The sequence below is a fragment of the Xenopus tropicalis genome, chromosome 4, assembly GCF_000004195.4.
Source record: "Xenopus tropicalis strain Nigerian chromosome 4, UCB_Xtro_10.0, whole genome shotgun sequence".
Lineage (NCBI taxonomy): Eukaryota > Metazoa > Chordata > Amphibia > Anura > Pipidae > Xenopus > Xenopus tropicalis.
In genome coordinates, this window is record NC_030680.2 from 102,155,232 (window position 1) to 102,277,127 (window position 121,896).

The 121,896-nt window shown below is 37.3% G+C and overlaps 1 long non-coding RNA gene across 2 annotated transcripts; it reads left to right on the top strand.

Moving 5' to 3' along the window:
- The first annotated feature begins 27,967 nt into the window (after window positions 1-27,967).
- On the top strand, window positions 27,968-118,760 carry LOC105947287. Of its 2 annotated transcripts, XR_004222401.1 has the most exons (4): window positions 27,968-28,074; window positions 58,772-58,922; window positions 86,926-87,045; window positions 118,665-118,760. It is a non-coding gene; the product is annotated as an uncharacterized LOC105947287 (long non-coding RNA). The 2 variants fall into 2 exon arrangements; XR_004222400.1 differs by lacking the exon at window positions 58,772-58,922.
- Window positions 118,761-121,896: the final 3,136 nt, after the last annotated feature.

Genomic DNA, 121,896 nt, shown 5'->3' on the forward strand with positions numbered 1-121,896 from the left:
GTATTCCACTGAACTCATTACACTTTTTTCCTGATGGGGAAAAGTAGTGGTTTGTTTGGGCAAATCTACACATTTTTTAATTATAGTAAAACAGAAATACAGTATGTGGAGTGCAATTGACTTGTCATGTTCTTTTAAATAAGCACAGCAGGTTTTGTTTGCACCTTCTTTCATAAGGTGAATGTTACAGACTGAGACCAGTTAAACTTAGACAAAATAAGCAACACACAACTCATTCTTGCTAGACAGAACAAAAATTAACCTTCGATTTGGCAGGAAAATACCATATACAGGGTCCATCCTTATCAAATCCTTATAATTGCATATTTTAAATTACATATGCAAAGTCTTTTCAAGTTATGGCATTGCTTTCTGTGGTTATGTGTTCTTTACACAGCACATAGCTGAAGATACATTTATGCCATATTGTTGTAGCATTTTATTGCTATGTACAGAAATCTTACGGTAAATGAATGCCTCCTGTGGTCATAAATATACAAATGCAGTATCATTCATTAAAAGAGAATTTACTTACCGGTAATTCCTTTTCTCCTGGGCCTGTACTGTAAGTGAAGACTTCTGGGGTTAAACTGGACAGCTCTGGAGGCAGGACAATCAAACAAGAACTCACCTTGAGTATGAGGTGCAGTTTTGGGCTCCAGTCCTTAAGAAGGATATTAATGAGCTGGAGAGAGTGCAAAGACGTGCAAGTAAACTGGTAAAGGGGATGGAAGATTTAAGCTATGAGGTTAGACTGTCGAGGTTGGGGTTGTTTTCTCTGGAAAAGAGGCTCTTGCGAGGGGACATGATTACTCTGTACAAGTACATTAGAGGGGATTATAGGCAGTTGGGGGATGTTCTTTTTTCCCATAAAAACAATCAGCGCACCAGAGGTCACCCCTATAGATTAGAGGAACAGAGCTTCCATTTGAAGCAGCGTAGGTGGTTTTTCACGGTGAGGGCAGTGAGGCTGTGGAATGCCCTTCCTAGTGATGTGGTAATGGCAGACTCTGTTAATGCCTTTAAGAGGGGCCTGGATGAGTTTTTGAACAAGCAGAATATCCAAGGCTATTGTGATACTAATATCTACAGTTAGTATTACTGGTTGTATATATATAGTTTATGTATGTGAGTGTATAGATTGGTTAGTATAGGTTGTGTGCTGGGTTTACTCGGATGGGTTGAACTTGATGGACAATGGTCTTTTTTCAACCCTATGTAACTATGTATGTAAGAACTGTAGCTCCACTTTCCCCTAGTGTCTAAAGAGCCTTCTCCTCCCACTGGCAATTTCACATGACAAAGGAAGGATTGGGTTGACAGTGGAGCATAGACATCATTGCATTGATATCAACCATCATAACAGTGAACTAAACTAACCACCCAGTGGTGAAAGGGCCCTTGGAAAGACGCTAAAACCCCCATAACAAAAAAGCATGGGATTTATTGCACTGACAGTACAGGGCCAGGAGAAAAGGATTTACCAGTAAGAAAATCCTCTGTTCCCGGGGTGGCCTGTACTGTCAGTGCAGACATCTGGGGACATTCAAAAGCAATCTTGTACCCAGACGGGGATATTAAGAAGGAGCAGCAAGCACCACTTGGAGTACCTTCCTTCCAAAATCAGCTTCAGCTGAACATAAGTGTGGAGTCTATAAAAATTGTCTGCATTGAGGGCCAAGTGGCCGCCTTGCAAACTTGTTCTAGGGAAGCAAGGTTCCTGAGGGCCCATTAGGGGCTGATTGCTCTGGTGGAATGGGCTGGGAGTTGGAAAAGTGGCATCTTTACAGCTGCCTTGTAAGCGAATGCAATAGTTTTAAGTAGCCAATGGAAAATAGTGGGTCTATGAGTGACTAGCATTGCATCTGTATGCCAAAAGGTGGAGAGTATAACATAGATCCTAATAGCCAATACAGTGTGTGAACTATGGTGTAAAGGTGCCTTTCTGCTTCATTTTTTGAATTGGGGCACAAATATGGAACCACAGTGTCTTGGTTTAAATGGAATGCTGGGACCACCTTGGGTGTAAAGGTGGGAGAAGTCCTGAATACCACTTCAACCCTGTGGAACACCAAACATGGTTTTGTGACAGACAAGGCCTTTAGCTTAGAGACAGGCAGAACACACTGCCTGTAGGAATGTTACCTTCCAAGAGAAGTACCAAGTTAAGATCTGAAAGTGGGGTTGGATTTTTGAATGGAGACTTTATATGGAGAACGCCTGGAAAAACGTCTTCACCTTTGAAAGGACGGCCGCTGGAAGTGAAAGGGGCAAGGTCTAGTAGCACAGCCAAACTGAGACCTTTATCCAGTACTTTTTGGAGGAAAGTGAGAAATTGAGGAGTTGAGCTAAGCTGCCATGGAAGACCATGGTTTTACTCCAGGAGAGAAACCCTCTTCAGATCCTGTGGTATGCTCTGGTAGGAGTTTGTTTTTAAGCCTTAAGGAAGGTGTTTCATGTGTCATGCCATTTGGGAAACCTCTGTCTCTCCAGAGTTGAGCCTCAAACTCCCAAGCTCACAGTCACAGCATCTGTAGATTGTGGTGAACTACTGGCCTCTGCAAACGAAGGACCTGCTGAAGAGGAAGTTGACATAGAGGGGGCCACTGACATGTTGACAAGGTCCACATACAAAGCTTGTCTAGGCCAGTCCGGTATTCGGATGGCCTGTACTTGGCCTGTCTTGATTTTCCTTTTCACATGGAAAAACCAAGGAAATGATGGAAATACATAGACTAGGCGAAACTTTCATGGAATGACTTTTGTATCTATGGCTTTCACTCTTGGACCTCTAAAGTGGACCATGAGGTATATTTGGGCATCCTACTTTGGTCAATACTTCTCCCAATTGGCGGCCCGCAGAATGTAAATTGCTGAGATCACCGTAACATTGGATTTTGTCCATCTAAAAACCTTTGCAACCTCCTCTATTGCCACTCTGCTCTGGGTTAGCCCAGGTGGTTGAATTAGGCCACTGTGGTGGCATTGTCTCATTGTATATGTACTGGTGTGCCCTGAAGGAGAGGCGTCCAGTGTCACAGGGTATTATGTACTGCTCTTAGCTCCAGCAGATTGATGTGCAACCTTAATTCCTTCTGGGACCCTTGGCATGGTAGTGCCCCACTGGTGTCCGTGCTGATCACCTTCCATGGGGTAGTTGCCCTATTGGGCCCCTGGGACAGATTGGCCATCAGCTGATCTGCGACTTGGTTGCTCTATTGATGTGAATTATTTAAGAGAGATCGATGGGGTTTTTGTTCCACTGGCGAAGGAATGTCATTTGTAACAACCGCATAAAGTGAGAGTATGGGATCGTATCACTCAGGCCCAAGAGTTTCTCTAGTTCTGATTTCTGTAGGTGCAAAAGGAGCATGAAGGCTGCCCCAAGATATGTTCTGTCTTAGTTAGGACGTGATTTTCTACTGTGGAGGAGAAACACACATTTCCCCCCAGTGACTTCAGTTATGAACTGCTTCTCACCAAGTTTTAGCTGCTTGTATTAACAAGACTCCCACTCTATAAGAAGGGAGAATATAACTATGGCATAGCATCCTGTCTCATGAGGGGGAATTTGCTCTGGTCTTCTTGCCTCCTGGACCTAACTGCCTGGGCATACCTGTATAATTAAGGCCCCCAACAGGTGTATAGAAACTCCCCACTTGGCAGGCAGAACAGACTATCCTATACTATCCCATACTATCCTATACTTTTTCCCCATAGACATGGGGAAAATCCCCAGAGCCCTACCTCCTATGTCCTCCTTAGCTGACACAGACATGGAGATGGCAAAACTGTCCACCAGAGTTTCAACAGCATCCATCATGTCTCGCAGAACTCTCTGGTTACATCAGTGGTCCGCTGACAGGGTGTCCAAGCACAAACTTATGTTGCTGCAATTCAGTGGGTCACAACTCTTTGTCCCTGAACTGAAGCAAATAATCTCCAATGTCACAAGTGGCAACAGTGCCTTTTTTACCACAGGGTAAACAACATAGAAGAGACTTCCATAGATGCTATTACCACCAGCATGCAGGGTCCTCTAATTACAGAGAAGTTCCTATTTGCTGTCCACTAGGGAATTCAAGTGGCCTTGGTAGAATCAACCTAAATCTACCTACAAGCATACAGCCAAAGGGCAGGACTCCCTACCCATGCAGCCACACTCCAGTTTTGTCTCTGGTAGGAGGAAGATTAAGCAACTTTGTTTAAACCTGACAGACACTTGGGCGAACCCACCTGACAGACACATTCTGGATCACAGCTCCAGGATTCCGTTTCCAATTCAAACAGCCATCACCCAAGATCTACTAAAAAACAATGTAATATACTTTCTCCTGTTTTCACAGTTTTTACTTAAACCTTTTCCTAGTACAGGTATGGGATCCGTTATCTGGAAACCCATTATCCAGATAGCTCCGAATTAGGGGAAGGCCATCGCCCATAGACTAGACCCGATATAAGCAAATAATTTTAATTTTTAAAAATTTTCTTTTTCTCTGTAATAATAAAATAGTACCTTGTATTTGATTAAAACGTAGATACAGTATAATTAATCCTTTATTGGAGGCAAAACAATTCTATTGGGTTTATTTAATGTTTAAATTATTCTTTTAGTAGACTCAATGCACGGTGGTGAAAGATCCCAAAAACCCAGGTCCTGAGCATTCTTGATTACAGGTCCTATACCTGTATCAAAAAAGGCAGTTTCTGGTGCTCAGCTTGCATCCTCTGAACAAATTTGTAAGAAATGGATGTTTAAAAATGGAATTTCTTACATCAATCATAAAAAATATAAAACCAGGAACATTCATGTGTAAGCTGGCTTTTTGCCTGTCAGTCACAACAACTGGGGATGTTCGTCCAAAAACAGGGTGAAAACTAAGCAGTTATAAAAAACTGTATGTTACAGAACTAAAAAGGCAGAAGCTAGCTATGTGCCACTGCTGCTTGTAGCACATTCCTGCCAAAGGCCACTTCTGAAGAGGCCAGGATACCTAGCTTATAGAATTTGGAAAAAGTGTGCAAGGAACTACAAGTAGCCGTTTTTGCAAAGCCTCTATGGTTGTGAAGTTGTGAAGAGCCCATGAAGAGGCACTAACTAATATGATTTAAGCCACAAAACTGGTGTAAAAAGCAGTGCAAAATGACTGGCCGATTTAGAAAGCTGAATATTTTCTTTAACACTGCTTAATTGCTGAATTTAATCATCATTTTATTTATGATGTAACCTATTCCAAGTCAGTTGGAAAAATTTCAGCAGAAAAAATTGGATAATCAGTGGTTTTTACGCAGCCTTTTCAAGAATCTGCTGATTCTTATTCCTGAATTCCACACTGAAAACATATACACCACTTGATAAATATACCATTTTTTTATGTGGAGATGCCTAGCGATCAGGTGCTGATGTGTAGTGTATTTGGTCACCATGCTTTTTAAACAGCATGAAAAATAGGCCCCTTAATTTCTATGTATGATATATGTAAAACTACAGATCCATCTTGTTGTTTAAAGTACAATTACTTGTATTTTAAACACGGTTCTACCATTTGGGGCTATTTAAAGGATGAGGATAGGATGGTATAGTCTACTTAAAAGCATATTGTAAAAAGAATTTCATATAATCTGCTCACTTCTTTATTGAATTAAAGCCCGTTCAGTTTCTAAAGAGACCTGCAGTAAAGAGGATTCTGTAAAAGCAAGATTAGATTCTATACAGCTTATCAGAAGCGAGTCTATTTTAATAACTATCTGATTAATGTGAATATTGCGTGGGTGTAAGAAGAAAGGAGTATAATCTTTTGCTGTGCTAGAAATGTCTGCAAAACTAATTGAAATTGCAAAGGTATTGGTCAACAGTACTCAAAGACTTTAAATGAAATAACAATTATATATTCTGCAGGTTAATATAACATTCTCGGAACCCGGTATGTTGTGCTTTCAAGCAAAACATGATGGTATTTGTTATGAATCCAGATGCACTGATATATTCCTGAATTCCCAACGGCCATGATTTCGCTATCAGGCTACCTTTAAGGGAAAATACATAAAATAAACATATTATCTTTTCCCAGAGCATTCCACTGTCCCTCTTATCTGCTGATACCATGGTGACCATAGTGAAAAAGGAGCCCTCTTTTTATTAGATCGCTCTGACCTTGCTCCCTACCTCTTTGAGGTGCATAGTTACAATGAAATACATTTAAGTGTAGCAGAGGTTTCAAGGGTCAGCTAACACCCTGACAAAAAGTGCTTACATGTTAAAGTGTTTTTGTGTAGCCCTGATCTACACTTTCAGATCTCAGATAAGCTCAAAGCAAATTTAATACACAACCTCTAAACGTACTAATTCACATCTGGCTTTGGCTTATGTTTCAGCCTCTAGGTAAGCCTTGGGCAAAGCACATGAGCTTTGAAACACTGGCCTTGGGAGCATCTTTCTAGCTCTGGCCTTGTATATGTGTTCACACGGGAGCTGCAAGTCATGTGTCCCAGCATTCTTCTACTTGGGTAAAAAAAAGCAAGATGATAATAAAACAGGTGACTTTAACGGTAATATTGATGTTAATAGTGCTTGGCTTGGAAGTTTAAAAATAGAAATTACTTTGTGTGGTTAATATTTCTTGTCATGTGTGTGCTATTTGTAGTATGATATTTATATTTTGAGCACTGCAAAGTTGCACACAAGTTTGTGCATGCCAAAACATCATACATACAAAACTTGCAGCTGCATTCTCTCATGCCTAGAACTAATGCTTTAATTTTATTAATGTTACTGACATATAAGGACTGGGGAGGGGTGAAAGGGCTGAAGGAATGAACACTAAGGGGTATGGTTCTTGTACTCCTTGGTGCTCTTGCACTTGCTCCCCCAAGAATGACCCCTATAGTGAACAGTAGGGAAAAAAATCCTTTACCTCTCTCCCACCTCCTTGTGTACAGAAGTGAGTTATAGTTCATGCAGCTTGTCAAACAGTGGTTGGGTTTTGCCACATCCAAAGTTTAACAATATGGATTAGAATCCACCAAAGACCCTTCTTGCTGTAACACATAGCTCTCCGGATAATTATCTTTATTGTACAGCAGGCAAAATTTAAGGAAAGTGCTGTGTTATACCCTTGCCAATGACCATGCAATATTTACAGGGCTCCCTTTGTGCAGAGCACCTGCATGTTCTCCCTTTGAGGAACTTAAATGTCTATGGCCATAAACAACCTACCTGAGGGCCACAATGATGCACATATAACCTGGATTATGTTAAATAGGATTATGTTAAATGTGGATTATGTTAAATAGTGTGTTTTTTTTAATTTAGCATTGTGCCCCTATTTATAATTGTGGCTTTTATTAGAATATAACTATAAAAAGGACTCCTTCCCTTTCCTAGTAATATGACTCACTTTGTATCATGATAATTCTGTACAGTCTTGATGAGGGTCGCCAGTGCTTCCAAATGGTTTAATTTGTGATTAGGCATTATCTAATACAGGGATCCCCAGTATTTTATACCTGTGAGCCACATTGAAATGGAAAAAGTGTTGAAGAGCAACACAAGAATGAAAATGGTTCCTGGTGCCAATGAGAGCAATAATTGGCTATTTAATAGCCCCTATGTGGACAGACAGCTTACAGAAGGCTCTGTTTGGCATTATATTGGATTTTTATGCAACCAAAACTTGCCTTCAAGCCAGGAATTAAACAATGAGCACCTGATTTAAGACCACTGGGAGCAACATCCAAGGGGTTGGTGAGCAACATGTTGCTCACGAGCCACTGGTTGGGGATCACTGACTTCATCTGACTTTTCTCCTGACGTCAGCACCACATAACAAAATATGGTGGTTAAATATATCCTGTGATGCACAATATTCACTATACTGTATATATTATCTTATATATTATCATACTTTAATTTTTTTCCTGCCAAGGTTAGATCTTCCAACCAGGGATAGATAAGTATGATCCTGTTTTTCACCAATACATTATTATACTTGTCCCTGGGGAATAATTATTGCGGTGGCCATATACAGACAGATTACACAGGTTTTGTACTCTCTCTGAACAAATGATTTCAGGACGAGCCAATAACATTGTAAAGTTATTGCATAGTTGGTTGTGTATGAATGATTGACTATTTACCGATCAGTCAGTGAATGACAGATACAGTGGCTTGCAAAAGTATTCGGCCCCCTTGAACTTTTCCACATTTTGTCACATTACAGCCACAAACATGAATCAATTATATTGGAATTCCACGTGAAAGACCAATACAAAGTGGTGTACACGTGAGAAGTGGAACGAAAATCATACATGATTCCAAACATTTTTTACAAATAAATAACTGCAAAGTGGGGTGTGCGTAATTAATCAGCACCCTTTGGTCTGAGTGCAGTCAGTTGCCCATAGACATTGCCTGATGAGTGCTAATGACTAAATAGAGTGCACCTGTGTGTAATCTAATGTCAGTACAAATACAGCTGCTCTGTGACGGCCTCAGAGGTTGTCTAAGAGAATATTGGGAGCAACAACACCATGAAGTCCAAAGAACACACCAGACAGGTCAGGGATAAAGTTATTGAGAAATTTAAAGCAGGCTTAGGCTACAAAAAGATTTACAAAGCCTTGAACATCCCACGGAGCACTGTCCAAGCGATCATTCAGAAATGGAAGGAGTATGGCACAACTGTAAACCTACCAAGACAAGGCCGTCCACCTAAACTCACAGGCCGAACAAGGAGAGCACTGATCAAAAATGCAGCCAAGAGGACATTGGTGACTCTGGACGAGCTGCAGAGATCTACAGCTCAGGTGGGGGAATCTGTCCATAGGACAACTATTAGTCGTGCACTGCACAAAGTTGGCCTTTATAGAAGAGTGGCAAGAAGAAAGCCATTGTTAACAGAAAACCATAAGAAGTCCCGTTTGCAGTTTGCCACAAGCCATGTGGGGACACAGCAAACATGTGGAAGAAGGTGCTCTGGTCAGATGAGACCAAAAAGGAACTTTTTGGCCAAAATGCAAAACGCTATGTGTGGCGGAAAACTAACACTGCACATCACTCTGAACACACCATCCCCACTGTCAAATATGGTGGTGGCAGCATAATGCTCTGGGGGTGCTTCTCTTCAGCAGGGACAGGGAAGCTGGTCAGAGTTGATGGGAAGATGGATGGAGCCAAATACAGGGCAATCTTGGAAGAAAACCTCTTGGAGTCTGCAAAAGACTTGAGACTGGGGCGGAGGTTCAGCAGGACAACGACCCTAAACATAAAGCCAGGCCAACAATGGAATGGTTTAAAACAAAACATATCCATGTGTTAGAATGGCCCAGTCAAAGTCCAGATCTAAATCCAATCGAGAATCTGTGGCAAGATCTGAAAACTGCTGTTCACAAACGCTGTCCATCTAATCTGACTGAGCTGGAGCTGTTTTGCAAAGAAGAATGGGTAAGGATTTCAGTCTCTAGATGTGCAAAGCTGGTAGAGACATACCCTAAAAGCCTGGCAGCTGGAATTGCAGCAAAAGGTGGTTCTACAAAGTATTGACTCAGGGGGCTGAATAATTACGCACACCCCACTTTGCAGTTATTTATTTGTAAAAAATGTTTGAAATCATGTATGATTTTCGTTCCACTTCTCACGTGTACACCACTTTGTATTGGTCTTTCACATGGAATTCCAATAAAAATGATTAATGTTTGTGGCTGTAATGTGACAAAATGTGGAAAAGTTCAAGGGGGCCGAATACTTTTGCAAGCCACTGTATTTGTCTCTATTTGAACAATTGTTTTCTGTGCATGTCAATATTGTACCTGTAGAATGCTGGGAGATGGCAGATTCCTTTCAGTAGTCAAATTTTATTTTGGTGTTTTTTTTACTTTTAGAAAGTAAAAATAGTGCTAGAATGGTTTTATAATATAGTAACATTCCTATAAATCTATACTGGAATGAAAAGTCAAATAGCTAATATTAATTTTATATAGTTCAGGAGGCTTTGGAAACCTTTGGGGTATTATTTGAAAAGATCACCCTGTGTTGCCTTTTCATTTAAATCTCCATGGAAAAATGTTGGGAAAGGCTTTTCTATGGCAGCTCATAACACATCATTTTTATTAAAGTTTGTAAAAATGGAAGATTGTGTAAGAGTATTGATAATGCCAACTCATTTATAAGTCTTTCATTGCCTAAAAATGTCATTTCTTAAATCTTCTCTATACACACATATAAATTTAAGTTTGAAGTGATAAAATAAGAAATTGTTAATCTAAATGCAGGGCCAAGAAAGGTTTGGAGGAAAAAGGTTCAGAAAAATAAAATAAGAATTTGCCAGACGCTTCTTGACATTTGGCTTGGAATACTTGAAAACTGGAAATGTACTAGCATACCTACTATAATAGCCAATTAAGTTAACATTTGAAGAAGAACTGTAGACAATCAGCTTAAAACATCTGAAGTAAGAACATTATATAATTCAAATTAATTTTATTTTAACGCATGCTTCTTTAATTTATCTGTTGTGTGTGTCAGCTAATTTAAAATAAATTGAGGGAAAGTTAAAAATATGGAAGAGGTTTTTTTTTTTGTAAAAAACTAAAGGTGGTCATACAGAGGCAGATTTTGGTTCTTAAGTAAAGTGTCAGTGACACACCAATTAAAGCAATATTAAAGACCTCTGCCCAGCCAACTGTGTGTGTACAGGCACACAGACTTCTGTATGTTGGATTCACAGACACTTCTCTGTCTCTCAGTCAGAGCTCTCCTGTAGAAAGCCAGATTTTCAGGCTTCTTTATTAGCCAAGTCTAATCAGGCCCACCTGGTCAGTCTGTAGCATTTAATCTGCAATAGGGATTTGTGGCCAGTCCATGTGCAATGGGGAGAGGTTGAATTGTGCGTCTGACTGCTGCAAGGGGGTGGGTTAGGCTTCCGTGCGCAACAGGCCCCAGTGGTGTATAGTTACACCACTATTTATATTTCTAATAGATTTTTGTTTTCCTTTGGCCTGGTTAATCTGCCTTCAAAATTATGTCTCTTTTGGATTTGTGGTTCCCTGTTTGTAATCAAAGTAGAAAAAAAGTATAATCATTTCTAGTGAATGATAACGTATTATAACCCTGCCTGAAGCCAGTCCATGTATTCTTAAGAAATGGCCATATATTCTGTTATAAATTAGCTTGCACACATATAAAGAGTTACTACATTGTTATTGCACAGTAGTGCAAGTTACTGTTCCTACAACATTTAAATTATGAGTTATACAAAAGGCAAATTGTAGTTTTATAGGAATGTGCAAGTGGGTGCCATAAAGTTATTGTTTAACTACAACTCCCAGAATCCCCTGCCAGCTCACTTGGCAAGTAGGTTTGGCCTTTATGACAAATAACTTTATTGCTGCTGCTGCTCAGTATGTGGCTTTGTTCGTGTTTTTCTTATAAATAACCAAGAAATAAAGTTCTAGGTATTTGTTAGCGACAATTGTCAGACAGTGTAAGGGTGAATTGGGTTGAATTTTTAGACCTTCTTCAAAATGTTTTCCAGGATTCTGTCAGATTGGGGGTTGACCTTTAGAAGTCAGTCAAGAATGGTTGGACTACTCCCACTCCTCTCTGCTCAGAACACAAGCTGCCTGTCGCTACTGAGCCAAGTTAAGCAGATTCCCATTCATGATAGTTCCCCCTTAATATAGAGTCCCTGTTGCTAATAAATAATACATTCATATATTTACATTTGTATATTTACCTAAGTCTTCATGTAGTTAGGTGAAAGAGATTAGAGGCAGAAGTAGCTAATAAGTTACTATAGATACATAAAACCATATATAGTAAGGGAACAAAATGTCTGTATAAGTGAATATTATATAGGTAATTATGCTCCCCCAACTATTAACTGTAAGAATTAGAAACCACCAGGGAGTTCAATAACCATAAAAGGGACATATAATTGTAATAGTTCTTAGTTGAACTTTCTTAAACTACGTTATGCATGGAAAAAAACATAACTGAAATGAGTGTTCATCCTCAGTTATTAAGGAAAACTAAATGAAATGTTGGCAGAGGTCTGCCTTCTATGTGGAAAGAGAAGCACACATTGTATTGATGCCTGGCCAAGGGCTACCTAAGGGATTGTGGCATCTACACCTTATCGTCTCTGTAATTCAGCAGTTTTGCTAATTGATGCAGCAGCATAGTGGGTTTTCTGCTTTGGTTTTATCCATAATGTGACAAACTGAAGCATAACAGGCATGAAGCTTTTTTATGATGTTTCATTAAGTTTCAGTCAACTTGCACTACTAAAATACATTGCTAAATAAGTTGAAAACAAAGTGTTTAAATTCAGGTCCTTTATTATGCAGCTGATACCTTTACTGGTATATGCTTAACAAGCCAATGTTTTAGTTGTTTGTTATATGCTCTACACAGTTTATAATCCACATAGACTGGTAATTACCAATAATGTACTGGTAGTGTGCTGTAATTCTTTTAAATTAAGCACATAAGCATATACATGAAGGATGGTGTTCATCATTGCTGTTAAATATCCAAAATATAAAGTACAGCCGAAACACACACCCAACAGTGAAATGTGGACAGTAAGAAGAGCAACAAGTTACCTCTTAAAGGGATTTTGTCATGATTTTTATTGTGTGCTTTTTATTTCTAATTACACTATTCATATTACAAATAATTTACTCTACCATTTACCGTTTTTTTTGTTTTCTGGTTCAGTGCCTCCTTTGTTCAAAATGCTCCGCTCTCGAGGTTCCAGCTACTCTACTCAGAAGAGTTTTGTTCATCATTTGACTGCGATATTCATCTATAGCAGTGCTGTCCAACTGGCGGCCCGCAACTCCCCTCTGTGTGGCCCCCCACCTGTTTTGCTGCTTTGATGGCTTACCTTTGTGTGAGTTTTAAATTGTATCAGTGCTGAGATTAACTGGCCCCCTGCATTGTTCACACCTCAGATTCAGACTGTGAACCCTGTATTGTTTAAACATGTGGTCCCCTGTGTTGTTCCCACCTTTTAGTTTCTGCATTGTTCACCCCCTGCATTGTTCACACCTCAGGCTCAGACTGTAAGCACCCACATTGTTCACCTGTTCATACCTCAGACTTTAGGAGCAGTGCCACCATTGTATCACTGTATGTACTACCTGCCCTATGCTTTCCATGTGTATGGCACACACAGGCAGCATAGGGCAGACAGAGCATGGCACACACAGGCAGTTAAGGGCAGGCAGAGTATGGCAAACACAGGCAGCATAGGGCAGGCAGAGTATGGCATACAGAGGCAGTTAAGGGCAGACATAGTATGGCACATACAGGCAGCATAGGGCAGGCAGAGTATGGCATGCACAGGCAGGGTAGGGCAGGCTGAGTATGGCACACAGCAGCATAGGGCAGGCAGAGTATGGCACACACAGGCAGGGTAGGTAGATTATGGCACACACAAGCAGCATAGGGAAGATAGAGTATGGCACATGCAGGCACCATAGTCCAGGCAGAGTACTGCCTATGCTGCCTATGGGAGGTGAACCTGGTGGGTTAGGTTTAAAAAAGGGTAGTGGCCTAAACTGGCTTTCATTAGCGGCCCTCCACTATGTATGCTAGAGAAATTACAGCACCACAGAAGTTGGACAGCACTGATCTATAGTGATGAGCGAAATCTTTCGCCAGGCAAGCATGGATTAGTGACAAATTTCCGCGTTTCGCCATAAGCAGATTTTTTGTGTGCACATCAAAAAAATTGTCATCAAAATGTGCATCATTCATTTTCACCGTTTCACAAATCTTTTTGCAGATTCAAGAATTTTTCGGCGAAACAGGACAGATTCGCTCATCACTGTTCATCTAACAATGAGTTCTATAGTGGAATCAGTATATTTTTCTCTTATTACCCTCTCTATTGAAAGTCCAAGGTTACTATATTTCCTTTGGAAGGGCCATGTTAGGATTTTATTGCAATACCTATTTAAATGTGTGCCACTTACCATGATGTCCCAACTAAAACTTATTTCTTTTAATGTACAGGGCTGTAACTCCCCCAACAAGAGGACTAAACCATTTAGATATTATCCCTTTGCACAAACAGATGTCCTCTTTCTACAGGAAACCCATTTTCTGTTACATCTAACACCCAAAATTCCACTCTCATTATTTCCTCACACAAGTACCAACTAGACTTCAGGGGTTTTCTGAGGTATTGCAGAAATGGTATCAAAGTTTAAAGCCCATTGTCGTCAATGTTCCTTGTCAGTTTGTTAGTCCTGTTACCTTCTGTTCACTCTGCCTTTAGTAGGTGCTACTGCTTACTGTTAAGTGTTGACTTGTATTTTATTAACCCATGCTGTTTTAACATTGGCCTTTTTCCATGCCCTGCCTAGCTTTTCTTGTGCATGGCTTCAGTTAACCCTATCTGTGCCCATCTTTGTTTGTTGTACTTAAAAGAAGCTTCTTTCTGAGGATATTCCATTGAAATAAAAAATTAGGATTACTGGACACCACTGCGATCACCTAGCAGAGTTTGGAAATAATTACTGTAGTGCTGAGGGGGCATTTTTTAGTATCTTCTAGCACTTAACATCTTTCTGAACCTTATTACATTGCTATAGGACAGTGCAAAGGATCTATATTTTCTGTTAGAGATATATGGTCATATCAGCATAGGGTCATGTCATCACTGCACCCCAATTTTAATATTTTAAAATATTTGGTGGTGAATATTACTCCCCAGTTTAAGTCTTGTACAGTGTACTTGTACTCTTTGGTACCATTTTAATTGCGCTGCTCAAGAAAATGGATGTATATCATCTGTCTTTCAAAAACTCTACAGATAAAGATGTTACAAATAATGCAGGGTATATGTAAAGGAAATGTTTGCATTTGTGTGACTACTTATGTATTTTCAGAAATATTTCAAAATAAATATCCAATACATAGAGGTACAGACTGAAATAATTTACTGCATTTAGTCCATATTCATGTTCCATTATAGTTACAGTATACAGTAGTATACGAAAGTGCAATGTAAAATAGTAAATTAAAATATATTCTGAACTGTTGAATATCATGTTTTTTGGATTTGTAATGGGTAAGCACAAATAGGTGCTTTAAATGATAAGGACACAGTGAGCCGGAAGGCCATGGAGTCCATTTTAATTAATGAATTCATATTTTTTAAATGATTTCCCTTTTCTCTGTAATAATAAGCCAGTGCCTTGGACCTGATCCTAGCTAAGCTGCACGAATCCATATTGGTGGCTAACAATCCTATTGGGTTTATTTAACATTTAAATACATTTAAATATGATCCAAATTATAGAAAGATCTCTTACCTGGAAAACCCCAGGTCCCAAGCATTGTGGATAATGGGTCCCATACCTAACCTATTAGAACTAACCTCTTCCCAAGAGTGACTGAGGGACAAGGATTTCTGGTAATCAGGATCAGGTAAGGTATTATCTTGAATCGACTTGACTTATTTTTTAATGATGCTGACACAATTATTATCTTTGATAGGAATGTGACAGTATTACATTAACTGTTTAGACGTTTATGTTATTAGTATCAGTTTATCAAACAGGATATAATAAAATCATATATTTCAGCACAAAATATATTTACTACAAGTAAAAGAAAAACCACAGTCCACTCAATGATGTTTCCATGTAAAAGGAATGTGAGAATTGTCAATTTATGGGAAGTCTGCCTTGTTAAAATTTCTAGGTCATTTATAGATAGCAGCTAGAATAATTCAATCCAATTCATGAAGGCCTCAAACTCTTATGTGTAAACAGCTCATTTTCTGAACAAGATTTTTTTAGCAGCTCATGGGTACCACTGCCGGCTGGATAACAGTGTAGAAAAAAAAATAGATGTTTAAATATTTTGTTTATTAAAACAATTCCTATTTTGAATTTATACACAAATACTAAAGCGACAAATAATCTTAAAAAGACTTTATACTGTAGATCATGTGCTAGGTAAAACTGAGAATAAGAAACTGAAAGTGTAACCTTGGCACCATTTTGCAGTGTTATTATAAACTGGCAGACTGAATATTTGTAAAAATACACTTTGTAGTGGTCATTTACATCAGCAGTAAACAAAGTGCAATTGCTATGTTTTTTCCAACAATGCAGCATTTTTCCCCAGAATTCCAGTTCAAACGCTTTCCTGTGCGTTACTTAGCCTGTGCATTTCCCTGCTGAGCTACCAGAGTCTTTTGGAACTGGGCAGCATACTGGAAAATGAGGTTCAATGTTGATAAGTGCAAAGTTATGCACTTTGGTAGAAATAATATAAACGCAAACTATCTACTAAATGGTAGTTTGTTGGGGGTTTCCTTAATGGAGAAGGATCTAGGAGTTTTTGTAGATAACAAGTTGTCTAATTCCAGGCAGTGTCATTCTGTGGCTACTAAAGCAAATAAAGTGCTGTCTTGTATAAAAAGGGGCATTGACTCAAGGGATGAGAACATAATTTTGCCCCTTTATAGTTCCTTGGTAAGGCCTCACCTTGAGTATGCAGTGCAGTTTTGGGCTCCAGTCGTTAAGGATATTAATGAGCTGGAGAGAGTGCAGAGACGTGCAACTAAACTGGTTAAGGGGATGGAAGATTTAAACTATGAGGTTAGACTGACGAGGTTGGGGTTGTTTTCTCTGGAAAAGAGGCGCTTGCGAGGGGACATGATTACTCTGTACAAGTACATTAGAGGGGATTATAGGCAGATAGGGGGGGTTCTTTTTTCCCATAAAAACAATCAACACCCCAGAGGCCACCTCTTTAGATTAGAGGAACGGAGCTTCCATTTGAAGCAGCATAGGTGGGTTTTCACGGTGAGGGCAGTGAGGTTGGGGAATGCTCTTCCTAGAGATGTGGATGTGCCTGGATGAGTTCTTGAACAATCAGAATATCCAAGGCTATTGTGATACTAATATCTACAGTTAGTATTGTTTGGTTGTGTGTGCTGGGTTTACTTGGATGGGTTGAACTTGATGGACTCTGGTCTTTTTTCAACCCTATGTAACTATGGAACTGATTTTTGCAGGTAATTGATAAAACTAGCAATGAACGATGTTTGTTTTCCAGTCATGGATTCGTAGTGAAATTATGCATTTCGCCATCGTCAAATTTTTCTGCAAAACAGCCACAACATTTCACAGCAGAAAATTTGTGGTTGCGGTATCATCAAGAGAAGTCATGCGCGTCAAAAAACTTTTTTTTCACAAAGTAAACTTTGTTCCTTCTTGACCCTTGTTCCTTAGTTCCTGAGTTCCTGCTACTTTTCTGTTAAACCTTGTTCCTGAGAGACTTGCTTGACCTTCATTCCTTAGATCCTGAGTTCCTGCTTCCTATCCTTAATATTTGACCTTCAGGTTTTGACTCCTGACCTGTTTGCTTGCCGCTTGCTCAAGCTCAGGCCTGATTAAACAAACTTGTTTCAATTTGCTGTCTGGCCTGACCACTAGCTTGTTATATGGCCTTGTTTCACAGGTTGTATCCTCTAATTCTGTTACTCAGACTTGATTTTAATGTGATTTTAAGCCTGCCTTATACTTTATCTCAGTCATTATTCTTCTGTTCAACTTACTTATTAAATCAATTATCATGCACACGTAAGTATTCTTGGTTCCTCTGTAAAGCACCTTACATGGAACAGGAGGCAGGAAGGACTGAGTGGTGCCAAGTGCAACTATATGGAAGTGCAAAGAGCACGTTTTGATGCAATTCCCTTTAAAAATGCAATTTTTTGGAGCAACCGCCATGATTTTTTACACCCCACAATGCATTGTTTTCCACAGAATTCCAGCATTGCTGCGGTCAGCAGAGGGCAATGGGCTTTGCGCATTTACACTGCACTTACTACAATTGTGTTTGTTTGGATGGAAGATTGGTTGGGTAATTTCTGGTGTTTGGAGTGCCAATGATGTCTGTCCATTCTTTAGGTGCTTGTGTACTTCACCTATCAACTCTGGCCACAAAGGGAACCCTGTAGCTACTGGCTGGTCAGGAGGTGGCAGTAGCTTCAGGTTTCTTCTGCATCAAGAGGCACAACAGCACTCAATTCACAATAAAAGGCAGAAGGACTGAGTTGCGCTTAGCACAGCTATACAGTAGTGCAAGGAGCACCATTTAATTTGAATACCTTAAATGAAAATGGTTTTACATGCAACTGACTGCAGGAAATTGCAGGGACCACAACTACACTTGTAGACATAAATGAGCCCTCCTCGTGCTATCACTTCTGATTTATTGTAATGTACAACAATGCTAAAAAGAAGTGAACTGCGATTACATTCTTCCCTTTCGACTTGGAAATATCAATTTCCATAGCAAAACATTTTGCTTTATCTCAGAGAATGACAGTTAACATATTAAGATACACGTGAAGATGATTCCCATAACGCATCACTCCTGCACAGACCCTACGACCAGGACACTGTAGACGGCGCATGCACATGTCTCTCTTCAGTGACACAAGCAGGCGTGCTCCCCTACCCTCTGAGCTGGCCCCTATGAGCGTGCACCATTAGGTTAGGACACAGAAGGAGCAGGCGGGGGGGGGGGTTGGTCGCCGAAGGGACAATGCTGGGGGGGAGCTGGAGGATGCGCATTTAGGTGCACAATAGATCCAAGATGGCGGCCGCGACAGAGTGCAAATAAAGCAAAGTTAAAAGGCACATTTTGGGAGAAGGGGGCATTATTTTAAAAAATAACGTTGGCGATCTGCTACAGGCAAGGGGGCTCTACAATATATTAAGGGCTATAGTAAAAGCCTTTCCTTGCTCTTTAAGCAACGTGATTGTGCCAGTCTGAATATTTGATTCAAGGTGAGACAAAACTCATTTGTAGCAGGGTACATAATTACCTTAGTTTCTGTTTTATTTTGCCAGCTTTATTCTGCTCTAAGCAAATATGGGGGGGGGGTGCAAAAATAACCATATGCAGTATAAAAGTGATAAGCATCACAAAGAAACAAGTGTATCACTGTCAGTAGAGAGCACACAGAGGTTTCCTTTGTCATAATAAAACCGATCATACTATATCATTGCCTCACTGAGGATACTATTTAATTATTTTTGTTCAAGGTATCCTGTTTTTGATTCTTCAACAGTAATCTTTAATGAATTACTGCCAGGTTGATTGTATGTTCTGATTAATGCTTAGCTTAGGGGCAAAGTAATTTGCTTTCTTCGCTTTGGTTTCCAGAGACCATTGTGCAAGTTCTATTTATCTGTGAGTTGTCTTGAATTTTAACAGGACTTTTCTGCAAATTAAATCTTGTTTGTAAAGCATTCGGTTTTGCAGTCATCTTAAAGTAAAACAAACTGTGCCTGTATTGAGCAACCATTATTTTTGGAAACCCACAGACACTGGTAAAGTTAGCATTTTACAATTATTGCCAGTGGTTTTAGATTGCATATAGATTGAGTAGACTCCATCTAGACATTTGACTTAGATGATTCAACCCCATTTAAATAGAGCATTTTCATTCAAGTTTTAATTAAATGCTGTGATGTATTTTCCCTAGTGCACCATGTGACTGGTGTAAGCACACACAGTGTACGAAAGTATGCTCCGTCTATAAATAATAATTCTATATAATTTTACATTGTGGTGATCATTTTAAAGCTACAATCTTATATACATTTAATATAATATTCTGTTTAAGCAGTTAGCGGCAGATTTATCAAAAATTGAGTTTGAGAGGAAAAAACGCAATTGCTTATTTAAGAAAAAACTCAATAGTTGAGTTCACTTTTTTCATTTTGGTGAAAATTACATTTTTCCATTCATTTTCAATGAGGCTGAAAAATATATCTTGCTGTGTTGCTTGTCCATCCATTGGCCATGTCTGTAAAGAGCAGTTTGAGTTATAATAAGAATTTTTTTTCCCAGTAAACTGGGAAAAAATAAAGTTGTTAGAGAATATTCCCCTAGACTTCTATACAACCTCACTAGCTTTTACTTGTAGATTTTTTTTTCTGTGAATTTTCATGTTTTTTTGCTTACATAAATCCAACCTATTTGAATTTTCAGGAAGTACTGTACTGTTTTTATTTTAAGAAAAATGCCAAGTCGATTTTTTATAAATATGCCCCTCAGTCTCATAAAATATTTTGTTGCATGTTGAGCTACACAATTAGTGGGTTCCTCTATAAAGGTAATAAAAGCAAAATATCAATATGCATTAATGTAGATAATAAACTCTATAATATTTAGCTTTTATTCCCTACAGAAATCATTGGATATTTTTTAGGTATTAACAGGCTAACAATGCTTGAATATACAATGACAGGCTTGAAAGTCATAAGATCTTCGACTAGGCACCAATTGTTTTGATTAAGGTCTACCTGGCCCTGTAGACTTAGGAATATAATATGCTAGTATAGTGATGTCTCACTGTACACACAACACAATTATAAATCTCACACTACAGGCCAACTGCATTTCAACTTGAAAAAAAGACAATAGCAGTTTAGCTAAAGAGTCACTAGATAAGTATAACCCTGGACCATTGTGTTGACCCAAGTGCAGGCACACACAGCAGATTGCAGCACTGAAATGCATGTGTATGCATTTCCACTAAAATCGATGTGCATGCACCTGGCCCAACGCAATGGTTCTTGGTGCTGACAAGTTAGAAGGGAAATGCTATTATAGGGGCGGATTCTCGACCTACGTTTATACACAGGCCAAGAACGTGTGGCACTAGCCTTAAAAACCATCTTAGACTCAACTGTTTACAGACACAAAGCCTGCCAGGAAAGTGAAAGATTAATGAGTGGGAGATGAGTAGCTAATTGAACTAATATACTGTATTTACAATGCTTTCATTCAGCACACTGGGTTTGACGATGTCAGGGTAAAGATCCGCATGGAGGATAAACAGTTCCCAATTCCTTCCTCTTATTAGCACTTTTCCTTCATATCCCAACATGTGGTTTCTGAATAACTAAGATATATTCTAAGATAACTATCACTTCTATTTTGTTCCAAAAAAGCTAATATGGATGTTTATAGCTTAAATGTTATTAATGATATTCTAATTTAGCCATGTTCCTTCCTTGTCGGAAGTCTGTTGGTCTTAGTGGTATAATAGGTACATCTAAATTGGACTGCTTGAAGCAATGTGTACAGAAAGTAGTTGTCAATGATATATTTTTTAGTTGAACTACAGTTCCAAGTGGTGTGTCTCAGGGTTCCATATTAGATCCACTTTTATTTAAATCTTAATAATTTTAAAAAAGGCTTTATAGCATTCTGTAAAAAAATGAAATTCATCCAGAATGTGTCATCGTTGCAGCTGGGTCTTCACAAATAGGCTAAGAAGGTTGTTTGCTGATAAATGCAAGTTTGTACTTCTGGGATTTATGCAGGATATTTATACCTTATTATTGGACTGGTGAAGTTCCTTTAAGTATTTCTAATATAGAAAATGACAGATGCAGGAAGCACAGCCAATAACCCATTTAGAATATACCCTTTTGGAATACGGAAGAAATTGGAGACAGCCTCCAATTTGTTTTTGTTTTTGCCTTCCTCTGGATCAAATTAGAATATTAGTAATTAGGCAGGATTAACTTGGACAAAAGGTTGAACTTGATGTGTATTTATTTAATTCACTCTCAACACATATTTTCTGTTTTTATTATTTACAATAGAAGACGTTTTCCTTCTTTTAAACCTATGAACATCTACCCCATTACTGAGCAAGTATGCATTTTATACAGATTAAGAGGCATTAAATGACTGTGTATGTGTCCTTCCTCCATACAATGTCACTCTGCACAAAGAAAAAAAGATTTGTTAAATTGTGACTGGCATTGTACCAAGGTCTTCTCCATCTGTGCATTATTCAAATGTACCTTGTCAGACAATAAACCTTTGCCATGCTCACAGTGCACTGCTGCTATTCATCTAATCAGTGCCAGTACTTTATGAATTTAGTATAAAATTAAGTATAAAATGAAGCCTTTAGCTTTTCAAACAAACAGTAAAAGTTCTTGAATTTTGGGGCTTTTTTAACTTTTTTTTTTGCGCTATTTTTTTTTTGTTTGGCATACAAAGGATTAGACGAAAAAGAAATCATCATCTCTGCAGGACTAGCTGACAATTTTGATGAGCAGGGAAACCAATTGTACACTTTGTTGGCAACCTGCAAAAGGAAGGTGAAACCCAGAGACCTCTAAACCCCCCTCGAACAAAACCTGCTGAATCTAAATAACAAGGGGAGAATAAGCTTCCTGAGACTCAGTGTTCCCACTCAATTAATTCTTCCTTTTTCAATTCAAAGTTCAGCAGGTGTCACAGATACTTTGCTCATGTTAGACTTCATGAAACCAAATTAAGATGGAATAAAGAAAATTGCAACCATGCAGGGAAGCCTATTGTGCTTGGCTAACAGGGTGACATGTCATCCTATTGAATTGACAGACCTGGAATTACAAGTACATAAAATGCTGCAGTTCGCCTGGAAAGAGCTGTATATTTAAGGATGTTTTTCTCAGTGCATTTTAAATGTCTTCTAATGTATTTTAATGTTGAGTACCAATATAAAATAAGTGCTTCAAATTATTATTCTTATTGTCAGCTGCCTAGTTCTATAAGCTGTAGTACAAGACAATTAAGAAAATAGTGTTATACACAAATAAGAAACAGAATAACTGGCATATAATCACGTGTTAGCATAAAAAAATACGCTATTTATGACAAATATAATATTTCATCATTGTTTCTCAGTTACAGTATACTGGAAGAGTGTATATATATATATAATGTATTTATATATTTTTAAAGGCACTTGAGATTAGTAAAAAAAAGATAACAGGGTGACAAATTAAAGCACAGAATAGGGACAAATCATACTTATACACTTATTTTCTATGGGGCTGATAACGTAACATACATTTAGTGCCCCACTGTATTTTCCCTCATTTAAACTTCTTGTAATTTGGCAAGTCACTTGCTTGCACAACATGGCTATGTTTATTCATTTTAAAGATAAATGTGAGGGAAACCTTAACCCATGTTTATAAATCATATATAAGACTAAATAGGTGCAGAAACAACTGCCACGAATCCCCATATTTATTGCCCATAAACACCTATCTGGGTGGGGGGGGGTTTACCCCAGACGGACCCAAATTTAGTTGTGCTCACAGCTGCTTTCTTTCTCCCACCTCCTGTTCCAAATCAAGAGTTGTGGTGTCAATTGATGCAGGGGAACCTTGGAGTTTGGTGCTACCGCCACTTCCTAACCAGGTGGTAGCTCCTTGGTTCCCTCAGTGTCCTGCATCAATAAGCATACATTTGCATTGCAGGCACACTCGTCACTCTTAAAGGAGAAGGAAAGTCTTTTTGGCATTTTACTGCTAATAGATTCGCCACATTAGTGCCACCTAGAACACTATATTTATTTTGCAGAAAGCATTACCATACCTGAGTATAGAGCCCTAGAAGCTCCCACTGTTTGTTTAAGACAGCAGCTACCGATATTTTAAGTATCTTCCTGCTTGCAGCTCTAGCTGTTGGTAGCTCAGATCACACATTCCTAAGGGAGTGGGAAGAGAGAGGGGAAAGAGGAGAGAGCTGCACAGACTCTGACCCCAGGAATGAATGTTTTTTCTGACAGAGGAAGTCAGATACCCAAGAACATGCTTACAAAAAAGGAGACAAGAAATCTTGTGTTTCTTTTGAGGACTCAGTGCATCTTTTCTGTGATTGCTTATGGCTGTATTTACATAGACCTTGCTGATAAAGCTTTCTTAGTTTTTACCTTTTCTTCTCCTTTAAGCCAAATGCCAGACATGACTCCAACTGCACCAGGAAAACTTTCAGTGCAATTGTGTCTGATTTACAGTATACTGCAAGTGCAATTGCATTCATTTTGATGCATGGGGTACAGTTGTGTTAGGTGCAACAATGCTTGAATTCTTGGAAAACACTTTATGCAAAAAAAGTTGATTGTGTTAGAAAGTGCACTTTACTCACTACACTTGCAATGTTTTTTCACACAATGCAGAATTGTTTCCCAGAATTCCAGCATCCTTACTATTGCAAAGGGGCAATGTTTTTGATCCAATTGTACTGTGCCTACTGCAATTGTTTTGTAATTGTTTCCTGTGTTTACAATGCAAGTAACATCTGCACCTGATTCTTTAGACGCAAATGTGCTGCTCCTTTTGATGCTGGGCGCAAAAAGAAACCTGGAGCTACTTCCTGGTCTAAAGTGAAATCCGGGGACAGGGGTAAAAAATGGCAATGCATTTTACGTGCTGCAGCAAATTTTTAGACCATGCCCACTTTGGCAAACATACCCTCAATAAACCACTCTCCATTATGCAAATATTCCCCTTAGTAAATATATAAATAAATAAAGTTGCAATTCTATGTATAATACCCCCAGAACTCATAGCAGGATGCCAAAGAGGCAATTTTATATATAATACCCCAGAACTCATAGCAGGATGACAAAGAGGCAATTTTATATATAATAACCCCAGAACTCATAGCAGGATGACAAAGAGGCAATTTTATGTATAATACCCCAAAACTCATAGCAGGATGACAAAGAGGCAATTTTATATATAATAACCCCAGAACTCATAGCAGGATGACAAAGAGGCAATTTTATGTATAATACCCCAAAACTCATAGCAGGATGACAAAGAGGCAATTTTATATATAATACCCCCAGAACTCATAACAGGATGTCAAAGAGGCAATTTTCTGTGCCTTACCAGACCCAAAATGAACAGCCTGTCTAGAAAATCAGGACCAGGTTAAAAAAAATTAAACTATAAATGTTTTTTGTTTGTAGCATTAGATTCAACTGTTTATTGGAAAAGATCAATGCATACTAGAGTGTGTATAAATATGTTTGTATTTTAGACCTGGAAACAGCAGGCTACCACATGGCCTTTATCTCTGATGTTGTTGTTGGAAAAAGAAAAAGGTGTTTAATTTCTGAGAGTTCTTTGGTATAGCCAAGATAAAAGTGAAAGAAACAGAAAAAAATATTTTTATGATGTTGTGTAAAAGAATAAATGACTTACATTTCAGGGTTCAACAATGCAGACCACAACAATTTGCACTTTGGGTACTTTAATAAATACAAGCTGCTCTATACTGTACTTGTGCCTTTTGTCAAAATGCTACTTAGTTAACCCTGAAAACAGTGTAAAGTTCATAGTACATGGAGCACAAGAGCCCTGGAATTCACACCTGCCCTGCTGAGGTTTACTTCCATTGCTCCCTTTACGTGGGACCATGTACCATGATGCCATAAAAAGGAAAAAAAACTATTTTTTTGTGTTATCATTTTTATTCGTTTCTCACAATTTACCAACCTGGACAGTAATTTGTGGCAACATTGGTAAATATTCTGCAACTGAATTCTGGGGAATACACAGCATTGTCGGTCAAAAACCATGGCAATTTGTGTGCGTTTTGTACATTTAACTGTTGTAACAGCCCTATTTGGTGTCCTTGTTTGTACAAACTTATGCAAAACAGTAGGTTTTCTTGATATTGATAGAATAATCCTTAATATTAAAGCTTCAGTATTTAGATTGTAGCCTATATTACGTTATAACATGTTTAACTGCAAAAATGCTTTTTGGTGAGTATGTATTAGGGCCCTTACACATGGGCTTTCACCTGTTCCAGATTTCTCCTACGTTTCACCATAGGGGAATGCAGGGTGAAACGCAGCCCATTCTTCCATATTGGACTGTACTCATTCAGGTGCATGCAAGTGCCAAACGCAGGTGGAACACAACACATGTGCCTGAATGAGTAGAGCCCTGTGTGGTGAAACACATAAAGGATCAACCACAGGGGGACACAGGAAGAAACACCCATGTGTAAGGGACCTTAGTCTTTCATTTCCCTTATAAAAACATGTTAAACAGATAGCTCAGAATTATAATCATTTACATTATAGTGAATGCATCTCCACCTTCTTTTAATTTCTCATTTTCCAAGTTTGCATCTTTAATCAAGGTGGTGTTTACAATCATCAACTCCGGAAATAATGTTAAGTTTCTATACAAACGCTGTCATTTATGGGAATTCATTTTTTTTCTGTTTTCATCAGCACTTTTCAGTTTATATCAAAACCCCTGTTTGTGTATGATGGTATGAGCTGGAAATTTTAGGTATTAATATTTCTGCTAAACTAAGTATTTCTTATAAGCTACAAGAAGAGGGTTACAACTCTGTATTGACAAACAGGCTGGCAACAAAACCGGACTGATGTAAATATGCTGCTTAAAATATGCTATTTATTTAAAAATATAATACATCATAGTACATTTAATCCCTACGCGTTTCGTGCCAGTGCTGGGCACTTAATCTGGGTTGTCTAGATTCTCAGTTATTGTAGTTGAACTACACCCTCAGTGGTCACAATATCTTGGGGAATTTGCTAAATACGATAGGGAAGGGTCAGTTCCCCTTTCATTATTGCACATAACCGTAAGAAGTCACGGCTACCTGTAAATTTAAAGTCAATTCACTTTCCTTTCACATCTTGCCGAAAATCTGCTTAAGCCACATAATAGAAACAAATGAGAGGTATTACAAATGACAACTGACTGTGAAATTGCCTGTGCACAACAAATATCTCATGTGCAAGCAGTGATATATGGCATACACCGATACTCTTCTACTGGTAATGCTTTCTATCCTCAGTCTATAAATGTGTGCAGGTTAGAATGAAATATTCAAAGTTACTTGTAGTTAGACATGTTACAAAATACATTATGTGATATTCACTTTGAAAACAAAAGTTTCAATACGTTTGGAGCATGTGTCATTAGAGTCTGTTGCTGTGACTCTGTAAAGTATTAAATCATCTTTATAAGGCAGATACTGGAGATATACAATATTTGCAGTTGAAAAGAAACACACTCAACCTAAATCCAACATTTTGTGCAGATCATTTTCAGAATTTCTAACTGCCGATAGATAAAGTTGTGCGTAATGTGAATGTATGAATTTATGTATAGGACTAATTTGTTCTAACTAATCTGAAGGGAATTCCTAACCTAGCCAGCTTAATGCCTCAGAAGAGGAGCTACATTTTTACTCTAAGGATCTCACAAAGGTTCTCCTATAAGTGAGAATAGTCATATTGGTAGTCGCTGGTTAAAGGGGAACTATCATGAATGGGAATCTGCTTAATTTGGCTCAGTACTGACAAGCAGCTTGTGTTCTGAGCAGAGAGGAGTGGGAAGGGTCCAACCAGTCTTGACGGACATCTAAAGTTTAACCCCCACCTGCTCATCTTTCCTATCTGATAGAAAAATCTGAGGAAGGTCTAAAAATTCAACCCAATTCACCCTTATATTATCTGACACTTTCTGTTTCACTCACCTGAGTCACTACCAAACACATAGAACTTTATTTCTTGGTCATTTATGAGAAAAACATGAAAGAATCATATCACTTTTTTCTTTTTCTTTGCTGAGCAGCAGCAATCAGGTTATTTAGCACAAAGGCTCAGCAAATTGAAACATACATGCCAAGTGAGCTGGCAGGTGATGCTGGGAGTTGTGTTTACACAATAACTTTAGAGCATCCACTTGCACTTCGTTATGCAACTGAATATAAAGTTAGGGTTAGTGATGAGCGAATCTGTCCCATTTCGCTTCGCCAAAAAATTCCCGAATGTTTCAAAGGATTTGCAAAACAGCGCAAAGGTCGCTCAACAGTAAGCGCGTCAGTCCCTTTGACATGAGAGACAATTCTTTTTCGCCACGAATCCATGCCTGACGAATTTTTCCACCCATCACTAGTAAGGTTACAGTATATACAGCTCATACCGTAGAAACACATTCTTTTTATACTGCAGATTGCTAAGCAATAGCAGAGTAAATGCTACAGACTGACCAGGTGTGCCTGAGTAGACTCAGCTGGCTAATAAAGAAGCCTGAAAGCCTGGCTGGTCAGTCTACAGGAGAGCTCTGACTGAGAGACATAGAGAGGTGTCTGTGAATCCAACATACACAAGTCTGTGTGCCTGTACACACACAGTTGCCTGTGCAGATGTCTGGAATATCACTGATGTGTCACTGGTATGAAGGAAGTTTCTTTTATACACTCTTTTCTTACACCTGTATCAGGCTGTTGAATTAAGATTTGTATCTTGCGGGAGGGTGACTGGCCGCTGATGTAAGCCTGCTGGTGAGCGGCACAAAACCCAAATGCAAAAAAGCCTGAAGTGCTATGTATATGTGAATGTAAAGGATAAGCTGCTTTACTGTTATATGTACAAATGCAGCACCCAGACCAGCTGGCTCTGTTCCTTTACTTCCCCTTTGCACATGTTTCCTGTTGAGGGGTGTGGCCTCATGACATGCCACAGCAAATCAGCTTTCACTCTGCTCTGTCATTGACGCAGACCAGGGAGCCAGAGATTCTGGAGGGTGGAGGATGAGCAACTGCTTCAATAATTAGCTATTACTTTGTAATGCTGCAAATTTTTTAAAAGCTATAAATTGTCAAAATGTTTGTCTAGACTTTGGGCTTTCAGAACTACTAATTGCTCCCATATAAGGTTTAGTAAGCAAAGCTGAAGACAATTGCCATTGTAACTGGAGAATATTTTACATCCATCTATTTTTCACAATATATGTAACATTACTTATTACTTATTTATGTTTACATTAGTTGGCTGCTGTGGCCTAGCATGTATGTGTGCCTTGGCTTGTTTGTGTGCACTGTGAATCCTATAATCCCAGGAGGCGGCCATTAATTTGTTGATTGTCTATTCATTTGTCTATTTGTGAAGAGCTGTAATGGTTGAGAAGGTTTCCTTGACGTATTAAGGTAAAAAAGTCACTAAACCTTGATGAATTCGAATTTGCAACCCACAAAACAACTGTGAATTTTTTCACTGACAAAAAAAGTATTTTTCTTTTTAGCAATAGAATACATGATATTCTCACGCTCCTTTCACGCTTAGATTTCTGCACTGTGTTAAACCTTACCTGTCTTGTGCTGATCTTAGTATTTAAAGCCATTGTAGTCCCTGCTGGACTCCATTAATCAATGCCCAGTTGAAAGGAAAGAGTGAGTTTTTGGCTGCTATTATATTATCATTTTTACAAAAGGGCATGGATGCCTGACTGTCAAAGGAAAAAGTCTCCTTATCCCAAGTAATAACATCATACTGGAAAGGAAAATAATCATGGTTGCTTTTCTGCTCTTGGCAGATAGTCCTATTAATATGGCTGATTTAAAAATATAAGGAAAGTGATACAAAGAAAAATAATAATTCTGTTACTTAATGAAAAAAATGACAAAGTTTATTGATAATTACGTGCTGCTTTTCCCTGTAATTCAATATGTATGTGAATTGGGGAATATGCCTTGAGGCTCACTGAGCACAAGGGAGTGTGTGCACTGATAAGTAAGGAGACTATGCTGTAGCTGGGAGTATGCAAGCTTGGCAGTGGACAATGGGCAGAGCATTAGCCAATGCAAGTTGAACTGGAATTTTTGGTTAAAAAAAGAAATAGAAAGAAAAAACAAATACAGTGCAGAGCTGACAAGACGGACATAAACTGTACTGAAGGGGTGAGTATGAAAACATTGGTAAAACGGACCAGATACAGTTCTTATGGTGTAGCATGTAAAAATTCCATTGTAGTTTATGTTGGGACCTGAATTAGGAGTTTCTAAATATAGGTCCAGCCCGAAATTAACAAGACAGTTACTCAACTTGATGAAAGTAGATATATACTCTTTAATTTAATGCTAATTCTCCTTTAATTTATTTTTTCCTAACATATGCCCACCCCATTAAATGTAAAACAATGTAAATATTGTACTCGCAAAATGATACTGCCGTTAAGGCTGCCTTTATCATGGTGATCTCATGGTGAGGAATTTTCATTTCCTCTTGATGACAGTTTAAACTTAATATCTCTTGATCCAGCCTTCTCATTTAACTCTGTTAAGGTGCATGCCCTTCAGATCTTCCATTTTCTGTCTGGTCGGGTAGCCTCCTCTGCTACCTTTCTGATTTTGAAACCTGGTTACAGGTATGTTTCTTCCTCAGTACTTACAGCCTTGGTGATTTTAACTTCCATATTGATTATCCGTCACAACTTTGGCCTTCTCATTTTCTTCACCTAACCTCTTTTGAACTCCAGCAGTGGGCAAACACCACAGCTAATAAGGATTGGCACTTTTTGGATTTAGTCCTTTGTAAAAATCTGGCTTGTTCTGATTTTAACAGTGACCCCTTCCCATTTCTGATTATTATCTGGGTATTTTTTCTTTCCCACACTCCCCTTCCCTACATACTCTTTTACCCACTAATTTGGAACACATGCTATAGACCTCCCAGCCCTTGCTTACTCTCTCAGGACAATCTCTCTTCCTTTAGGATGTCTGATCCTGATACCCCAGTTAGTGAGTATAGCCACATTCTCTCTTCCACCACTAGCTCACTTGCCCACTTACAATCTAAGCATATTCATGCTCAAAACCCCCATGGTTGAACTCACAGATTGTTAGGCTCCTGTACATGATCTGCAAAATGTATGAAGAAAAAATCTTGTGCACAAACAAACTTCATCCATTATATTGTTTATTCTTACTGCCATGCCTCAATTCTGCCCCATCAAAGCCAAGCTAGAGTCCTTCGTAAACAATAACAAATCCAATGCAGAGCACCCGTTTCTATATTTAATACTCATCTACACCCCTTACCAACTGAATCACTTAACCCCATACACTTTCCTCAGGACTTTGTGGATGGACTCTTCTTTATTTATGAAGAGATTTGCAATCAGATCCCCCACCTCTACTAACACAAACCATCTCCTCCTTCCTAAGCCCCCTCTGCCTGCCTTAATACTTTTGATTCTGTAACTGTCTCCGAAGTGTCTCAGCTGCTCTTGTAAACCCTACCCACAACTTGTTTTCTTGACCCTATGCCTTATTCTTTACTTAAATACTGTGCTGCTGAGCTTACTCCAGCTTCTAAATCCTCAGCTCTTCACTGGCCTCTGGAACTTTTCCTTCTCAATTTAAACAGGCCTGTGAGAAGCCTATTCAAAAAGGTAATGCTTGACCCATCCTGTCTCTCTAATTACCATCCTGTCTCCCTTTTACTACTTGCCTTGTGCAACATAATGTGTTCCCCCATATCACTTATGTTCTGCATACCCATAATCTGTTAGACCCATTGCAATCGACCCGTGCACTCTACTGAGATTGCTTTGTGCAGAGTTATAAATGATCTTCGGGTTACAAAGTCCTGCATTTTAATTCTTCTTGACCTATAATCTTTGTTATTTGTTATGGTTGACCACTCCCTCCTTATGCAAATTCTGCATTCACTTTACCAACTCTGTATATTGAAGGTTGCCTTAAGATTCTTTACTTGGTCCATTGTTATTCTTCCTGTACACTTTTCCACTCATTTGGTAATATAATAAATATCATCTGTATGCTGATGAAAGCCACATATATTTATCAACTCTTTCATAAACAATTAAAACTGCCTCCAAGCAATCACCAACTGGGATAAATCAAAACTGTCTCAAACTCAATATAACAAAAACCAAGCTGATCATCTTCTACCTAAACCTGTCCAAATCTCCACTTTGCTACCGTATCTTTACTAATTGCATGCTTATTAGCCCAGTAACTCGGCATGTTGTCTGTGTTCTCACACAGTATTGACAAAATCCATCCTTTCTTTCACAAACAATGCATGCTTTCCATGTATCCTGCCTAGACTACTGCATCCTACTATACATTTACCTTCCTAACTCCCATCTCTGCCAATTACAGTCTGTTAAATTCTGCTATTACAATTATCCTACTGTCATACAAGAGAGTACAGGTCCCTACATTGCTGAAGTTCCTATCATTGCTTCCCTTAAGGCAAAGGAACCCCAGTTTTATGTCCCCAGATTTTTAATTTTCCCAGAATTGATCAGTTTTGTCACAGTCCCATTCAGGCAACCTGCATTTTTCTTTCCCAGATTTAATGTTTTCTGGAATATACACCATTTTGACTTGGTCACCTGGAAAATGTAAAATCGGGGTTCTACTGTATTTACTCCTCCCCCATAACATTCAAAGTCCTTAATTTTTCTGCACCTCACTCTATCCCTTCTCTTGGAGCTCTGTACATTCCCAACTGTCTCCTGCTCTTCTCTCAGATCAATCACTTGGTTGCACCCCCTACTACTACTGATGTTTCTCATCATACACCCATCTGTCTCAATGCTCCTTTGGAATCTCTTTAAAGATGATCTTGTCTTAGTCTTTTCCAAACTAAACTCAAAACTACCTCTTGGAGCACTTGCATGATATTTAACCCAGTTCTAGCACTTATTAAGGGGCTGATTTACTTACCCACGAACGGGTCGAATGGAGTCCGATTGCGTTTTTTTCGTAAAGATCGGTACTTTGCGATTTTTTCGTATGTTTTGCGATTTTTTCGGATTCTTTACGAATTTTTCGGATCCAATACGATTTTTGCGTAAAAACGCGAGTTTTCCTATCCATTACGAAAGTTGCGTAAAAAGTTGCGCATTTTGCGTAGCGTTAAAACTTACGCGAAAAATGCGCAACTTTTCGCGTAAGTTTTAACGCTACGCAAAATGCGCAACTTTTTACGCAACTTTCGTAATGGATACGAAAAACTCGCGTTTTTACGCAAAAATCGTATTGGATCCGAAAAATTCGTACAGAATCCGAAAAAATCGCAAAACATACGAAAAAGTCGCAAAATATTCGTTTTCAAGTCGGAACTTTTCCAATTCGGGTCGGATTCGTGGGTTAGTAAATCAGCCCCTAAGTGTTGTAGTTTAGAGTGGTTATCACTGCAATATATCTGTTTGTTTGTATCTGTAAGTTTTCCACCCACTTTGATTGTAAGCTCTATGGGGCAGGGAATTCTTTGTTCTTGTCTCTTTAACACTTAACGCTCTTAATCTTTAATGTAACTGTATTTATTTTTATTTATCATTGTATTTTATTATAGTATCATTCCCCGTTCTGGGGATAATATTATTGTATCCCCACATTGATCAAGAATAGTGATGCATACAGTGGAGTCTATGGGTGTTTTTTCTCTACAAAGTACATATGTCTGTTGGCATTATGTCACCACATTTTTTGCAGCAATTTCATTGAGATATTCGCCAATGGCAAAATGTGGAATTTCACCACAAATCCATAGCTGCCAATAAATGGCTAACCATCACTAATTAAGAGAAACGCACAAATGTGTAGACTAGGGACAAATGTGTTGAGTAGATAGACTTCATATTATTCAAGTTGTTCACATCCCATCCTACTGCCCTAGCATATTATTGCCCATTATATAGGTTTTTTTTATTATCACTAAAGTGGCATTTTTGTTGTCTTGGCGTGTTGTTCTCTATACCTGCTGCCCAGACTCGGCTGCCTTTGCCAGTAACTAGTTTTGACAAGAATGGATGGTCGGTGTGTTTGTTTGTTTCCCTTTTTGCTTTACCTTGGAAACCACATAAATATATATGAATAGACTGCTGATTGCATTGGCTATGTTAATTAAGCTTTAATAAACTAGGATGAATATGTGATGCAAAACCTTTATTTTAAATATTTTTAAATGCAAGAATTGTTTATAACCATGACTGGGTGTTTGCTCCTGATGGTCTTTAAGAACATACACGCTTTAATTTGATGGAAATATCTCTCCTGAATCTGTGTAATTAACTTGGTTGTAGAAATCATTCATAAGCCGCAGTAATGATGAACCTTAAGTACAAAAATTACTGTTTTCTATCAGTGGAAATTGAGTAGTTTTAGTTCTTTCTTTAGCAGATTGGTTTTGAAAGTCTCTGGTATATTAATGCTTTACAAAGAAAGCATATTGTATGTGTGGTTTCAAAGCAGAAGGCTAGAGTAAGTTTTCTAAAAACATAGTAATATTAAAACAGAAATTCAGTTTATCGTTTACACTGCGTTCATGTTTTTAATTCATGTTACATAGTTAAGTTGGGTTGAAAAAAGACAAAAGTTCAACCCCTCCAAATGAACCCCAGTTCACATATATTCATGCACTTATACCAAACCTATCTATACTTTCACATGTAAATCTATATATACCAATATCTACACTAGGGGGCACATTTACTAATCCACGAACGTCCGAAAAGCGTCCAAATGCGTTTTTTCGTAATGATCGGTATTTTGCGACAATTCGCAAAAGTCGTAATGGCTATGCAAAAGTCGCGACAATTCACGCAAGTCGTAATGGCTAAGAAAAAGTTGCGACGGTGACGAAAAAAATCACAAAAAATACGAAAAAGTTGCGAAATGTTCGTTTCCAATCCGATTTTTTCCCATTCGGGATTCAGATTCGTGGATTAGTAAATCAGCCCCCAATAGTAGATTTTAGTATCACAATAGCCTTTGATATTATGCTTGTTCAAGAAATCATCTAGGCCACTCTTAAAGGAACAGTTCAGTGTAAAAATAAATCTGGGTAAGTAGATAGGCAAAATAAAAAATGTTTCTAATATAGTTAGCCAAAAATCTAAGGCTGGAGTGAGTGGATGTCTAACATAATAGCCTGAACACTACTTCCTCCTTTTTGCTGTCTAACCTCTAAGTTAGTCAGCGGCTTGAGGGGGGGGCGGCAGTACATGGAACATAACTGTTCAGTTAGTTTGCTTTTGATCCTTAGCACTCAGGTGAGATTAAAAAGCAAACCGTTATGTCCCATATGGCCCCCTCCTCAAGTCACTGACTGGTTACTGACTGATAACCGGTTAGGGAGCTGTAAAGGAGCAAGTTGAGTTCTGCCCATTATGTTAGACATCCATTCACTCCAGCCTTTATAGATTACATTTTTGGCTAACTAACTACATTTTTTATTTTGCATAGCCTATTTACACACTTTTACATTTCTTTTTTAGCATTTCTCCAGAGAAAACAACCACAAGCTGTAACAGTTCACCCTTTGTTTTTGTATAATAACTTTAGTTGTGTCTGTGATTCTACAGTAGATTTAGATGCTGTTGTTGAACTTCAGTTTCCATTACTTAAATCAAAGGATTTAATTAATGGAAACTGAAGTTCAACAACAGCATCTAAATCATAGTGCCAGTTTATTCTGAACCAATGACAAGTAGTATAAAAAAAAAACCAGCACCCACTTTACGTAGATATGTAACATATAGGAACACCGGTGCAAAGTGAGCCCCTAGGAGTTGTATCTAACAGCACTGCAAACAGAAGGGGTAGGATGTTTGTATCCTACAACATACACTAGAAAGGTGTGCTGGGAGAAGCCTGGCATTAATTGCAAATGTCCCCTTGAGGCTGCTATTCGTATTCTTGGTTAGGAAATCACATTTTGTTTAATTCTTTGACATTTTAAAGAAACCTTTTAAACCCTAAAATGGTTTTAAAGAGCATCATTTTAAAGTTAGGGCACTAGATGTGTCTTTCTAAAATTCTAATAAATGTACAAGTGATTTGGGTCTCAACATGGGCTTGCAAATTATATATATATATATATATATATATATATATATATATATATATATATATATATATATATATATATATATATATATATATATATATATATATATATATATATAGCAAGAGAAGCACACACCAGGACTTGGCAAAAATATAATAAGTTTATTTAAGAAAAGAGATCCAACGTTTCGAGCACTAACTGTGCTCTTCCTCAGGGTTTTTTCCCTGAGGAAGAGCACAGTTAGTGCTCGAAACGTTGGATCTCTTTTCTTAAATAAACTTATTATATTTTTGCCAAGTCCTGGTGTGTGCAGCTCATTCTCTTGCTTTATATTTTTTTGCTAGCACCCTGGGCATTTGAATTTCAATAGGGTGTGCTCCGTTTGTTCTTGTTATATATATATATATATATATATCAGATTTTTAAATTAACAAAATATTTATTTGCAATTCATAAAGCATACACTTGTTTATTTCATTTACCCGAAGCAGCAATGCTACTAGATGGATGTTTTGATATGTGCATACTACTATTTTTGTTTTTATGTATTTTCTAAATAGTGTGACTTAGGCAGTTTCATAAAGAAATGCCCCTTAAGTGGAAACGGCACTAAGCAGATACTGGCAAATTGGGTGAGAACCAAGAAAGCTCCCTTGTGCTAATACATAGACATGGCTTCTTGTAATTCTTCTTCATAGAAGTCCATTGTTTTGTATTTCGAAGATAAAAAAACACATTTAAATAGCCCCGGCTACAACATTTTCTTTCAGTAAATAACTAAATTGTACGTTTGGTAAACGTATGAAAAATTGAAACACCTTAGAGCAAAAGATTGAGAAACTAAATTATGTTTTATTTATAATTTTGCACCCCCCCACCATGAAAAGTTATTTTACTTGAGTTTTCACAGAATGAGTTAGAGACTTGTTTCCCCAAGTTTTATTAGTCCTATTCCTAAATGTCTAATTTGAAGATTGTACCACATGGTTGAATGAAATGAACACTTTGTATTTTGGCTGTCATCCACAATTCTTTATGTAAACCAGAAATGGAAACATTTAGTACTGATACAAGATGAAAAATATAAAATGAACAGTGGCGAAATACAATATTTCTAATCTGCTCTCCTATTCTTCATAATTTATTAAAAAAATCTATTTTTGTTTGACAGACCTTTTGTAGTAATAAGGCAGCTTTAGCAGTGATGTTTTGGTCTACGTGACTTCGGTTTCGGTAGTAATTTACATGAGGCATGCTAAGTAACATAACATAACCGCTCTGCTTGATGTCTACTAATATTATTCATTAAAAGACACCATATAAAGGGGTTTAAAGTAATTTCCGGATTTTTTTCATAGTTACTTTGTATGTTACCCAGGTATTGTTTCTTGTAGCTAATTGGGGGATTGTGAATTTGTGTGGTTATCCAATGTTAGATTTGTTAGAAAATTAACAGCATTAAAGGAGAAGGAAAGGCTAAGTCACTTGGGGGTGCCAAAATGTTAGGCACCCCCAAGTGACTTAAATCGCCTACCTTTTAGCGCCCCTGTTCGGAGAGAACAGCACCAGCCCGGGGTAGCTGTGATCGCTTCCTCCTTCCTGCTTCACATGCGCGCGCATGCACAGTAGAGTGAAAAAGCCAAACTTAAACTATAAAGTTGGCTTTTCACTTTACTGCGCATGTGATTATCCCGGGAATTTGCCAGCAGCGCGAATACGGAAGGAGGAAGCGCATCGCTACAGGTACCCCGGGCTGGTGAAATTTTCTCCTAACAGGGGCACCAGCCCAGGGTACAAGGTAAGCGATTAAAGTCACTTGGGGGTGCCTAACATTTTGGCACCCCCAAGTGACTTTGCCTTTCCTTGTCCTTTAAAGGAGAAGGAAAGGTAAAAACTAAGTAAGTTTTATCAGAAAGGTCTATGTAAATACAGCCATAAATACTTACAGAACTGTTACTCTGATTCCTCAGTGAAAAGAAATACCACATTTCTTTCCTTCTATTCTGTGAACATGATCTTCTGTCTTTAGGGCATGGCATAAGCCTGCTCAGTTTGCTCCTCTCTTCCCCTTCCTTCTCCTTCTCTTCCTCCTGTCTTCCCTCTCTGCTGTAATTTGAGCCCAGAGCACAGAGATGCAGGCATGGAAGTAAAGTTAGACCAAGCTAAAAAGCTTCTATGGGTGTTTATTCAGGTATGGTAAAGCATTCTGCAGAATAAATATAGTGTTTTAGCTTGCACTATTGTGACCAATATGTGGTAAATATAATGTTTCAGTAGTAGCTTTCCTTCTCCGTGAAATTATTAGTTAAATGTACACTTTTAAATAGCTTTGTGAGTATGTTTGTTTCAAATGGATGCTTATCATCGATGGCTAATGTCAGATGTATATCTGAAAAGTCATGCTCGGCAGGGTGGGAGGAGAAAGTTCCAGCTCATAATAACTTACGATCTGGCTCTCCAGTACCTGCACAGATGGTTGGAGAGTTAGATAAACTAGATTGGGGGTTGTGTATTTCTCCAAGTAATTTTCTTAGCAAATTGGCCTCATTCCAGATTTTGGGCAACACTTCATTTCATAGCTTTGCTACAGTTGACTTTTTACCCCATGAGTTTAGCATAAACCTGCAAGTATGCTGTGTGAAATAATGCATATAGCATAATCTAAGGGGACCACAATAAGAGCAAAGTCTGTAGGGGGTACTTAATAATGTTTGATTTTGTTGAGGATTTTTTTGCGATTTATAATGTGACAAAATTGCAACAAATCCAAAAGCAAAAATACACCATCTAAAACCTGTTGAGATCATGTTGAAGTCAATGGGAAATGTCCCTTTTACAACCGGAAGATCTTTCTTTCCTTTGTGGTTTTACAGTTTTCCTGAGGTTTTTACACTTGCATTTGTGCAACAATACGAAAACGTTGCGGGGGTTTCATCTGCGTCTCTTTCTGATTGTGCTTTTTTAATTCGGATCTTTTAATAAATGACTGAAATTCATGGTTTTAGTGAAAATGAGTTTAGCTGTGGTTTCAAAAACCTCTAAAACCACAAAATGATGATGTTGATAAATGGGCCTCTAAAAGTTAAAGTCTAAGTCATTAAATAGAATACTGCATGATAAAACATTACAAAATACTATATAAAATTATATAGATTATCAAATAACTTTTACTTTGAGCTCCACATTCCAAGGTGTGGTTTCTTGCCAAAGTATGTAATCTATTACCTTTAATCTTGTCGAAGCTGTAACTGTAACATCCACCCCCCCCCCACACACACACATATCTATCTTTCCGCCGGCAGTTGGGTTAAAAAGGGTCACTTTGTTTCCCTTGTACAAATGCTGGACACACACTGTGCCGATACTACTTTTCTGGTTCAGTACCTGGTCAATATTTAGGTTATGTTTCCATGTGTGTACACACGAAAAGTGAGCCTTTGTTAAACGGTCTGTCTTTGAGTAGCTGGAGGGCAGATGCAGTGCAGTTTAATGATGCATGAACAACCCAGAACTGCTTGTGTACACAGATGTGCAAGGTTAGCACCTCTAGTTCTGCAGCACTCGCAATCCAAATCTAGCAATTTACATGAAATTGGACATATACATTATGTATTTATGTATTCTGCAATGTTACCTTTAACATCCGAGAGGCTTGTTTTAGGATTTGCATCTTTATAGAGAAATAACAGTCTAGAAATTGGCAGATTAAATTGCTACACATGTTTGGTTTTTCTTCAGAAATGTATTCAGCAACCTATCCTATGCAAATAGGAATGGTGCAGATGATAAGGGAGTCTGACTATGGCTTACATTAAAGAATTGCCATTCTTTTGAGTAGGCATGAGGGACTGAATGTGATTCAGCTACAGATGCTGATATACAATAGCTACTGACACTGATATTGATGACTTCTTTGTAAGGTGTCCAGCGCAGTAACAAGGAATTCACAGAACATGAATACTATGTTACCATAGAAACACATAAAAATGTCCCATTTTAAAGACAATTTAATTACTTGGTTTTTTTTTTTCCTTCTTGCTATATGGACTGCTTTGTATTAGTCACTGATGATGGAAAACCTGTAGGGGGAAAAAAGTATACTTTCATGTAAATATTCCATTTTATTGTCGGAGGCAAGATTGATGCTTACTCCCATATGCTTAACGTATTGTAGCCAGATTTATTTAAGTGGTCTATCCCAGTTCAGTTCCAAGAAAATATACATATTTGTTGCAATTGGTAATAATTGTGTTTTCTTGAAGTGTTTTATACTGAATATATAAATATATATTAATATAAAAAATACAATTGGTAATAGTTAGAACCTGGTATTTTAGTTTAGGCAGACTCAAGTACCTGATTTGACTCCAGGGTATAAGCACAACACTGATCTAGTTACTATAAACATGTAAGAACACATAGCCTTGTTATACTTTGGCATTCTGTTTCTGTTGTTCTTAATAGAAAGTTTGAGCTGAAATCTTCTCCTGTCTGAATGCTGACAGTCTGATGACATGCCTATGCGTTCACACACAAGAAGGGGTAGAAGAAAGCAGGCTGGCTAGTGTATCTACACTGTTGGAGAAAATGTTAAAGGCAGTTGTTTATCAACACTGGGCAAAGTTGCCTGTAGGCAGTAACCCATAGCAACCAATCACCTTGTTTCTTTGTTTGTTCTACCTGCAGCTGGCTTAAAAAAGCCAATCACGGATTGGTTGCCCTGACCAAATTTGCCCAGTGGTGATAAATGCCCCCCACTGTGTGTGCCACTGGCCTTGTTTTTGTTACTTATTTGGCCCCTTGCCTTGTGATTCAGTTAAGTGCCTCAAGGTGGAGGCTGCATCTTCTTCCTTACATGGGCTCTTTACAGTCAATTTAATTCTCATTTGTAGTTGTCCTGTAGAAATGCTAAGTGGTGAATGTATAGTTATTTCCTTTTGATATTTACTCATAGCTTCTATGACGTGTTTGGGCTTTGCTTACAGTTAACAGTAATTTTGCCCTTCCCTCGAAATCCCATGTGTTACAAAAATGTAATTAAAGCAAAAAAAAAGATAACATTACATTTTTTATTATAGCTGCATTACACAACCAACCCAAAATGTATGTACTTACGCATTAGTATTAAAGGAAAAGTAACACAAAAAATTTTAACTAAAAAATCTATTCTACCCTCCCCCAATAATTGCCCTATCCTACAAACCATTTATTATTTTGAATGCTTTTGTACAAGTACTAGGAAGTATTAGGGGAAGCGTCCACAATGCGGCGATCAATTGATCGAGCCTAGCCTGACTCCTTCCTATACAGAAGGACGGCTAGGCTGGATCAATCGAGCGCCGCATAGTGGACGCTTCCCTTGATATTTTTAGTGTTACTTTTCCTTTAAGGTGATGTAAAGTCAAAATTTGAAGTGTTTGTAAATAGCCCTAAGATAGGAAAGCACTATAACGGATGATGTTCTAAATTAATTAGCAGTTAAAACACAGGTAACTGGAACGCTGTATTCCTCAGTGTCAGCAGCAGAATGAAGAGTGGGCTTGTTTCACTCTCTGTTCATATCTCACTTTCTTATCTGTTTCTGACTTGCTCTTATAAGCAACTGACCAATGACAATCCAGTAAACAAAATCCTGTGCTTTTTTTTTTTTTTTTTAAGTCTGGTATAGGACAGTCCCTGCTTTTGTTTTCTTTTTTTCAAGTCCGGTACAGAGCAGTCCCCTATTTAATACTGTTAAATAAAACTGAGAATACACAAGGCTTCTAGTTAAAAAATGGTAGAGAATTTTTAATGGGTTTATATTGCAAATTTGGTCTAAATAACACACACAAGGATAATGATTTTTGACTATACATCCCCTTTAACAATGACTGCAAAACAACAAGAGGTTTAATAATGGAAGTTCAGGTCTACAGAGATGCCGCTGAAATCACTGGGAAGTGGGTCTTTGATTATTACATCCTCAAATAGCTTAAATGAATAAAAACTGAGATTCACAAAACATTACCAAGATTATTTTGTGGAAATTATGCTATTGTATCCCACTAATGACTTTTTCTAAGTAAGTGCAAAACTGGAAAATTTTAAAAGCAATTGCAATGGAAATTAATTGCAAATATTTTGATATAATATAATGAAAATGTATATAATGAAGGGCACTAAGTTTGCCTAGCAATAACCCATAGCAGCCAATCATCAGGTGGAATTTACTGGTCACCTGTTTAAAAGCAAACATCTTATCTTATTGGTTTCTATGAGTTACATAGTGCTTTTTATTACATATGGGGGTAAATTCTTTCTTGTGTAGTGCTTGAGTGACCTTTGCTCGGCATCCCTAGGCAGACTTAGACCCACGCCTGCAAATTAGAGTAAGGTTTCTAGATTATTCACTACTACTGTATGTCTGGGAAAAATTAATTGTGCCATGGTGCTGTGCTCCTTCTTCACCCAGGTTGGTGTATTCCTTTCTTAAAAGGAGCACCTTCAGTCTTTATATTCAGCTTTTTCTTGTTTTTTGACATGTATATTAAGATAAGTATAAGGCATTCTTTTTGTTAAGTAGATACATACATACATACATACATACATTTTAGGGCCCTTAATTGTTTATTTGCCAGGTAGGTAACATCTGAGGGATAATACATTTTTTCTAACATTTACAATTATTATATTTATAAATACCAGTCTCAAGACTTGCTAAAATTAAAAGCTACTATTTGAGAAAAAAATCTTTGGATCTCTGGAAGATGAAAGTCAAGCAAATCATTTGAAGTCATATGTTATTTTCATTATAGAAAGACATTTTTTATATTACATTCTTTGCATAATTTTATGTAAAAAATGACCTTTTTAAAAGCTTGATAAATGATTTTCATTTTTGTTAGAGAGGAAACAATAACAACTAACTATTCTGTACAGAACAAGGGAGTTTAACGCACAAACATTGAAACCTAATGTCACTAGGTGGCAGAGAAGGGTTAATATGCAGGTTATGGGAGACAGGTTTTCTATTTCTCGTTACTGAGTTGCTGCTTGTGTGTTTTATTGTGTATGATATTTGGCCTCCCTTTTCAAAGCAGAGTTCAAGGTAACTTCACTTTTGTAAACTTTGCATCCTTTTTATCTGCAACACAGCATATTTCTAGTGGTTCTCACTGTATATGTACTGGCTTTTCACACAGTTCATCTCCATAATGGAAAATGTATTGATCGGTTATAAATTGTTATCTTGGATGGGGAAAATTTTCCATTGTATTTTTTCTCTTATACATTTCATTATCAGTACTGTGTCATACTGAATGGCTATTTCAATTTTTATTCCTAGAGTTCAAATAAAGGCCTTGTGCATGTTAACATGTTAACAGAGCAGAATTAGCTAACTTTACTGTAGTAGCACAAAGTTATAATGTGTTAAAGACAAGAGCCTTGGGGCAAACTTTGTGCTAGGGTACTCCTTTTTACACCCCTCCTGCAACTGCACCATGGGTCTCCCAAAGCCCCACCGGGGGAGTGCTTAGTACAGTTTCCCCCTTATAGTTCTAACCGTATAGGGGATCAGTTATCCAGATACCTTTTATCGAGAAAGCTGTGCATTATGGTAAGGCAAATATAGTTTTGTAAAAATGATTTCCTTTTTCTCTGTAATAATAAAACAGTACCTTGTTCTTGTTTCTAACTCAGATATAATTACTCTTTATTGGAGGCAATTATTTTTTATAATGTATGAAGACCAAAGTTATGGAAAGACCCTGGAAGATCTTGAAAACCATCAGTCCAGAGCATTCTGAATAAAAGGTCCCATACCTGTACTATTGTTAAAAGGTTAACAGTGATCAGAATAAAAGGTGTTTATTTTTACTTAAAAATAAAGTGTAAGGTGTAAAGTACAGTAGATCCCTGCTTTTACGTTTTCTTGGGGACCACTAAAATCAACATAAATTCCAGGAAAACATAAAATGCAGGGAGAAAAGAACAGCGCTTACCTGCGTCGTACCGTGAATAAATAGTATCTTTTCTGGGAAAACATAATTTCTAAGCAGAGTTCTACTGTACTTGGTTTTGAAACACCATAGCCATGGTCTACTCCAAGGATACTGTAAAGATCACAGCAGCTTTATGGCAAATGGTCTTGATATACTTTAACCCATTGATAAATACGCCTTCAAAAGATGCCATAAAAATTAATGAAAAGTGGGTGAATTTTTCTGTAATGAGCTCTAATTTCACTCTGATAAATCTTGTCCTTAGGATGACAGCCAATATGCCACAAGGCAAAGCGGGGTCAGTTTTAGTTAATATGAAAGGAAAATTTAAGTTGCCCATACAGGAAAAGGCAGTGGTAGTTAGTCTAAATTTAGTGCTATGCATCTCTGAACTAATAAACAACACAGAATGCATTTGGCTCTCCAGTGGATTTTTTTATTTCTACTTAGTCTAAATTTAACTGATCCATGGCCCAATTCTGCCATTCGATGCACCCTGTGGAATGTCTTAAATATCTGATGGCCTTATATATGATGTTAGGGGTTAGGTAGCTGAGACCACCTTTTTGGGGGTAAAGCAGCCCGTGGCAAATCACAACTCATGAGAGTGTAGCATCTTTTAGGCAGTTTATTTTTACTTGGCACAAAAATAACAAAATTCCACACAGAGAAAAAAACAAAACAAAGTTCCAACTTTGTAGTGATTTCCAAGGCTCTCAGTGAGGTCACACAGGCAGCTTCCCATCTTTCCCCCAGCCTGGAGCCTCTTTACTTTGGCCCAAGCTGCCTTTTAATTAGCCACCTGAGATGCCTCAGGTAGACACAAAACACCCGGACTGGACTAGCAGTCCTTGAACCAGTCTGTTAGGAACCTGAGAGAGATATAACCTCTGTCCTAGACTTTCCCAGGTATCCTGATAGTGACCTTACCAAAATGAACATGGCAATGAAAAACTCCATTGTACAGATTCATCTCTCCAGCAGAAGTGTTGGGCACAGGGGCTGTCAATGTAGCATTGACCTGGTTCAATGTACATGAAAGATTTAAAGAATTTAATGACCACACCAATAACCTATTACATGTATGAAAAAACATAGCATATGTTAAACACTGAAGCATATCTAGGAAAATGTAAAAAGTACATGTAAAGATAATCAATAGCAACAACAATATTATACAAAGAAAACGCTGTTCTGTAATTACAAAAAGTGTAACTGGTTCACTGATCAACCTTAGGAATATTTATTGGAAAGTCAATAAGTAACCCCAAGGTTAATCAGTGAGCCAGTTATACTATTGTTGCTTTTATGGGTCAGGGTTTTGTTATTTTTGTTGATCTCGTTCCAGGAGGATATTTATAGTTTTGTGCAGCTGTGTAATGTCTATTCAACACACACTCTGAGTAAAAATACAAAAAAAAGTCACCCTTAGTCTATATTCATTTAAGGGCCAATAGGAAAATGTACTGTAAATAAACCAAGGGAAAAAAGCAGTGCAATGAACTGGCTTCTCTACTCTTATATTCAGCATCTCTACCTTTGTCATTTTGACACTTTCTTTCAATTGAAGTTGAAGTTTACACTTCAACAGTCTCATCTGAGAAGGACACCGATCTTGTTTTCATCCAAGGTTTTTATGACTGAACATCACCCTAGGGTATTAAGGAAACCAATACTTAAAAATAAATAAAAAAGAAGTTTATATTTCATGCTATTTCAGTAAGCACACGAAGATTATCTTTGATGGAGGAAAGTACAAATCTAATATGACAACTGCTTTTCTGATTAATGTGTAGACAACCGTGTTGATGTGCTGTTTGCTTGGTTTTGTTTACTCAAGCGTATGATGAGAACAAGCTCCAAAGTAAATAAGTGGTTCATATTTGAACATTTGATTTTGGTTTTAGGTTAAGATTTACACTCGGTAAATTCATTTAATAGATTAATAATAATTAAACACTCTTCCAAACAGGTCCCTGTAAACTTAAACAATATTGATGTTCTAATGAGTTATTAATGATTTTTTTTGCATCATTAAACATCTACAGCACTACTCCACATGCTTAAGTTTGCAGGGTGGCTGCCATAAGCGGCAAAATTATCATTCTAGAATCCATATTTTTTCTCATACTGACATTATAAAGAGACTCCATTATACTTAAGCCATACAGAACTGCTGAGAAGCAAAGCATTTCTGGAAAAACATGGCAGCTCAAAAACAGTAACACATTTGTTTTTTGTGTGTGTGGATCTTATAGGTGCAGAAACATGAACTAAACACACACATATATATAAATATCATTGTAAATGTGCACATTATAAAATAAGCTACGCTATAATTAGCAGTGGGGAAAACGATGGTCTGATTTGCAGTTTGCAGAATTTTAGCTTTTTTAAAAAGCTGTCACATTTTAATGAAATTTCTTCTTGGATTACAAATAACCAAAGCAGAGCCTTTAGATTTCATTAGTATAGTGATTACCCCCAATGATTATGCATGGAACATGAGTATTAAAATTGTTATACAGATAGAAAAATAGATCCTCTACACTCACACATATCAATATATTAAGACATCAAGCCAAAGGCCTCCTAAGGAAAGTCCTACCCTTTCAGCATTTCATTAAGCATTTTTTATAGAATAATTTTTACCTGCAACTTGAGGTTAAAAGTGGGAAGAAGTTTAAATCTACCAAAGGGTTGTGCTATGTACAGTATGCTAATACCACAAATTGTGAAAATTGTACCCGCTATTGCGCCCCTGTTTTATCCTTAGCAAAACAAGTAAAATGTATTCCCTACATAGAATAGTGGAGTATTTTATTTCTTACTGAATCAGGTAAAAGTAACTACAGGACTGGACAGGCCAGCAATAAGACTGAAGCAGTTACCCATCTTAAATATATTGCAATCTATAGACAAACCATCTTTGAGTGAAATAATTATTCCTTTCCTATTAGTAGCTGTTAAATTGACTTACCTGAGGCCACTTAACACTATTTAATTATTTTTGAGTGTTTTCAAATTTTTCTGGGGGGTCAGGGTTTATAGGAAAATGAAGAGCAGGAAGGGGACGTTTACATGCACATTCATTTTCATGCAGTTATGGAAAGAAATTGTCTTGAGACATTTAATTTAAGTTAAACTGTATAAAATCATGATCGCAATTCACATCTTTCCATTAATATCCAAGCAAGCTAAAAATTGCTACTGGTAAAGAAGAACTTTAAGTTAACTAAGTTGTGGTATTTGAAATTATATTAAAGAGGTTATTTTGCAATTTGTGTGAGAGAAACGGATTGAAACCAGTGCCATTCAATACAATTATATACAGGTATTGAAATTCAGAATGCTTGGAACCTGGGGGTTTTCTAGATAAGGATTGATTCTGTAGTTTAGATCTCTGTACAGGTATGGGATCCCTTATCCGGAAACCCATTATCCAGAAAGCTCCGAATTACAGAAAGCCTGTCTCCCATAGACTCCATTTTAATCAAATAATTCAGAATTTTAAAACTGATTTCCTTTTTCTCTGGAGTAATAGAACAGTACCTTGTAATTGATCCCAACTAAGATATAAATAATCCTTATTGGATGCAAACCAATCCTATTGAGTTTAATTAATGTTTTATTAATTTTTTAGTAGACTTAAGGTATGGAGATCCAAATTACGAAAAGACCCCTTATCCGGAATACCCTTGGTCCCGAGCATTAATACAAATAATTTAACCATTAAATGAACCCAATTAGATTGTTTTGACTCTAGTATGGATTCATTATAACTTAGTTAGGATCAAGTACAAGGTACTGTTTTATTATTACGGAGAAAAAGGAAATCATTTTAAAAAAATTTAAGTGTTTGATTAAAATGGACTCTATGGAAGATGGCTTTCCAGTAATTTGGAGTTTCAGGATAATGAGACTATGATGTATTATCATTAGTAGTAGTATTGTTGTTGTTATTATTTGTAGTAGTAGTACTAATTATTATAATTTTTTTTACCTGTATTTCAAGCAAGCAACCAAAATAAAAACTGTACAAATGTAGGACAGCTAAAATGGACTGTGAAACATTTAAAACTATTAAACCTACAATGCAGAGTTTGCTCCTCCCATTGGTACAGGAGCTGCACGTACAGTATGTGCCCTCATTTTAGATGCTATCTTACATCTTAAAGTTATCTTACCCAATAGAAAGGACAAACAGGACAGGAAACGGCTTAGACCTAGATGATTGACATCATGGTAGCTTTACTAACAAAGAACCCACTGTTTTTAGTCTTTAGTTTTTATCAACTCAATAGTATAAGTTACATGTAAAAATTAATAATGGAAATTTCTTTCTCATAGAATATTATTAGCACTCCACCATATAGCACTTAACTGCATCACCTCGATCTAAAACTAAGAGGGCTTTGATTTAGTAACTAGCTAACCTACATTTGTAAACATTTCTTTTTAAGGGTTCAGCTAGGTTTTTAATGTAACATGTAGGGCTTTTTTATTTGCTTTATAACATGAACCTATAGCATCTTCTATAATCTCCTTCCATTTATTCCCGTAAATTGAACTTTCATCAGTAAGCCACCTCTTCAGTATCATTTATTCATACCTACAGATTTATTTGCTCACATTACAGCACATCCCTTAGTACTGCCATATACCGCCAAATATTGTTATACAAATCACAGCTGTTAATTAGATTTTTTTAACGTCTAGTCTTTCCTATTTCTTTTTTTTTTCTTTCCATATATGATTAAAACACCTTCTCAGGATGAAATGATTTTAGTATGTTATTTTAGTGACAATTTGTAGAACAATAATACCTTAAAGTTACCTTTCAGTTGCAAGATTTCTAGCACTCGTGGTCACACAGCACAGTTTGCTAGTATTGCACCTTCTTAAATTCTGCTCTGCTGTCTAATGAAAGCAATTACCACTGCTGCTACGTGGCAGCACTCTGATGTGTTTCACAGATCTATTCAGCAGGTTATGATTTAAAGCACAGACGTAATAGCTGGATTCAGGGATAAATCAAATGTACATGACAGCTGAAAAATTGCAGAAAAAAAGATTATCTGTCAGAGGATTATTTGAGATCAGAAGTGAAAACCTTTTGTAAGGAAACCTTTTTTAGTGAGACAGGGATAAGGTGACATTGATAGAGATTACAGCAATCTGTAAGAGGTAGGGAAACCTGAATGCAGCTATCACTAATGGAGGCTGCAGAACATACAGTATGTTTCCATCAATACATTGCAGCCAAGACATTTGCAACTAAAAATAAATAAGCCATTTTAAACCTTTAACCTGTGATGCAGTATGATGTAGGGGACCAAAGTTAATAAATGCAGAATTCCTATTTATATAAATGCACAATACATTTACGTCATTGGTTTAAATAAGAAAAACAGCTACATTCTTCAGGTTAACAGTATCCATGTTCCTATGTTTAGGTTGACTGTGGGAATAAACAGGATCTAGATAAACATGTGGTGTTCACATATGGGCATGACAGTGATAATCACACCTGAAACATTAGACCTATGACATGCACAGTACTGGTGTTTTCTCTGGAAAAAATGCAGTGTTAAAACCTTGCATCATGTATTCTGAGGTGAGAATGTAAAAAAAATTCCCCCATGCTGATGTGACATGGTTTGACATAGTTAAAATTTAGCTCGAAAAAAGGCACGTCCATCAAGTTCAACCTTTTCATGGAAACCTGCCTAACTGCTAGTTAATCCAGAGGAAGGTGAAAAGCCTCATCTGAACTCTCTACAATTTGCTTCAGAGGGGGGGGGAACATTCCTTTCTGACTCCAAAAGGGCAAGCAGACCAGTCCCTGGATCAACTTTGTACTAAGAGATAATTTTAAGTAACAGAATTATCATATATAACAATTATTTTCCCTTTTTTTTCGAAGTATGGTATTGCTAGCAATTATTAACATTAGTATTAGCGCCAACATATTCCGCAGCGCTGTACAATAAGTGGGTTACATACATTGCACATACAGAGTGACATATAAAGCAATCAATAACCGATATAAGAACTGAAGAGGGCCCTGCCCAAAAGAGCTTACAATCTATAAGGAGAAAGGGTTGAGACATATGGTGTGGGAATGGGCAAGATCAGAATTAAGCAATGTGAGAGGTGTGGCACAGGGTATTGCTTTTAGCAGCACACTGAGGTTATGTTAAACTAAATAAGAGTAAGATTCTCTAAATAAATGCGTTTTTAGAGATCTCTTGAAGGCAGAGAGATTGGGAGAAAGTCTGATAGTTTGTGGGAGCGAATTCCAGAGAAGGGGGGCAGACCTTGCAAAGTCTTGAATACGAGCGTGTGAGGAGGGAATGAGAGAGGAGTAGAGGAGCAGGTCAGTGGAGGAGCGTAACAAGCGGGTTGGATGGTACCTAGAGATGAGTTCAGAGATGTAGGGCGGGGCAGAGTTATGAACTGCTTTAAATGTGAGCAATAGACATCACATGTGTTTTACAAAATGAGTCTATACACTAAATAATTAACTCACTAATTGAAAGATATAACAGTATGTATATTTTTATACATCTTGGATGTATAATATCAATTGACAAAGTAAGGACATTAATACAGAATTGACATAATGTAATTAAAATATTAGATTTGATAAAGAAACTTTTAATCACATATAAATGTTGTTTACTATTAGGATTAATGTTTAAGCACAACAGCAGTGATCGCAATAAAAATTCTAAGTTCAAAATAAAAGTCCACACAAACAAAAAAAAAATAATTTCTTATTAATTTTGTTTATCTTTATCCATGTATTATCTACCCCTTGTGGGATAAGTGGAACAGATCCAACTACTGGTTTTAGGGGGTTAGGGCTAGCAAGCTGGTTCCTTGCCCTCCCAAAATTCTTGGAGAGTAAAGAACCCATATCTTATACAGACCTTCTATACATAGACAGATGAACTTTGGTGTCCAAGTGGATCCCAGGTTTTTTTTTTCCTTTAAATAATATAAGAAAAACCTTTCCTATAGTATAAGCGTTAAAACTCACTGTTGTTCTTTGTGCCTTTATAAAAGTGAGAATAAAACAAAACACCCATCTCTGTCCCTTTTATCCCAATAGCAATTGCCTGGACCCATATGGAACACTTGTGGGTAAGGTGATTCTTTCTCAAAAAAATCTTAAAGGACATGTAAACCCCACACACAAAAATGTAATCATTAAACAGCCTCTTTGAAATGCTTTAATACCTGCCACACTGGTTGTCCAGAAGTTTATAGTAAGGCTGCAACATCTCCTTACTTTTTCCTTCTCCTCCTGTAACCCACTCGGCCCTCTCCCTCAGGAATTTGCTTTGGCTGTTTGCTTGTGGGCATGCTCAGTTGTTCTAAGCTCAGATTACTAAACACGCCCCCCAGTCTTGCAGCCAGTGAAGAGATGGCATTGCTGGTTCCCATAGAAACTCGGCTCTTGCTGTCTGCTTCAATTTTTTTCTCCTAACCTCCTCTCCTGAGCTTAACTTTTATCAGAGACAGTTCTGCCTGTGTGAGCCTGTATTCTTGATTAAATTTATGCTGAATAATGGTCTGTGTATGTGTATGCTGTTTGCAGATTTAAATGTATCCGATTATGTATCGGAGGAAAAATGGATGCCATTTGGGTGAGGGAGACATGCCCAACTGATACACATTGTAGGCAAATGTAGGCTTTACATGTCCTTTAAATAATAACTTTTAGTGCATATTCCAGGTAGTTGTTGTTTAGATAAATAGGAAGCAAACTGGGGTGCTAGATGAGCTACAAAATACAGTATTTGGGTGACAAAACTCCCAGATTCAATGCAGGTGCCATTGACCAAAAGATCCATTTGTATGTAATCATGTACAGGTATGGGACCCATTATCCGAAATGTTCGGGACCAGGGGTTTTCCCGATAAGGGGTATTTCTGTAATTCGGATCTCCTACCATAAGTCTACTAAAAAGAAATATCTAAACAGTAATTAAACCCAATAGGATCGTTTTGCCTCCAATAAAGATTCATTATATCTTAGCTGGGATCAAGTACAAGGTACTGTTTTATTATTACAGAGAAAAAGGAAATCATTTTTAAAAATGTGAATTATTTGAGTACAATGGAGTCTATGGCAGATGGCTTTTCTGTAATTCGGAATTTCTGGATAAGGGGTCCGATAGCTGTATAATAATGTTTTCTATATTTTGTCACGCATCAATGCTTATATGCTTAGCTGTACCTATCTTGACACTTATTTTTTATTAATTTGGTACTATTTATTTATTTTCTCCTACATGTTTGGATAACAAACAAAACCACAAGTTATAGTTTTATTTTATGACTTTTTTCAGTTGAATGAATCAAGTGCTGTTTTTATTTCATATTTTATACAGCATTAAAAAAATGGATTTGTTTTATATGTTTATTTGTAGTACAACAATGTATTTGATTCAAAGTCCATTTACTGGGTAACAACATTTTGCAGAGCATTGTTTTACCAATTATGTGGTACAGTATGTTTATCATTTATCACAAGTGCACCAGGTACTGTCAGTCATCAGTCAGTGCACAAGCCATTAGTCACAACTGCACAGTACATGGTTTCTTCTCAGTCATTTGATCTTTACTTACTGCAGCTATGTTGTAAACAAATTACTATTTTAAAGTGACTTCTACAGTGTGCATAGAAACAGGTGCAGCCAATGGGGGAAAATAATCAGTCTATTCTCTTTGTAAGTTTCAGAGGCTCTTTGGCAGAACTAACTGCAAGAGGAAACAATATTCCAGCTTTCTTAAATTAATGACATATCTACTGGACCACAACTTAATAAGCCAGAGTGAGCTGAGCAAAATATCTTTTGTCTGTATAAAATGAAGTAATTTCAATCAGGAAATCCAATACAAAATTGCAACAGACTGCAAAAATACAGCAGCAAAAGTGAAATTTTAATATTGTTATAATGCTAAATTGTATGTAGCCCACCATAAGGTGTTAAGACTACTACAGAAGTAAGGGTAACTCCAGCATACTCTGTGACACCCCATGCCTTTCCCAGCCTGACCACAATAATAATAAAAGGGATCTTGTTTAAAGAATTTTACTAAGTTATTAAACAAACAGCAGGGATCAGACTATAAATGACAATATTAAGGCAACAGTATACAGTATTATAGAACAGTAAAACAGTTTAAAATAACACAGTTTAAATCATCATCATGTATTTATATAGAGAAAGCAAATTACGCAGCACTTCACAATAAAAACAGTCAGCTTAAAATGTCTAACAAAAGAGTAACAATAGGATCAGAGGGCCCTGCTCACAAGAGCTTACACTCTAGAGGAAAATCACTATTATATGCAGTAGAGTATGCAGCAAAAATATATAAACCCACAATATACTATTATACAATTGAAGATAAGCAACAGTGAAACGCTCCTGCCTAGGTCTGAGTGGGCAGTCTCCCCTAGGTTAAGGATTTGTACTCCCAGATAAATTTACCTTCCAGAATCTTCATACCAGCATTCCTGTTGTTTGCATCTAAGTCATTTTCTTGACGAGCACTCATGGATTCTGGCACAGCTGGTAATTTAATTGACTTTGCCTTTGCTGAATAATGTGGCTTCGCTTCTATTCCTCTGTCTTTCCAAGCAGTTGATGGCAGACCTGTCAGCCTAGGACTTTTGACTAATACCACTGTTCCTTTTTGACTACAAGTTGTTTGTCTTTACTCTGAGAAAATTACCTTCCTTGTCATCAAACATCCTGCCAATCTGATTATCCTAGGGCTTTTGATTGAGGTAGATCCAGCTATTGATTGGGCCACTGAACAACTCACCACTTTGGGTTCATCCTGTCACTCCAATTGTCTCTCCTGTTCTTGCGCTAGCGGTTTCCTTTGGCTGTTAGAGAGACTCCAGTTATAAAAGAGTACAGAAAAGAGAAAATCTTGCCAAAGGGGTTTATAAGAAACTCTCTTTTCCCTTCTGGATCTGTTTTTTATCTTGTTCAAAAGAGGGATGGCAGCCTTTGACTTTGCATTGATTATTGTGGTCTTAAGAAAATTACCAAAAACAGTTATGCTCTTCTCCTCTTAATTGTTCTTCCCTGAATTGTTTGACAGACTGAAAGAAGCCAGAACTTTTTTCAAACTAGACCTACAAGGGGCCAAGGTGATGAGTGAAAACTGCATTTAATACCAGAGATGGTCATTATGATTACCTTGTCATGCCATTTGACTTATGAAACACCTCAGCGGTTTTTCAGGATTTCATCAAAGACACCTTCCATGGCATGGATGACATTCTGGTGTTTTTCTCCTCTCTGCATGAGCATGCATCTCAAGTGTAATTTATTCTACAGCATCTAAAGAAGAATAACCTTTATGCCAAGCTGTAAAAGTGTGAATTTCACAAACACAAGATTCCTTTTTTAGGTTATATAAATTCCTCTTAATTAATTCATTAATTAATCTGCAGTGAAAAGCATTTAGTACTTTTTGGGCTTTGCCAAATTTTATCAAATATTTTTTTTAAGGGGTTTTCTCAGATAGACCAATACATTTAAGGCCCAGCTTTAAAAAAGGAACTGATGTTGCTAGTAGATATGTATAGTATAGTGGGGAGTATTACCATTTCCTGTAAACAAGTCTTTTGAGTCAAGGATGATGGGTTTGTTGAAGGTAGAAGCGACAAAGGCAATATACAAGGTAGGAGAGTTAGATGTTGGCTGAGAGACACACTGAGGAAGGAGAAGTCTATTATTGTAGAAGGGTGGAATAATAGTTTACTTGTACTTTACTGGATTATTCTTATGGGCAAAACGTTCATGACAGGTTGTTTGCCTTTTTATTCTGGCATTATTGCTGAAAATGCAGAAGAAGGTATTTTTCAGCACTGGATCTAAAGTGTTTTACATGTCGTGATTTAAATGTAAGTAAAGGAAAGGCATTTTTATGGCTGACAAGGACCAAATCTGATGAATGACTAAGATGCAGCCAATACAGTCATACTAGGCATATTAAAAAGACACACAAGTCTGTTGTATTGAGAAATTTATTGGCCACAGTTTTATTTATTTTATGCATTATACAAACCAAACACATTATGCCAAGTTCTGCTGTCAGCAGGCACACATGGAAAAATGATAACCAGGAGTCTCCTGCAGCAAAGGAGAGGCCAAAGCCATAGGCTACAGGTTCCACAGCTAAACTCACCAAAACAGAACATATAAAGCATACAAGAAATTATAACGGTACCATAAGGAAACAATGTAAAATATAAAACAACAAATAAGATAAGGGAGGGAAGAAAATGGCAAATTCCATGGGCTCCTAGTCACAAAATTGTGCACAAGGAAGAGTGTCACCAGTACTTTAAATACAAACTAAGGTGAGGTGCCATGGCACACCCCCTTTACATATTTGAATGTCGTGCCAGTGCAACGACTCCATACACTGCATGCCGAATAAAAAGACAGGAACTGGAAGAAGGCCCATGGGTGAGCAACGCAAGGAATGAGGGCTCCGGGCTTCCTCTCCGCCCTACTAGACCACCAGTTATCATTACAGGTGGTTGCTGGGCTGCCTGAAGATGTTTCACCTGCGGTAAGACAGATTTCCCATGGGTGAAAAATCTCATGAGCCATCACCCGAAACTTCTGGATAAGTTTTGTGTTGATAGGAAAAGGGCCAGTCTGGAATTGCAGAGAGGGTACATTTCAGAATCTCTCTTAAATGCAAACTATTTCTAGGCAGCAAATGTCCTACTTTACATAAAAAGTTTTTTCATTTAATAGTTTCATTAATTAGAGCCATGAATGGTATTCAGTCTTTCTGTGTAAGGACTAAAACCAGTGTATATTACAGACTTATCCATTATCTGCTATATGAACATGTGCCTTTTGCCCAATGTGTAATTGTAATGTGTAAGCCATTAATGTAGTAGCATCTGTAGCAAACAGTTTTACAAATACAGAAAACCAGGTTAATGTGTAATTTTTTTGGCTGTTGGAATTGAGGCTTTATGGGATATCATGAACTCTTTAAGTCTGTTCATGTTCACAGCTTGACCTGAACAAAATGCACTGCTTCGTTTATACACTTTGTCTATACAACCCGAGAAATAATATTAAGTAACTTGCCACCAAATAGCAAGCATGTTGTGCCATAAATTGAATGACTCTAATAGTTCATTCATTATTACGGTAATGAATTGACAAAATAGTCTGCTATTTACTATACTGGTATGTCTTTGAAAATCATCTCATTAGAAGCCCTCACTCTGTGATAATTGATGAGTAAACACGTACAGAGAAAGATTGCTTTTATTAATCCACTGTATGCATACTTGCTGACAGTTTTGAAAGTGTAAATTGTCAACAATAATTCTATTTCATTCTTTTAGTTTCAACTTCTAAATATTTAATCATATTCTTCATAGTGTGATTGCCCATTCAATATCTCCTACCCCTGGCTTTCTATTCAAATCATGTGCATAATTTACAGTGGCTGGTTAACATGTACTAGCAGTTGTTAATTATTAAGTAACAAAACAAAACAGCTGAGTTGTTTTTCTTGACTGCAGTGTGTTGATTTTAATTTGTACTGAGAAGAGATGACGGGTGGCGGAAGCTTTGTTAAAAAAAAAATAAAAGCTAAACAGGAGAAAAGTATAAACTAATAAAAAAAAAAGATGGATCAGGGAATCATTAATGGTTGAAATAACAGAAAAACTCTCAAGTTGCCAAAAACCCTCTTGGGAAATGTGCAAGTGATACAGCAGCTGTTATAGTGTCAGTTTGGCCTTTGACTGTCGGCAAACTGTGCTCTTGTATATTTGGAAAATATACTGACTGCACATGGATGGTCAAGAAAATATGATTAAAAAACAACTCCAATCAGGATAGGTTTTACCTACCAAAAAACATTTCTATACAGGTATAGGATCCGTTATTCAGAATGCTGGGGACCAATGGTATTCTGGATAAGGGGTCTTTCCATAATTTGGATCTCCATACCTTAAGTCTACTAAAAAATCAATAAAGCATTAATTAAACCTAATAGGATTGTTTTGCATCCAATAAGGATTATTTATATCTTATTTGGGATCAGTTACAAGGTATTGTTTTATTAGTACAGAGAAAAAGGAAATCCGTTTTAAAATTCTGAATTATTTGATTAAAATGGAGTCTATGGGAGACAGGCTTTCCGTAATTCGGAGCTTTCTTGATAACGGGTTTCTGGATAAGGGATCCCATACCTTTACTGTTTAATTCCTTATATACAATTCTACACCTTATTATTGTTAGGATTGTCATCTTTAGAAAATAAATCTGAGCTCATTTCCACTGTTTACTATAATAATCATAGGTGAAAGATACAACATACAGCTTTAGAGTTTTTAATTATAACCTAAGGACAAAGAATCATATATTACGGGGAAATAAAATGGGTGTATTTAATGATGCTAGTGCTTCTGTAGCTATGTCTGCCTATGACATATTTGGGTAACGTCATAAAAGTTGCTTCTACTGGTTCTGTCATCTGTTGGTGACCTGAGCAAGCTTTGCATCTTTTATTACATATGTGGTATGTTCTTAAAACCTGCATATCCAGCCCCTCGTGCACAGACAATCTGGCAAGCTACAGATTAGGCCTAACTGTCTATTTCACTCAGACCAATGACCAGACATTCAAGAAAACATGCACATGGGGTGTTTTCTTTTTCCAAAAATTACTATAATTACTGTAACAAAATAGCTTATTCCTACAATTCTTTTTGACATCGGGCCATGCTTTCATTAGCCAACATGTTCCTCAGAGTTAATTTGTTGTGTTTGTTTACCATTATCAAGAATGTGGTTGATTTTAGCCAAATGTGGGTACAGCCAACATGCAGATATTGAGGCTCATTTAAACACACTGGGCAAATTTGCACCTGGGAAGCAACCCATGGCAACCAGTCAGTTGATTAGCTGCAGGTAGAACAACAAAAGCAAGAATATTATTGGTTGCTATGGGTTATAGCCCAGTGTAAGGAGAGGGGCCTTACCGGCACGGCGGGGATGCCCGCCGCGCTGCCATCGGCGGGGACGCCCGCCGCGCCGTCTGCTCCCTGTGCCGGCTCCTTCCTAGGTGCGCGCGCGCGCACTTCCGCGTCTTAAAGGCGCATGCGCGCTGACGTCATGACGTCAGCGCGCAAAGGCGCGAAATTCAAAATATTTAAAGGGCCATTTGTATTAGATTGATTGCCCGTGATAGGAATTCATTCCTGGTGCCTTTTTGAGCCTTGTGTATTTCGTTCCTGTATCCTGCTTGTTGCCTTCCTGTGTTTTTGACCCGGCTTGCTCCTGACTATTCTGATTATCCATATCTGACCTCGGCTTGTACTTCAACTACGATTTCGTCTCATCCTGCTGTATTGATTATCCGGTTTGACCCTTGCCTGTCTGACTATCCTCGATTACTGCCCGCCCCGACCTAGCCTGCCTGACGACGACCTTGTTTAACCCTATTTTGTACCGTGGTCTTCGGCCTAACTGACTTTATCTACAGTCGTGCCCCTTTGCTTGCCAGAACTCCTGCCTTGTCCCCCTCGTTAAGTCCAGGTGGCATCTGAGTAGCTGAGGGCTCCTCCCGAAGCCAAAGGCGGTCACATTACTGGTGAAGCCGAGCCGAGACAAGGGAACTTGGCATCTGTTCTGGTTTAGGGTGCCGACCGTGACACCCAGGTGCAAAATTGCCCAGTGTTTATAAATGAATCCCATTGTCACTCTCAGGGTACAATGCATAAACTGTATCTAAAAGCCATGTTGGACAGTTATCCTAACTATGCCAGTCAGGAGGGCAAGATCACAGAGGTTATATTGAATCATTATATACATCAGCTCCATAATTATTTATTGTCTTAAACCAGAAGCCATACAGGAATAATGGAATAAATACAACAGAGATGTCTAACTCTATTCGAAAGGGATCATTTTCTGAAGGGGGTTTCAAATCATTCTTGTAAGCTGCTCAGTCCCACAGAGAATTTCATTTGTTAAACACAGTTATAATTATATTTGTCTCCATCCCAGTGAAAGGCAAGGAATAGAGACTTCCAGTAAGAAATGGTCAGAATAAAAAGGAAACAACAAACTGGGCTATAAATAAAGCAGAAAAAATGAATATTAAACCATGGGCATTTCGCTATTAGCGGATTTTTTGTGAAACTGGCGCAAAATTGGACCAACTGGAACGCTATAATGATTTTCTCTCTATATTGCCACACTGTAGGGACTCATGGCTGTTCATTAACTTGTTCACTGAGCACAACTGCAGCAGATGCAAGTCTACATGTGCACACTATGATGTACAAGGTGCTGCATTGTGGGAAAAAAACATGACCAATTCTATTTGAAAACGGCACCTTTGTACATTATACCTGGTGAGTAAATGTGGCTCTATTTTTTTAACCGTTTCACATTGATCTGATAATATATTCATGTATAAATGTTTTATTCGTATTACATAAATAGGTTATGTAGAATGTATAATTATTGACTTTTATTGTATTGTAATTACAGTATTTAATTCAAGTATGTGTGTTTAGCATAATTCTACCCTTCTGGTCATAGCCTGCTGGTTTCACTTTCTGCAGACATCCTGGAAGAAGCAGATTTAGCAACAACCTGCTTATAAAACCCTGTTCATTATTATGTTTTTAAGGCTAGTACTCCAACATTTGCAGACATCTGTTTATAGATAATTATATCCTTAACATTGTAAACCCATAAGCCAACATCTGTTTGGATAGCATATTTATACGCTTACTTATCATTGGTCTATTATATTCTGTAATTTATACTCCCGAGGGAGTCTGTACATACCATCTTTAAGTTACAGTTCCCTTTATAGATTTAGAAGCTGAGCATCATATGAAAACTTCTGAAATACAATTAATTAAAAATTCGGTACTGTTGCTGACATATCACCTTACTCTTCACTATCCCCCTCTCAGAAGTATGTTTATCTTTATTTCTTTTATTGTATTACCCCTGTTTGTTCTATTAATGTAGTGCTCTGCTGTACAGTGCTGCATGTATAAGTAGTGCTATATTAATAAATACATACATATATACAAAGGAGTCAGATTTTTTTGGACAGACATTCCAAATAACCCATTATTTATTTTGAAGATTGCTATTTTGGTCCCTTTTGTGAAAGGTTTAAAGGACATGTAAACCCCATGTAAACCCCCCACAATCTTTTAATACCTGCCACTCTGGTTGTCCAGAGGTTAATAGTAAGGCTGCAGCATCCCCCCCTTAATCACTTAGATTTCCTTCTCATCCTGTAACCCACTTCCCCCCGACTCGGGAATTTGCTTTGACTTCTGTTTTGTGGGCATGCTCAGTTGTTCTAATCAGTTTACTAAACCCGCCCTCCAGTCAAGCAGCCAGTGAAGAGATGGCATTGCTGCTTTCCATAGATGCTCTAGCTGTCTGCTTCAATTTTTTCTCCTAACCTTCTCTCCTGAGCTCATCTCAAACAAAGCAAAACTTTTATCAGACAGTTGTGCCTGTGTGAGCCTGTATTTTTGATGAAATGTATGCTGAATAAGGGTCTATGTGTATATGCTGTTTGCAGATTTAAATGTATCAGAGGAAAAATGGCCACCGAGTGAAAGCTGCTATTTGCTTTAGGAAAATGTGATGGTGCTGGCAAATGGAGGGGATATATGCAGTACAAATAATGCCATTTGGGTGGGGGAGACGTTCCCAACTGATATTCATTGTAGGCAAATGTAGGCTTTACATGTCCTTTAAGAGGACCAGTAGGTTAACCTATACATTATATTATTTTGAATATGTTTTGGGAGTAGGGTTTTGTTTGTGGAGTGACTTTTTCATCTATTACATTTATAATATAGTTTAAAAATTATAATATATAATATAATTTTTTTTTATTGAATTTGCGAAAACTCACTCATTAAACTTGCATGTATGCTTATTTATTTAACTCGAATCTCAAGAACTTGATCTATTAAAACATGAAACAAACTCAAACACAGCAATGTGTACCAACCTTAAAAGAGATCAGAAAAGTCAAACTGAAAAAAAAAACTGCTTACTAGTGTCGAGCAAATCTGTCCTGTTTCGCTTTGCTGTTAAATTTGTAAATCTTTTGAAAATCCTTGTCATGTGAGTCATTTTTTAAAATTTTTTGACAGCCATCATTTTTTTTACGCCCGCGTCAATTTATTGTTTCGCCAAACAATCTGCCAATGGTGAAACGTGGAAATTCGGCGTGAATCCATGCCTGGCGAATTATTTCGCCCATCACTACTGCTTATATTTTGTATAGAAAATACTCCTGTTGACTTCTATATAAACTCATCTGCTTTGTTATGCCAAATTATTACATTTGTGTTTGAGTTGAGTTTAAGCTTAAAAATGGCTGTAGACCCTTGAATTGGAACACTAACAAAACTTTCCCCTAAAATTTGTGCTTCTTAATGTAAATTACCCTTTTCATTGAAGTGACATATTTTTTATTGTAAAATTGTAATGGAAAATATTGTTTTTTGTGCCATACCCAGTGTTGGAGACTGGAAGGTAAAACATTGTATGGCAGTGTCCAATAACAAGTTCTATGCTGCTCTGCTGCTTACCATATTTGGTGCTGAATATAATATAATATAGATTATACTATTCTTCATGGGCAATGAGCGAGGTGTTACTAGCATTAATAACAGGTAGCCCCATCCTACATATCTAATAAATGTGAATAATGGTAAAATCACATATGTCAAATCCTTTTTTAGTTTCAGCATTATTTTGGCAGTGCTATCAAACCAACACATGCCAGCAGTCCTGATTACCCATAAGTACCCAAAAATAAAACTCAGTCATGTGATTTTGTGAGTGTTTCTGTAGCAGAGACTGATGCATGCTTTAATTTGTTTTCCAGTTGTACTTGATTAAACGTGAACCTGATCTATGTGGCAATCCCTTGGGCACGGCAAAATCTTTTGAGCAGTGTATTATTAAAATATAACTGCTGTATTATCTCTGCATTTACATTTCAGTACCAGTCTCCTTACTTGTACAAATCTTTACCTTAGTTTAGGTGTAGTTTAATATTATAAGCTAGATAGTAGAAACATTAGCACCTGTTGAATGTGAGCTTTCTGCTGTTAAAAAGTGCATATGCCAATGTTCCTCCATAGCATTAGATCTGGGGATTTCATTGCCCCCGATCAAAGCTGTAACTTTAACATCTCAGAACCTAAACAATATACCAATGAAGTGAAAAAGATACCACACTCAGGGATATTTTAATTGTAACCTGCAACTCCACACTTCATGATAGAGTTTCTGCATGTGACTTCTACTTTCTTCTTACTTTCTACTTGTGGCTCCTTTAACATATTCATATTTTTTCTAAAGTCTGAGGAATATATCTTTTAAAGAAATGTCTATAATATAAAGCATATATACGGATATACATTATGCACATTGCTACCTTTGGAGAACTGTCATAAACCAAGACAGACCTCAGTGTGGAATTCTTCTCGCCTAATTATGTAACTTCTGCCTGGGTACTCTGGTACCAAACTGGAAGATATTTTTGCCCATGTTACTTCATGAGCTCCACTGGGACAGGGATAGGAGTAATAATTTTCTTAGAAAGCAGTCTTTAGAAAGCAGTAAATAACATGTTGGTGCTATAGACATGAAGGATAAAAATAATTATCCCCTGTTTTAAAGTAAACACCTGCTGTAATTCTGCATAACATACTCTTCTGGGAATGAACAGGAAAGCTCTCAACAGGATATGCTTAAAGCCTAGTGTATAAATATAATAAAGTGGAACTAGAAAAGAAACACGTGTTTAATATGCATGCATTATTAAAGTATTTATTTTAAGAGTACCTCTGCCTATTATACCTTTCTTACAAGGCACAAAACAGAGCAAAGTATTTTGATGTATCTAAGCACGTGGAAAAAGCAGGGAGTAAAATTATAATGTGGAGTAAATATGCTGTGCCGAATGTAATGAAACAGCATGTAATGGAAATACACTTTTATAGGAAAAAGGCAGACCCACAGTTTTTATGATCTATTTATCTTGTTTTATATGACTTTTAAAGCAAGTACATTTTGAAAATGACCATTTCTGTTGGTACAGTAATCATTTCTCCATGCTGGAAAGCATACTTTTCTTATTGATGGTATCTGTGCAACAACAGTAAGGCAGCTCAGATTCCAATTGGTATTAATATAGTTCTTTTTTTTATAAGTCTCACTTCTTTAACAGTTTCTCAGAATCATAAAAGAGACTATATTGTGGATCTCTACAATTATTAACATCATATTAAAACAATGTAATATTAATAATAGCAAACTTTCATCATTTATGATTATTACATGATTTCCATACCAGAGCATTTAGTTTTACAATGCTTTAGTGATGTATGGGTTGACCCGCAACCTGCAGATTTACCAGACGGGTTATGGTTGAAATTCGGATAACCACTGCAGGTTCTGTATGGGTGTGAGCCAGACTGGGGAAGTGCACTCTTCTGCTCCTGAAGTTTTCCTGTCTTGAAACCTAAGGCACCCACAGATGTAGCGTGCAGAGTGGAAAGATATGAGTATGGGTTGAGTGTGGGTCCTACAATGGCAATATTTTACAGGTTAGGGTCGGTGCGGATTAAGGTTTTGTGGGTTAGACTTGGGTGCAAATTAGGGTTTTGCAGCTTAGGGTTGGGTGTTGGTTAAGTTTATCCTGACCTTCACATCACTAAAAGGCATAACTATGAATAAACTCAACCACAGAGCATATACTATTAAGTATTTTTTTTTTTTTTGCCGGCCATACTTTTCAGTATATGGATGAGTATATGGTTGTTTTAAGCTACCCACAGTTTTTGAACATTTTTCAGTAAGGAATAGTAAAGAGTGAGAAATGTCTTTTAGACTTATAAGAGAAAAAGTAAATGAATAAAAAGAAAGTATGCACTTGCAAATAAATATATATACAGTGGAGGAAATAATTATTTGACCCCTCACTGATTTTGTAAGTTTGTCCAATGACAAAGAAATGAAAAGTCTCAGAACAGTATCATTTCAATGGTAGGTTTATTTTAACAGTGGCAGATAGCACATCAAAAGGAAAATCGAAAAAATAACTTTAAATAAAAGATAGCAACTGATTTGCATTTCATTGAGTGAAATAAGTTTTTGAACCCTCTAACAAAAAAAGACTTAATACTTAGTGGAAAAACCCTTGTTTGCAAGCACAGAGGTCAAACGTTTCTTGTAATTGATGACCAAGTTTGCGCACATTTTAGGAGGAATGTTGGTCCACTCCTCTTTGCAGATCATCTCTAAATCCCTAAGGTTTCGAGGCTGTCTCTGTGCAACTCTGAGCTTGAGCTCCCTCCATAGGTTTTCTATTGGATTAAGGTCCGGAGACTGACTAGGCCACTCCATGACCTTAATGTGCTTCTTCTTGAGCCACTCCTTTGTTGCCTTTGCTGTATGTTTTGGGTCATTGTCGTGCTGGAACACCCATCCACGACCCATTTGTTGTCGTTCAGGATTTCACGATACATGGCTCCGTCCATTTTCCCGTTAATGCGAATAAGTTGTCCTGTGCCCTTAGCAGAAAAACACCCCCAAAGCAAAATGTTTCCACCCCCATGCTTGACGGTGGGGACGGTGTTTTGGGGGTCATAGGCAGCATTTTTCTTCCACCAAACACAGCGAGTTGAGTTAATGCCAAAGAGCTCTATTTTGGTCTCATCAGACCACAGCACCTTCTCCCAGTCACTCACAGAATCATTCAGGTGTTCATTGGCAAACTTCAGACGGGCCTGCACATGTGCCTTCTTGAGCAGGGGGACCTTGCGAGCCCTGCAGGATTTTAATCCATTGCGGTGTAATGTGTTTCCAATGGTTTTCTTGGTGACTGTGGTCCCTGCTAATTTGAGGTCATTAACTAACTCCTCCCGTGTAGTTCTAGGATGCTTTTTCACCTTTCTCAGAATCATTGACACCCCACGAGGTGAGATCTTGCGTGGAGCCCCAGAGCGAGGTCGATTGATGGTCATTTTGTGCTCCTTCCATTTTCGAACAATCGCACCAACAGTTGTCACCTTCTCTCCCAGCTTCTTGCTAATGGTTTTGTAGCCCATTCCAGCCTTGTGCAGGTCTACAATTTTGTCTCTGACATCCTTGGACAGCTCTTTGGTCTTTCCCATGTTGGAGAGTTTGGAGTCTGCTTGATTGATTGATTCTGTGGACAGGTGTCTTTTATACAGGTGACTAGTTAAGACAGGTGTCCTTAATGAGGTTGACTAATTGAGTAGAAGTGTCTAACCACTCTGTGGGAGCCAGAACTCTTAATGGTTGGTAGGGGTTCAAAAACTTATTTCACTCAATGAAATGCAAATCAGTTGCTATCTTTTATTTAAAGTTATTTTTTCGATTTTCCTTTTGATGTGCTATCTGCCACTGTTAAAATAAACCTACCATCGAAATGATACTGTTCTGAGACTTTTCATTTCTTTGTCATTGGACAAACTTACAAAATCAGTGAGGGGTCAAATAATTATTTCCTCCACTGTATATATATATATATATATATATATGTATGTATGTATATATATATACACACATATAAGAATATATTTCTATTATATATATAATAGAAAGAGTGCTGCACACACAGGGACTTAATACAAAAGAAAAAGAGTTTTTATTGAGAAAATTCCTGGTGTGTGCAGCACTCTTTCTATTATATTTTTGTTTTTGACCTGCACCAAGAGACTTGTATAGGGTGTGCTCCTCTCCATGTTCTCTCTCTCTCTCTATCCTATCTATCTATCTATCTATCTATCTATCTATCTATCTATCTATCTATCTATATATATATAAGTCCAAATGGATCAGGCACTCACGTATCACTTTGAGAAAGGCTGCTGCGCCAGCCGAAACGTTAGTTGTTTGACCAATAAATTATTTCTTTATTTTTCATAAGTCCTGTGAGGGCGGAGTATCTTTTCTGCAGTGTATATATATATATATATATATATATATATATATATATGTAGGAGTTTACCAAAAATGGGCCCTTAGGACAGACACCCCTAGGATAGGCCACAGGGTGGTGCTAGTTAACAGGGACACTGGGATGACTGGGTTCTAAATAGTTAACAGGGAGTATCCCTGCAGTTCGGGTTATGGCCACAGGGTGGTGCATAGGCCCATATAAGGGGATGCAGCCATGTGCTGTAGTCAGACATTTTAGTCCAGGGACTGCTCAGGTAGTGGGCACCCCTGGCACAGTTTATAGATAGAAGTTCTGTAATAGGTTGCTCCAGGAGTGACATGTAGGACACCAGAGTTTAGAATGGGCGGATATTGACCCTCCAGGAGTGGTAGTGGGGTTAAGACCCCCCAGCATTACATCTGGTGGAGTGCAGAGCCACAAGTGGCTAGGTAGGTGGACCAGGTCACCTCTAGTCCAGGAGTCCGGATCTGATGGTGCTTAGGCGAGAGTACCGGTGTGGATCCCTGTGGTGAGGCTGCCTAGCGTGAGTACCGGGGAGGACTCCAAGAGGGGGTGCCTCTGGGCGCGAGTACCGGGGAGATCACCTAGAGGGGAGCACGTGGTGTGAGTACCGTAAGTTACCCAACAGGAAAAGGGTCTCAATGAGATGTAAGGAGTAAATGCCCTGCTGTGACTGAATTGTATATGCCACTGCTGGAGAGGTCTCTGCTCTAATAAACCGTTGCATCTATTTCACATATAACACTGTGTCTGAATATCTATCCAGCCCAGAGGACCACTACCAAGCTGGTAAGGAATAAACCCCAGGGGGGTATATCAGCCAGGAGTAAGTGGGTCCCAAGAGGGGTACAGAATCCTATTCGTTTCCCAGGGGGTGGATTGCAGTTCCACAAGATCATCCCTGGGTGGAGGCATGCCTTTAAGGGGAGAAATCCCTGTAAACCCCTATAGTAAGCGGGGGCTCAGGACTCCTGTAGCGCCAAACCAGAGTAATCAGCAGGTAGTGCCACAAAATCTGCAAAAGTGGGCTACATATAATATATATATAATATAGAGAGAGAGAGACTCCCCATTTGGCCAGAACTATGCTGGTTAAGTTTTTCCCCAAGCAGTAACGATTCTAACTTTACATAATTTATTTTATTTTAATACATTATTACTCATTAGCATATCCACATACAATTTATAATAATAAATTTAATTTAATATGGAAGGTGGTTAATTCAGTTGGACATTTTTTGTTTTTAATCGCCCATGACAAAGTGTAGAAGGCTATTGGTTCTGAAAATGTTGAAAGATTCTCTGAGAATGACAAACCCCCAATAAAAAAATCACTGTCCTCTTGAACTCATCATTGTGATTAGTTATATATAATTAAAAATAAATGAAAATGAACTGTATCCAGATACATTTTATAGATATTCTTCAAATAAAATACAATGAATAATAGAGTATAAATAAAATCCTTTTCAGGTGAGTAGATTTCTTAGAATTCATATTGATTTCTTGAGAACAGAGACATAATTTATATTAGTTAAGGAAATGTTGCTGTAATTCACTTGCAAATTCAAACATTAGGGGCATATTTATCATGAAAATCAAAGACAATATGTCAATAGTTATTGCTTAATGTGCCAAATACCATGATGCATAAAAACTAACCTTTCTGGTATCAGACTAGGGAAGAATCACAGACCTTGTTGACAAATTTCATGCTTCGTCAGGGTGAAAATATCTAATTTCATGGTTTGCCACAAATAGATAAAAACATATGAGAATACAGTGATTTATTTATGAAACTAACCAGTTATCTAGTGCCCAGACTGAGATTACCAAGCTAAAGAAATGCTATGAGAAGGTGTTCAGGAGAAAAGAAAAACGTGGCAAATTGTTTGTTGTTAGATTTTATAAACTGCATGTAATATTTTCTTTTTTTAACAATAGGATCAAGAAAAAACTAAGAGCTTACTTAAACTAATCTTACAATTTCTGTAGACAGCTACAATATTAATATTTCTATTTCAAAAGACACAGTTTATTGGCACACCTACCATTAGAACCAGATTTTTTTTTAAAGGAGAATGCAAGTCAAAATGTAAAAAGCATACTGCCCAATAGTCCTCCTATTGTTTAGTAAAAACGCCACACTTTTGGCTCACCTAATCAAATATTTACTCAGTCACACTTACTTCACATTTTCTAGAACAGGCAGCCATCTCTAAAAAGGTATTCTCCCTTCCTTTCCCTCCTTGCTTCATACTGCACATGTGTTTCATCCCCTCCCCCCCCCTCTGGCAGATCTGCTTCTGATTGGCTGGTGGGCATGTGTAGCTCAGAACAGCAGACAGGATCAAGTTACACACATGCTCAGAGAATAGGAAGGCTGCCGCTGGCACCTACAGGAAGGACAGAGAGATTTCAGTGATGTCACTGGAGTCTTCACACTGCTGTAGGCTGCCAGCACCATATCTCAGAGAAGCAAGCAGGGATCTGGGAATTTAGATATGCAGTAAGTACTTAAAAAGAATGCCTTTAGACTTACTTTTAATTTATATTAACCTTTCATTGTCCTTTAAAATTAACCTTTTATTTTTCCGTTTAAAAACAACATTAAAACAAAAGAAAAAGTATGAAAATGAAATTATAGGGAACCCTAGTACCTATTAGTCTTGCTTCTACTTTCACTGGGATAGATTGCTACTTATTAATCAGAAGTAACATTCATTATGTTATTATGTTTCTAATAATTTTGCGATGTTGTCTCCTTCGATTGTAACCACTTCACCTTAGTGTTGAGAACAGCCATTTCAAATCTCCTAAATTATTTGAATCCCAAAAATATTTATATTTACAAAGTAGGTTGTACGTAAATTTTACCTGCCATGCTTATATAGCTGCTTCGAACACTCAATAAATTATCTTAATTATGTCACCGCTTTGAACACATAATCAACTATCTACGCCGTTGGTTCATCGGGATGAGGTATGTATATGTATAATTCCTTACATAAATCACACATTGTGCACCCGATAAGATACTATAGTGTGAGGTCTCTTTCTAGTTTAGCACAATATTAATATTACCAAAAATTCCACATTTGAAACATTATAATTATGGGGACCACTGTAATATTTTAGACCTGTGCATGTTTGCCATTTGTACCATGGGATTGTATATTTATTCCAAGACTTGGGAAAGCAGGGCAATACTAACTGAACTGCACTCTAAGAAAGCAACTGCCATGCTATCTGCTTTTGAAATGACAGTAGCTTGGGGTACTCTCTGAAATTAAAAAAAGAAAGTTTTTGAATGTATGATTTACACAGTTGTAATGTTTATTATTTTACAATCAATATTACTTGGTGTGTGTGCAGTAAATTTGCCATAAATGCTACACAACGGGAGCCAGAGCATCTCTGGTTTAGGGATGTAGCGAACCTCAAAAAAAAACTTACACCAAAAAGTGCAAATATTCGCGAACTTTGCGAACCCCATAGACTTCAATGGGAAGGCGAACTTTAAAACCTAGAAAAGCCATTTCTGGCCAGAAAACTGATTTTAAAGTTGTTTAAAGGGTGCCACGACCTGGACAGTGGCATGCAGGAGGGGGATCAAGGGCAAAAATTTCTCTGAAAAATACTTTGTTGACACAGCGTTGCGTAAAACCGCAAAGGCAGCTGGCAGACCTAGCGGAAATACGCGGCGTTTTTTGCTATTTCGCACTAATAGCACCATGGAAACGGGATTTGCTGAAAAACGCCATGTGTGGCTTGTGCAGCGTTTTTAAGCAGAGAAAAAATGCAGCGTAAAAACGCCACGCAAACCCAAATTGCGAACATACGCGAAAAGTTTGCGAACTCGCGAACACCCGATGTTCGCGCAAATTAGTTCGCTGGCGAAAAGTTCGCTACATCTCTACTCTGGTTCACTAAAACTCATTGGATATGGCTATGGGATTTATCAAATCGAAATAAAAATGTTGTTGTATATTTTTGCATTTGCATTTTTTAAAATCATTTTAATTCAGTGCTTAATATCCCAGGCTGTAACAAGACAAATTTGAAAGCCTCATACTTAATATAAGGTGCATGCTAAAATGATACTTGAATTAGAATATGAAAAACATTAAAATTAGACACAAGCTACAGCAAATCTTAAAATAATGACTTAATTGGTCTAAAAATTAGGGATGCACCAAATCCAGAATTCGGTTAGGTATTCAGCCAAGATTCAAGCTTTTTTGGCAGGATCTGGATTCGGCCATATCCCCGATCCTGGCCGAACCAAATCCGAATCCAACAAATCACGTGACTTTTTGTCATGTAAACATGGAAGTTGAAAATTCTGCGCTGAATTCTGGCGATTCAGTTCAGTATTCGCCAGAATCCAAAAAAATGGATTCAGTGCATCCCTGCTAAAAATGAACATGTCATTTAAAGTAAGAATTGGTAACGTTATGCTTCTTGGGAAATAATATTGAACAATTTATACAAAGTATAGGCAATCCTAGGCTATTTGTGAAAATGTAGAGAAATCCATTTTATCAGTATGTTTTGTACTCCAAAGACCTGAATGCAAGAAGTAAATGGAGAGAAGGAATAGAAAAGAAATACTATACTGAACGTGGCTGAATATGTCCTTGCTTCAGACATTAATTTCCTCTTTCTTGATATATGAAACTATTTATCAGTCATCTAGTTTATTCATTGGCATTGAGTGTTATCTTAACTCTGCGAAGAAATACTGTAATATCTAGTAATATCTAAAATATCTTTAAACATCTATCTAATATTTCTTTTGGTAAAAAAAATGTCTCTGCTTTATTTAACAAAGTCACATTGGAACATTAGGGGCTGGTTATTACTTTTTCTAGTGCTGCTACATCTTCTCTCAAGGTTATATTAGCAACGTGTATTGCCTTATAAGAATTTGTGGTTGACCTTGCTTCTGACAAAAGTTAACACTTATAGGTCATTCGTTAATGGATCAAATCTGTTTCTTGTATGTTGCTGCAGTATTAAGCTTTTAAGTATGTATGAAATGTATCTAAAATGCAAATAAATTGCATGGCATATATTCAACAGAGAGGATTATCTTTTTTTTGTCTAAGCTATAGACTGGGTTTGTGTATTTGTTACTTTACTTTAGCAATTTAAGAAGCTAAATTCAATTGCTTCCAGAGTAATTGAATTGTTGCCCTCCTTAAGGTTAAACATGCAGCCAATGTAAAGATCTTACCAGCTTCTAACCTTTATGTTTGTGTGGGTCTTTACGAAGTCTATGGTATGTAGGCCAGTCACATTTGTTTCCTCCCATAAAGGATCACATCACTCACTAAAAGAAGAGCTGTCTAGTAATACAAAGGACTTTGTCAGTGGCTCATACAGACTACAGATCATAATTAAACTAAATATTTTTGGTATATCTGCCAGTCTCAAAATTTTTATATACAAAGAGCGATATGTATTCAATTATTCAATTAAATAAAAAGTATTATGTAGTAGGTTTATCACCTTGCCTAATAAGAAAAAGGAATGTTAATACTAGTTTTAGGAGTAGAACCAAATAGCATTTGTGGAGAGTTGTAGGTGATTTTTTTTCATCTTTCCCTTTATGTCTTTTAATTGTCTGAAGTAGAAAGGGTCATCGACATGACACCATCGACTTGCTACCATTGCTACAGGTCATGATGAAATTCTGATCTGTTGTCTCCTCTGGGCCACTATGACTACATCCTGCTATTTTGTGATAATTTGCACAGTAGTTTTCAATGCTTCTTCAGTGATTATATCATCCCACGATCATATGCTCACCCCATACACAGCTCCCATATACACATTGCTGGAATTATTGACATTTCTTTATTTTAGCCCACATTTATTGACTATATGGGTACAAACCTTTCACCATTACTTAATTAGTAAGTTTAATTTGTGATTAAACCCCATCCCACTTGCTTGAGGTTGAACTGATTAATTATCCCAGCTAATGTGTATAAGGCTGATGCCACACGTGGCGTTTTTATGCTGCGTATTTTCTAATTCTCTCAGCAGCTGAAAAACGCCTGATATCATCCATAGAAATAACTTGAAAAGACTCGAAGCAAACCACACAATGCGGAAATACGCTAGAAAACACCTTAGCACGGATTTTTCAAGCGTTGGCTGAAATACGCCAGTATTTGCAAAGCAAGCTATTCCTATATATACACAAAGGCAGCTGCCAGACCTAGCGGAAATACGCAGTGTTTTTTACTATTTTGCACTATTAGCACCATGGAAACGGGATTTGCTACGTCACCAGTACTAGGCTGAAAAACACCATAGTCGGGGGCTGTGTGGCTTGTGCGGTGTTTTTAGGCTGAGAAAATACGCAGCGTAAAAATGCCACGTGTGGCATCAGCCTAAGGGTGTGGAGTGATTACATGAAAATGCAGCATTAACAACTACTGCACAATTCAAAATGAAACAGAAGGATGTGGCCAAAGGAGACTGCCGCTTAGAATTGTTATGGCCAACGCTTCCCCATGTTTTGTGCAGGAGAAGGAATTTTAAGATAAATTCAGCCTCCTCATTTAGTGATTATCATTCAATAAATTGTAATTTTGTGAATGCCACTGAATTTTGTTTATTTATTTAGTTTATTTTTTTTTAATTCTTGCTAAACAATTCATCAGTATCTGTTTGCCAATTCCCAAATTGTCTATAAAAAAGGATTATAACGGATTCATTCACTCCTAATTACAATGTTCCTTTAATGACTAACCGAATAAGAACATGCTGCAGTGTTCCACTGAAATGAAGTTCCATCTGCTGTCATGGCTACAAACAAAAGCAGGATTCAATGTCAGAAATATCTGTAAAACACAATTAGGCGTGAAGCATTAGGTGTGTGATAGTCTGTTGATGGGGATATGGGATGCAATAAATATCTACAGAATTCTTGCAGAAATTAGTACAAAGGCGTAAAACCCCAGAGTGACAGTACACCATAAACACGCCATGTTTTTAATGTGTTGAAAGTATCCTTGCTGAATGCAGTTTACAAGAAGTCATTTTATTGTGTATATTAAAGTTCTGTTTTAGGAATGTGTTTTTCTACAAGTGTGCCAGTTTTTTGGTAAATTGGTGAATCAGTGTACAGTACATGGTTTTTCTCTGGAGCTCATGATCACTAACATAATGATCGCTAGTCGTGATGAGCGAATCTGTCTCATTTTGCTTTGCCGAAAAATTCCCAAAACTTTGAAAAGATTTGCGAAATGGCAAAAAAATTGGGAAACGAGAAAATGATAAGCATCAAAAAAATAATCGTCATGCGCCTCTAAAAAAAATTTTTTATGCATGCAACTATATTTTCATGCAGCAAATATTTCCGCAGTGAATTTTTGTGCCCATTTCTTAGAACAAGCCACCAATGGTGAAACACAGAAATTTCGCCACAAATCCATGTCTGGCAAAAATTTTTGCTAATCACTAGGATTGTGGCAAATACTGTAAGTAAGTGGCTCCAGTACAGTGCAAACACATTCCTAATATGATAATTGGACTAAATGTCCTAAGTGCATACCAATTTCTTGGCATGTCTTCCACATAGATTATTATTTAAGTTTCAACATGTCCCATGTGTGATTTATAATTGCAAGAAATGATTATGACGAGTTTGCCGGTATTCAGTTTATTTTGGTATTGAGAAGGAAATTCGATGGAATCAAAATATTATTTAATCGCAAACATGCATACACATTCAAAGTACGGTTTTTGAACAAGCAGAATATCCAAGGCTATTGTGATACTAATATCTACAGTTAGTACTAGTGGTTGTATATATAGTTTATGTATGTGAGTGTGTAGATTGGTAAGTATAGGTTGTGTGTGCTGGGTTTACTTGGAAGGGTTGAACTTGATGGACTCTGGTCTTTTTTCAACCCTATGTAACTATGTAATTTGGTAATTTGGAAAAATTCAATCAAATTAAACTAAACTACAAGGTGAGCCATTGAATTTTAACTGCCTACTGAATTTAATGTTTTTGGCCATGCAAAGTCCCCATGCATCATTCTCAGCGGCAACAGCTTCAAAGTTTAGTACTGGTGGCCTTCATGCTTGGTCATGTCAATTCCATTCCCAGGTTCCATGGTGGTCCACAGCTTTGCACTTCAGCAGAAGGTGTTCTGGGGTCAGTAAACTTAGAGGTCAATGTGAGTAATATGGTTGGGATGCAGGCAGGAGGAAATAGTTCCATCAGGCAAATGACCTATTAATAAGGGCATTATCTTTAGAACTAAAGTAGAACATATTTGTTGTCTGGGTTATATTCAAATAATATAGTATTTTATATATAGCACTGCAGCATAGTACTTTAGCATAGCATTAAATCATTGTATTGTTTAATCCTGCTAGTGTCTTTCATAGCTTCCTGTTTTGTATTGATCTCTTTAAAAATAATGTTGCACCAGCAATACAGCTGAAATACTGTATATGAAAAAGCATAGTATATTGATTAAGCTATGGAAGTTAAATAAAACTTCTTTTTATACACATTTCCAGTGAAAAAGTAGCTACATTTGTTGGGACGTGTGCTGCAACATATTGGACAACTGCAATAGTATGTTAGCAATTTCTCATACCTCTAGTGGTTTGGCCCAGCAAAAGAAAGCTTAATTTCCCACTGGGTTGGTATAAATGCTGGCTAACACTGTGGAGCTTGGGTTCTTATAAACGCACTCCTCTCTCTTAAACCACAAAAAAAAAAGGAAGGCATAAAAAGCCTCTTTGCTTAGAGAATAGCATTCTTATTCACAACTCTCTTTATTGGGGGTTATTCCTAAAGTTTGCGAAGTGAATAATTAGTTGCATATGGTTGTTTTAAGAATATTTTCCCCTAAACACTTAAACATTGCACTGCTATGCCTGTATTTTTCCTTTTCTTGCGAATCATGGTGACATGCTCATTGCGCACAAATATTCTCGCAAATGAAATCAACGTTTGCGTAAGCAAGGCCCCTGTGTGCGTTCATTGTGTGTAAATATAAATTTACCATTTGCAAAACATCTTTACCACCCACCAAAGTTGTGGTGTAACTCGAACGCATAAATATTTGTAATTTGCGACAATACCATATTGAAAGAGCTCATAGTCGCACTGAGAATATAAATTTGCAATTATGTTTGCACATTACATAATAATAACTTAATATAACTTTATAAATATAAACAGGGACTGGGCAAATATATTCACTGTGTGAATCATTCTGTGCTGAGTGAAGTTTATAAATGAGCCCCATTGAGAATAGATGATTAAGAATACAAAAAAAGACCCTGCGGTCTTTGATGATTTCCTTAATTATAGCAAAGTTTTAACCAAAGTCATTAATTGAGCAGTTTGTATTCTCCAAGGGAATAAAGGGGGGCTTTGGTAACATTCAGGACAATTTCTTGACCTTTCTCCCAATTTCTCCATTGCAAAACAACATTAAACAGCTTGGAATCCCCCTGGATTCCCTATTCGGTATCTTGTTCCTCTGCCCCTTATTTACTGCCTAAATCAATTGTTTCCATGACAATGGAAAAAGCCACAAAATGCGGCTGTAATAATTACCTTCCCTGCAGTGGGCAGTAATTACAGGATCCTCTAATCTTCTCTAATCTTGCTTATATATATAATATAATCTATCCCATAATCTATCCAGAATATCCCGGAGGCCTATTACTGTATATAAACTCTCTTTGCAAAACATTTTACATTTGTTAATGCGACTGCACATCACTCCAGAGTGTATTATAATAAATACTACTATAATAAATAATACTATAAAAAATGGAGTACTCGGCCGCATTCATCTTTACTGATGATTTCCCTAAAAAGTAGTTTTTGGTATCATTTAAAGTTGAGAAATTCACAGCTTATAAATGTGTATCTTCACTGTGTAATTGCCAGGCTAAGGAATGTTACTGGAAGTTCCCTAGACACAAAGAAATGAGTGCAGGAAGGTGCAGCGCTCTTGGATTCACATCTAATAACACACAAAAAGTATCAATTTGTGATATGAACCACTGAGGGGCTACTCTGTGATTCACATCACTAAAGGATATTTTGTATGGAAAGAACTGTCAATCATATTAAAGAAAAAACTAACATGTATTCCGAAGCTACATAATCACTCACAGCTTTATTTTCATATTTCACAGTCGGGGAACACTGCATGACAAGAAAAAAAAATGGTCTTTTAAATTGACATTAAGAAATGAGAACAGGGCATAGGTATGTGAAAGAAAAGGTCACCTTTGGGTGCAGTCTTCAAAGAACTGACAAAGAAAGACACCTTTCATTATAGATGTATTAATAAGGGGTGAAGGGACAGGCAAGGAGGTCTCCAATAACAAACATACCCCACATACTTATAAAGAAATTGTATAACATTTGCTTTTAAATATTTAAAAATGTGATTATTAAACTACATGTTTAAACATATATTATTAATGGTAACATAACATGAGAATAAAACATTCCATTTGTTGATAGCTGACTTGCTGTTTGCTATTCCTTGATGTGCTGACATGTAGCATCCTTTCAGCCTGTTTTTTTAACACTTGTGTACTTTTTTTGTCCCTTTATTACAGGAAATATTGACATTTGTCATTTTTCCCCAATAGCGATTGCTTTTTTCTTTAATAGGTGCACATATTAAACACTATTTTGTCTCTGTGAAAGAGGCACATATTACCAAGTAGAAGAAGAGGTCAACATAATGTTAAATTTGCAGCAGAACAGAAGATCAGAGTGTAAATGAATTCTTGAAAGCAAGGAAATAAGAATGTGCAAGTGTAAATAATCTATTAATTATTGACAGGGGACCGAAAGTTCCTACTTGGAACTGGCGTCCTCATTATTTATGTTGCTTGCTCCATTATATGCTCTATTTGTTACACCTGCAACATTTTCAGTAGATTTATACCTATGAACAACATTTGTTGAACTTGATGGCCATGTGTCATTTTTTCAACCTAACTAAAGGTGGCCTACACGGGCAGATCGCCAAGCAAGCGGATCTTCACCCGATATCCCCACCTACGGGTGGCGATATCGGGGAGGCATGTCGGTGAATTTGATCGTTTGGCCCTGGGGCCAAACGATCGAATTCTGCACGCGGCAATGGGGCAGTCGGTTCGGGGACCGCATCAATGAGCCGATGCGGTCCCCGATCCGACGGGATTTTCTAACCTGGCCGACCGATATCTGCCCAATTTCAGGCCAGATATGGGTCGGCCAGTCCGATCGTTTCTGCCCCTACATGGGCCGATAAGCTGCCAAGTCGGTCCAAGGGACCGATATCGGCAGCTTCTATCGGCCCGTGTATGGGGACCTTTACTATGTAATAAAGCACAAAATTTAAAGTGATTGTTATCTACACAACTTCATATGTAACAGTTGTGCAAAATACCAATTCTCCTGAAATAAAATAAGAAACCCTCATCTCATTTCAAACATCTCTTAAAGTAATGATAATTATGGGAAAGTAAAAAAGAAATGAACTATGCAGTATACAGGAAATGTCGATTTGTTATATTAAAATGATACTGACACTAGAAAACTCTTCAAAATATAAAATGCACTAAAAATTACCTATAGGTCATGTTGATCCTTTTTGACTGATTTAGGTTTAGGAACTTTAAGTATCAGCTACTTACAAAAGCAAACTTGACTGTTTTGCCAACCTGACTGTCCCTTCTCAGCCTGTCAGTTCTCAACCTGTAGCTTCTAATGCTAATGCACTAGTGCTGCACAAATATGGCAGCCCCCTCATAATGGAACCTGGGGGATCAGAAAGGTTTTGTAAAAGCATCGTGCAAATACTTTTAGGACAAAATTAGAAATAGAATGCAAAGACAATGTTAAAATTGATGTAAAAAAGGTTTCATTTATGGTGTCTGTATCTCTTTAAGGAGACGATCATGTGTTTTCACCATTGCCAAGTTCTCTTTTGTTGATGCTGCTAACCATAGAGAGAATACGGTGAAGGCTTAAGCTCCCAAAAGGAGTGATTTTTCTAGGTTTTAGAACATGATTAAAAGAGCTAACCCCCACCCCAACACATGTTTGCTGTATCCCTAATGTGTAGCTAATAGTCCTTTATGAACTTGCTATACCTCTGTTTTGGAGTTGCAAATGGTTTTGCAGAAGCACCAGTCCATTGTGGAACACGTTTAAAGCACTGGATTAGCTGCTGACTTTGTTGCTTTCATGTCTGTACATTTATCAATCAATCAGTCACAAAGGTTAAAAAATAATGATAATTTTAGATTTAACAATCTTGCTGTAAAGCATAGAAAAAACTGTATCCAAATCTTCAATTCAAGTTCATCAGTAATTAATGATTCATAAGGCTGTTAGAACTCAGGCCCCTAACCCCGTGAACTAAATGTAGTCCGCCTCTCAAGACTGACACATTCTACAAAATTGACACAATTTTGATAACTGTCCATTTACTAAAACTCCTTTCTAACCATAAAGAAAATGTCTCGGTTTTAAAAGTTATAATAAGTTTGGAAAATTATCGAACGTCCTTGAATCCCTCTAGTTTTTTTGTTTCATAAATCTACCCTGTAGTGTAAACAATGTTTCATTTTTGTACCACAATATGACATGACAGAAATATGCATTTACAGAAAAGTCCCCGACGGGCAACTTTACTAACATAGGCACAGTACAGTAAATCAAAACAAACAATCAGGGATTCAGTTTGTTCCTTCACTTAGTAGTAGTAGTAGTAGTAATGAGTAAAAAAGTTGTGCGGTAAAAAAAATAGTTGCACAGGAAATATGCTCATTGACTATAATGTATTTTGTGACTTTTTGCCGTTTCAGAAATTTTTCGGAAAAGGACATATTAACACAGAAATAAGGAAGAGCTGTCTTATTTATACACACACACATTCCCCTCCCCCAACTCCAATCACTTAGTACTTGCACATACAGTACACTGGTCTCTCAGGATAAATAGGACATCAGGAAAATGAATCGGTTTATCGAATTCATTTTACATCCACCGTAAATGCTTCACAAATTCCAACTTATCTGCCAAGGATGGAAATATAATCAGTCTGGGTTGGTGGCATTGGCAACTGGTCCCTGGCCTCCTTCTGTGCTAAAATTGCTAGATCTGGGTTTGACTAAATAGATCTTTCATAGATCCAGACCAGGGAAAGGACCTCTTTTTGCTGTCAGTAGAAAGCAAATGCTACTGTACTTGATCATATTCTTCTTTAACAAAGAGATCAAACATGTAAACCCTTCAGATTTTTTTAAATTTGTATTAAGATCTTAGACTGGTATGAAAAATACAACTTGGAAAGGTTCTGTGAAGTAGAAGAACTTTTTAGTGTATAAACGTGTGATCCTCAAAATCAAATATAATATTTCTGCATTTATGGTAAAGAGAAAGTTTTAATTGTAAATTTTAAACAGAACTTAAGATAGCCACATCAAAACATGTGTAAACGGGTAAATGGATTCCACAGACTTCAGTTGGTACATTCTAAAGATCATAACAGTCGACAAGCCATGTGTATGTGCTCCTGGGCTGAATTGTTGTAGTGCCTGTAACCAAAGTGTGAAACAAAATATATATATATATATATATATATATATATATATATATAGATACATACAACTTTCAAAAATACATAAGCCATATGCATTGTGGGTAATTTACTTGTTGTGAAAAAGCACTAAACAAGTAAAAAAAATTTGTTGTACACCTACAACTGTCTGTTAAAAAAAATCATTTTTTTTTTCTGTGCCCACACTTCTAGTTTGACCTGACAAGGGAATGTTAGCATATTTACATTAAAAACAAAAACCCTTAACTTTATAAACTCCTACAAGATACTGATATATATTTTCAAGAGCTGCAAATGGTTTGTATATGGTATGTGTATGGACAATAAGAATAGTCCGGGGCTGGATGGGGTGATTATTAGGTTAGCCAGCTGCTCCAATGGCAGTAAAGTATTAGATAAAAAATATGTTGAAGTTGTATATGCAGCCTTTCTGGTCAAAGTACAGATGCAGGCAGCAAGTTTTCACATTTTGCCTCACTATGTCCAGACTAGGGATGCACCGAACCCACCCCAATGGATTTGGCAGAATACCGAATCCTAATTAGCATATGCTAATTCCCCCTAATATTGAGCCCTTTCGGATGCTAATTAGCATATACAAATTTATGCTAATTGCCATTCGGTTCAGGCGGAATCCTGACCAAATACCAAACCTGGATTCGCTGCATTCCTAGTCCAGACACCATTTTTGAGTGTTAAATCCTGCCTCTAGATGGTGCTAGAGTGCAAAGACTTGCCAGCAAAACACTATGACAAATGCCATAGACCATATGCCGTGGTGTTGAGTTTTGGTTTTTTTTTTTTTTGCCTGTGTTAACTGAAAAAGAGACATAATGCAATGCAAAAGAGATGTCTTTTAGCCAGCAGTCCATCTCTGTGTGTTATTGGTATCTGTGTCTTTATGGAGGGTTTCCTGGGGAGTTGTCAACTTTGTTAATAGAAAGTAGACAGATGCATTTACACTAATGCATAGCCATTAGAGATGTAGCCTTGGTTTTTTCCGCCGCGTTTTTTCGCTTCGGTTTTTCGCCTTTGCATATACATAGGAATAGGGTGCGTTTTTTTTTTTTTTGTGTTATTTTTTGGCGTTTTTTTTTTTGGTGTTTTTTTTACAAAGTATTTTTCAGAGACATTTTTGCCCTTGATCCCCCTCCTGCATGCCACTGTCCAGGTCGTGGCACCCTTTAAACAACTTTAAAATCAGTTTTCTGGCCAGAAATGGCTTTTCTAGGTTTTAAAGTTCGCCTTCCCATTGAAGTCTATGGGGTTCGCAAAGTTTGCGAATATTCGCGAGTTTTGGCGAAAGTCCGCGAACGGGTTCGCGAACATTTTTGGCGATGTTCGCTACATCCCTAATAGCCATACTCTGCCTTAAAATTGCACCTTTAGCAGGGGTGCTTCTTCTGCTGCATAAGGGGGCTTTTTACACCAGAGGAAATCATCTTCTGGTGGAACTGCATGTACTGGGTCCGCATACATCTTGTTTTGTTACTTTTTAAATGGTGATAACTTAAAGATCAGGTGATATGAGTGTCATAAACCAACAAGCTAGGAAATGGTTGTAGGGAACTAATCTGAAAAACATGGATAAGTGCACTTTAAAAAATCACAGTTTTTCATCCAAGTAGGAGTCAACTTTATCCCAACTGGAGTTATGTATATACAGTATATAGTTATATTGTTGCAATTACACATAAAAATACAGTTTAGCACATAACTGCACAGCTTGCTCACTGGGATATCATGGGATATTGCTTTGGGATTACTATGGCTATATGTCGAAGTGATACAGGAGCTGTAAATGGTTGCTATGTTGTTGATCAGAAGTGTTGCTACAGTAGCTTTCTGTAAGACAAGCTACAGGGAAAAGCTATGCATTCCTGGCTTACTCGACTAATTACAGTATACTGACAGCAAATTCAGTCTTGTATCCATCCTCTGGAAGATCTGAATAAGCTGATGTCCAGTGCCCTCTCTTCAGTTGCCTTAATTTATTTTTTGCCTCAAATATGTTGTAAAGATATTTTTATCTGGGTTTTTACCATGACCTTTTTCAACCTGTTTCAGTATGTTGTGTATGCTTTATGAAATAGTTTCATGTTAATTTCCATTATATTGAATGTAAGGTCTTGTATAACAAAATATACAGAACACCCCTTTAACTGAAGACCACTGTAATAAAATACCTCCTGCAGTACCAAAATGATTTAGATACATTTTGACATCCTTTATCTTTAATAAATGCCCCCAGTTAAATGAGTTATCTGGTCAGTTAATTTTAGACATGTTGTATCTTAATATTCCCTTCATTTTTTATGTTTATTAACAAGACAACGTGAAGCAAAAAATGTATAATACGTATATTGGTAACATTGCTCCTTAATTCAGTTAATAGGGTCATGCTTTCATCCTGGTTGCCATGTATTCAGTCATGTGGAATGCTAACAATCATTATCGTTTGTTTCTAAACAGATCAAGAGCTATTTACCATTTCAGTGTTTTGTGCACAGCTGGGCGGCTGGCAAATGTCCAATATCCATTAACATTTGAAAAAATTAGTCCCATAATGCATTTGTCCTGTGGTTTAAGCAGCCTATATTGGCACATGCTAAGAACCAATTATATCTGCACCATTATTAGTCTGCTTGCCTTGAACTTTTTAGTAAATGAGGGCTAATTTAGTTTCCAGAACACTGCTTTTGCATTCATGAAATGGCCTTCTAAAAAAAGAGCTTATAATGACTTAAAGTGGAAATACACAAAAGAAACACTCTTCTTTCTGATAGAGAATAATGACGAAAGCACCTGATCCGTGTTCCAGGCACTCAGGCAGATAGAAAATAGATTTACTATACCCCAAAAATGTGTCACAGACTATATTTGATCTTGAATAAATGAACTATGGATGGGTTTTGAGTTTTTACAGAGAATACATAAGAACAAATCGATTTTAAAATCTGATGGGGTACCAGCTAACTCAAGAAGCACTGTGTCCTGCAAAACATTTCCCACTGCTGAATAGTTCTCCAGTACCATGTAATGCTGCAGTGTCATTGTTTAGATGGTTATGTGGCTCTGTATCCATTAACCAGAAATGGACCACTTGATCAAGCAACCTTGATGTAGATGTTCTTTCCTTTGCCACATTGCACTGCTGAGTAGTTCTCCTATAGTCTCATTGGCCAGATAGGCAGTCCTGGGAATCAAATTGCAAATGGAAGCTCATCCCCTTTGTAAATCCTTGTGCATGTGTTTTCTTTTGCCACAATGTTGCTAAGTAGTTCTTTCATACTGTGTAAGAGTCAATTTCATTGGACCTTTTTGAAAAACCCAGGTACATGGTTTGACTTTTTTCCCCCGTGTGCCTAGGATTTTCTGGTAAATGGATGACAGATTGTAGATGAGTACCTTTGAAAACCCTTTGGTACATGTCTTGCAAACAATCTGGTCCAGGCAGTCCAGCAACGCCTTCAACATCCTGTCCTGATGCAAACTTTAAACTACTAAAATAATTGGAAATGCTTTTATCCATATGTTTTGGGTTAGCACGAACCATTTACCAAGTGTGTATGCAACTAGTCAAGATAATGAGGTTTAGTTTAGTCCACATTACCTGAGGGTATGCCCTTATAGGCAGTGCCTAAATTTCAAGTTCAGTTTTGTATAACTTTAGTACATATGCATTAGTTATCATATTGAATACTATCATGGAATATGGCTCAAAGAACCCCTAAAAGACATGTACAACACATGTACACGTGTACAAAGAACATATGAAATTAACTTTTTAATCACTTCTGTGGCTATTACTGATCATTTAAGGGTTACATGGAGTTGGACTTACAGGCAAGGCTTTTGTTGCTGGGAATTTCCTGTGATGTGTGTCTATGAATTTGTTTTCATTAGATGCACTCACACTTAATATAGGATTCATACTAACCTGAAACATGTTCTGTAAAATGTAAGGATGTGCCATGACCACAAGGAAAAAGACCAAATTGCTTTTTTCACAGGTCATAAAAAGAGGATACATGTTTTCTCACATTTCAATAAGTCATGTGGCTTGTATGTGTATAATGACATTCCCAGGGCCGTTTTCTAAGGGTATAATCTGTAGGATATTCATGGCTTTTGTGTAAGATTTATATTGAGCATATACAAACACACAAAGTGGTATATACAGGGCAAGTATAGGATATAATATCCAGAATGCTTGACACCTGGGGTCCTTAGGATAAAGGGTCTTTTCATAATTTAGATGCAATACCTTAAGTCTAAAAAAAAAAATGTAAATACTAAATATACCCAATGGGATTGTTTGCCACCACATAGATTTATCAGCTTAGTTATGCTCAAGTACAAGGTGCTTGTAGGGAGGAAAACCAACACTTCACCCACTTCCACGTATGCGTAGCACACAGTTGTGTCCAGTTGAACATGCAACACAACTTTATTCACACATCCAGGGTTACAATATCCAGATAACGATTCAGATATTTCCAAATAGGCATACATTCACATTGGTACAACTTTCCTGAGGGCTCACTACATAGGCACATCTTGTCAAGGGGACTCAAGGATAGCTAGGCCGGGTTCTCTCACTCATCTCCAGTCCCTGGGAATCCCTGTTCCCCACCTGTCTCGGCAATCTGACACTCCCAGTGGTGTCCCTCTCCTATTCTGATCAGGCCTTTTCTCACTGTCATCAAGCCCATCCAACCCTTTCACTAGCCTATTACAATTTTCTTGGGTCCCTTATCTTGTGGAAGATCCACCGGGAAAACCATTCCCTCTACCCGTCTCATTGGTCGAAATAGACAGCCCATGCTAGTTGAACTCAGAAACCTAGCGGCACATATACTAATCCACAAACGCTCCGAGCTTATTTTCCGTGACTTTTTCGTACCTTGCGCAACTTTTTCGTACTTGCGACAAAATTGTATTGTCGCAGCAAGTCCGAAAGTTTCGGAGTCATTCAAGCTTCGTTGTCGTGACTTTCCTTGGGCCAGGTTGGAGCTGCAGAGTCCCATTGATTCCTATCGGAGGCTTCCAAAATCATACACAGAAGGATTAAAGTCGGAAAGGTTTTCCTGCATTTTACGATTGTTCGGTACGAAAATTTGGTGACTTTCAGATCGCCAATACGATATTATCGTGACTAATACGATTTTTTCGTAAGCATATTTGTGATATTTGCGATTTTAAGAAATTATCGTATCCAATCCGAATTTATCCCATTCGGTATTCAAACTCGTGATTTCATGTGTCTGCTCCAGTTTTCTCTTACCTGTTTGCAGCCTGCTTCTATTCCTTTCAGTCTGGTAGTCTTCTCTTCTTCTAGCTTGGTCCATTGCTGTGCCCTCCTATAAAGACCCTGAACTTAGGTGTGGTTCCCCTTTTAAACCATTTTGCCACCCTTGTGAGCAGTACACCTAACTTACTTTCCTAACTATACTGCCACCTGTTGGTCAAATATACACACACAAAAAAAAAAACAAAAAAGCTAACTACAATGCAGTTTCCTCTGCCACCTACTGGCCATTTTAGTTAATCATGCAATACTAACACAGAACTTTCAATCATCATTTGTCCACCTCCCTTACATCCTGTTTTATTACAACACAGAAAAAAAGGAAAGCATTTTTAAAAAATTAGAATTATTTGCTTACAATGGGAATCTATGGGAGATGACCTTCTTATAGTAGAGCTTTCTGGGTAACAGGTTTCTGGATAAAGGATATCATAACTGTATATAGTTATCTAAAATATTCCTATATAATAAAAACATTGCCTTAAAAGCAAAGTTGCTTAAAGGTAATTGCCAACATAGATGGACAATGAAATGTAGAAACCTACCCGGCCTTTAAGAAATAACAATTTCAGAAAGCCTCTGCAGCTTATTAAATTGTAATAAAGCCCATTACCAAAATAACAGTCCTTAAATCAGGAGTCAAATTTTCAAATTAAATATCTAAAAGATTTATATAACTGATTTAGGGGCTAGAAGCTGTTAAAATACAAAAAAAGCTTGCTCACACTCCCAATAAAATACTTTGCAAAACACTGTTGATTTGTTGAGCATAATACTATAAAGGTAGTAGTCAGGCTAAAGTCAAAGTTTGCTTAACAAGTCCCTGGAGAACTATAGACTGGCTGCTGGCTCAAAGAAAAAAGGTTAATGACTCATGTATAATAACCTAAGAAGATTTTGTTATACAGAGACTTGCACAGACTTGACTTTGAATTAGCTCTGATATACTGCTAATAATCGGGATATCTAAATTTAATCACACAGTGCCATCTTATTAGCACAGATTGCCAATTACTGAACAAGATCCAAGCCTTAGCACTATATCAATAATATTTCAAGGGAATATGTCAGTTTAAATTCATTATGGTAGCCATTATGACCCAGTCTTATTATTGATATTTTTTTGTTCTTTTTTTTACAGTACCAATTTGACTAGGTACCAGGGAATCATCATACTTAACTTCATTTGTGTAATGCCCTTATTCTGACCAATTACCCAGGGACATAAGGACTTGCCTGCATAAAAACATCAAAATAAAACAATGTCTGTTCAGCATAACCCTAATATGTAATAAAAGGCACTAAGTTTGCCTAGGAGCAGTAACCCATAGCAACCAATAAAATGCTTTACAGGTGATCAGTAAATGCTACCTGCTGATTTGTTGCTATGGGTTACTGCACCTGGACAAACTTAATGCCTTTTATTACATAACCCCATAATAGTTTATCAACTTAACAGTTTTATATAGAGCGAAGTCCTATAATTACCTACCCAAAAATTGTAGGCCTTCATGCCATACTAGTAGGTAGTGCCCTCCTTACCATTAATTACTAAGGCAAACAAAGACGTTAATGAAAATATATTTGGGAATAATGTTGACTGAAAAAAGGAGAATTGGCTCTCAGATTTAAAGACCTTTCGTTTACTAAATGTGATATTATTTCAGATGTCGTTCAAAAATTTTTTACATCCATTTCCCAGTAATTGAAGGACTTCAGCATAAAGAATATAATTAATGTAAGAGGAAAATGTGCAGGTAAAGTCCTAGTAAAAGAACCAAGACATGAGCCTACTTAAAATACATTGGTTATGCTACATTGGCTTATCCAAAATGGGAAATATTTGCATTTAATAAAAGCAGTACAACAAAGGTGAGAAACCTGTGGGTTCCAGCTAAGTCATTCAACTTGGTGCGTTGTTATTTTATGGGGATATTGGGACTAGAAAACAATTAGCCTGATTTTCTCTTGAATTTTAAGCTATGGCACAGTATGCAATGTATTAAAAATGAGTTCACAAGAATGGCACTTACCCATTACTTAATCAATTCAGAGTCTGAGCCTCCACAGGTGGAAAAGAATAGAATCAGCAGAGTAATCCATTTTAACACCATGGGACCTGTATTGTTCTTTGTTGAAAATGAAAAGAAAATAAGATTCAGTCTCAATTCAGGGGAAAATATATATGGAAAGAAATTCAATTTAATTCTTTATTAAACAGAATCAATTGCATTTGATTAAAACAAGGTTTTGATAGAAATGGAATTTTAAACCAGAGTGCAATGTTTCCCTTGAAAATAATACTAGGATTTAGAAAATCAGCAAACAATATTAGCATGCATATGCTTTTTTATTTAAGTCTAAAGTCACTATAGGAAGAGTCAATCTCCATTAAAGCAATAATCAGAATGGTGCCTTTTCGTTTGTAAATCCAGAAAACCCAAGAAACCCAACCCAGCGATCAGGTATCACTCAACAGACTGCACAGCTGAAATCAGAAGCAAGCTTTATTCCTGCAGCAGGATGGGTCCCTGTGGTCACATGAGAAAGTGCAGGTAGGAATAATGGGTGTTGGTTGAAAGGTCAGTGGTCATGGTTCAGGTGACAGGTCTAGGCTTCTCTGGAACACATGCCACCTTTTCTGACTTCTGGGTGTACAATGATGGCAATTCTTGTTGCGTAGTTGCTATCAGGGGGTTGGGTTGCAGATAAAACATGTTGAATCAGGTAGCAGCTGCAGATCTGTGGGTTGAGTCTACCTGATTAGACCTACCAGGTCTCTAACAAGAAGAATCACAAGGGTAACTTTACTGCATTTATTTACTAGCATTTAGATTGGCCTTAACAGTAGCTAAGGGGCTTATTTATTATGGTGTGTAAATTAAATTCACAGAAAAATGGTGTAAAAATCTGTGTAATAAATAAATGGAGATGTTCATTGTCTGAATGCCAGTGGAAGAAAAAAACGTGTAAAAAAAAGTATGCCGATTTTACGCCGTTTTTTACATGGCAAAGCCTGGCGATGTGTGACCAAATTTTGCCATCGTTTTTTATACAGCATAATAAATCTGTTCCTAAGTGTCCCTTATCCCTTTGAACAAGACAAGTGCAGGTCTGGACATTGAGTGGGGGTTTCTCCCCTTTTTACACAATGTGTTTGCTTTACACTTGCTAATTTGTACAGTCAACACTGGCGGTATGTATATGCAATTGTTTGTAAAGTAGATATATTGTTGTATACACCAAGGTGTGTTAAATTGCTGGGGTGTGCATTTGGCTATTCTAGAAGTTGTTTTTTGTTCTGTTTTGGTCATAATTGACGTAAGGAAAACGGCATGTACCCATAATTATATATGTATATGTTTTTAATATAGACTATGAAAAAGTAATAGTTTAGTTAACACCCATGTCTCGCCTATTTGAAACATTGCTAATAAAATTATGTATCATGTAGTATATTTTAGTTAACACACAGGTCTCACCCATTTGAAACATCACTAATGAGTTTATGTATAATGTACTACAGTTTATTTAACACCCAGCTCTCACCCACATAAAACATTGAAATGATGAAATTATGTATAATGTGGGACAGTTTATTTAACACCCAGGTCTCACCTGAAAGATCGTTAATGAAATTATGTTTTGGCTTACAGGTGTCTGCAAATATTGCTTGTATTGCATGTAAAGAATTACAATATAACCAGAATTATTTTGCTACCAAGGGAAACAAAAATTGAAAACAAAATAATTGTGATTATATATATATATATATATATATATATATATATATATATATATATATATATATATATATAAGCAAGCTGCACACACCAGGACTTGGCAAAAAAATGATAAGTTTATTTAAGCAAAGAAATCCATCCATATATATATAGAGTAATGGGAAATGAAATAAACCACCAACACAGAATATATTACACAATCCTTTGGCATTCCCCCACCATTGAGAATGTTTTAAACTAAATAAAATCTAGTGGGCTGGTAATATAAACATATTAAATTGTTTCAGAATGGACAGAAAATATTTAATTTGTAATGCAAAAGGAAGGCTGGTGCAACTGTAGCCATAATGTTCAAATAACATTTCAACCGTGGCTGGAAGTCATAAGGGTTATGAAGTACGATGCACTTAGTTTAAAGCAATATACTTTTAAATGCAAAAATAATAGCACATTTAAGGCAGCAGATATGGAAGGTTACACTAACAAGCCTGAAATGTTTGATAGCACTTTAGCAAAGGTTAGTCAAATAGCACAAAGCGCAACAAGCTTGCTCTCTTCATGTATTTACTGTCTTTTTGTTGAATAAAATAACCTTTTACTGCCACTAATGTTCAATTAATATTGTCTATAGAAGTGCATTTCTTGAATTCACATAATTATGTCAAATGCAATTTTGCTAAAGCTAAAAATACTGTGCGTGTAACGATTAACTCAATGGTATCTTGTAATATTAACTTTAATTGTTATTATGTGTGATTTCTGGCCTACATAAGATGGTACATGAAATTAAAGCATAATATAAGAACAAAAAATGAGGTTGATTAGTAATTGGCCTACAGTTCCTGTATAATCCAAATATGCCTGCGCCTAGGCATTATCAGTTCAGGGTAAGCTTCTATGAAAACATTTGTTTTAAAGGAGAAGGAAAGGTAAAATCTTTTCACATACTCATATTCATGACTAAAGCCACAAACTTTCTCTGGAATCCCCCAGACATTCCATTAGACTTTCTCCCAATCTCACAACTGAAATCCCTCTCTTCTTAAAGGAGAAGGAAAGGTACAATCACTGGGGGGGGGTGCCAAAATGTTATGCACCCCCCAGTGATTGTAATCATTTAACTCAGTGCTGTCCAACTGGCGGCCCGCGGGCCGCATGCGGCCCGCGACCCCCCTCTGTGTGGCCCCCCACCTGTCTGGCTGCTTTGATGGCTTACCTTTGAGTAAGCATTAAATGGTATCAATACTGAGATTAACTGGCCCCCTGCATGGTTCTCACCTCAGATTCAGGCTGTAATCCCTCTGTATTGTTTAAAAATGTAATCCCCTGTGTTTTTCACACCTTTTAATCTCTGCATTGTTCAACCCCTGCAATGTTCACACCTCAGGCTCAGACTGTAATCACTCCCATTGTTCACTTCTTCACACCTCAGACATAGGTACTGTAGGCAGAGTATGGCACATACAGCCAGCATAGGGCAGGTAGAGTATGGCACACACAGGCAGCATAGGTCAGGGAGGGTATGGCATACACAGGAAGGGTAGGGCAGGCAGAGTATGGCACACACAGGAAGGGTAGGGCAGGCAGAGTATGGCACAAACAGTCAGGGTAGGGCAGGCAGAGTATGGCGCACACAGGCAGGGTAGGGCAGGCAGAGTATGGTACACAGAGGCAGCATAGGGAAGGCAGAGTATGGCACACACAGGCAGGGTAGGACAGGTAGAGTATGGCACACACAGACAGCAGAGGACAGGCAGAGTGCTGCCTGTGTGTGCCATACTCTGCTTGCCCTATGCTGCTTGTGGGAGGTGAACCTGGCAGGGGTTTGTTGTGGGAGTTTGTTAGCAGTTGGAAATAGCCATTAAATGGTCCCTAAGGTGTGTAATTATGTACTGGGGGTTGCTGTGCTATCCACAGGGGAGGAGGAGGCATATGGAATTTAAGGGTATATCTTAATATGACATAATTCTTCACATATGAATGATGGTTGATATCCCCACAGTAAGGACCAAGCATTTGGGATTTTGCTGTGCTACCACCATTGTGATAAAATAGGTGTGGTTTGAAGTGGGTGTGGTTTCAAAAAGGGGAGTGGTCAAAACTGGCTTCCATTAGCGGCCCTCCACCATGTATGCTAGAGAAATTCCGGCCCTCGGCACCATAGAAGTTGGACAGCACTGATTTAACTTATACCCAGAACCGGTGCTCCTGTTAGGAGAAATCCCCACCAGCCCGGGGTAGCTGTGAGACAGTGATCCTCTTCCTCCTGTCTTCTTTCTTCATGATCCTAGGCCAACGCATTCATAGTAGGGTGAAAATTCGGCTTTTTTGTTCTTCGCATGCGCAAGTTACATAAAGACAGAAGAAAGAAGAGGATCACTGTCTCACAGCTACCCCAGGCTGGTGAGGATTTCTCCTAACAGGAGCACCAGCCCAGGGTATTAGGTAGACAATTACAATCACTGGGGGTGCCTAACATTTTGGCACCCCCCCAATGAGATTTGGAGAAAGTCTAATGGAATGTCTGGAGGATTCCAGAGAGAGGGTATGGCTTTAGTCATGAATATGAATATGTGAATAGACAGTACATGAGCTAGAGATGGGTTAGGTGTAGTTTTAGCAGGGGAAGTTGTGCTCACCACTAAATTTCAAACCATTGGGCAGGGGTGCAGTGAGGCTGCGACCACAAAATTCATATAGACAGCAACACGAGGTCCTCTGCAATTTGCTACCTAGAAACACCATCCTCTTTAAGCAAAACAGGGTGTGTTTATCCCTATATTGCAATTTACTTCAAGCTGGCCAACTACGTCACTAAGTCATCCCCTCTGGCCAGTCCTACACTCACTTTTTATCTGATTCATTAAGAATTCTACTGCTTCAATATACAGAGGTGTAGTTTTTTTCACAGCTGGCATTTCCAAACATGATCAGTCCCATTTTAGCATGAATGTCCCTTTAGATACTATTTTTCATTACTTAAATTACAGTGTAATAGATTTACATTTCCTCTTTTACATGTTAGTAATTTGCTATAGGTACTCAATCAAATATTAAGGGGCCTATTTATTATGCTGTGTAAAATGAAATATATAGAAAGCTGTGTAAAATTAATGGCAAGTTGCAGCGTCCGAACTCCAGATTTCTACACCACTATTTTATGTAAGTTTCGACAGAAGAAAAATGACGTTGCTTTTTACGCTGTGCCGAATTTTGCCACCATTTTTACACAGCATACTAAATAAACCCCAAATGTTTAAAACATCAGAAAAATAAAAGTGTGATCCTTCTCAGAATAGAAAAGAAATTCTTGAAAGATGAAGAACCAAAGTTCAACAGGAAAAAAAGAATGCTAAAAAATATACTAGTCTCTTGGTTTCTTTTGGCAGGTTATTAAATGTTTTGAGAGAAAGATCTTTTTCCTTTCTCTCTCTCTAAAATAGCCAAAATAATACATTTTTATATGATTTAAAAATAGCACTAGAGTATGAAATATTAAAAACTCAGTTTGCTACCTGACTATAAGTTCAGTCATCCAAATGTCATTTCAAAATGTCTGAATAACCTAAGAGTTATAATTTAGCATTGACTAGACCTGTCAGATATCACCTTAATAAGGCTCAGATCTGAGCACGAGAAAGAACATTGATGAGCAAGATAGTACAGTAATTGGATCAAGCTGTGGCAGTGGTGGCTGTAGTTGACTGCAGTGGGCATTAGGAAAATCTTAGCACTGGGTACAATTGGAAGGGCTGTCACGGGCAAATAATTTGCAATGTTTCTGTTTCCTTGATAAATCTTTTATATGAAGAGCTGTATATCAGAAAAATATTGTACTTGAGCATGACACACCTTACTTCAGCTTTGTCCCTTTTACACCCATCTATATCATTGCTGATGTGCATATAAGCCACAGCTAATTATTTTACAATGAAGCATTAACATATAGTATTAATAAAGCATGGGGGGGATTTAAAATGTTCCAGGTGTAATACGAGCATTCTGTAGTATAGTAGCAATACAGATAGCAAAGTACACCAATTGCATTGGCGTTTCTCTTGATGCCCATTCTGATGCTGGCAGCACACTCTTTACCTTTGTAAAAACCTGTACAGTCACACTGCATAAACACAGAAACTATAATCTCAGTGAAAGCAGAATACAAACCGAATATAAATTTATTAAATAGGTTTCCACATAGAAAACAATAGATAGGAGTTATTACTATACTAATTACTGAGCAAATGATGCAATTGTGAAGTAGACCTTTGTGCTTTTTATTTTAAAATTCCTAACATTGTGGGTAAATGGTGCATCTGGGGTGAAAGTACATAACTAATTAAAAAGCTGTCAAGAAAATATAAAAGACAACAGGGTTGATTCACTAAAGTGCGTTAACACATATCGCATGCTTTTTTTGCGTTAAAATTGACGCAAGAAAACCCTGCGTGATTCGACAAAGTATTATCACATGCATTAAGTCGCATATCGCGTGCGTTAATTAGCGCGCAACTGCATGTGTTAATTTTACCGCATTGCGTTAATTAGCGTGCAGAAATAATAATAACGCATGATTTACAAACACTTAGGGGCCCATTTACTTACTCACGAACCGGCCGAATGCGTCCGATTGCGTTTTTTCGTAATGATCGGTATTTGGCGATTTTTTTCGGAAAATTATCGCGACTTTTTCGTTGCCATCCGAATGTTGTGCAAAATCTGGCGATCTTTTTGGTGGCGTTAAAACTTGCGCGAAAAGTCACGCCTTTTTCGTAGCCATTCCGAAAGTTGCGCAAAATGTTGCGAATTTTTTCGTAGCGTTCGGATTCATTCAAGCTTCAGTATGGTGTCTTTCCTTGGGCCAGGTTGGAGCTGCAGGGTGCCATTGAGTCCTATGGGAGGCTTCCAAAATCATGCTAAGTCTGAAAGTTTCGGCCGCCGCTTACAATACGAAAAAGTTGAGACAAGATACGAGCGAATCGTAATGGCTATGAAAAACTCGCGTTTTTTCGCGAAAATCGTATTGGTAATGAAAAAGTCGCGACAATTTCCGAAAAGTCATAAAGGCGCCGAAAAAATCGCAAAAAATACGAAAAAGTCACAAAATGTTCGTTTTCCAATCGGAATTTTTCCAATTCGAATTCGTGTCTTAGTAAATCAGCCCCTTAGAGTAATGCGATATTTAGTGCGTCTATGTGAAAATGAACACCTACTTGGGGCAGGCGGTAATTATAGGAAATTACAGTTCATGAGCTTTTGGCAACACAATAATGACTTTGCTGTGTGGCTTATTCAAGTATGTGTTGGCCCTAGAGTGATACAGCCTCCAGTTTGCAGGGAAATGGTCATTTTAAAATAAAGTAGTTTAGCGCTCAAAATATCGACCTTTAGTGAATCAACCATAACATGTGCTACCCCATAAACAAGATAAGAGTTTTTCATATATGAAAACCAATATCCCTTGCAGCAGACAATATAACCAGTGTGCTCCTTAGGGCTCCATTCCCCTATGCTCAGAGACTGTGGGTTTAGTGGCACTGGGAAATACATTACATTTTGTGTTCATGTCACTGACAACCTGAACCCCCCATACTCTAGCTTGTGTGATTATATCATTATATTCCTGGTAACCAACTTTACACTCTTTGGGGCTGATTTACTAAGACACGAATTCCGACCGAATTGGAAAAATTCCGATTGGAAAACGAACATTTTGCGACTTTTTCGTATTTTTTGCGATTTTTTCGGTGCCTTTACGACTTTTCGGAAATTATCGCGACTTTTTTGTTACCAATACGATTTGCCCGAAAAAACGCGAGTTTTTCGTAGCCATTCCGAAAGTTGCGATTTTTTCGTAGCGTTAAAACTTAAAAGGCGCGATGTTTTGCACAAGTTTTAACACTACGAAAAAATCGCAACTTTTTGCACAAGTTTTAACGCTACGAAAAAATCGCAACTTTCGGAATGGCTACGAAAAACTCGTGTTTTTCCGCAAAAATCGTATTGGTAACGAAAAAGTTGCGATAATTTTCCGAAAAAAACGCAAAATACCGATCATTACGAAAAAAACGCAATCGGATGCATTCGGCCCGTTCGTGAGTAAGTAAATGGGCCCCTGCCCCTGGGCCCCTGCTTAGGGCACAATTATGGGGGGGGGCGGCCCAAGGGAGTTACCTCTTCTGCCTACCCCTACTTTGCGCTCTCTTGTCCTCCGCCACCAGCGCATAACACAGTGTGCACCCCCCACGTGACATAATCGAGCATGTGCATTCAGTTGCCCACACACGGGAGCGATGGAGGGGGCAAAGGAGGAGGCAAGGTGGCCACCCGGGTTTCTTAGTGCATCTGCTCAGCATGGCCTGCCCCTGCTTTAACTGTTTAACAGTTTGAGGTAATAAATAGATCTTATCATTTTACCAATATTTGTAATTTGGTAAAAAAAAACATGGATCATTTTCAATACCTGGAAAGGTAGTGATCCATAGATCCTTAGGTCTTTTCAATGTGAGGCAAGGGGCTCCCATGCTGTTTAGTAAGCTTATGTAATAATATTGCAGGGAGGTGCTAGTGCTGATAAAAAAAACCCCACATCATTGCTGGAATTTGAATACAGAGACAGTGCTGGAAATAATACAGATTAGCACTGCATGCCCCTTCTTTTGCCTTCCTTCACTAGTCATTGATGTTATTGGGTTAATCACATCAGCCAGTTAGATCAGGGACATGCATATTAAAGGGGTATGTAACACGTACGCTTCCTGCTTTCTGTTGGTGTCAGCAATCCCCTGGTTTGGACAGAGCGAAGAGCCAAAGGTGAACATCCCCTTTAAAATATAACGTCCCAGGATACTAGGGGCTACTGATAGGAATTACATCTCCCCCAGACACTTTTATTATTGGCCTATAAAGATAAATTATGGGATGCACATTACCCAGACCACTGCCCCTTTGTCATGGATATAGTGGCCGCAACAGGCCTGAAAGCATTCCCCCTAACTCTGCCCAATTTCTATTGAAAATAAGTGGTAAGTTCTCACAACTAGTCTTGTATGTACTGAAAAGTGTTACCTGGGACTGTTCTGTGGAAAAAGATCAGTTCAACATGGGAAAATAGAAGGCTTATGTGTTTTGTTAAAAAGGCCTCTAACAGAACAAATATTCTTCTTGTAGATCTTGTTACTTTGTATATTTTTCTCTAAAATTATCATGCCCTGCTCCATACTTCCACTTCAGCTGACCTCCTTACCTTCCATATCTGGGGCTCTGGGTGCCAAGAGTGACATTGACGCCATCCCATAACATACAGGGAAGAGGGGAGGCTTTGCCAGTTAACAGTAGTTAGCATGAGGAACTGGTGCCGTCGTTCTCTGTCTGGAGTAGATATTTAAAAATGTTAGTGTGTTTACGATTAGTGATGAATTAACCTGTCACAAAACTGCTGAAAATTTCGTGGAATGGCAAAAACTTAGTGAAATGCGGCTACTTGCACAACTTTTTTGAAGCGACCGCAACTTTTTCTTCACTTTTTCTCCTTTTTCACATTTCAGCCGACTGCTGTCCCATCTAGACCCCCCATCTTTCCCTCACCAGCTGCTCTGTGTTACTGATAAATGCAGGTGTCTGCTGGGAGGAACAATCTCACTCTTCTTGCTTTTGTCCATGATCCTGGAACAAAATCTCTGTGATCCCCACACAGCACTTCCATCTCTGTTGCACAGGGATCTAGTACTACTTTTACTATTTTAATTGCTGTAAAGTGACCCATCATTTTGTTTTAATCTTATTCATTATGCAAAATGCTAGGAATCTGGTTGTAGACATTATATACTTGTGATTTTGTTACACATTTTTTCACATTATTAATGGGGTTTTACGGGTTCTATTTATTATAGATCAAAAAAATTCCTGAAAGTTTTGATCTATTTAACAACATTCCTTTGACACAATTGCTAAATTTGATAAATGTGCCAAGTTATTTGACTGCTCTGAGCTGATAAGCACATTTAGTTATTAATAGGAGTCAGTACACAGTGCTCCATACTAACACCCAACTGGATCTATAATTCCTGATGCAAATTGTTTGTAGGCATTAACAAGTCAGACAATTATTTTCTGCAGTCAAATGAATCATTCAAGCATGGAAAAAATTGTTACATTTTTTACGAGTGGTGTGCATTGGTGTCTCTCGTAAAAAGTTAATGATTGGTTAATAAATCCGCCACATAATGTGCTATTCTATACTGTATCCTATATACTAACAGCAACTACTGTGCCTAGGTAAATACCAATGTTAGTACATTAGCTCTTTGGTGAGTTTGTTGTTGTTTGTTGTTAAAAATAGGAAATTATATGTTATTAATATTGATTTCAACTCCTAACAACCGTATAGATGGTGTTTGTCCATAATATCCTATTTTCTGTTTGGGTCCTTGGGCTATTCAATGGTTTATGATGATTGTAATTAAATCTGTAGCTGATTGTTATGGGTTGATTTAATATTGGTTTAGAAGACATTTTTTAATTTACATTTTTCCCTATTTTTTTTCTTGCTGGCATTGCTTGCAAACAAATTCCGGAGCTCGAAGCTGCTGGGATCTATTCAAAACAATGACCTTGTAATTGAGCATTCTTTAGAGCTGTAAAAAAAATTCTCAAATTGGTTTACGATTAGTCAAGGGGAATGGTAAGGGCTCTGGCACACGGGGAGATTAGTCGCCCCCCGTGTGCCAGAGCCCTAAGCAATTTAGGTGACAAATGTTAAAAACATGAGAACTAAAAATTTTAGAAACTGTCAGCAACGTTGGTTACATGAGATTTGGCTAGAGAAATCAAAACACTCCTTGAAAACATTGATCACTTTTTTCCTTTAAAATATATAAATGTAATTGTTTTGTTTTTTTTAAATTATTTTGATTTTATCATAGATCCATAATTGATGCTGTAACTTGTACTTTAAGTAAGAGGTCAGTTTAGATTTAGTTCAGGGTCCGTTTATTTGTTTCCCGGCCTTCCATAGTATCTCTTGGAAATCCAACTGAATAACTGGATGTAAAATGCCATCGTAGGTTAGCAGCTCTTACTAAATTCGACTCTAATCATCAGTGCCTTCCTATAAGAAACATTACCTATGGAGATAGTTTGCCTTGAAAGTTACTATTGTCAGTAATTTTAAAGAAGACAGCTGCAGGCAACAGTGCGGGACAAAGATAAAACAAATCCTCATAAAAATAGACATAAAATGCTGATCCAAGTTAAAATAAATACATTTGCTTTCAATTGATGTGTTGATAGCACCACTAAATTGGTCATTTATTGGTAATTACATATCACTGTGATATGGAGTATAATATAACCTTACAATTAAATATTTACTGATTCCTTTAATAAAATTACATTTTATGCTAAGATTGAAATCATACTGTGCATTTGGGCCGTTATATTGTGTCTCTTTATTAAAAACTATCTGCTGCTTTCTCAAGATCACCAGTCATTCTAATAGCCATCTGCCTAGTCAACTTCATCCTACTACTGCTTCCTCCCAAGTTGCCTCTTTGGTATTTCTTATTCTATGCCCTATCCATGCTGCTCCAATACTTCTCTTATAACTTCTTATTGCTTCTCACAGCTAATTCATGTCTCTCTGCACTGACAGTATAGCTACATGTAGCGTTGAGAGAAATTTTTTGGCAGGCATGCATTTACTGTGAAATTCTGCTTTCACATTCAGTGTCTATTTCAAAAACGTGGCAAAATTGTGCCAAGAAAAGATGCCTATTGACTCCAGAGCAATTGTCACTAGTTACATGCTCTAAGCCTCACTTTCCACTCTCTCTTCTGCTTTAGTGAGTTGCCAGCTTGTGCTTACCTGACTGATCCTGCACACAGGACTAATTACCGTTACCTTTATGCTTATTCCTGAAAGATTAAGTACTTACCTGGAGATTCACTTATTCTGTTCCTTTCCTCTGCAAAATGTACCTGTAAGATATGGGCATTTCTGTTTCCTGTGCTGAGTTGAAATTGTTCAGACAGCCGCACACCTGTCAAATGTTAAAGACACAAGGATACCCTTAGTAAACTAAACATTTTTTTTTATCATTGTTAACATTATTACTGATGATCAAGGAAAGTACCAATTGTTACATCCCTACCATCCCATTCCTTATTCGAGCAACAGAAATGCCATCAACATGATATAATTTCCAATTTAATGTTTCCATATGTTTTCCATTGATCTGTACTGTACAGTACAGTATACATTCATTGCAAATGTTAAGCTACACTGTTTGATCAGTGTGAATTTCCCAAAGGAAATCATCTTAACAAAGAGGATGAACTAATCACTTCCCATCATTGTCACAGGGAACTGCTTGGCTTATAATTAAAGTAAGCAGCTTTCACTTAGAAGTCACATTCTTACTTCCTATTTCTAAAACAGGAAATGAGCAAGAGAGGATCTCATTGCTGGATCTAAGGCTAGCTTATCCAACTAGCTGCTTGGTTTTACCACTCTATTATAATGTGGCCACAGAAACATAAGACTAAGGGACAGATTTATTAAAAATTGTGGCAACCTCAATTTTGCAATGAATCACACCAAATTGCAATCTTTATTAAACCCTCACACCCCAATTTTGGTGAATGTGATGAAAAAAATGATGATACCTGAAACGAATGTTAAATAAAGCTTCTTCTTTTTATCTGCATCCACTGGATATTGGAGTGTGCATCTATCTGCTGTTGACTGCAAAGTCGCCCCTTGCTACGGGTCTGGGGCACTGAAACCGAACCACTGCAACAGCATGGTGAGTGGTCGTAAGAGCAAAATATTGTTAAATGAGTGTGGAAGGAAGGACTCTGGGACAAGGCACCCGCATTAACCATATATAGTGGTGAACAATGTTTTTAATTAGTCTCCATTTTTAGATTTAATACAGATTACTGTGAAGTTCTGTTAAAGAAAATAAAGGTTCATAAAAGCAGTTTTGAGTGTAGTATTTAAATACCTGAAACCTGTCAAGGTGCTATAGCAATTAATGGATAAAGTATTTTCACCATCAAAGTAAGTTGAGAATTGTGTGCAATTTACACAAATTTGATTCCATTAATAATGCATTGAAATTCATTGAAAATTTTGATTTACTGCTCTTTCCACAATTTTTTACATTGACTTTATGCAGTCATGATTTACTCATTCATGTTCTTTCGTAAGTATGCACAAAACAGTGTTTTTTTTTAATTAAACTTTGCTAAATGTACACCTGTGCACATTTTTGTTATCCTAGTTAGCACTGACCACATTCATTCTGTATTTTGTTTTTTACCTACACTGTTTTACCTAGCATTGCTAGTCTTAGGTGTGATTCAGGATGCCCAAAGGCTGCCTACATGGTTGGGGAATTAAGTCTTTTCTGCTTGAAATAGATACTTTCTGGGTTCCTGATGTGGTGCAGCCCAATCCACAATAGCTGAATGCAAGCAGAGTCAATCTGGTAAAGATAAAAAAAAAAAGCAGGGTGGAAGATAGCTGAAGTAGATACTGGATAGTCTCAAGGGCAAAACAAAGCAAGGGAAGAGTCATGTTTTTTACAAAGGGTAAACAAAATGTACAAAACTAAAGACAATGAGGACAATGAAAGGTGATTCGAAATGTTCTCCAATGGTTGCCAAATGCAATACAGCTAAAGAGAGGCTGTTATTGCCATAGAAAAATAAGCTAGTTCATATAACTTTGTAACTTAGACATAATGGAAACCGGTCACATTAATAACAAAAAGAATGGGTGCTATATAAGAAACAAAAAAGTTTGTAAAAACAAGAATAACGAATCAATGTTCTTGAACACAGTCCGAATAAATGTGATGTAGTAAAAGTTCACAGAATATATACAGCTTTCCAGGTGCATAGTCAATAGGGGGTGCATCCACCTCGCGTAGCAAATCAATCTAAATATATCTAAAATCCCATGGAAACAGAGCACTGAGGTGAGAATTTTGGACGCTTGTCTCTGGGAACTGTACCTGCTCCTGGTCGTGCACGATCTGTTTTGGGATGTCCTTTTTCTATATCCAGCCTGAGCGGGTTTAAAAAAAACCTTGCTTAATGTGAATCTTAAAATTCCACTGAGGAAGTCATATGATGACGAAACGCATTGGGCCTCACTGACTGATATGCTTATTGTACCACAACAATTGTAAGTGCAACTTTTATATATTAAACATATTACTTTTGATTTTTATATATAATATATATATATATGGGAGTGCACCTCTCCATGAGATAATGGGTGCTAGGCAGATATTTGTAGGCCTACCGCGGATACCTAGGCAAATATTCCATAACGCTTCAGTTCACACAATGCCCCTCCTTATTAGGAAGACAATCTTGACCGCTGATTGTTTTAGGTATGTGTCAACACTTTATTGATGACTGTATAAATCAGATGATACCTACAGCATTACTTACTGTTCAGTAACAACACTGGTTCCTGAATGTATTTTATTTTTTTTATATACAAAGGTGTTATGTCTACAAAAGTGCAATCACAGAACAGGAGATTTAAATTAAAATACTACATTTTCTGCAGTCAATATTACAGCAAAGAGAGATTATTCTGAGTAATTTATTTAGTAAAATAATCATTCATGCTTAACAATAAGCAGTCCATTTGTTTTGTGCAATTACACTGCTGCCTCCCCCTTCTCAAGCATAAGGATGCCCATAGCTTATTAGAAACAACCTGCAACAAACCTTAAAAAAATCTGGGCTAGAGGAGTTAATTGGAAATTGAATTGAGGGATGTAGTCTAAATTACACTATTGATTACTATCTGATTTGCTCACTCGGAAGAACATGTATTAAATAATTAGAAATCCCCCATTCCCATAGTAACAGACATTAAATTACATGCTGCAGTTCAAATTTCCTTCTCAAGCACTTTGTAGCTCTAACATCTTCAACTTCAAAAAGAATCTTATAAAACTATGTGAAAATGTATTAATGGATTAATTTAGTTCATGTGCATATCATTAAGGTGCAGTTTAGCATTTAAAATTAGTATAATTATATCTTCAGATCTTATATTTTAATGACATTTGTGAACATTGTGAGCAATGTCTTTTTGTGCTGTCTCCATTAATGGAAAAAATAACACAAAACTGTTGTGATTTCACATAAAGTTCCCTGTCCATACCAGAAATGTGTTGTGTGTGCTGGCCTCACAATTTGTGTGTATCTGCACAAGTACATGGATTAGAGGGAAGACTCATTGTGAGATATTGTATCAGAGTTCCATTCTTTGGTGAAGTGCATTGTGCACAAATATAATTGTGAAAGTAATCACAATGTTATATAAAGGCAGTAACAGGCTTAACTCTACTGCACATTGGATTTTCTACTGCCCATTTTTGGCTTTATGATGTTTTCAGTTTTTTTCCATATATTGTTTGTTTGTTGCAATACTGTTTCTATTACTAACTGCCACTGAATAGTGCATTTTTTATTATCTGCATATTTATTAAAATATTTGCCTATTACAGAGGTGTACAGCTCTTGTAATGGGCTGGAAAAAGTAAAAGCTAGGAGTGGAAGGTGTTCTGCCAAAAAGGAATGTCTGTAGCAGCAGCAGTTATGGGTAATGCAAATACAGTTTTGCTAGCCTTGCTTCTATGTTTCAATGCTGCAAATAAACTCCTGCTATTACTTAGCCAGCCTAGAGCTAAAGGAAATAAATGTATTGTTAATTAGATAGGCTGGTAGTGATGAGTAAAACTGCCCATTTTATTTTTATGAAAAATGTATGAAACCATAATGAAATATGAAAAAATGCCAAAATGCATTAGAGTCAATGGGCATTTGTCAGCATTTGCACTGTAGTCCATGAGTGTTGTTTTCTAGCATTTTTCACAGTGCAAAAAAGCTATTTTTTTTTTGACCAAACAAACCATATGGTAAAATTCTAGCACAGATTATCAGACATTTTCACCACTCACAAAAATACTAACTTTGCCATGAATCTGTATCAGGCAAAAAAACGCCTGAGCCAATAGGCTGGAGATCAACAGTGTGAACATTCTAATGATGGGCATAAAGATGAACCTACCCTAAAACACAGCTAAAATATATACTAAATGATAACTGATTCTAAAATAAATAAAGCTGGTGGGGTAATTGATTTTGGCTAAATAGATTAGTGAAACCCCCAGCGTCCCACCAAGTCTTTGGTTAGCTTTTTAATGCTAAATATGTTGGTGTCTCTTAAATGTTAACTATACAAAATAACAACATATTTTGTGTCAGAACAATTTTAGTTACAGATAATCATTACATAGTTTAAGTGGTGTATTATTCTAACCAAAATACCTTGCCACGTGAGACATTAAATAATGCTCCTCTTCGGCTGCTTTCTTATTTGGCAAAGAACAGTTGCATGGCTAATTGGATTTTCTTCTACAGTACTGAAAAAAATGATCATTATAATACTCTGTAACAGATTAGCAAATGTTAGAACACATTATCCATCACAGTTATACTATTATCCTATTAACATAAACAATCATGAAGAGGTTATTGTAGTGTATGAGCATGCCCAGGTATGTCTCATTTCACAGTTTTAATGAAACAAATAAATGATGCCAGATAAATTATGGCCAATTGGCTTTGCACAGCTGTTTTAAAAGGATAGAAGGAATAAGGAATTCAGCCTTCATTATCTGTTGTTCCCATGTCAAATTCTTAGGATCCTCCAGCAAGCAAGGCTTAAAAGTGCAAAGATTGCTAAATACTGGATCAAAATGAATTTTCTTTTTCAGAATAAGCAGCAGAGATTCTGAAATTCTGGGGAAATATACAAGTAAAATATATACGGTATATATGTACCATATATAACATTTAGTAAAATGTAACTCATCAGGGTATTTAATCTAAACAAAATTAGTAAAATGTTCCTACATGGGTGCTAGTTTGATCAATTAACCATTTATTTTAGAAATAAAAAATAAAGATTAAAAAAAAGATATGGTTGTAAACATTTTGGCTGTCTGTCCATCCATTTAAGACTCCCTGTTCTAATAGATGATCAGGAATTGGAACCAGAGTATGAAGAAACAATTTCCATTACTCTCTCACCACACATCAAAAATGTAAACACATTTCAGAATTGTGGAAAAAAATTGTGATTGGATTTGCCTAATCGTGACTTTCTCCACGATTGGGGGCACATTTACTAACCCATGAATTCGAATCCGAATTGGAAAAATTCCGGTTGGAAAACGAACATTTTGCGACTTTTTCGCGATTTTTTTTTTGGCGCCTTTACGACTTTTTGGAAATTGTCACGACTTTTTCGTTACCAATACGATTTGTGCGAAAAAACGCGACTGCCGTGACTTTTTCATATTGAGCGCTCATAAGCAGCGGGCGAAACTTTTAGACTTAGCATGATTTTGGAAGCCTCCCATAGGACTCAATGGCACCCTGCAGCTCCAACCTGGCCCAAGAAAAGTCATCATACTGAAGCTTGAATGAATCCGAACGCTACGAAAAAATCGCAACATTTTGCGCAACTTTCGGAATGGCTACGAAAAAGGCGCGACTTTTCGCGCAAGTTTTAACGCTATGAAAAAAACGCCAGATTTTGCACAACATTTGGAGTGGCAACGAAAAAGTCGCGATAATTTTCCGAAAAATCGCCAAATACCGATCATTACGAAAAAAACGCAATCGGACGCATTCGGTCCGTTCGTGGGTAAGTAAATGTGCATGCTCTGGACACCAGCATTCTTAGAGTAGAAAATGTTTACAGTAAAAAAAAAACAAAAAACTTCTGTGTTCAGGTTAATGGAATCTTCTGGGTACTGGCATGCTCTGGGCACAAGGATATCTCATTATAAAAAAAAGAGTTTGGGTTAATAGAATGTTTTAAAATGTGAATTCTCTGGGCACTGGCATGCTTTGTGTATAGTCATGCTTTGAGTATAGTCATGCTTTAGCACATGCATGCTCTGGGCAAAGGCATACTCAAGGTAACGCTTGAAATAATTCAGGTATTCAGATTCAGATGCTATGGGTCCTGTTGTGCTCTGGAAAGAAAATGTATTTAGTGCAGAAACTATGTTTCTACGTTCAGGTCAACAAAATGCTCTAGGCATAAGAAAATTTGTCACAAAATTGGTTCAATTGCATGTTCTTGACACTTGCATGGTTTGGACACTATCATGCTCTAAGTAGAAAATGTATCTAAATGCATTTCTATATTAAGGTCAACAGCATGATGTAGGTATTGGGATGTTCTGGGCACAATAAAGTTTAATAGCTTAGGTATAAGGAATGTTATAGACACTTGCATGACAATGGCACTAGCATACTCAATGGCACCAGCATCCATGTTAAAAACATGCTTTGTGTTAAAAATGTATCTGGTCAGAAATAATGCATTTCTATGTTCAGGTCAATATGAGCGCTGGCATATTGTGGGCATAAATCTTGGCTCTCTATATCTATCTTAATATCTTGTCATAAAAATTCTTGTAATAGTTTAGGTCAATCGAAATTTGGGGAAATGTGCATGCTCTTTGCACGGTCAGGCTCTGGACACAAATATCTCATCACAAGGATGCATGAAAAAGCTGACTTCAACAAAATATATTGGACACTTGCATGCTTTGGGCAATGGCACTGGTAGATAATGTATCTAGTCTGCAAAATGCATGTCTATGTTGAGCTTAACAGAATGCTCTAGGCATAAGAATACTAAAATGCTTGTAATAGCTCAGGTCAATGGAATGTTCTGGAAACTGGCATGTCCTTAGCAAATATAAGCTCTGGGAAGAAAATGTATCTACTCAAAAAATACATTTCTATGTTTATGTCAAGGGAATGCTCTGGGCACAAGAATATCTCATCACAAAAATGAACAAAATTGCTTGCAATAGTTTGGGTCAATGGAATGTTCTGGAAACTTGCATGCTCTGGGTATAGGCATGTTCTGGGTAGAAAATGTGTCTAGTCAGAAGAATGCATTTCTACATTAAGGTTAATGGAATGCTCTGGGCACAAAAATATCTTGTCACGAAAATACTTGTAATAATTCAGGTCAATGGAATATTCTGGGAACGTGCATGCTATGGGCACCAACATGCTCTGGGTACAAACTGTATCTAGTCAGGGAAATGCTTTTCTATGTTTAGGACCATTACATGTTTTGGGCACAAGAATATTTAATCACAAAATGTATCTAGTCTAGAAAATACAGTTCTTTTTTTTAGGGCTATGAAATGCTCTGTTCACTGGCATGCCGGTTGTATGAAATTATTTAGTCAAGCACTGGCATGCTATTTACTCAAAACCTATCTAGAAACTGACTTATCTAGCAGCAAGGATCTATTGTTTACTGTCCACTGCTACTCCTGAGTAAACCTGAGTTTACAAGTACATTAGAGGGGAGTTATAGACATATATTTTCTTTTTCACATAAAAGCATCAGCACACCAGAGGCAGTGTAAGTGGTTTTTCGTGGTGAGGGCAGTGAGGTTGGGGAATGCCCTTCCTAGTGATGTGGTAATGGCAGATTCTGTTAATGCCTTATGCATAGTATCCAAGGCTATTGTGGTACTAAAATCTACAGTTAGTAATAATGGTTGTATATATAGTTGATATATGTGTTGATATATGTGAGTGTATATATAAGTCGGTATAGGTCTATGTGTGAACTGGGTTCACTTGGAAGTGTTAAACTTGATGAACTTTTTTAAACCCTATGTAACTATAAATGTAACCACAAGTGGTGGTTTAGGTTTTGCTTTGCAGTTACTGAAATATTTTCATTTTATGTCTGTTTTTCCCTTGTTTGCAATTGAGAACCCTATACATACCGTTTCAAGCACTTCATTTATTAAGAGGCTGTATCAGCTTGGCCCCTCCTGTAGCCTGGTACTGGATCATTTAGCCTCCACCAATGCCCTCTCCTTGCAAGTTCAACTAGCCATTTTGAAACCTAGTTAAGAAGATGCTTTTATAAGTTCAGTTCAAAGGAATGTTCTTGGCATTATTATCTAGTCTGGAAAATGTTTTCATTTGCTTACTGTAGGTCAATGGAATGTTCTGACCATGAAAAGTATGTGCTCAGGAATATTCTTTTTCTTCTGTACCTTCTATTCACAATGCAAAGCTCCTTTTGAACTGTATCATTTTAACTGTGTGTGTAAAAAAAAAAAAAAGGTTTAATCGCCCCTGTATCAAAGGCAGAGAATATAGAGACACAATTTATTAGTATCCCTACCACATTATAAGCACCTTAGAACTTGACTTCACATATATCTACAATTCAGTTATAATACCTCACTGTAGTCCATATGTATTATTTTGTGAATAGCCCCATTAAAAATTAATAATTCGAAAAATAATTATAAAATAAAAACTCTCCAATAATTATTTTAAAAGAGAGCTTTTTTCTGTGACCGCAAGCGCTTGATATACAAATGGACAAGTCTCAGCTCTTTAGTATGATAAAAACAGCGGGGGTTATTGAAAGACTTAGCACAGCAATTGCACAAGTCCCAATTCATTGGTATAGTGAAGCCAGTGAAGTTATAAAAACAAATTTGCACAGCAATTAATTTTGATATTGGTTGTCAATATCAACATATCAATATTGTTGCCATTACCATGAACGACTATCGCAATTAATTGAAATGTCTATTAGCCAAAATAACAACACCAGTGACCAACCTGGGGCATCCCCCAGCCACTATATATGTGTTGCGTTGGTATGGTATATTTAAAACAATCTCACCCACAATGAAGACACAAATCTTTCCTATCCACTGGTTTTCATCTTCCGTTGGAATCTTGCACACATCATTTCTCTCTTTTCTCTCCTACTCCCACTGGTTCTTGTCTCCCTTTACTCACATTCTCCCACCGGTTCTCGTATATGTTTGAAAGTTACTTTAGCAGCACTTAAGCCTCCTCTCTCCTTCACAATATGGCTCTTCCTGCTATTATCACGTGTGTTCCACAGTGGAATGCAAAGGCAGATTCATGTAGAATTTTTAATTTATGCCATCTTGGCTATAATGCTTCCAAGAGTTATGCCAAACTCTGCAGTCTCTGTCTGATATACATAGGTAGAGTAACTCTTTGGGGCACATTTACTAACCCACGAACGGGTCGAAATGAGTCCGATTGTGTTTTTTTCGTAATGATCGGTATTTTGCGATTTTTTCGTATTTTTTGCGATTTTTTCGGCGTCTTTACGAATTTTTCGTTACCAATACGATTTTTGCGTAAAAACGCAAGTTTTTCGTAGCCATTACGAAAGTTGCGTAAAATCGCCCGATTTTTCCGTAGCGTTAAAACTTACGCGAAAAGTTGCGCCTTTTTCGTAGCGTTAAAACTTAAAAGGTGCGAAGTTTCGCGTAAGTTTTAACGCTACAAAAAAAGCGCAACTTTTTGCGCAAGTTTTAACGCTACGAAAAATCGCCAGATTTTACGCAACTTTCGGAATGGCTACGAAAAACTTGCGTTTTTACGCAAAAATCGTATTGGTAACGAAAAATTCGTAAAGACGCCGAAAAAATCGCAAAAAATACGAAAAAGTCGCAAAATGTTCGTTTTCAAGTCTTTTCCAATTCGGGTCGGATTCGTGGGTTAGTAAATCAGCCCCTTTGAATGGCAAGAACAGTTCAGTTTTTGAGGGGTTCAGGGGTGGCCAAGTAATGGGACAGTAGGGTTTTTAATCATGGTATATCAGCCCATACACTGTAATAGGATACAGAATACGAGAACACTTATTATTGAAGCTATGGAGCCAAACTTATGATCATTATGCACATTTTCCTGGGCTTGATAATCTAATAGGATGTTTTAGGTAGCCTGTCCTGTAAGCAATCAATACATCTGTACTGTTTCGCTTATTCACAATATTTGTGAAACAACAAAAATTCCTGAAACATGTTGAAGCAAATGGGCCATTATTTTGCAGCAACTTTTTTTTTTTTTCTTTTTTAAAGTGCACAATACATTGTGAGTCAATGGGGTTTTTTCACAGCGAAACCTTGCAAAAAATTTCGCTCATCACTACCTATGAGCACTCTCACTTAGCTAGTAAGCTGTTCATTCATATATGAAAAAGTTACAGAACCAAGCAAATTTAGTATTGAAAATTCCTGTCATCTCCATGTTTTTAATCATGTTTTAATCATAATTAATCAAGTTTTAATTACATTTATGTTTTAATTCATAGTTTCTGCAGTGCAATCAAATTGTAGAGGATTGTTTTTATATGACACAAACAATTTATTTGCATTTTTATGAAGTTATCAATTATAAATATTGAGAGGTTTCTGTTTGACAAAAATATTCATCTTCTTTAAGATGAATGTGTGGAAAAAAAAACCCTTATTTTGCAAATGCTTCAAAGAAGTTGCCCTGGCAATTTAATCTGCATTAAATGCTTTTAATTTACTACTATTTCAAATTGTGCCTGACTGTAGGAAAGCAATATAAAGCAAGCCTATCTTAAAGATCATTTTTCTCACTAATCCTATTTCATTTTTCACAATTAACAAAACCCCTACTGGCTAGAAGGCCAATCAAATCATTGGCAACAAATGTCTTTATTTCTCAAGACTGCACTGCACTGAAGGCTAAAATGAGAACAATGTTGTTGTTTCTATCCTTCCTATTTATTCTTCCTTTATTATTAACCTAATTCTGAATCGTCTTTACGTAAATTATTACAATGGCTTTGCCTGGATCTGCAAATTAATTCTTTTTTTTGCATTTCACTATAAAATCCCAATCATTATATCAAGAAAAAAATAGCATCTCTACATAAGTAACCAAAGCAAGCTTTAAGATTTTTACATTTAATGTTTTTAATATTTGTACAGGTATAGGACCCACTATCCAGAATGCTCGGGACCAAAGGTATTCCGGATAAGGGGTTTTTCTGTAATTTGGATCTCTATACCTTAAGTCTACTAAAAAACCAATAAAACATTTATTAAATCCAATAGGATTGTTTAGCATCCAATAAGGATTATTTATATCGTAGTTGGGATCAATTACAAGGTACTGTTTTATTATTACAGAGAAAAAGGAAATCAGTTTTAAAATTCTGAATTATTTGATTAAAATGGAGTCTATGGGAGCCAGGCTTTCCGTAATTCGGAGCTTTCTGGATAACGGGTTTCCGGATAAGGGATCCCATACCTGTATATACTTTGTGAACAATTAACGTTTTTCTTGGAATCAAGACTTATGAAGGGTGCAAGCAGTGACCAGCAAAACCCTGGTGAGCACTTTCCTTTTCTAATGACTTCCTAAAGGGCTCCATACAATATATTATTTGACAGGTAATAGGGCCATATCTATAAATATTCTTCACCCTTCTTGGGATCAGAGGGTGGAAAAATGAATAAAGGTTAAATGATAATCAAAGCTTCTTCCTGTGGCACGTCTGAATTGATACTTTTGATGCCTTTTACCAAACATTTTTTGGCACATATGCGACTATTATGAAGGATTCTTGCCAAGGTTACTAATCCTAACATTTTTTTTTGGCAAAGTAACAGTTAGCATAAAACTTAAGTCGGGTGAAAAGATTAAAAATACAATTGTAATTGAAATATCCGTAATCTCCGGTAGACATGGAAGAATGCACGGAGGGGGGTCCCAGCCATTTAATAGTCTCTGGAACTCTTAAGTAGTGTTTTAGAAAAAAAATATACCCTCCAGCAGTAACTTGGTGTATTCCAGAGAAATGGATCAATCAAAATAATTTTAGTAAGATCAAATACTTTTATTATCATAATTTTCCACAGTAAGATGTAGAAAAAAAAGAAATTTAGAATGTTGCTGGAATATTCAGATATGTAATTAGTGGATTCCAAGATTTCTCTACAGAGATAGTCCAAAGAAGGCTGCAATATTCTGTGCCACATACACATTTCCACAGCAGAATGATAGAATTCACACCAGTTAAAAACTAGAGGTGATTATTGTTTTATAACTGTAGACAACAGAACTCGCCCCAATCTCTGAGCAGCACAGCAGTAGAGCAGGCCATAGGGATACGGGCAGCAAAACTTGGAAACCAATTCTGTTAAATGTAAAGACCCTTGTTAGCACAACAGAAATGAGGACCTGTTACATTGCACCAATAGTACAACCTTTAGTGCATTATTCCCTCAGCTGCTGTTCTGTTCTAATAAGGGGAATTGTCTGGATTCATTTGCTGGAATTGCAATATATATATATTCTGAAGAAGTCACGAGAAAATATCCTGAAAAATCGTGACGGCAAAGATAGCAAACAAGACAAGCATAAATGATTGATCATGCTTAGTGTCTAGCTGCTGGTAAAATATCCCTACACAGTGCACACATGAGTCTAGCATCCATTAGTATGCTGTTCACAATTACAAGAGAAATGCCATACACATAACAGTGATAAAGTGCACAAGATGTTTCCAAGATACAGTTTCAAAAATGGATGTGTGAATAAGAATGCACCATAAATACCATAACAAGTGAAGTGATGGTTTAAACACATTTGGGCTTATTTATTAACACTGAACAATTTTGTACAAGAGCAGTAATGCATGGCAACCAATTAATTTTACGCTTTTATTGTTCTACCCTATTGTTTGAGCTACTACCTATATGTAATTGATATTGGTCACAGCTTTATTAGTTAACAATATAGTAGTTATAAAACAATAACAATACAATCTTATATCAGTATGTAACAAAACATTACAGAACTTTAACATTGCAAAGCAACCATATAAGATAACATTTATAAATATATTGAGCCATCCACTGTCCACTAGCTGCACTACTTGGCTCAGTCAACATTCCAAACATAGTCCATTTGAGACCACTCCAATGCACTAGTGCATTTCTTTAAAAGCACCACACCCCTCCTATATTCGCATAACCTTGAGTTATTTCCATGGTTACCCACCTTGGGGTTAATAAAACATGCCAAAAAGCAGTGGCAGACTGACAAGGACCTTCCACCTAAAACTGTGACTTTATTGTGTAGGAAATCTCACATCTAACATGTCTATCAAACCAACCCATCCCTACCTAAACTAACTAAAAACTAAAATATTGGTATGCCTGCCTATACCTAGGGAGAGCGGTTGGGAACGTTTTGCTGTCACTTTCCTTGTCCAAAAGGAAGTTGGAATATTCTCCCTTACAACTACTCCCACCAATTGTATCCCTTTCCATGCATCACATAAGCTAGCCTATTCCCGCAGTAGGCTGGACTAATCATGAAGCCCATCCTCATAAGCTGTGCTGATGTACAAGGCTTACTGTATCTAAACAGCTTGTGGCAAGGAAATGGGGAAAGAGGTTTATGGGGGTGCATGCAGTTGTTTTTAAGTTATACAACAGGAAACCTGCTTATGTTATGTCATTTAAAAATTTAAGACTTTTCCCCTATTATTTTATGCAGGTTCTACAATGAACCTGTTACAGGTACATAACTCTCACCACTACCTAGTTCCTAGCATTCTCCTACAGAAAACCTAATAACAAGTATCAATCTAATTTACTTCCAGCAGTTTATTATTTAATACAGACAGGGTTCCCCAACCTTTTATACCCGTGAGCCACATTTAAATGGAGACAGTGTTGTGGAGCAACAGAAGCATGAATAAGGTTCCTGCGGGTAGAAATAAGAGCTTTAATTGGCTACTTAATAGCCCCAATGTAGACAGGCAGCCTACAGGAGGCTCTGTTTGGCATTATATTTTATTCAAGCAAAACTTGCCTCCTAACCAGACATTCATAAATAAGCACCTGCTTTGAGGCCACTGGGAGCAACATCCAAAGGGTTGGAGAGCAACATTTTGCTCACGAGCCACTGGTTGGGGATCACTGTTAATATTTAAATAAGCCAAACAAGTCCAGCAGTAAACAGTACACAGAAAATAGAATTTATCACTGAACTGAAAGATTACTTATAATAATAATATTTCTTCAGTAGTAATACAGATGGACTCACAAAATGCATTTGATAAGTTCATTTTCAATTTTTCTTTCTGGGATAGCAGAAAAGGTTAAATCAGAACCAGTAAAGGAAATCCAGTTCTCAGTGTGTTTACTTGTTCGTTTGTTATGCATTTATTCTGCATATGTTTCTATTAAATTAAAATGTCAGTTTTAATTAATTGAGAAATGTCAGAATCAACGTTGGCAAAGATTTCTGCGCGCAGCTTTATCATTGCATCTACCAGTGTGTTTGCACTTTTAACACATTTATGACTTCAAAATGCCACCCTACGGCTCAAAATGTATGTGGTTAATAACAGATTTGAACTACAATTATATTTTATGCCTGTATGATTGTCATTGGTAAGGTATTGAAGACATTATCTTTCTTTACTAGGCCCTTCTTAAATGCTGTACCTTATCATCTGAGAGTCTATTGTTGGACATTTTAATATTCTTATGTATGTGCAGGCATTTCAGCTGGTAATGTTGCACGCAAAAAGAAATCTAAAATGGCTACAAGGGCATATCATTTTGGCTCATCATAGCAATTGCATCCAAATTAACCTGAAATTTAGTTGGGTGGGGGTACAAAAAAAGACAATTACAATTTACTAGCATAGTAAACATAGAACCAGTTATCTGATGATCACATGATGAAACATTTTAATGCTTATTAAAGGAAGAGCTTAGATTGTTTACAAAGCCCTTCTCAGGTGTAACACAAATAAATAATGGGCTTAAGTGGGATAACCTGATAATTTGGCATATCCAATAATTTGGCATATTGAGGAAGACTATTTTGGGCCTATACACAAGGTGCCCATGTATGGAACCTTAAAGACCAGAAACAAGGAATATGTTTATACAAAGGGACCTTTCTATCAAACTGGTTAAAATGATTTATGCAGGAAAAATAGTGTAAAAGGCAGCGTAAAATGAATGGGATATTTATGAAGGCTGTTTTTTCATTTATACTGTCTGATTACATTTTATGCCATTTCAGATCTCACAAATCATTAAAGGGATGCTGTCATATAATTTCTAAATTACACAGTTTACATAGCAAATAATTCACTCTACCATTTAAGATTTTATTCTTTAACCAAACCATATTTTTTTTTAGTTGTAATATTGGTTTGTAGTTAGCCATCTCAGTGCATTGTGCCTGAGTCTGAGCTTTCATAAGGAGCCAGCGCTACACATCAGAACTGCTTTCAGGTAACAACTGCTTTCAGGTAACCTATTGTTTCTCCTACTACCATGTAACTGGAGGAGTCCCAAGCCAGACTTGGATTTCTTACTATTGAGTGCAATTCTGATATCTACTGGGAGCTGTTATCTTGCTGCCTTCCCATTGTTCTGCTTATCGTCTGCTGGGAGGGGGGGGGTGATATCACTCCAACTTGCAGCTCAGCAGTAAAGTGTGACTAAAGTTTAGCTGAGCACAGGTCACACAGCTGTAGCACCCTGGGAAATGAAGAATATGGCTAGCCCCACGTGAAATTTCAAAATTAAATATAGAAAAATGGAACTAAGAAATCAGCGGTTGACAAATGTCATTTTTACACACCATTTTCAAATCGTCACTGCTTTTTATGCAGGAATCCTGCAGTAAAGAAAGAAGAAAACGTGAGCAAAATTAATATTATTTGATTGCTAATAAATTCTGAAGGTGCCATTACAGTCTTTCAAAATGACCAAACTCCTACAGATTGAATTGACATATGCTAATAACCAACCAATAGAACCCTTAAAATAGTAAGCCAGCATAAATATATTTATATACATGTAAGTATTAATCTCTACAGTCGTAACTTGGAAAATGATTTGTACATATAAAACACTCTTAAAAGAACTAGGGTTGATAAGAGAAACCTATGTGTAAATGATTTTAAGGCATTTTAATTCCCTGATGTATCTGCTTCTCTAATTATGAACATGATCTATTAATTCCAAGTAGGAACAGCATTTTTCTTGCATTTCTTATCAGACTGATTAGTCCGACTTTTTAGTCCAAATCACTGCCAGTTGATACTTAGCATGTCATTTAATTATTTGAACTATATATACTCACTATATAAGAACAATGTAAAAATCCACAAACATAAGAAAGTATTATGTCAACTTTGGGTGATGGTAATTTTTGTCTTTCCTCTTCTGATGCTGCTATGAATAAAGAAGATTTTTCACCATGCTGCTCATCCCTTCTTACTGGCCATTTAAAGAAAATGTATCTGCTGTTGCTAGGTACTGGCATATTTTTTCAAGGTGTTCTGTGTAGTAAAGCTGTTAAGGGGTCATCTCCCTCATAGTTGTTATTGGCAGGAACCACAAGTACGGGTTTCCAACTTCCTGTGTCATTGACATGGTTGTTACATTCATCAATGTCAGAGTATTGGCAGCAAATTGACATAGATAGTGGCCATGTATTTTTTTAACATGTACAAGAACTAGATGTAATCCGAATAAATGACACTGCTTCATCATGAGTGATGTACTGTGAGTCTAAACTAGTATCTAGTGATTATAAAACTAGTATCTGCCAGACACTCCTGTGAACTTCTTTAGCCCTGATTACCAAAAATATCCTGCCTAAATTTAAACCAATGACCTGTGGGTAACTAGCAAAAAAAAACCGATTGATAGGCATTGCATGGGACGGGACTATGGCACGGCCATTGGTAACTGGCTGATCACTGTGCAATTCAAGAGTGTCCTCTCTGGATTTCTTAGGGCTCTGGCACATGGGGAGATTAGTCGCCCGCGACAAATCGCGCCGCCGCGTGTGCCATCCCACCAGTGACTTACACTTTCGCCGGTGGGATGGCAGGTGATAGCAACTCAGGGAGATTAGTCGCCCGCGAACAGGGAGATTTGTCGCGGGCGACTAATCTCCCCGTGTGTCAGAGCCCTTAATGTGGAGAAACAGGTAGGCCTGGGTGGCCCTTATGAAAACCAGGTTGTCTGAGTCAAAACTGGACAGGTGGCAACTGTTATACCCCCATTATAACATGAAAGGTTGTGTGAAAAGACCCTTAAGAACCTTATCTTACTACATTCATCAAGAGGGAGACTATCTATCTTAAGGTGACCCTAATCAAAGAGTCACTACATTTTCTTATTTATATAAGGATGATCTTAAAGATATAGGGATATAAAGGAATGCACGAAATTAGTCCTACAGCAGCAAAAAAGCAAGCATTTTTGTCTCTAACAGGGCCATTATTAAAAATAGAAGGTCTCCATTACACTTAGGGGCATCCCACCTATGGATTACAGGCTATTGGCCCACTACCATCCAGGCCTTGTGGGTGGTGAGACTAGTAACTATATAGAATGGGCCCCATTTTAAAAATGCTCACCTTTTGAGCACTTGTGTGCCCAGCCTATAGTCACTCTAGCTGTGTCTGTTAAAGGAACAGTAACACCAAAAAATGAAAGAGCTTTCAAGTAATAAAAATATAATGCACTGTTGCCCTGCACTGGTAAAACTGGTGTGTTTGCTACAGTAACACTACTATAATTTATATAATAAGCTGCTGTGTAGCCACGGGGGCAGCCATTCAAGCTGGAAAAAAGGAGAAAAGGCACAGGTTACATAGCAGATAACAGATAAGTTCTGTAGAATACAATAGCGTTTTATCTGTTATCTGCTATGTGCCTGTGCCTTTTCTCCTTTGAATGGCTGCCTCCATGGTTACATAGCAGCTTATTTATATAAATTATAGTAGACTTTCTTAAGTAAACACACAACTTTTACCAGTGCAGGGCAGCAGCACATTATATTTTAGTTATTTTTATACACTTTCATTTTTTTGGTGTTACTGTTCCTTTAATGAATGGATTATCCTTAGGCAGAAGAACTGAATGCATGGATTCAAAATTAGCTTGCAAAGCCAGTCAATACTGCAACATCTCCGACCAACTCTCTAATGGACAATATCATATTCTTCTGCTGACTTAATTCTTGTGTTCCTCAAGTCAGGCTCAGAGAGGGGAATGAAATTATACAGATTTTTTTTTACTTAAAAAATAAATGGTCACAGCAACCACCATTATCTTGCTTTAAAGCAACTATTTTAGCTCCTTTAGTCCTTTTTCAACCTTGATTACAGTCTTTTGCCTTAATTTACTGTACTTTCAAAAGTGTTCCTTTAAATAATTTTGTATTAGCCTGTACAACTGAATTCAGAGCATTGTAAGTAATAGTGCTAGATACCCACCTATCATCTGGAGCTTACTACTGTTATAAATTGTTATAACTATTGTTATAAATTACATTTATAATTGTGCTCTCAGAAAGGCAATATTTATGGAATTCCCATATTCCCATATGAGAAATTTTTTCCAAACTGGGAGCCACAAATCCAGAGAGATATCACAGAAAGCAGATCAACCAGGTCGGGGGAAAACAAAAATCCATTAGAAATATAAACAGGGGCATAACAATACGTAGCCAGGCCTTCTGCAAAAAATCTTTGGAGGGTCCCGACACGCAACAAAGCCCTACCTGCCCTACCTGCCCCTCCTTGCTGCAGGCACACACATGCGCCAATGAGTTCATACATCCACAATCTTTCAGTGGCTATAGAGGAAGCAGACCTTGTGTTCCAGACCCCTCACCCCACTGAATAGAAAGTTAGGTTATGTACAGCTCATAGCCCAGACACATATTCTTTTTATACTGCATATTGCTAAGCAATCCCTATAGCAGAGTAAATGCTACAGACTGACCAGGTGTGCCTGAATAGACTCAGCTGGCTAATCAAGAACCCTGAAATCCTGGCTGGTCAGTCTACAGGAGAGCTCTGTCTGAGAGACATCTGTGAATCCAGCATACAGGAGTCTGTGTGCCTGTACACACACAGTTGCCTGTGCAGAGGTCAGTAATATTGTTGCAGTTGATGTGTCACTGGTATGGGGGAAGTCTCTTTTCTACGCTCTTTTGTTACACCTGTATCTGGCTATTGAATTGAATACAAGATTTGTATCTACAGTACATGTGTAAATTGCAAGGGGGTGACTGGCAGTGGATCTTAATGTGGCCATATATGCAGCAATTTCGATCTTTTGTGCGACCATTGGTTGCACGAAAGATCGTTCCCACCCTTCACTGAAGTTCTACCTTCTTCTGCCGATTCAGCCCTGAACGCAGATTTTGTTCGGGTGCCTTTAACAGTGCCCGATCAAAATCTTTTAACCCGGCTGATCGTCGAGTCGATCAATATCCACAGCCTTTTGCGATATTGGTCGCCTTGTCGAGCCACCATGCACGCACCTAATACTGTATGAAACGAGGTTTTGTACAATATTATTGGTGCGTGTATAGCCGGCTTAAGTCTGTGTGCTGTAAAAAAAAGTTTACAACTTTATAAATACTTTTGAATATTTTTATGGATGATTTCAGCAATTGCAGCACATGAAAATACACAGCTTTATGAATATACCATTTATTTTACACCACTTTTTGTGGCCAATTCCTACAGCTTTATAAACTTCTTTGCCTATTTCTTTTTTTTTTTTTTTCCCTTTTTTTTTTAACATCCGTTAGAGGAATGTTTATATCATAGCATCATTATTTGCTCCAGCAACTTGGCAGCAAACATACTTGTAATATACTTGTTTCAGGGACTTAAAAATGGGCGCCACATCAGTGGAGACGAAGATCAAAGTGTGCAGCAGGCTGGAGAAGGCAGCACAGAATATAATAATATAGTAACTGGATAGATTTGTATTTTGTGTTTTATGTCTGAAAGTTTAAACCAAAAAAAGTGTCTGATATTTTTTGTTTTAACTCTTCATTCTCTCAAGGAGAGGCAAACAATATTAAAGCAGAGAAACTACAACCAGTCAGGAACTGGAGTCCATCAAAAGAAAGGTTTTGGCTGTTAGCCCTTTATGAATCCACCTTCCCTTTCCCGGCCTCATGATAGGAGATTTGTTAAAAAAAAAAAAAGTTGTGATTTCTAAAAGAAAAAGAAAAGTGAGCGGACTCTATACTGCTTTATATGAAATTCATGTTTCTTTGCCTGCTGACATTCCCGACAGCACACCTTTCTGGTTGGTTAGTGCTTGTTTACAAAATGAACACTAATGTGATACATGCATCTGATAATTTGTGGCTGGAACAATTGGCAAATTAAAACAATTGATATTAAATAGCTTCAAGGCTTTTCAGTGCCGGTCCAGAACGTTCCTTCTGCATTGTTCATCTGTGGGTCATGGGAATGCTGCCCTCCTGTGGAGATATCTAATGGATAACTGTGCTCAATAATGTCCTGTACATTCAGCTCTGTCTTTGCAATTGGAGCTTTGAATATTAGGATTTTGAAGTACTAACGCCTAAAGATTTTTTGTTAAATACTCATTTTTAGCTAGTTTTATTTTTAGCAATTCCTTCTGTGTTCTTTAATCATCTAGGTGACTTGGTATAGAAGGATTTCTTCTTGCGTGATACTGCTTTTCAGTAACTTCTATCATTTCAAAGAAATTGGAAATGCATTGATGAGCAGAAAAAAGGGTAAGTAACTTGTAAAAGAGGCTATTTGGATTAGAATTTGTTTACCTGTTGTTATTGGTTCTGGGAATGTGATGAAGGAATCTTTATAAAAGATCCGCATAAAAGATTTCAATAGTGTATTAACAGCACTTCAAAGTTAGTATAGATTAGATCTTACAAAATGCATTCACCGAGCATCTTACCTGATGCTGAATTGATAAACTGGGCATGCACTATAAAAGAAAAGCATTTAGCCAAATTAGGAAAAATAAAGTGGATAGAAGTGGAAGCACATAGTTTTCACTCAAAGATTCCAACTGAATCTTTATATTTAGGGGCTGATTTACTAACCCACGAATCCGACCCGAATTGGAAAAGTTCCGACTTGAAAACGAACATTTTGCGACTTTTTCGTATTTTTTGCGATTTTTTCGAAAGTTGCGTAAAATCGCCCGATTTTTCCGTAGCGTTAAAACTTACGCGAAAAGTTGCGCCTTTTTCGTAGCGTTAAAACTTAAAAGGTGCGAAGTTTCGCGTAAGTTTTAACGCTACGAAAAAAGCGCAACTTTTTGTGCAAGTTTTAACGCTACGAAAAATCGCCAGATTTTACGCAACTTTCGTAATGGCTACGAAAAACTCGCGTTTTTACGCCAAAATCGTATTGGTAACGAAAAATTCGTAAAGACGCCAAAAAAATCGCAAAAAATAAGAAAAAATCGCAAAATACCGATCATTACGAAAAAAATGCAATCGGACTCATTTCGACCCGTTCGTGGGTTAGTAAATGTGCCCCTTAGTACAATGAGTTGTTATTCATACAATTTATGTATGGAGCTTTGGTTTTCTAGTCTAAGGGGGCATATACTAATGTTTGATTATTTCTTTTTATGATTGTTATTTTTTGTGCCAAAATCTGTTTTTGTCATGAAAAAACATTTTTTTTTACATGATTTATTATACGACAAATCTAAGCTAAAATACACCATCTAACACCTGTTGAGATCATGTAGAAATCAATGGCAGGTGACGACTGGAAAATCTTTCATGGTTACAGGTTTTTGTTTTTTTGATGCTGACGTTTGTGCAACAGTACGAAAAAGTTGCATTTTTCACGGTTTTTACGTTTTTCTGCGTCCTTTTTTCATTTGTGCTTTTTTAATGATTGAACATCTTTGGAAATGAGTTTAGTCGTGGTTTCAAAAACCTCTAAAACCACAAAAATGAGAATGTTGATGAAGCAGCCTCACTATGTGGCATAATCATTCATATTGCTTAATCTACTAAAGGGAATGTTTCCTGGGAGATAATATTTTTGCTAAAATACAATTAAACTTTATAAAAATATTAATGAATCATAGAGAAAGGAGTGCTGAGGTACAGAGTGCTTTTCGTCGCTTGGTTCAATTCTGGACTCTTTACTTTTGACATGATAAATATTAGGGCTCATTTACATCCGCAAGTGCAGTAAGCAAAGAGCAATTTCAAGTGCAATTGGCCATGTTTTTTTCCTGTAATGCTAGAATTTTCCCCAGAGATTTACGCCTGGTGCAATTGTGGCATTGTGTCAAAATTAGGGCAATTGTGTTTGCACTTTATTGCAATCTGGATGCAACTAGATGTTTATTTGACATAATTTGAGTTATTAAGCGTGCAAGTGACTTGCACACCCTATTGACGCAAGGTGCTGAGGAAACCCCAAAGCTAACGCTTAGTTCAGTGACATTAACAGTTTCAGAAGAGTGGCTGCGAGCATAACTGTATGGAGTGCAAGGAGCACATTTTGATGATAGTACCTTGCACAAAGGCAACTGAGCTTGTGACCATAAATAAGCCCTATTGTTTTATAACTTCCTCTTCATTTTCAGTAATCACGCATAAGTAGTAATTAGTGATCAGCGAATCTGTCCTGTTTCGCTTCATCGCAACATTTGTGAATCTTTCAAAACCAAAACATTTTTTGGACGTGGAAATTTTTTTTTTGTCACACGGCTGAATTTTCTTGCTGCAAATTTTGTTGCCCGTGTCACGAAAATATGCGACAATAGCGAAACCCGGAAATTCGCAGCAACTTCATGTCTGGCAAATAATTTCACCCATCATTCGTAGTAATGGGTGGACAATCAAATATTTGAAAATTCAAGTTTTAAGTTGAAAAAAAAGTTATATCTTTTGTTCTAACTGAATACTGTCATCCTAAAAGTAATCTTTAAAAAAGTCATTTTAATTTCAGTTTTAAAGCATTTCTATTTAATGTTACTAAATATATCAATTTTTCACTCAATTTCAATTCTGACAACTGTGATCTGACACAAAGTATAACAGAAATGCCGCATTGTGAGAGAACGGAATGGTCACAGCGCAGATCTCTGAGCAGAATTCTTTACAACAATTCTCAGATTTTGAAGAACCACTCCAGCCACTGTTATGTACCTCACCGTAGGTATTAGGAATAAGGGATAATATATCACATGACTAAAAAAATAAAACAAAATAGAAATTGTCAGAGGCGATATTTCATTAAGAGAAGTACTGGAGAATTAATCACTTTGTGCATGTTCTAATGGGAACTGATATTTGAAAGTTTCCTTTTAGCAATGAAGGCACATGGCCATTAGCAAGCGTTCGTATATGCGCCCTTTTGACTTTTCCATTAATCTCTTTACCATCCTCATGCAGCTTCAGGATTAACATCTTGTGACCTTTCATATCAGGTCCAGTATCTTAGAATGCTATTCTCCATCTAGTACATGAGGTCAATGCTGTTTCATTTATACCCTACTGGAAAGATAGATTATAGCAATTTTACTCAAGCTAAAATAATTTAACATTTCTTCTTTTCTTGAATTTATATGTATTTCTAAGATACTTTACTAAATTGTATATAATTCAGCAGAAATCTGCTTAAAGTTGAACTAAATTACATTATTTAGACATATTGTGTAAATTACAATAGTATTATTAAACTGGCTCAGTGAGTAACACTTCTGCCGTGCAGAGCTGGGGTCCTGAGTTTGATTCCATCTTGGCCACTATCTGAAAGGATTTTGTATGTTCTTTGTTGGCTTCCTCCCACAAAATAAAACCATCCAAATGGGTATGAAATGTATCCTCCTATGATAGGAGCCTTAGAATATAAGATCTGCTGGAGCAGGG